Source organism: Saccostrea echinata, unplaced genomic scaffold, assembly GCF_033153115.1.
Source record: "Saccostrea echinata isolate AGI-Se365-2 ecotype Australia unplaced genomic scaffold, CSIRO_AGI_Sech_v1 ptg000009l, whole genome shotgun sequence".
NCBI classification, from domain to species: Eukaryota; Metazoa; Mollusca; class Bivalvia; order Ostreida; family Ostreidae; genus Saccostrea; species Saccostrea echinata.
The window spans coordinates 27327017-27429381 of NW_026889758.1; the positions used below are offsets into that span (position 1 = coordinate 27327017).

The 102365-nt window shown below is 32.7% G+C and overlaps 4 protein-coding genes across 5 annotated transcripts; 2 read left to right on the plus strand and 2 right to left on the minus strand.

Annotated features, from left to right (window-relative positions):
• Positions 1 to 12872: 12872 nt before the first annotated feature.
• Positions 12873 to 24281, minus strand: LOC133182133 (nuclear exosome regulator NRDE2-like). The gene is made up of 10 exons (XM_061316859.1): positions 24200 to 24281; positions 24000 to 24096; positions 21471 to 21520; positions 20811 to 20919; positions 19753 to 20699; positions 19314 to 19574; positions 17333 to 18760; positions 16753 to 16883; positions 14061 to 14132; positions 12873 to 13137 (listed from the first exon to the last, which is right to left on the minus strand). Exons 1-10 carry the CDS (start codon positions 24279 to 24281, stop codon positions 13012 to 13014), a joined length of 3303 nt encoding a protein of 1100 aa, XP_061172843.1. The 3' UTR covers positions 12873 to 13011.
• A 277-nt stretch (positions 24282 to 24558) lies between these two features.
• Positions 24559 to 29209, plus strand: LOC133182134 (uncharacterized protein C1orf198 homolog). Its single transcript, XM_061316861.1, has 4 exons — positions 24559 to 24865; positions 25662 to 25712; positions 26214 to 26945; positions 28909 to 29209. Exons 1-4 carry the CDS (start codon positions 24596 to 24598, stop codon positions 28963 to 28965), a joined length of 1110 nt encoding a protein of 369 aa, XP_061172845.1. The 5' UTR covers positions 24559 to 24595; the 3' UTR covers positions 28966 to 29209.
• A 4245-nt stretch (positions 29210 to 33454) lies between these two features.
• On the minus strand, positions 33455 to 65956 carry LOC133182135 (son of sevenless homolog 2-like). Of its 2 annotated transcripts, XM_061316862.1 has the most exons (24): positions 65582 to 65956; positions 62103 to 62363; positions 53418 to 53501; positions 52161 to 52241; positions 51592 to 51792; positions 50960 to 51100; positions 50351 to 50461; positions 50144 to 50242; positions 49893 to 50023; positions 49613 to 49743; positions 48960 to 49148; positions 48229 to 48352; positions 47971 to 48054; positions 46595 to 46807; positions 46280 to 46405; positions 45799 to 45955; positions 45547 to 45648; positions 45077 to 45232; positions 44534 to 44716; positions 43007 to 43118; positions 41779 to 41948; positions 40315 to 40431; positions 35861 to 36083; positions 33455 to 35485 (listed from the first exon to the last, which is right to left on the minus strand). In XM_061316862.1, the coding sequence occupies exons 1-24, from the start codon at positions 65654 to 65656 to the stop codon at positions 35121 to 35123; spliced, it is 3636 nt and encodes a 1211-aa protein (XP_061172846.1). In that variant the 5' UTR covers positions 65657 to 65956; the 3' UTR covers positions 33455 to 35120. The 2 variants fall into 2 exon arrangements, with proteins under 2 accessions (XP_061172846.1, XP_061172847.1); XM_061316863.1 differs by lacking the exons at positions 53418 to 53501; positions 62103 to 62363; positions 65582 to 65956 and adding an exon at positions 52385 to 52537.
• An 878-nt stretch (positions 65957 to 66834) lies between these two features.
• LOC133183538 (axin interactor, dorsalization-associated protein B-like) lies at positions 66835 to 99778 on the plus strand. The gene is made up of 10 exons (XM_061318481.1): positions 66835 to 66964; positions 67939 to 68002; positions 72614 to 72667; positions 74053 to 74107; positions 74663 to 74759; positions 76680 to 76726; positions 82768 to 82896; positions 83117 to 83239; positions 96786 to 96903; positions 97135 to 99778. Exons 1-10 carry the CDS (start codon positions 66849 to 66851, stop codon positions 97226 to 97228), a joined length of 897 nt encoding a protein of 298 aa, XP_061174465.1. The 5' UTR covers positions 66835 to 66848; the 3' UTR covers positions 97229 to 99778.
• Positions 99779 to 102365: the final 2587 nt, after the last annotated feature.

Here is a 102365-nt window from a genome sequence, read left to right on the forward strand (position 1 = left end):
TGCAATGATGCCTGTATGTCATTGTGTAAATCAGGATGTATAAATGTACATGTGTTTAGACTGAGGCATTTTACACAGACTATAGTATGCGCATCACTCGGTAAAGTTAATTTTAATGATTGAATATTACAAAATATTTTTTTCTATTCCTTCATAATATTTACATGATTATCATCCTTAAAATGATATGTTTGATTAACAAATTAATGTACATGTATATATAGAATTATTTTTTTTCAAACATGTGATTAGAAGTGTGGAAAAAATGTTAATCACATTCTTAAAATATAGATTATTCTGCATTCTCTTTGGAGTCTTCGTCAAAAACCTGGATTTTTGAATTGAGTCAGAAGTCCTGATCTTATGAATTCAAAATTCAATCTCTTTAAATTTCTAGCTCTCTCTAAGTTTACAAAGTTTTGCCATGTTTGTGATATTTAGATTTGCTTTACATCCTAGAAAGAATTTTTTGGATGATTGGCATTTTGCTTTTATCTTATAAATATATGTATGACATTTAATTCTCAGTTGGTATAAGTAACACCTGATTGATACTGTTCGTTATCTCCATATATTTCATGCATAAATGATATATGATACTAATATTAAAGCATCTTAATTAGTATTGGAACAGTAACAATTATTGAAATCAGGAAAGCATCTTTCACATCCAGCATCCAAAGTAAGTCTGGTATTGTACATTTCACAATTTTAGAAACTGTGACCTTGCTCATTGTAATCATGCATGAGTTTTATCTGTTTACTACACAGGAGCAGAGAGATTCAAAGAATTAATGCATTGTCACTATATGAGCATAAGCACTGATCTAACACTAGAACCCCTGAAGAGGCCATGAATTTCACAGATTTGGAAAAATCGAGGCACCCTTTCTCAACATAATCATGCACAAAATAAATTTGTCTGTTTAATACCCAGGAGCAGAGAGAAAAAATTTCAAAGAATTAATGCATTTTTACTGGGGCCATGAATATCACACTTTTGTGATATTGCACCCATGCTCATCATATCTATGCACTTTGTCTGCTTAATATACAGGATGAGAAGATTTTTGAAGCATTTGTGCATTTAGATGATTTTGAGAGGCAGAGACTATGAAATTCACTATTTTTGTTTCCCTTTACCCATAAAGAGTTAAAACCAAATTTGGTTGAAATTGGTTCTGTTGTTTTAGACAAAAAAAGTTTACGACCAATGTCAACAGACAGCAAATGATGCATGACGAATGGACTAAAACAGATTGCAATAAGTCACCTGAGTACGATGTCCTAATTAAAGTGATATTTTAAAAATTTAATATCCCATTATAGCTCCTATGGTAACCCCAGGGCCTGTAATTTGAAAAAAAAAATGAATTCACATCAATCACATGATTTGAAAATTTGGCATATCAAAAAGATACAATGTGGTTAATCTTGAAAACATTTTGTTTATTTCCAGTATACGAGTATTTCTCTGTAAAATTGAGAATCTGTATTTTATCCAAGCTCTAGTTCTTCGAGCTATGATTTATGAGTGTATACATTGGGATTTTTTAATATTTACATGTATATATGACAAATATTGCCATGCTGCTCTAGAGAATAATATTTCTAAACAAGAGGCCCAAGGGCCTTAACGGTCACCTGAGTATAATACGACACTGTAAAGGATCCATAGATTGAAGTATAAACTAAAACAAACTAAGCTGATAAACCAAGCTATGTGCACAAAAGCAAAATAGAATGATCAGAGATCAGCAAAATTTAGTACTCGATAACACATCGTAAAATTGATCTATTGATCTGTTTACTAGCTTATGATCAATATAAGTCTAGCCATCTCATTCCCTCTCACATTGGTCTCTTGGTCTTTGAAGAATATTTTATGTATAAAGATAACGTATTTTTGTCCCATTTTATTTTTCTATTATTTACAAATGTACCTGACTATTAAAAACTATGAAAGTACTTGTTGTATGAAAAAATTATGAAAATTGTTGTATAATTCTGTTATTCAATTAACCTTTCAATAACATTTGTTACAGTGATTAATTATCCTAGGTGAATAGCAAAGGGGAATAACATCTCTCAGTAGAAAACAAATTCATAAAGGCCCGTCAAATTTGCCATCACAATTTGTATCGCTAAACTTTCAAGAATAGGAAATGTCTATTAAAAAATAAACATTCCATAATATTCAGTAGATTAAATAATCCTAAGTATCCTAAGTATAACACAAAATTCGATCATTAATTGATATGATTTTATTATTCTTAGCATTAACGAAGCACCAACAAGCATGAAAGTAAGACATAAATCAAGAACGATAACGGAAATTCACTGATATTAGAAGTAATTACCAGGTTTAAAGTCGCTATTTTCCAAACTTTTTAAAATCTAAGATTATAGTATATAAATAGCTTTATCATATTTATCATATTTTCTCGTAACGTTTGCTATTTTAATTTGTTGAGGTTTCAATATCCGTATCATTGTATAGATTTGTGCTACTCATGTTCATAACATTTTTTTTCAATTAAAAGCCTATCAAATTAAAACAGTGTATTTCCAAATCATTGAACAAATAATACATATGTCTTGATGCATAAATATGTAAGTTTCAAGTCAATTCTCAAACCTTGACTTAGTACAAAATTTTGATTTTGCCTATTCTTAGTTGGACCTGTACTTAATTAGCATAGGTGAAAAGCAAAGGAGCATAACTTCTTTCAGTAGAATACAAATCAATAAATTTGCCCAATAATGCAAAATTTAAACCAGAAGTCTCTGACGAGAGTGTAGCTCTACTTGTTTGTACTTATAGCAAAGGAAGAGAAAAATGGCACTTGGACTTGATCCTTGGTTTAGTCTCTTTCTGTGGCAAGATTTAGTGCAATAAATCAGACTAAAACTGTAAGAGTTGTCTTTTGAAAGAATTTTATAGAAATTTCTTTCTTTTAGTAACCATGGTAACGTCATTCATCAAATTCAAAACCTGATTAAGACAAATATGTACCTCAGTGTAGTCTACTTGCATGCCAAGTTATATTAAAATAAGACCATAATGTAGGTGGAGTAGTTTTGAAAGTATTTCACAGAAATTTCTATTTTTAGTAACCATGGCAACACAGTCCAACTACATCAAAAACTAATATTGAGAATTATGTATCTTAGTGTAGTCTACTTGTGTGCCAAGTTAGATTGGAATCAGACCAAAACTGTAGGAGTAGCGTTTTGAATGTATTTCACAGAAATTTCATTCTTAGTAACCACAGCAACATCGTTCATCGAAATCAAAAACTGTATATTCAAAAGAGCCCCATCCTAACACCAAGAACCCTGATCCAAGGGTAATAAATTTCAAACTTTTAGAAAAGGCACCCTTGCTCATCATAACCATGCCATTAGTTTGTCTGCTAAATACCCAGGGGCAGACAAAAAGATTTTTAAAGAAATAATGCATTTTCACTATATATTCAACAGACCCCCCTCCACCTGAACCCTTGACCTAGCAACAGCCTCTTCCAAAATTGTGAAAGAACTGCGAACGATAGTATTGTTCTCCCGCCTACCTCCAAGTCAATTTTCAAAAGTTAACATATTTGAATGATTTTTCATATCTATAATTATATGAATTTTCATAAAACATTACTTCTTTGGGAAAACAAAGAGAGATAACTCTATAATTTTGGTGAAACGTGTTTTTCACTATAGAAATCGACGAAAAACGGAAAACATTTTAAATTCCTTTTTACAGGTAATATGGATTATCATTTCACAAATTCATACCAAAGCTTTTAGTGTTTCACATTGGGGGGGGGGGGGGGGGGGGATATGTTTACAGACAAAAAACTACAAAAATGCTTATTTTTCACCAATTTCAAAAGGGTTTGCAACTAAAATATTGTATTTTATTAATAATATATGTTTAATTTTATATGAGTGAAACATAAGAAAAGATCTAAGGAACATTTATTTATATTCAAGAATATTTTAAAATGTGGTGATGCTTTTAAGCCTATTTCAATGAAAAATATCGTCTACTCCCCTTATATAAAGAGCTAGAATTAGGGGTAATGAACTATTTAACAATGATATTAAAATATCAGTCAATTACCATTGAACAGTTCTTTGCATTCAACAAAGATTTTACGGCCAAATTACCATTAGTATTGAATTAAATGGATGTAAAATGTAGGCGGCAATCAAGAGTTAGCGTGCGTAGTTCTTTGTAGCCACAGGGTGAGGGGTTCTACGGGAGGGGGGGGGGGGGCTCTATTGATTATCAGTGTTATTCGGGGTTTTTTTTTAGTGATTTTCTATCATTGCTAAAGTATTATATGACATAAAAAGAATTATAATTCAGAGTATAACTCAAAAGCATTATCAAAATTTCTTGACATATTTAGCTCAATTCAAATAAACAAGACTAAAAAGGTATTAGTAATATAATGTTTATATTTGATCAGGACACAATATATATTTTATTTCAATTTCAATGGGCAAAAATAAAGTTAATAAAACCATGCAACATGCCTAAAATATTAGATATATGAAAACTATAGTGCAAGTTCATTCTACATTAAATGATTAATTGTCACCATAATAATTTATTAGAACATTGTATGAATGATCATTTTACTTACTATGTTTCTTTTTAAACAATATAATTTAATAGGTTACTGCAAAGGATAGATGAGGTAAGATATTCAAAACGAGTGGCCCAGCCACAACATGCATCCGAGTCAATATGGCCCTGTTGTTCTTCATCAGATTTCTTCTAGTATATATTCCTATGTAAAACTTTGATCCCTGTTACGATCCCACCCTACTCCCAGGGGTTTGATTTGAACAAACTTGAATCTACATTACATGAGGATATACTTTGAAATTCATATATATATATATATATATATATATATATATATATATATATATATATATATATATATATATATATATATATATATATATTTCTAAATATACATGATAAAGTTTTCCTTCTTGTGATACATACTATCATTCCATTTAGAATAATTTGCATTGTAATATTTTTAAAAGGATATTTAGCCACAAAAATCCTACTCACGAAAGGGCTATGGACTCTACAAATAAATTTAGCAAATATACAGACCATATAACCATACTTCTGTATTAGTAAGATTTTTTTTCCTGCCTACATCTACTGTAAAATTGGGCTTCAATGGTTTATTACTTCTCATCAACCAGTCTTAACATTCCATAGTGGGATTTGATCCCAAAACATAAGGATCAACTCCTTACTTCGCATTTTAGTACGAAGTGAGACCTTCACTCTTATAACTGTGCCACCCAATCTACTTGTCACTGAAATGTTAATTTAAAAAAAAGCATTGATTCTTGATGGATACTAATCATGTTTTTACTTTAAATGATCAATCATGTTTTGTAACTTTTTTATGAATTACACCATATGATCATGAGAAATTATATACTGATACACCTTTTGAATGACCACCTTGAGCTCCATGTATTACATTAAAATAAAAAAAAAAATATGCAGTTATATTGTCTGTAACCCCCATCCCCCCCCCCCAAAAAAAAAATCATGCCTTGATTTAAATACAGGTCCTTTTGTTTTTATTCATTATAGTTTGAACACCAATAATGCATTAATTAGTTGAACTGGAATTTCATTTGGCATTGAAAGTACACAGTACATTAGACACTTGATTTTTAAATATGGTATTTTGAATACTCAAACTCAGTAGCGTGAACTTTTATAGAATGCCAAATAATAATATAAAAAATTGCCCAAAATTTAATTATACAATTATATTTTCTTTAAGTTGATTGTCCACAATAGAGATGTTTAATGGTATAGTCCGTAGCCCCCGTGCTCACATGAAATCCAGCCTTCATAGGTGCTAAATTAAAACCCATTCTTGGTCTGCAGATGGTCTTGAACTATATTTTGTTATCAAAACACCAATTACATGTAATTCTGATGTGTATTATTTTGTTCTGACAATTTATATTTTACTCGTATTGTGAATTTATTTGAAGTTTTTCGTTTTATTTTGTTAAATTTTATGGGACTTTTGTATAAATTGATTTAATATCCAAATGAAAGGATTTATTAAACAGGTGTGAACTCCATGATGACAATTTTAACAAATATTTACTGATACAAACAGGTATTTTTTATGGCCTCTCAATAAATGAAAAATACTATATGTATAGTCCGTAGCCCGAGGTCTCAAAATAGTCAATCAAAAAATGTTTTACACAGTTTTTCTCTGAAAATTACCAAATAAGTTTAAAATTTTCATCCCCACATACAATATCTTTAGAAAAATTGAAAGCACTTTAATGTATTAATACTTCAGATGTCCAAATAATAAGAGTAGAAAAACTCCCAAAGATTATCAAATTTACCCATGTCCTTTATATACTGTAACATTTTAATGGAAATGAGTTATGTGATTTTTCTTACTCAGACAATGTCTTGTGAAGAGTTTGTATTTCAATTATACTTTTTTTGTTTAGTTGAATATGATAAAGATAAATGTTATGCCTGAATATGTATAGTCCGTAGCCCACTTGGGTCTCTGCTATATTAAGAGTGAAATCTTTTTAACCGCTTGAAAGAAATGGACAGAAATTTCAGACAATCTGCCAAAAGGATGTAGTGTTACATAGAACATATTTGTAACACATTTCGTTTGACTTCATTTTTTTGTTAATCTGCAACCAACATGGGCACCTGATCTTGGCCAAGCCGATCTGTAAACTATATCTATGTTTCACAAGCGTAAACTATAATTAACACGGAAAACAATCATTTGCTACTGCAAAATATAGTTTATCTGATAAATATAGTTTCACGATTTGTAAACTATGATTTACAACTCTAAACTATACTTAACAAATGTAAATTATAGTTTAGGGTTTGTAAAGTATACTTTACAGACATACAAAGCGCCAAATTCACAAAAATGCGATAAACATATTTTTACATTTGAGAAACTCAGTTTAGGAACAGAATCTCTTATTTTGTATCGGAGATGCACAATTTTTTGTGAAACTAGATTTCACGACTCTAAACCATAGTTTACGATCAAAACTATAGTTAACAATAATTTTTTTTTGTAAATTATATATCGACTAAGCCTAGTTACTGCATTATAAGATTTTGCTATGTAACGACAATTGTTGTTAAATATATATGCATGTATATTTCTTGTTGGCATTTAAAGTAAATGTTCTATCATTTTAAAGCAAATCTAGTTGGAAATAAAAAGAAAAATGACAGGAAAATTATTGATGAAAATTTTTTTTTTTTTTTAATTTAAAAGAGAAAAATAGAGAGAAATGCATGTTAACGGTCTGTAACCAAATTTGTCTTCAGCAACGGAAGAAATCGCTGATATCTATCCTTGCGGTCTTTCCAACCTTCTGTGCTGATCAAACAATGATGAACAAGAAACATATTAAAGCAAGCGTCAAAAATCGGCCGCAAACCGGCCAATTGTTCCTTTTATGAGGCAACAAATTGAAATGCGTGATCTGTTATTAATAAAATACATGTATATCTTATATTAATCTGTAAATATAGACATAACACAGTGCATGTAATATTGCAGGCGCGGAATTAATTTTTCAACAACCGAATTTTTCTTCATACATAAATAAAAGTGGCCTTTTAGGGAACATTTACTTTAGTAAAACACAACAAATATTTGGGACTTCTCTCTCTCTCTCTCTCAAATTCAAAGGAGGACGTTGAAACCCTCACAACCCCATCTAGATCCGCCACTGCATTTCCTCTCTTTCAGTTTCTTTGTTTTGGTGATGAGATGTGGCGGGAAAATGCTTGGCACATTGTAAAACGCGCTTCACCCTCCTCTGCTTGAGCAAAAATCTCGTAATATTCTGTCTTTTAAGAAATTAAAATTTTATCATATTTTTAAAAATTTCCTATAGGAAATGTATATATAATTTTAAAACAAATACAATTAATCCTGTTTAAATAGAGAAAGTAGTACTGATTATATATAACTCGGTCTTTGCTTTAGATAATGCTCAACACGTGCCCTTAATATTCTCCGCACTGATCCCATTACTCCTTCTCGCGATTGGTGCCGCGAAATTTTGAATTAAAAACTATCGTTAACAGGTGTTTAGATTCATAAACTACATTTAACAACTCTTAAGTATAGTTTACGAGTGTGAATTATAGTTTATGACGATAAACTATGATTGACAAATGTGAATCATAGTTCAGCTCTCAAAACTATAGTTTGCGATCGGTAAGTATAGTTTACGTCTGTTAAATATTGTTTGTGAGTATAAATGACAGTTAACTATAGTTTACGACCGAAAACTATAGCTAACGAATGTAAAACATATTTATGGCACGCCAAATTCACAAAAAATGAGCTAATCATAGTTTCACAGTTGATAAACTAGGTTTATCGACTGTAAACTATAGTTTACGGACCGTAAACTACAGTTAACGATGATAATCTATATTTCACATCTGTAAACTATAGTTTACACGATAATCTATGTTTCACAAGCGTAAACTATAATTAACACGGAAAAAATCATTTGCTACTGCAAAATATAGTTTATCTGATAAATATAGTTTCACGATTTGTAAACTATCATTTACAACTCTAAACTATACTTAACAAATGTAAATTATAGTTTTGGGTTTGTAAAATATACTTTACAGACATACAAAGCGCCAAATTCACAAAAATGCGATAAACATAGTTTTACATTTGAGAAACACAGTTTAGGAAAGAAACTTATTTTGTATCGGAGATGCACAATTTTCTGTAAAACTAGATTTCATGACCCTAAACCATAGTTTACGATCAAAACTATAGTTAACAACAGTTTGGGGTTTTTTTTGTAAATTATAGATCGGCTAATCCTAGTTACAGCATTATAAGATTTTGCTATGTAACGACAATTACATGTATATCTTATATTAATCTGTAAAAATAGGACATAACACAGTGCATATGTAACATTGCAGGCGCGGAATTTATTTTTCAACAACCGAATTTTCTTCATACATAAATAAAAGTGGCCTTTTACGGAACACTTACTTTTAATTAGTAAAAACACAACAAATATTTGGGACTTCTCTCTCACACACACACACACACAAATTCAAAGGAGGACGTTGAAACCCCCACAACCCCATCTAGATCCGCCACTGCATTTCCTCTCTTTCAGTTTCTTTGTTTTGGTGATGAGATGTGGCGGGAAAATGCTTGGCATATTGTAAAACGCGCTTCACCCTCCTCTGCTTGAGCAAAAATCTTGTAATATTCTGTCTTTTAAGAAATTAAAATTTTATCATATTTTTAAAAATTTCCCATAGGAAATGTATATATACACGACATTTTAAAACAAATACAATTAATCCTGTTTAAATAGAGAAAGTAATATTGATTCTATATAACTCGGTCTTTGCTTTAGATAATGCCCAACACTTGTCCTTAATCTCCGCACTGATAAAACCTCTCGCGATTGGTGCCGCGAAATTTTGAATTGAAAACTATCGTTAACAGGTGTGTAGATTGATAAACTATATTTAACACCTCTTAACTACAGTTTACGAGTGTGAATTACAGTTTATGACGATAAACTATGATTGGCAAATGTGAATCATAGTTTAGCTCTCAAAACTATAGTTTACGATCGATAAGTATAGTTTACGTCTGTTAAATATAGTTTTTGAGTATAAATGACAGTTAACTATAGTTTACGACCGAAATCTATAGTTAACGAATGCAAAACATATTTTATCTGATAAATATAGTTTCACAATTTGTAAAACTTTGATTAACAACTCTTAACTATGGTTAACAAATGCAAATTATAGTTTACATATGAGAATCTATATTTATCATCAAAATCTATTGTTAACGTTTATTTACAGACAGATAAACATAGATTAGCATTCGTAAACTACACTATACAACCGTTAAATATAGTTTTACAAATGCAAACTACAGTTAACGAATCGTTAACTATAGTTTACAGTTCGTAATCTATAGTTTACAATCGATAAACCTAGTTTATCAACTGTTAAACTATGTTTATCTAATTTTTGTGAATTTGGCGTGCCATACATATTTTATCTGATAAATATAGTTTCACGATTTGTAAAACTTTGATTAACAACTCTTAACTATGGTTAACGAATGCAAATTATAGTTTACATGTGAGAATCTATATTTATCAGGAAAATCTATTGTTAACGTTTATTTACAGACAGATAAACATAGATATGGCACGCCAAATTCACAAAAATGAGCTAATCATTATAGTTTCACATTTGATAAACTAGGTTTATCGACTGTAAACTATAGTTTACGGACCGTAAACTACAGTTAACGATGATAATCTATATTTCACATCTGTAAACTATAGTTTACACGATAATCTATGTTTCACAAGCGTAAACTATAATTAACACTCAGAACAATCATTTGCTACTGCAAAATATAGTTTATCTGATAAATATAGTTTCACGATTTGTAAACTATGATTACAACCCTAAACTATACTTAACAAATGTAAATTATAGTTAAGGGTTTGTAAAGTATACTTTACAGACATACAAAGCGCCAAATTCACAACAATGCGATAAACATATTTTTACATTTGAGAAACTCAGTTTAGGAACAGAATCTCTTATTTTGTATCGGAGATGCACAATTTTCTGTGAAACTAGATTTCACGACTCTAAACCATAGTTTACAATCAAAACTATAGTTAACAATAGTTTTTTTTTTTTTTTTTTTTTTTTTTGTAAATTATATATCGGCTAAGCCTAGTTACTGCATTATAAGATTTTGCTATGTAACGACAATTGTCGTTAAATATATATGCATATGTATATTTCTTGTTGGCATTAAAAGTAAATTATTGATTAAATTTTTTTTTAATTTAACAGAGAAAAATAGAGAGAAATGTTAACCGTCTGTAACCAAATTTGTCTTCAGCAACGGAAGAAATCGGTGATATCTATCCTTGCGGTCTTTCCAACCTTCTGTGCTGATCAAACAATAATTAATGAACAAGAAACATATTGATGCAAGCGTCAAAAATCGGTCACAAATCTGCCAATTGTTCCTTTTATGAGGCAACAAATTGAAATGCGTGATCTGTTATTAATAAAATGCATGTATATCTTATATTAATCTGTAAATATAGACATAACACAGTGCATATGTAACATTGCAGGCGCGGAATTTATTTTTCAACAACCGAATTTTCTTCATACATAAATAAAAGTGGCCTTTTAGGGAACATTTACTTTAGTAAAACACAACAAATATTTGGGACTTCGCTCTCTCTCTCTCTCAAATTCAAAGGAGGACGTTGAAACCCCCACAACCCCATCTAGATCCGCCACTACATTTCCTCTCTTTCAGTTGATAAGATGTGGCGGGAAAATGCTTGGCACATTCACCCTCCTCTGCTTGAGCAAAAATCTCGTAATATTCTGTCTTTTAAGAAATTGAAATTTTATCATATTTTTAAAAACTTCCCATAGGAAATGTATATATACACGACATTTAAAAACAAATACAATAAATCCTGTTTAAATAGAGAAAGTAATATTGATTGAATATATAACTCGGTCTTTGCTTTAAATAGATAATGCCCAACACGTGTCCTTAACATTCTCTGCACTTTCTCGCGATTGGTGCCGCGAAATTTTGAATTAAAAACTATCGTTAACAGGTGTTTAGATTCATAAACTACATTTAACAACTCTTACGTATAGTTTACGAGTGTGAATTATAGTTTAAGACGATAAACTATGATTGACAAATGTGAATCATAGTTAAGCTCTCAAAACTATAGTTTACGATCGATAAGTAGAGTTTACGTCTGTTAAATATAGTATGTGAGTATAAATGACAGTTAACTATAGTTTACGACCGAAAACTATAGTTAACGAATGCAAAACATATTTTATCTGATAAATATAGCTTCACGATTTGTAAAACTTTGATTAACAACTCTTAACTATGGTTAACGAATGCAAATTATAGTTTACATATGAGAATCTATATTTATCATCAAAATCTATTGTTACCGTTTATTTACAGACAGGTAAGCATAGATTAGCATTCGTAAACTACACTATACAAACATTAAATATAGTTTTACAAATGCAAACTACAATTAACGAATTGTTACTATAGTTTACAGTTCGTAAACTATAGTTTACGATCGATAAACCTAGTTTATCAACTGTTAAACTATGTTTATCTAATTTTTGTGAATTTGGCGTGCCACACATAGATTAGCATTCGTAAACTTCACTATACAACCGTTAAATATAGTTTTACAAATGCAAACTACAGTTAACGAATCGTTCACTATAGTTTACAGTTTGTAAACTATAGTTTACGATCGATAAACCTAGTTTATCAACTGTTAAACTATGTTTATCTAATTTTTGTGAATTTGGGGTGCCATAGACGTGTTCAAATAGAACCATGGAGCCATTAATGTCTAACCCTAGCAAAATAAAAAAATCTTTCAAATAAAATCTTTAATTAAAAGAATAACATGCAATCATTCATAAATTTACATATGACTTGAGATTGATCAATCACACCTTTCTTAGTCTCATTTCCATGATTATATATTTGCAAATACCTACAGGTTGATTAATGAATTAGACACTACCTGATCTGATTTGATAAGAATTGATTCGGACAGGATTCCAACCATTTTGCCATGAAGTACATATTTCAACTTTTAATGCCATAGCAAAGCTTTAATAAGCCTTGAGATCATAATACAATGTACAGTAAATCTCATGCTGATGGTTATGACTTGCACATCTTTTATTTATATAACAAGTTTTTATAACGAGTGTAATATAATTCATACAAAATACAAATCTTTGCATTCAATGAATACTAGTGATAAAATCAATACAAGAGTCTGTAACATTTTGTCTCAATTCATGTGCAATCTCAAAATTCAGCTCTGTAAAATGTCAATTTCTTCTAGTGGGATCTGTAGACGAATTTCTTTCTCCAACATCAAATCTGTAATTTCCTCTAGTTTAGAGTTTTGGAAAATTCTTACACCATCCAAGTAAAGACCCTATAATAAAATCCATGTTTATTTGTAATTAGACAGGAAGAAAATGGGAGATAATTAAAGAATAATGCCTACAATTCTGATCTTGACCTCAGAGTCTGAACACTAGTGCATAATTACAAAATTAAATTGACATTTCTTGCATGATCTCTAATGGATTGCAACCAATTCTTGGACAGTTCAACTTATTGTACACTCCACTTAATCATGCAAAGCAAATTCTTACATCTATATATTTCAAAATTAATTTGAATTGCAAATATATCTTAATACAAAATTTGTTGTTTTCTTGCCATAGTAAATACATTTAGGTCTGAAAATGCTTAATATTCATAACATGAATTTGAAAGATTCTGTTGATCAAGTAATGAATTTTGTAAAGCTCAAAAACTAGATGTACTGTGAGCAAGCTTATTAATTGATAACCTTGCTCCAATTCATCCAATGTTTCTCCATTACAAACTTAAGAAGTTGGCACATATCATATGCCTTTTCTGCAAGTGACTTTGAACTTGCTGAAATAACCCTTAATTGGCATAGTTCATGACATACCCTCAGGTCACAAGTCAGTCTTAAGGTCAAGTATAAGCTTCCAATGTTTCTCGATTACAAGATACTGCTAAGACAGGAATTATAAATATATCTGCAAGTGATCTTGAACTTGCCAAAGTAACCTTGGGTGAAGGTCATGACACATCCCTAGGTCATAATTAATGTTTGTGTGAAGTACGGACTTCCAAATACTGATTCATTACAAAGTTATGTTGAATTCATATCGCTTTTATATTATACAATTTAAAATTTTGTGATAGTGTACATAAGTGAACAGAAAAAAAAAACAGAAACAGAAAAAAAGTTTTTATCTTAAAACATGAAGAAATGTTACTTGTGACACAAATATAATTTATATGAGCATACAGTATTACCTTGACCCAAGGGCACTGCTGTAGAGACCTATAAAACAAGCCACTGGCTCTGTCACTTTGACCATATCTTGCCTGTGATGTTAAGAGTATAAGATGTGTCATTTAACAATTATTTTACATACAGTTAGAACATTTAAAAAAGATTATTCAATAGATAGCTTTGGCATATCATTGTTTACTGCTATCCTGCACATGTCTGACATGTAGCTTTACATTAAAAGTAATCACATGGGTCTATGTATCAGTATTTATGGATGACTTGAATGCAAAATTAACAGAGTTCTATTTTAGGTAGTCCAATCCTCAGGTTTTGAAAATGCTCACAAAAAAGTCTATAAATTCACAAAGTAATAGATATTTACCCATGGTATTTCATCGAAGATAATCACATCATGTAGGGAAAATTATCAAATCTCAAATATATTTTTATGAAACTTGAATAAAAGCACCAGCTATGCATTTTGTAATAGAAAATTGAAAATTGATCAATAAGTATATTTTAAAATTAAAAAAACATTATAGGTATCCAGGCATTCAGAGAAAATTGCATTTCTTAAAATACTTTTAATACATTTTTTTCTTATCTTTTTTTTTTCGTTATCTCTGAAAATGTTTTTACTCTTGTACTTTATGGGATACAAATGCCCACTTTTTACTAGAACTTCCAAAACTTCAAAGAACCTTGAATCATGACGAAATGGATGCATGAAAAGATTTCAATTTCCTGCTTCATACTGACACATTTTTAGTTAAATATTAATAATAATATTCCTCTGGCTAAGAAGCAGATATCCTTCAGTGAATTAAAATTATCTAGATATATATCTATAGGACATGTATGTCTTACCCAGGGTTCATAAGTTATGAAACATGAAAATTTGTATTAGTGCATAGAGTTTGATGACAATATCTTGAATAGTTTCTTTAAAACTGAGTTTTTCAAAAAAAAATTTGATTCAGTTGAAAAGCTCGCATCAATATGTATTAGCATGTGAAGTTTGATAAAAGGTATCTTGGATAGATTCTTTGAAACTTTGCTAAACACAAATTTATGACAAGAGACCCATGGGCCACAATGCTCACCTGAGTCAATATGGCCCTGCTGTTCTTCTTCAGCAGATTATTTGTAGTATTTATTCCTATGATCCCCCATTGTGGACCCACCCTAATCCCAGGGTCATGATTTGAACAAACTTAAGTCTACACTACTTAAGGATACTTCCGTATTGATATAATAACTAATCAGGGCTTTGCTGTTCTTGAGAAGAAGATTTTAAAAGATTAAAAGATTTTTTTCCTATATATTCCTATGTAAAACTTCGATACCCCATTGTGGCCCCACAAAAAAACCCTGGGGGTCATGATTTGAATCTTGAATCTACACTACCTGAGGATGCTTCCATGTCAATATGATTAATCATGGCTTTGCCATTCTTGAAAAGAAAATTTTTAAAACTATATTTCCTATGTAAAGTTTTGATCCCCTATAGTGGCCCCACCCTACCCCTGTTGATTCAAACTTGAATCAACACTACCTAAGGATGCTTCCATATTAATATGACTAATCATGGCTTTGCTGCTCTTAAGAAGAAGATTTTTGAAGAATTTTCCTTATATATTTCTATGTAAAATTTTTATCCCCCATTGTGGCCCCACCCTACACCCAGGGGTCATAAATTGAACAAATTTTCCTGAATTTACACTATGTAATAAAGCTTTCACATAAGATTCAATTTTTTGGGCCCAGTGTTTCTTCAGAAGAATATTTTAGAAGATGCCACCAAATTTTCACTAATTCTTAATGATCTTCCCTTGAGAAAGAGAATCCCCTTCACTCAAGGATGCTTTGTGGCAAGTTTGGTTGAAACTGGCCTAGTGGTTCTGGAGGAGGAGTCGAAAATGTGAAAAGTTTACAGACAAACGGACGACGGACAAAAGGTGATCAGAAAAGCTCACTTGAGCTTTCAGCTCAGCTGAGCTAAAAGTGAAGTCAAGGTCAGAGGAAAGGTCAAGGTCAAAAAAATGTTGATGAAGTTGAATAGTTCTTACCAGTATGTATCAGCATTTATTATACTTCTGTGATTTTTTTCTTTATAAAAATATTACAAATAAACCTGTAATTTTTTATAAGCAGCCCCTAGCAAGGAATAGTTTTTGTGCTATTAATAGTCAATGAAACTATTGACCTGCAGCATTCCCTTTCCCTCGCGCTTCCTCTTGCAACTCTTCTAGTTTTATCCGAATCATGACTTGACACAAGTAAAGTCTGCTTAGGTATAATAAAACACCTGTTTACTGGCTATGAGGACAATAGCAAGTTTATTGTCCCCCTCAACAGCAACTATTGCTGTCTTGGAGGACAATAAACTTGCTATTGTCCTCATAGCCAGTTAAAATGTGTATAATATGGTTTGATAAAAATATCTTGTATAGTTTCTTTGAAACTGACCCTAAACATTCATTAAAGAAAAGTAAGGTCAAGGTCAAAAAAAAAGTTTGATGCAGTTGAATAACTCTCATCAATATGTATCAGCATTTGAAGTTTGATAGAATTATCTTGAATAGTTTCTTTGAAACTGAACTAAACACAAAGTGTGTCTGAATGACAGATGGAAGGATGGAAAGACATGACAAAAACTACATATCCCAGCCATATTCATGGCAGAGCATAATAAAATGATAAGTTGGCTACCTCACAATATAAGTAGAGACTCCAGAGAACTGAGCAATGCTGTAGATCCGGATGATCCAGGGATTTTTCCAGGTAACACCTAATCTTGTTCATCACACCACTGCCAGCATGTGAAATGGATGTAACTGAATCTGAAATGTTCAGAAATACGACCTCAACTTTATTTTAGAAACAGAATTCTTCTGACATTAGAATAAGATGTAGATTTTTTTAAAATGAAAATAAAATGAGAAATTTTTACACAAAAATTAATGTACAAATGCAAGGTTAGGGCTAGGTATTGGTGGTTTTCTTTGCAAATGTATAAGAGGTTTGTTCATGATAAAGAGAAGGTTTAAACCCACTTTTTGAAACATACTTAGTACCCACATGTTATAGCCAGTACAAGTACATGTATCGGCTAGCTATACTGTGCCATGGGTACTTGTGTATATAAGAAAGTAAGTTTAAACCTTTTCAATAATTAGTCTAAGAGAAACCTCTATGTGTTTTAACTAACTCATTTGTATAGAACGCCCATACATAGCCTTAATGTACTTAATGTACTTGCGAATTCATAAACCTTTGTAATTATTTATACCATCATTAACAAGGTCCATCCTATGAATTTTCCTATGTATCAAAGAAGCTACTGCAAAAACTGTCAAGTCAGGGGACTTAACTCTCCCAAGGTGATGTCCACAGAATCTATCTAGTCTCCCAAACACCATACAGCCTCTCTCCAGCTCTGTAAACACATTCAGAAAGTACACATGATCTGGGAAAATTTCAAGCGCAGCCTCCACTGTAGCTCGAAGTGGACTTAATGAGGAATGGCGGACAGAAATGTGATGATGAATAACCTTGACCTTGTACCTGAAAATCTGCTCAAGACTGTGTTCAAAGTTCTTGTTCACATTGGTGTCATTGTCTACTTGAGAATTTGATAAGCTGAACACTAAAGATAGCACTTTATTTAAAACACACATGGCACTGTCTAGGTTAAGATCAGAGATGACATATTCAAACAATGTACAGCATTTAGTGAATTCTAGTAGATAAAGCCATTCCTCTTTGCTTCTTTGGGGGTTCTTCTTGTAGTCCTGTAAAAGCATTTCTATTAACTCCTCCATTTTTCTTCTGCTTTTTAGTTTCTTCACTGCAAAAGTGCTGTTGGGATTTTTTAAGTCATTATGTTGATTTTCACATAAACAAATCAGTGCATGAACACTTCTGTTCATTGACTCTGGACTTATACTGACTGTATTCTTGGTAAACTGAAACAAATCAGTATTAATTGGAAAATTTAGAAAAAGTTCCACAAGAGTTCTGTAAAATGCTGGAATGTATTCCTTGCCATCATCTGTGTTCACACACAACATTGGAATAGCCATCTCCAGCACCTCTACTGCTTCATTTTTACCTCCAAGACTGGAGAGTGAAAGGCTATACTCCATCCAGACTGCTTTACTATTTCTGTTTAAAGGATCCTTTAACACATTTCTGGCCATTTTCTTGAATTTCTTACAATCAACCTTTTCACAATTTTCATTTCTTGTTTGATATCTTAACCAGATAACAGTCAGTTCTCTATGAGGTACTCCATTAAACTTAGACAATCCTTGTTGAATAATATTGCCAATAAATCTATATAAAAATCTCTGCTCTGACAGTGGTCTTGGATTTTGGAAGTCTTTCATTCCCAGTATATTAAATATAACAGAGAGTCTCTCATCATCCTGGACATCTTCTCCAAGTTGACAATTTTCAAATCCAAGGAAAATAAGAAACTGAATCAGAAGCTTAAAATTCAACTTCTCTGGCAAACAGAAGAGAAAAGGTGAAATATCCTCAAAGAGAACAAGTCTATCTACATCCTCACAATCATCCATTGTCTCCCCTGCAGTCAGGTCTGGTTTCCATGGCAACCAATGAGCTGATTCTCTGAGGGATTCTAATTGTAGCCAAGTCTCCCATTTTTCTTTTTTGCTCTGCAAAATAGCCTCCTCTTCATCAGCTAATGAGGGATCTAAGTGAAGCAAAATATGAAAATGCCTATGCTTTACCAGTTTAACAGTTTACATGATTTAAAAAAAATCAAAATTGAGAAATATTTTATCAACCAAGGATTTTTCTGTCAATAATACATTTGAATTTTCTTAGTTATAAACACATCACCTTATCAATTTGTGGGGATATAGTCTTGGACAAAGGGACAATTTCTTTTATCCTGAGGAGAGTCGAAACATTTGATCTTGAGGTGGATTATGATACAAATACTTCAGGGCTTTCAAAAAGATCAGAAACAGGAAGTACTTTTAAAAAAAAAATTGGATATACTTTGTGAAAGCAATTTTAATTAGACATGTTACTGAATTTTTCTCCATCAATTATTCTGGCTGGTACATCCATGATTTCAGTCAGGTAAAAGTACCATGTACTGGTATATTTTGAAAGGCCTGCTATACTTACATGTACATGCCTTCTAGTTTACATATGAGTTGCAATCATAAAGACACAGAATCACAAAGAGAACTATTATTTCTCTTTTTTCAGTAAAGTGAACATACAATGCTCAATACCTTTCTCATTATTTTCACTTTCAGTTGGAAGTAAGTTTTTGTTATCCATCCAGTAATTCCAGCCTTTAGCTCCCTCCTCCCCAAATCGTGGCACCCCTATGTCCCAGAAGCTCTCCAGAATAATGGCTTTTTCACTAAGGTCAGCTGATTTAAGGCGCTCTGGGCAACATAAATTAAGTTCAACCAGAGCCTGGAATGAGGCTATGGCTTTCTCCTTGTGTCCTGCTTGCTTCAAAAATGTACATAACTGAACAAAGATACCTGTGATAGAAAATGAAATAAATGTCATCATTTGTAGATCTTAATCAGCCCATAATTTATGGTAGTTATATATGGAGTAGACTGCAAAAGTTTGTTCTTTATAGTCATAGAAATGCTTATGGATTAATTTATTCTAAAAATACATGTATACTGCACAGATAATAATGAGAAAGCATACCAAGTATTTCTTCTGACAGGTTTACTGGTAGAGTATGTGTCTTTAATTTGCCCTCCTGGTATTTAACAAGTGTAGTGATACACTTCTGATACAGTTTGCACACTCTAGACACAGAAAATTGAGACAGCCTACTTTGATTGAACATCAGGTACTGCTTCCACAGGGTAATGTTTGTTGGGTTGTGAAATAGCAGGTCTTCCATTTCTTTATTTACTTCATTTGGTTCCAGCATTTCCTGGCACAACTGCAAATACTTCAGTTTTAAAACAATGTTACCCTGATTCACTTCCATGGCTTTTTTCAAGATAGCAATCTTCTTTTCTAGGACAACAGACTTAGACATTTTGAAATATCCCTCAGATTCTGGCAGCCTTAATAAGGAGTCTTGATACTCTACAAATTCCAGCCACAGGTCAGTGTTGTGAGGCTCCTCCCGTGTTCTACGATTAAACTCGGCTGTCCTTTTGTTCAGTCTCTCCTCCATTTCAGTTAAACTGACATTATTGTCCACTGGTTCTACCCCCTCCCCCTTTATGTAATGTGAGGTGCTTGTGTCCATCAGTCTCTCTCTTATATCCTCATTAAGATTCCCATGAGTTCTCTCTGAGACCTCCTCTGGAGGGACAGGTATAACATCAGAAGGGACACTCTCAGTATCTTTGGATGGTACAAGATGACACAGTGGAGCTTGTTCAGAGAGCTTCCTGTTTTCTCTGCTGTAATACCTCTTTGTTTTGTGTTTCTTTTTGTTTTCTGTATCTCTAGATTGGGAATCTCCTCCTAAACTTGCTCTGAAAGACTGGGAAAAAGTAGCAATATGTCCTTTGTACAGAGATTCATACTTCCAGTTATGAATGTTGGATTTACGATCAATCCTGAAAGCATCCTCTGGTTCAAGATAAGGCAGCTCTTCAGTGAACACCTTGTTTCCTTGAGCCTCTGGAACCCTTCAAATATAAAACTGTTTCTTAGCACAAAGTGTAAATGCCAACCAAACTAATTGTAAAATGATACCATGAATTAGACAGTGGTGAAAAATTTAGAGAAAAAAAACTTACTTTGTCTTGACTTTGGCAAGAGGACTTGGTGATCTTGAAACTTCCCCTTTGTGACTTTTTTTCTTTTTGTTTTTATGTTTATGTTTTTTCTTCTTTCTCTTTTTTGGCTCTTTATTAAAAAATAACAAAATTAAGCTTCACAGCTCAGTTCACAGCATCAACAAGATGTACAGTTAAATAGTGCTTATAAGTGCCAGGGATGAACAATTTTGATTCATTATTTGTAATCGTTATTTCTATGAATTCAAAAAGTTTAAAATACATTTTACAGCTATAGGGAATGACAATCACTTTGCTGTAAGCTGCATAAATTCCTTATGTGTTCACTATAAATGTGTTTTACTGTATAGTGTTTTAGAGGGTTAAGCTTCTTTAACCATACCATATGGAATTGTTTTACTTTGTCAAGAATAAAATATGAGCATTATTGTATCAAGAAAAAGAAGTCTCTAAAAATGCTCTATTCTATTCACATAAAAAATATTATCATAGTAATAAGAAACACTGAAGCAACATTATTCCTTTCTGGCATGTTTTGTGCTGACATTTTAATTTTCTTGGATTCTAAATGAATTCCAATAATAAACAGAGACTGATTGGTAGCCTAGTTGTAGGACTTGAATGAATACTGGGGAAAAAAAAACAGAGAAAATAGTGAACCTTTAGCGTTTGCCTCTTCTGGCATCTCTTCAGAGGATTCTTGGATGTCTCTGTAATAAAATGAATCAGCATTATTTACACAGAACACTCCAGTCCATTATGAAGAATGTAATATTACAGTCTTCCATAATATACAAAGTTATATACATGTATGTTATATAATTTTTCATAATATGACTATAACAGAAAATGTCTATATTATGGAAAACTGTAACACTGGTATATAGAAAATTTTGTATAATTTTTAAAAATTAATGCTTAAGCTTACTATATATGTTTTATTATGAAACATTTTGGTTCTAAACTTTTGTTTTCATAGTTTTCATGGTGGAGGGTAAAAAAAAGTCTAAAAATATTGCTTATTTTTTCAATTTCATCGACATAGGTAGTGCACACTTTGGACATAAATATCTCCCAAAAAGAAATTTTTGGTAATGGCTGTAATTTCCCTGCATAGTTTGAGGTAGAACCAGTGACCTGATACAGGTCTTATCATGCCTTCATCCTTCCTAGTATCGCTCTGACCACAATTCATCTAATGTACAATTGATTATCTAGCTGATAATTAGCTCACCTGAAAGTTCAAGTGAGCTTTTCTGATCACATTTTGTCCGTCTTCCGTCCATCTGCCTGTCCGTCTGTAAACTTTCAACATTTTCGACTTCCTGACTCTCAAGAACCACTGGGCCAATTTCAACCAAACTTGCCACAAAGTATCCTTGGTTAAAAGGGATTCAAGTTCGTTTAAATGAAGGGCCATGCCTTCTTCCAAGGGGAGATAATTACAAATTAGTGAAAATTTAATGGCATCTTTTACAAATCTTCTTTTCAAGAAGCACTATGCCAGGAAAAATGAAACTTATGTGGAAACATCTCAGGTAGTGTAGATTCAAATTTGTTCAAATCATGACCCCCAGGGGTAGGGCAGGGCCACAATGGATGATCAAAGATTTACATAGGAATAAAATCTCTTGGGTGGTGTGTCAGGACTTACCCATAACCCAAATCTCCATGGCAGATGCTAGACTAACCCATGTGTGAGGACTAACCTTAATCTCTCGGATGGATGTGAGACTAACACTAATCGCAGTCGAAATTTTGTGCAAGGACTAATTAACCCTAATCCTTCAGATGGGTGCAGGACTAACCCTAACCAGTCGAAAAATGTGCAAGACAAATCCTTATTAGTTGAATGACAAAAATCTTCCGTCATAGTGCAATGAGCATGTGGATCTTGCAGATTTGGGGACAGGTAAAGTGAAGTCTACCCAGAAAAGCATTTAATTACTAAAAAGATAATAATCAGGTGCGTAGCTGCCTATACGCAAATACACAAGTGCGTACGCATCATTTTCAGAAAAAAAAGAGAGAATTATTCGGAGAAAGAAATCTCAGTACCATCCAACAAATATTTGTGTTTCAAATTATTCTGTGTCATACTGTGTTGATTTAAATTTTCGATTATCATGGCTGTATGATAAAATTTTAAATCTTTTATTTAATAACTGCTAAATCCAAATAAATCATTCATTATTTTGTCATTGTTCTATCATACATTGATATTTTTTTAAAAGATCTTTGAAAAATTAAATTTCAGCCACATCGTTGAATGCTATGATCTACTAGTATGATTTACAATACGATGTTTTTTGTTCATAATTAAAATTTTGTATACATGTTTTTAAACGTTAAGAATGATTATATGATACCAATTAATATATCGGTTAAATTTTTAGCCTCAATTATATGTACAATAAGTTTCCATGGAATATTAATTTTCATTAAAACAATAATATTACTATGTCTTCTATTTCCTAAACAAAAACTAAATGGCATAATTTTTATATTTCAAGAAAATGATTCAAATATTTGGTAAAACTCCAGAGCTTCTGGGCCCTCACCAGCAGGCACGTAGTATCAGGGGAGCCTCCCCCTTACTTATTCCCAAAACCTAACCTTTTACTATTGAAAATGTACATTGAAAGGGTGGACCCCCACTGTTTGTTGCACCATTGATTTGTGAAATCATGGTTATTTGGTAATATATTAATAAAAATTTGGTTTTTGAAAGATGGACCCCCCCCCTTCAACACACACACACACACACACAAGAAGTAGGACTTCGAATTTTGACAATCTTCCTTTTTCGTCCTTGCTTGTCAAAATTTTTAAAATTGTAATTTTTTCTTGGCTGACAAAAATTATATTACGTGCCTGACCAGAGCCCTTAAACACTGGGGGGGGGGGGGGGGGGGCTCAAGACCCCTTCCCTACCCAACCCCCTGCCGTTCTCTGCGTACTCATTTCTATTCTGGTTACGCGCCTGATAATAACTTTACACATCTTTATGTTCTTTAGATTATTGAGACCTGATTCTTCTAGGAACAATAACATCTCTGAATATTTCAAACTATGGGCATTGTCTTCTAAAACAGGATTTTTGCAGGAATAACTTCATAGCCATTCTTCGAAATTGGGCAAATAGTGCTTATAAGCCAGCAAAGAAACAGGTCGAAATAGAATTCTTACTGGTTTGACACACTCTCATTTGCCTGTGGTCCTTGTAATTCCGGGACATCAAGCTGTAAGTTTGGAAAACTCTTGTTCTGCAACCAGTCCAAGTTTACTGAAAATTTAAAAAAAAAAAAAGAATCACGTTTGAGTCTAACTCAGGATCATGCTACTATGAAAAACAAATCGATTTAGTTCTGAAAATGGGAAAGACCGACTATTAGAATGTGTTGTATCATCCCCGTCTGTACTTAATGGGAAAAGTGTGTTTTTTGATGAAACTGGAAAAAGGGGATTCATTTTTTCCTAAATCAGTCAATACGAAAGTGAAACGACTTTTTGTTAACCCGTCCATAGAAGTTTCTCAATGCAATACGTGTTATCTTATTACATTATGTTCAATCTTCAATGCAGACAATATCAAAAAATAAACATAATAAATACACTTTAAGTTCAAATTTATAAAATTTAGAAAAAGTATTCATTGTAACTAAATCGAACTATTTATGCACGATCTGTCTTTTTCTTTTTCATTTCCGGGATCTTTTTCCCTTTGTCTGTCAAACTGCATACTGTTTCATTTATGTTTTAAAAGTTAAAATTAAAAAGGAAAAATGGACTCAGCAACACTGAATTATTTTTCATCAATTAATCCTCTGACAAAGCGGGTTGTGGGTGATGTTTTACTGGTGGAGGAATTGCTTGGGGATGGATGGAGTGCAATGAACCTGAATGAAAAAGAAACTACTCTGGACGATTACTTTGTCAAACCAGACGTCAGAAGAGTGTACCAAGATGTTGACAAGACAGAGGAGTACCCACAAAGTTTTCCGCGATTGGCATTATCATCTGGAGAGAAAATAATCGTAGATGAGAACAATGATGTACGCCTATATTAAACCAAGTGCTCTTTTGATAACTCCAGCTTGCTGCATCCTAAAATGTCATAGTTGTATAAATCAGGCCCCGGGATCATGAAACATCTTAAGCTTAAGTCCAAATATTTATGTTGTACTTAAATGTTGTAGAAGTCAAGTAGTCCAAAAATTCAAATATTTTTCAATATTGCTTTACAAAAGTGTTGTTATATCTGTAGAGATTAATTCAATAATTAAAAAAATTTCACAGGTGATTGAAAATTCGACTTAAGTCTAAGTCTGTTTCATAATCCTGGGGCCTAGTATCCATGCTCTAGGTATTAAGTATCGATAATTAAAAATTTTTCATTTATCTTAGTTAAAAAAAATGAATGATTTAGTACGTATAGATAGTTTTCGATTGACAAGATTTTAGTAAGAGTTATTTTCCGTTGGTTGCCATACTGGAGGTATACAAGCCCAAATTCCTTCATTATTCAACCAATTTAAACTTGTCGTACTGGGCAATTGGGTGAGGATTACACAATTTTTCTTACGAATTTATGCTTACACAAGCTGCCTTTAATTCATAATTTTAGTATTTTAAAGATTTTTATTAGCCCTTATACTTCTGCCACACAAGAGGAAAATTCACTCGTTGGACCTCCAATATGGCGACCAACTGGAAATAACTCTTGCTTAATTCAGGCCAGTCAAAAACTATCTATTTCATAACATGAGAGTCACATCAGTTAAGTGTGATTACTTCACTGTACATTAAACAATTGATCTACTTTCATATCTTTCATTATCTTCTCTTCAGTTTTGGACATGGCAAGATGAGCATTCTGCACCTTTTTCATGGCGATCTAAGGTAGTATAAACACTTTAAAATTGTAATACACCACTTAATTTTTTTTTTGTACAATCAAACATAGATTGCTTTTCAAGGGATCTAACAACATTCTGATAAGCTTCGTCTTCATTTGTCTTTTCATCTAACAAAAGTTATCTCATTAAAATTAGCAGGTTATTAGAAGTAAATTTGCAAGTTAGGCCAGGGCTAGTAATTTTATGATCAGGGCTAGTAAAACTTTGGGAAGTAGCCCAACTGGTCTAGTACATACACTCTTAAAAGTTAATGTCACTCATTTCTTCAAGCTGAACACTGCCGAGTTTTGGTGAAATGCAATAACTAAAACCATTTATTGAATAAAGATGCTCACATCATATTTTGTCACAAAGAATTGAAAGGTATTAAGAACTAGAGCAAACTACATTAAAAAAAAATTATTTCAGCTGTTGTTGGCATCCATTTTTACTGTGTATTGGTGTTAGGACTGCAGTTTTTTTTTTTTACTTTAATGTGGTTTAGAGTCAGGAAGACTTAACTTTGGCTGACTTGGAACCTGAAGAGTTGGCAAAACCTTCAAAAACAACCAAATCAAAAAAGCAAGAGTCAAATTCATCTGTCAAACCAAGTGAGAGACAATTTCAATATAAGAATGAAAGTTTATGGAACAGTACATTCCCAGAAAAGCTGAAAGAAAGGAATTCAGTAAGACGTACTGAAATCAACACACTAGAGGACCTGAAAGACTCCGAGAGAAGAAGTCAGAGCCCTGAGGCCATTAACTATGCATTCAAAGGCAGCAATGGGGATCTTTCAGGTCCTCCTCCTGAAAAGCAACCAAATGGTACACTTCAAGACTCACCTAAGAGAGCATCACCAGCAAAGTCAGAAAGTAAAAATACAAAGTTACATTTATCATCCTCATTTTCTAGAAAAAATCAGCAGGACTGTGAATTTCTGGTTGAAAAGAGAAAGGAATCTTTGCCAAAATCCAAGTCCAACTCAAGGGAATTCAATGATGTTGAACTGAATGCATTTGATAACCCTGCAATGGCAGTGGGTGTGGCATTGATTAACCAGGAAGAGGACAGTTCCAGTAGCTCTAACTCCTCCCCCGCCCACAAACCTCTGCTTAAGGAACCAATCAGACAAATCATGGAGCGAGAGGAAGTGATTTTTCAACAGCCCTCTTTTAGTGAGGAGGATGGGTATAGGACTGCTGAACTCAAACAAGTTGACAACACACCATCAGAGGTAAAATGTGCAGATTTTACAGGCTATTAATTCAGTCTAGTAGATTTTAAAAAGTATTAAAATTCCAATCATTCAGTTTTTCCCCCCAACCTTGTTATAAACTTCTTGGATTTCTACAGACAGAGGTTTAGAGAAAGAGGTAAACATGCTTTTATTTTAGTTTAAAGGTATTGATTGGTATGGTGATCAATTTTTTTTAATTAAAAAATTTAAGAAGGGTTTTGGTATTTTGCATTGGTATAATTTATTAGGAAATGAATAGATACATTTTTTACTGAGCACTGAATTACAAAATAACAAAAACATCTACTCAACATGCTCAATCTACAATGTTTATATGCATCCCTGTATTATGACATACAGTTCTTATACCCCCCTCTTGAAACAGAGGTATATAGTGATGGGGGTGTCCATACGTCTCTCTGTCTGTGTCCATCCATTAGGATTGGAGTACCCATCTCTTATCCCCAACTCCTCCTATACCATTGAATAAATTTTAATGAGACTTTCACAGAATTTTTATTACATAGTCAGGAATAGACATTAACTTTCTTATTCACTTGCCATTCGGGGAAGTGAACTCAATTTTTGACTTGTCTGAATGCAAAAATTGCTTGCCCATAATTAAGAAAGAAGAAATTAGTTTTATTTTATACCGTGATACTATGATAAGAAAGAGTGTGACCAGATACATTTCTGTATGTTTGGCAATCTGAGGTGCCAGAAAATAATGTTGATGCTATGTTGGACATGAATATATACTGCTGTCCTTGTCAATTTAACCTGTAAACTCACATTGCCATGCAGCAAGAACAACCTAGAGCACGTATTTATACCCTGAAAGAAACTAGAATAACGAACCCTGGCAACTTTTAAATGAACGCTATAATATAGAAATACTTCTGAGGGATTCAGAATACAAAAACAATATCAGTCACATTCCCAGTGAAAATCAAGATTTCAATTTATTGTTTAATCTATAAACTAATGTAAGCTACATAACAGTATACGTTTCTATCAGAAATATTCATTTGCCCATTTGGACAAGCTAAGTACCTTGATTATTTTCCTTTATATTCTGTTGAACATTGTAATACTTGGACCACTTGATGGTGTTCCAACTCAAGCCACACACTTGAATTTACACTTTGTAAAGATTATAGCTGTCACAATTTTTTCTTCTTGTCTGACCAATACTTGGAAATAAGAGAATGTTTCAGTGTTACTATCTCATATTGTTATTTATTTTCCTAACTCCTGTTGAACTCAATTAGAATTTCCTTCATGCACCCTGGTGAGGGATGTTTATAGCTTTTATTATTTTATATATATGTACATGTAGATTGAGATCTTTGAGGTTCTGCATGGAAGTTGGAAAAGATGAAAAAAATATTATCAATTTACTGACACCACACAAAAGAAATGCTGGATAAATGATTCTTTGATCAGAGAAGCTCACTTGAGCCTTTGGCTCAAGTAAATTAAATATCTTAAGAAAAAAAAAATAATTTCTAGTGATTGTAAAACAGAAGGGCCACAGTTAAATTACCAGTAATATGAAACCATTCTGATATGGAATAGATAAAATATATAATTAATGGGTCTGGGGGCACAAAAAATAGTATTTCTGTACATGTAATTCACTTTTGAATTAAAGACTTACAGGCTTTAAGAATTAATGTAACACAGTTAAATTTATAAACTTGGTGGCATGTCGAAACAGTGTACCGATACATTAAAATTGTTAAAAATGTACTAAATTCAGTTAAGGCCCCAGTAAGGGTTGCGTAAGTGATCAATGTGGCCCTTAGTGGGCTTCATGCATATATATGTTACATTGAGAGGTGAATTTGACATCATTTACTTTTTTTCATTTGCCTAAGATTTGACAAATTCAGCAGAATATATTACATAGGTACATTTTATGATGTATTCTATTTTATTGTGTGACTTAATTTTTCAGGCATTAAATGATTCTTCTATACCAATGACTGGGTTTGACTTCTTGGATCAGTGGTGAGGAATATCCAGGATTAAAGAGCTACATGTATACAGAATGCAGCAAGTAAGGAACACTGCCACAATTATAAGTATAATGATTCCATCAGTGTGTAAACATGCACAAGAGTAAGATACTGCACTATGTAATTTTCCACTTTATCATGTAAATTAATTCTTATATACAATGTACATTCATTGTATACAGTACATGATTATACACCCAAACTCAATAAATTGGTGCAATTCAAGATATTTTTTCTTCAAAAATCGACTTTTGATTATCCATCTGCTAATAACATTTTCAGATAGATCAACGTATCAAGTTTGTATTCCCAAAGATTTTTCAAGTTAAGTTCATTGGTTAAGAAATTACGTCAATTTGAAATAAAGGTGTATTGTTGATCATTATTTGCTGAGAAACAAGCGTTACGTATCATATTATAGTTTTCCTTTAAGATTTTAGGGTGAAATAATATAGATTGTAATAAATCCTCAATGTCAAAAGCAAATCAGTCTATTTACTTTCGTGATAAGACAAAAAAGGTCAACTGTCATAATGTATTTAATGAATTGATGCAATCAAATTATCGTATTATATTTTTTTCTTCAAATGAATTTGACATATCTCTAAAATTTTATATTTCAAATATGCTTCAAGAAAAATCAAAACTGCCCAGCGCAAATGGGGGTTCTAAATGAAAAGAGGATCCATTTATAGAAACGTTAAATAAAACGTTGTTCATGAATTGTGATCTTGTTCTTATTTACACTTTCAAATGCAACAACGTTCGTATGTAACGAATGTTTCATGAGAAGTAATATTTACTGTTTTTAAGATTAATTCCAACAAAATGGACCAATTCATGAGATGTAATTTCTGCTCTACTTGTGCCATGGTATTGAAAATGTCAAAAGAAATCATAATTTGAACTGCATCATATATATCATCGTGTCATATTTTCCTTGAACTGTACTATATGTACAAACGGATAAGAGATATATGTAAAATTGTCTGTATAGACGTTTTAACAGAACCTAAAATAATGTAAATAACAATTTTTCTGATGACTTTTAGCTTGAAATCATTTGACCATCAATGGAAACTTCCTTCGTATTTCTGCTTGGGTCAATGCCATAGTTCAACTAAAATAAAATGCTGAAATGTACGTTACTTAACATAAAATGCGAGTTTAACAGTATCAAAATTATAAGAGAGAAACAAAAAACCCTGATGTAGATTCAGAATAGAAACTCAAACCTTCGGTAACGAATGTTTCAACACCTTTCAAGACTAATAGAGGACATTCAGGTGTAGATTGATACTGGTTGCGTAGTTGTTGTCGATTGTTATTTAAATATTAAAAGTTACATACTAATTCATTCCATCTGATTCATTGCTATTGCATTCTAGAAAACAAACTCACCAACACTGTCTAGACTTTAGAAAAAAATCATATAAAGGCAGTACCGTACTCCGGATGTCAAAATTTGAATACTGGCGCAAAATTTTTTGACTACGTATATGTGCAGAAGATGTTTGAACTCATAAATCATTCTTTTTTAAGAGGTTTGGTAACGAATGTTTCGGTAACGGTTGTTTCATTTAATCATTTTCTCTTAAATAGTAAGCTAACAATAAGACATTGTTAAATCATTGTTGGAGCATGGAATACAGTTGTTGGATAGAAGAAAAAGTATCACATGTTTAACTATGATATCATTCTATTTCATCTATTAAAGTAATACAACGAATGTTTCATGCCTATCCATACGCATGTAAAATAGGAAGATAGAATGTAATTTCAAAGTATTGGTAACATATACAAGGCTTTGTACCATTTATTTTTAATTTTCAAGAAGTTTCCTTCAAAATAAAACGTATTCCAATCTTACAGGCATACAATACCGAATACTCATACTATATTTAATGTCACAGACCGTTTTTATTTTGTTTCTGGCGACATGGGGATATCAAATCAAAGTTTGGTAATATATTTGTGATTATGCTCAATAATTTATTAAAAGCATTTTACAAATAAATGTTTTGAAGACATATGCTATCTAATTTAAGATTCAACTGTTATTTGTACAAAAAATAGCCATTTAAGTGTAATTATTCGATGTTGGCGACAGTAACGTACGTTTCAAAAATTCACTACATGCCAAATAAAATATCTCAATATGATTTGTTCACTTCATTTTTGTATTTTTGCCTTAAAGGTTACATATTCATGCATTCATTCAAAAGGTATTTTCTTTGACATTTCATTATTTTTTTACGCTTAACCCCCAGCGACATCATTTGCACCATTTTATTGAGCTTGAGTGTATAGATATACATAATATATGAATATTATAGAGAGAGAGAGAGCATGTAACATGTACACTGCCTGCTTTTGTTATATAAAATCTTAATTTTCTATAATTATACATGTATTAGTGTTTCATTTTGAGAGAACTGCTGCAGCAGGTTGTATACTGGTATCTCATAATATTGTGTAAGAAAAGTTATTCCAAATTCTAACTTTTCATTAAATGCTATTCATAAACCTAACAATGACCTAACTTTTAAGTGGCAAATTATTTTCTAAATTTATAATCCATTTTTAAAACAAAATGTCTTATTTAACTTCTAAATTGGAGAGTTTCATTGTGTCACAGTATTGGAATACATGGAAGATTGGCACTGTCATGAAGTACAATTTTTATTTTTTTATTTCAACATGTGAATCTACGTGAAAATTGAACAATAATAACAACTTAAAGCTTGTAAAATATGAACTTAATTTTGGTTTTTATGAGGATTACATGTATGTATTTATGGTCTAAATAAAATAGAAATAGGAATGGAAGACAGTCTGTAAAATTACTCTTTATTTAAATAAATTTTTCTCCAATGTGTTCCATACCTTTTTCACCATCACACAAGTCAAGAATCAGAAAACAATCCAACGGTCCATTAACAAAAAGGATATGTGCTTTGTATCCTAAATTTTGGAAAATACCACGATGTATGATTTACATCTGAAACGTGGGAGGTTGTTAGTCTGCAATTGATATTTGTATATTTTTTCTTGTTAATCTTTATTACTCTATTTTTGTATCACTTCAATGTTAAGGTACATGTGTATTTGATAGTTATACTTAGTAATTAATTTATTTTTAGTGCATGTGACACACAGACTGACTAAGCATTTTATGATTACTACATTATTTCACAGAATGTTTTTTAAAGATATGTTGATAAAGATTATAGTTACATACATATTAATAACTTCTAAGTTTTATAAGGATAACTTTTTCTCTACATTTTGATGGTGGTCCTTACATTATGATGTTATTTTACTATACTGTAGATCACTTTTATTTTATCTTATTTTTTCATGGAATATAATTTATTTAAAAGTACATGTAGTGTTTTATTAGAGATACATAAATTTTGCAAATCCCTGATGAGGAAATTTCTATAGTTTTGACTTGTATGTGTATGATTTACCTCCCTCATGTGCAGTGTTGGTCAAATACTCTCGATTTACATTTAAAAAACTTATCACCATTCACAGTTCAAAAACAGTGTTCACATAAACTCCAGACCTGTGAATTCATTCAGTAGAACTGAGTTCCCTTAGCGTTTTCTTCAGTAATGAAATTTTGAGTTGTTTGTCAATTATTCAGCATAATTCTAATAAACATTGATTTTGAAAAAGGGAAATATTATTTCTGCTTTTGTGGTTTTAGTATTTACATGCTCTATATTATGAAAACCTGCTAATACCAATTAAAGAAGCATTATTTTATTTAAGTACAAACCAGTAGAGCTACAGAGACTTCTGGTTAAACTGAACAATTTTGTATTTGTTAATTTCTGTAGTTAACATTTTAAGATTGAGATCTTAAGTTTGACTGTATTCATATAAAATAAGCCAAAATTTAAAGTATTTGCAGCGTATTCAGATCACATGCTATATCTACATGTAAAGCCACATGTAACAATATTCCTCTCTTTTTCCAAGACAAGATTATCAGGCCAGGTGATAGGAACAGAAACAAATATAGTGCAGTGGGACAGAATTTCTACATTGATACCAGAGTAATTTCAGAAAAAGAGGGTGCTAACACTAGAGAAACTGTGGTGTATCTGTTCGATAATCTCAAAATCGCACATTCAAATTGCTGTAAGCAGCATCACACAGTAAAGTATCTGAAGAATCAAGCATCAATATTTTATAATTTTAAATGGGGAAAACAGTAACAGCACTAGATGTCTTGCCTGAATACATTTACACAGGGAACATGTAACAATGAAATCAATGCCTTTCACTCTACCAGGATCTTCTCCTAGTCTGTAGCTCTCACAAGATGCAGAGCAAAAATACTGGATACCAGCTCAGACCTCTGTTATTCTGCAGAACAGCTTCATTAGAGAGTCACAGTTACATTCATTAGCTAAACAAACAAGTAATGGTGTGTGAATAAAGTGTTTTGCATCTCAAAAATAACAAAGGTGCTTTTAAGCTTATTTCAAGTGTTTATTTCCATAATAAGAGGACATATTTAATACTGATGAAGGACAGGTCATTTCTTTGCCATAAATCACAATACTATTACTTTGTAAGAGATGAAAATCCACAAGTTATCAGAATAATTTCTAATAATCTACAACTGAAGACAATACATCATTTAACCTTGACCATGTAGACTAAAACATACATCATATTAAAAATTAGACAACTTTGTATTCTGCATCAACACCATTCTATATGTAATTTCAAATACATGTACAGTAGTACTTATACACAAAGACATACTGAATTTTTGCAGAAAGGAACTTTGTAGAATTCCATGTATAATATATATTTTTTTTCAAACAAGAATAAGTCTGACTTGCATGTACACCAGATCACTAAGTACATGTACATGTACCTAACAGTAGCATACACACACAGCCCAGTCTCTCCTTGATAAATCAATTCTTTAAAAACTACACTATTATACATGTACACATTATTAGCAAACAAATAAAAACAAGGACTAAATGCAAATCTTCCAACAGAAATCTCCAACTTAAAAAAAAAATTACACTTTATTCCAAACATTTATCAATTTCATAAATTAAAATATATTTCTATAAAAAAAAAACAGTAAACAAATTTCAGATTTTTTTTGATAGCAGACATGTACCTGTATTTTCACTGACAAGATTCCAGTGTTGTGATCTATGGCATAGAGTTGCCTCCCCTTATCAGTATCCACTCCTCCCACATGAAAAAGTCATTCAACATGAATAAAACAAATTCATTGTTTTATATGCAGACATCACTGTATATTTAATTTGAATGACTCTTTGAAACTGTTCATTAAGCAACAAATGAAAACAACAGATTTTTTTTCTTTGGCAAATTCATTGCAAAATTCAACAATGTTCAACATCAATTAATATATACTGTCATTTTCTCAGCACATTAAGAATCTGTATCACGATTGACATGCTTTTGCCGCATCTCTAGTAATCTGTGAATACCTAACATATCCAGCACCTCCCATTTCACAACAGGATAGGCATCAACATTTTATTGGCACTTAAAATCTAAGATAATATCATTGTTCTGTAGATTCTTTTCCTTCTAACAGCATCTTCATATGGCCTTCTTTAAAATACGCACAACAGAAAAACATTTTTTTTTCAAGAATCTCCAGAAGCTATGTCCATTTTGAGCACTACTAATGTGACAAATTTTACAGTGAGCAAGTGAATTTCCTTTGGAAGGCAAGCTTATATGGTATTATCCATAGGTTGAAATGTCACTACAATGAATAACTTCTGAATCAGTAATGTGAACTTCCACTAAACCTTTTCAGAAATTGAACAGTTGATGAACCATGAATTTCACATTTGTTGAAGTCTATGTGAAGAAATGTGCTCTCTTGGAACAATATTCAAACTCTTAACACGTTTGCAATGGAGAAACTGTGAAACAAGTGCTTTTTTGTACTTTATAGTACATAATGCCTTTTGAACAAGTGTTATAATTTCTTTCCATCATCTTTCGAAAAATGAAGAAGGCACAGCCATGCATACAGACTTCTAATTCTTTGAAATGACTTCTTATGAAATCATTCTTTGGTGAACAACAAAAAAATAGTATTGCTGAGAACAAGAACACTGTAATTGTCCTAGCTGCTCTTTTGTCTGGTATGATGTGTCAGCCGGTAGGTTTTAGGGGGTAGTTTTGGGATACCCTCATCAATGTCTCTGTTTCCATTGACATGGTGGAATTCTGACTGGCTAGGACTCCGGTGACTGGATCGTGGTAATGTTGCACTCGGTGGTCGAAAATGATGGGTTGTCTGGGATTCATGTCTTGGTGGCACAGGAGGGGGAATATTCCTTGGGGGAATGGGAGGGTCAGTTTCCCTTCCTGGTTTCATGCGAGGAGGAAGAGGTGGGGGAGACTGAAAGTTTTTGCGATTCCCATGTGTCTTTGGAGGGGGCTGAAGGGGTGGTATCGCAGATAATTGACTAGGTTCATTTGACTTATCTGAAAGTACATGCAACATTAAAATGTTAAAATGGATGGCTGTTTTTTTTGTTTTTTTTTTTATTTGTTTGTTTTTTGTTTTTGTTTTTTTTTTTTTTTTGCCTTTTAAATATTTAATAATTTATCTGATGTTCAACAATAAAGGCTTCTATTGAATGAAGCTTTTTTTTTATTTCAGCAGAAAAAATATGATGTACATGTATATATCAGACAGAACAAAGAAAAATCTTTATTATATTAATGCCTGCATCAATAGAGACCACTACAACTTTGTTATTTAAGTCAAAAAATGGAAATTCACTTAAAGATTATATCAAAATCATCACTATGTTGGCTTTGTGACCATAACTTCTATATCTCGTTTCTTTGGATTACCTGAATTCCCTGGCTTTGTGGGAGAGGCAGGCTCAAACACATCTGTTGGGGAGCAGGGCGGGGAAGTTTGTAGAGGGGACTGTGGTTCTGGTTCCTCTGTATCATTTAGAATCCTGTAGCCTGTGCCAGAAGGAAGCAGTGGGAAGAAGTGACCCCTTGTAGAGGCTCTCAGGGAGTTTGGCTTAATACCTGGAGACTTCAAGGAATAATCATACCTTTTTGGCTGTAGGAAAAAGAATATGTAAATGAAGTATTATTCCAGCTGAAAGATGTACTGTGCAAGCTACACATTTAAAAATATTAGATTGATTTGTGTTTTATCTACATGTATATGGAGAAAAACAAATTGTCCCATGGGCCACAATGCTCACCTGAGTCAACTTAGCCTTGCTTCTTTAGAGGATCATTTAAAACTTTGATACTCTATTGAAGCCCCACCCTACCCCAATTTCCGAGACTTGTACAAACTTGAGTGTCTAAACTATCTGAGGATACGTTCACATTTATATGACTAATCATAGCTCTGCTGTTACTTAAAAGATTTTTTTCCATTTCTAACCCTTTACAACTTTGATCCTTTATTGTGGAATATCCCTACCCCCTGGAATCATAATATGAACAAATTTTAATCTACACTAAATCTACACTATTTCAGGATGCTTGCATATAGTATTACCACTTGTCTTGGCCTTGCTGTTCTTGAAAAGAAGATTTTTAAATATTTTTCCTTACATATTCCCACATAAAACTTTCATCCTTTATTGTTGCCTTACCCTAGCCCCTGGGGCCACTATTTTCAGAAAAATGAATCTACTCTATTTGAGGATGCTTGGATATTACTAGCTGCAATAATGTAGCCATCTCCACTTTTTTTTTTTTTTTTTTTGAAGAAGGCTCCTCTCCCAAAAACATGAGATAAAAAAAAAATTGAATATGGCTACATTATTGCAGCTAGGATATTATTAAATTTCTTTTGGATACAGTAAATTGAGTAAGAAAAATTTGTTTGGAATATTTGGATGTCGATCCTGGTTCCTTCGGCATGCTGTGCTGTGTGTGTTGATTTGGCTATTCCGTCGGTATTTATCCTAACAGAATTTTCTATATATATCACATCAGTTTAGTAATTTCATTAATTTAAATCACAATCATGATCTATTTGTGGTGGGTAGTTATTTGGTCTAAGGATATTTAAACATCTGTTTTAAGCTTACATATCATTCTACTAGTTAGCCACAACCAATCAGTTTTTGGACTTTTTAAATTAAGATAATAATGAAATTTAAAAAAATGTGTTTTAGTATCTTGGTTTTTAAGTTGATCTGGTTCTTCTGTTTTTGATATTCAGTTTCTTGGTGAATAATTCTGGGCTTACCTAAGGTATTTTTGAGATCTTCCAATAGGGCTAATTGGCTTCAAGGAGACCAATGGACACATTTATACAGTATTTGTACAAATCTGTTTTAATAAATCTGGCTAAGATTGAAGTCTTCTATATGATATATGTGTTTATGTTTTAATTTATATGGTTAAAATAGTAAATAATCTTTGGTTGACTGAGCAAAAGAGAACATCATATCACTAATCATGGCCTTGTTGTTCTTGAGAAAAGATTTTTAAAGATATTTTCCTACATACTTGATCCTTTATTTTGGTCCCATCCAACCCCCTGGGGCCATGATCTGAACAAACTTGTATCTATCTATCCATCTATCTCAGGAGGCTTGCATAGTAATATCACTAATCATGGCCCTGCTGTTCTTCGTCAGATTTTTAAGTTTTTTCCTAGGGGTGCAACGATACACCAACCTCACGATACAATACGTATCAAGGTATTCAGTTCACGATACGATACATATCACTATACATGACAAGGTTAAGAAGTCTTTCTCAAGTTTCTGTTTGTCATCATATTTTTTTAAAACTTGACAGGGCTATATCAAATGTTCATATTTTTTCAATAATAATTAAAATCAGTTTGTTAAGTTGAATTGGATCGATAAGTAGATCTATGAGTTGTGACAATATTCTAAACCAATACGAACATTTGCAGGAAACAATGGGGACCTTTCCTCATAATCTTCTTTTTAAATTGGAATGAAAAAGGAAGACATTCATTCTTTTATTCCTTTTATTTACGTAGAAAACCATTTGTCATATTTCTCGTTTTAACACGTTTTAGTCAACAAGACAGCAAATTTTCATCGAAATACATGTGTGACGATATATCATGTATTACCATAGAATACTTTTAGATCTAAAGGGTTCATCACTTGTCTTAACATCTATAACTTTTAATCACATTAGGAATGAGATAAAGTCCTTCACCGTGTTAAATCTGAGGTCTGTATGATGCTGGAGATGAGTTTAACTGCCATTAATGCGTTACCGTCGACCTCATATTTTGCACGGAAGCCCGCCTAATTTTGAAATAGTAAACAAGGAAACAAAACAGAGGATTCAGATAATTCTGGGCCGATTGAACCGCGACATAGTTGAGCATATCGTAAATTGAACCGTGGAAAAATATACCACGATATACCGTCACATGGTTTATCGTTGTACTCTTATTTTTTCCCTATATATTTTTATATAAAACTGTTCCTTTATTGTGGCCCCACCCTATCCCCAGAGGCCATGATTTGAACAAACTTGAATCTAAACTGCGACAGGAAGCTTTCACACAAGTTTCATCTTTTCTGGCCCAGTGGCCTAAGGATGCTTTGTAATAAGTTTAGTTTAAATTTGGTAGAGTGATCTCTGGAGAAGAAGTTGATAATGTGAAATGATAACAGACAGACAGATGAGAAACTTCAATCAGAAAGGCACCCTTGAGCCTTTGGCACAGGTAAGCTAAAAAAAAATTTTTTGTTACAGGTACAAATGAAAAAAAAAACAGGTGATCAGAGATTACAGAGCTCACCTCAACGAATGTTGTCTTTAAGTAAGGCAAAGTCCCACACTAAACTAATAATCTAGGAGTGTGCATCCCTAGATGCAACATTTATGTAATTTGGTCTGATAGGGCTTGCAGTTACTTGGGAATAGACTTATCTGAAAACTTAAAACTAGTCACTCATCCAGAAAATGTAAGTCAAATCCAGCATCCGAAGCAAGTTTTGAGATTGTTCGTCCCTTGATGCATCATCCATGCAAGTTTGGTTCAGATAGGCCTTATAGTTACTTGGAAATGAGATCTGCTCCAAAAACCTTAACCTGGTTACTCATCCGGAAAATATAGGTCAGATCCAGCATCCGAAGCAAGTCCAGTAGTGTACATCCTTAGATGTATCATCCATGCAAGTTTGGTCAATATAGGGTTTATAGTAACTTGGAAATGACATCTGCTCCAAAAACTTTAACCTGGTCACTCATCCAGAAAATGTAAGTCAAATCCAGCATCCGAAGCAAGTCCAGTAGTGTACATCCTTAGATGTATCATCCATGCAAGTTTAGTCAATATAGGGCTTATAGTTACTTGGAAATGAGATCTGCTCCAAAAACTTTAACCTGGTCACTCATCCGTAAAATTTAGGTCAGATCCAGCATCCGAAGCAAGTCTAGTAGTGTGCATCCTTAGATGTATCATCCATGCAAGTTTAGTCAATATAGGGCTTATAGTTACTTGGAAATGAGATCTGCTCCAAAAACCTTAACCTGGTTACTCATCCGGAAAATATAGGTCAGATTCAGCATCCGAAGCAAGTCCAGTAGTGTGCATCCTTAGATATATCATCCATGCAAGTTTGGTCAATATAGGGTTTATAGATACTTGGAAATGACATCTGCTCCAAAAACTTTAACCTGGTCACTCATCCATAAGATATAGGTCAGATTCAGCATCCGAAGCAAGTCCAGTAGTGTGCATCCTTAGATGTATCATCCATGCAAGTTTGGTCAATATAGGGCTTATAGTTACTTGGAAATGAGATCTGCTCCAAAAACTTTAACCTGGTTACTCATCCGGAAAATATAGGTCAGATCCAGCATCTGAAGCAAGTCCAGTAGTGTGCATCCTTAGATGCATCATCCATGCAAGTTTGGTCAATATAGGGCTTATTGTTACTTTGAAATGAGACCTGCTCCAAAAACTTTAACTGCTCCAAAACTTTAACCTGCTCCAAAAACATTAACCTGGTCATTCTTTAGCTGAAATTGCAGCATCTGAAACCTTGACTGGTACATTAAAACACACTAGAAGCATCCTCCATGCATCTCTGACTAATATAGGCCATAGAAGTATTTGAAAAGAAAACTGCTCCAAAAACCTTAACCTGGGACGCCGACGCCAAGGATATTACATAAGCTCCCCCAACTTCATTGAGGTGAGCTAAAAATTAACTATTCAGACTGTACATGCAGGAAAAATTTGCTCAAAGCTATTTTATTAAGTGCTTGGAACTTTAAATAAACAAAGTATTCAAAGTAATCCGAGTTGGAATACATTTACTTACAAATTTCTGAGGTCGAAGTGTCCCTCGAGGTTCAAGTTTTAATGATCCTGCATACAAATGATCATTAAACTCTTTTTCTGTCATGTTTCCCAGTGGATTTAGGTTCTCAAAGAAATCCTGTAAAACAGAGGCAATGAGTTATTCTGCGATGCGATAAAAATTTTTAATTTCTAATCATTTCACAATGCACCTTGGTCATGCAAATTGTATAGTTCAGTAAAAGGCTACAAGACAGATAATTACTAGGAATCCATTTTTTTTTCTGAGTTCTGTTCATATCAAAACTAATTTTAAGATCATAATAAATTTCTTAATCCTAGTATCCATTTAAGTCCGTTTGGAACATATGGTAGAGAAATTTTGCTCCAAATCACAATGTAGAAGTATGGAGTAATTGTTCCTGATTTCAAAAGTGGGAATAGGAATTTGCTTCACAAATAATAATACTGCATGGTTTAGATTTTTTCAAGTACCAGTACTCAAATACTGATTCTAGTGTTTGATACTTGAGTAACTGCTTTGTCATTGACAACCCTTATTTTTACCATTCCTTATCCTGATGTCCTGTTTTACTGTCAGATGACAACCCTAATTTCCAACCTTTCTATAGTCAGCTGACAACCCTTATTTCTACAATTTCTACGGTCTGATGACAACCCTTATTTCTACCATTTCTACAGTCAGCTGACAACCCAATTTCTACCATTTCTACGATCAGATGACAACCCTTATTTCTACCATTTCTACAGTCAGCTGACAACCCTAATTTCTACGATCTGATGACAACCCTTATTTCTACCGTTTCTACAGTCAGCTGACAACCCTAATTTCTACCATTTCTACGATCAGATGACAACCCTAATTTCTACAGTCAGCTGACAACCCTAATTTCTACCATTTTTATGGTCTGATGACAACCCTAATTTCTACCATTTCTACAGTCAGCTGACAACCCTAATTTCTACCACTTCTACGGTTTAATGACATCCCTAATTTCTACCATTTCTACAGTCAGCTGACAACCCTTATTTCTACCATTTCTACAGTCAGCTGACAACCCTAATTTCTACCATTTCTAAGGTCTGATGACAACCCTTATTTCTACCATTTCTACAGTCAGCTGACAACCCTAAATTCTACCATTTCTACGGTCTGATGACAACCCTTATTTCTACCATTTCTACAGTCAGCTGACAACCCTAATTTCTACAATTTCTACGATCAGATGACAACCCAATTTCTACCATTTCTACGGCCTGATGATAACCCTAATTTCTACTATTTCTACAGTCTGATGACAACCCTAATTTTTACCATTTCTACAGTCTGATGACAACCCTAAATTCTACCATTTCTACAGTCAGATGACAATCCTAATTTCTACCATTTCTACAGTCTGATGATAACCCTAATTTCTACCATTTCTACGGTCAGATGACAACCCTAATTTCTACCATTCCTTACCCTTATGTCCTGTTCTACCGTCAGACAGTAGGGTTGATTCTGATACTGCTGAATCTCTCCAGTGATTTCAGCCACTTTCCGCCGCTTACTAAAATTTATAATGTCTGGTCTGTTTTGCAGAAAATCTGGATTGCCCTCCTCCGTTAATAAAATGTTTGTTAAATACATACCTGTAAATGAAAGAGCAAAACATGCATCAACTTTCAGTATGATGATGTATAGATAAATGTATGCAAGTGAAAATAAATTTTAACAAGAGGCCCATGGGTCACATCGCTCACCTGAGTAACTTATGCCATGCTGTTCATTACCAGACTTCCCCCTTGTAATACCTATTGTGGCCCAGCCCTACCCCCAGGGGCCATGATTTGAACAATTTAGAATCTACACTACCCCAGGATGCTTAAACATAGGTTTCACTTTTTCTGGTCCAGTGGTTCTTGAGAAGAAGATTTTCAAAGAATTTTCCTATATATTTCAATGTAAAACTTGTATTTCCTATTGTGGCCCCGCCCTACCCCCGGGAGTCATGATTTGAACAATTTCAAATCTACACTACCCCAGGATGCTTCCACATATGTTTCAGCTTTTCTGGCTCAGTGGTTCTTGAGAAGAAGATTTTTAAAGATTTTCCTATATATTTCAATGTAAAACTTGGATTCCCTATTGTGGCCCCGCCCTACCCCTGGGAGTCATGATTTGAACAATTTAGAATCTACACTACCCCAGGATGCTTCCACATAAGTTTCAGCTTTTCTGGCCCAGTGGTTCTTCAGAAGAAGATTTTTATAGATTTTTCCTATATATTTTAATGTAAAACTTGATTCCCTATTGTGGCCCCGCCCTACCCCCAGGGGTCATGATTTCAACAATTTAGAATCTACACTATCCTAGGATACTTCCACATAAGTTTCAGCTTTTCTGGCCCAGTGGTTCTTGAGAAGAAGATTTTTTTATGACCCCACCCTATTTTTGTCTTTTCTTGATTATCTCCCCTTGTAAGGAGACTTGGCCCTTTATTTTAACAATTTAAACTCCCCTTCCCCCAAGGATACTTTGTACCAAGTTTGGTTAAAATTGGCCCAGTGGTTCTTGAGAAGAAGTTGAAAATGTGAAAAGTTTACAGACGGACGGACGACGGACAACGGGTGATCAGAAAAGCTCACTTGAGCTTTCAGCTCAGGTGAGCTAAAAACCTTATCAATTACCAAAAAATGTCTTCTCTTACCGAGAAATGGAACACATGGGGGATTTATAGATCGCAGTTTTTCTATGTATTTCTTAAAATGATCTGCATTAAGCTCTTTGGCATCTTCAAACTGCTTTCTGTAACTTACTTTCTACAATTTGAAAGAAATTGCATTTTTGTAGTCTATAAAATGAATCAAGATATTGAAGCAATGACTTAACTATACTGAGAAGAAAAAGAATCACTTATTTTTTATTGATCTACTACAACTGCATCTAATTATGGTTAAACTAGTTTAACTCTTTAATTTATATGGGCTTTAAATAATTCCCAGAAAGGATATGTGATAGAAAATCACTCAACCATGACTCTGGCGTGTTCGTTGTGATCGCAAGTAGTTTGCCTTTGAGTTTGAGTTTGAAAGAACTTGTTACTGGAATTTTGGGTAAGTCAAACCATTTTTGCAATCTTTCAATGATTTTTTTTTTAAATGTACTGTGAGAATTTGAACAATTTTGACCCTAAAAGATGACATGCCTTACGGAAACTCTAAGAGATCTGATTATTGCCTTGCTAATGCAAAGAAACCATCAGAATGAAATTCCTAAGCAATTACATGTATCCCAGTCCATTGTATCACAACAAGAACTGTCTTCATGGGACAACAGGACTTCCAGTCAGAGAGATCCATTTAATCTATCAAGTGAACGAAATAGATTTCAAACTGCAAGTGAAACTGCTAGTAACATTCCTGGACACCACAATGACACAAAGAGAAAACTGTGTGCAAAAGTCTCACAAAGGCAGGCCTCAAAACTCTCAGGCCATCCTTTTAGAAACAAATGTGCCCATGAAAAGAATGCACTTTCCTAGGGAATGCCAAGATTTCCTTGAGGCCAACAATGAGGTCACCATTTAGTCCCAAATTGTCTCTAGTAAAGCAATTATGGAATGAAATGGGTAACAAACTTGACTTCCAAATCTGATTTCAAACATCACCAACAAGCTGAGGCAAACTCTTATGGAGGAGTAAAATCTTATAACTAATCAAAGAATCATCCATCAGATCAATTCCATGCTCAAAATTGTACCAGCTGCTGTAAACAATGAGACATACACACTATTAACTTTCAAAAAATTGAATTTTAAATTCAGACTCCTTCTCCCTACAGCCAACAATTGTAGTGCTTAAATGTCATTTGATTCAATATTATGCCTTGATTTATGACAGTTATGAATGAAATATTACAAAAAATTGTGTTTGGCTATAATTGTGTCACAAAGTAATAAATGCTAACCTTATATATTTAGTAAGTATGCATTTCTTTTTCCTTCCATTATATATTTGCATATATATACATGTACGAGTCAGTGATCTATTTTGTAATCCCCCCCCCCCCCCAAAAAAATAACCTATTTATTTATGTAAGCATTGACTGAGTTAAAGATGACTTTCCATAGAATGAGACATACTGTACGTTAATACTTATGTTCAAGGATTTAACTCTGTACAAAAGAAACATTCTTGGCAATTTCTAATCTAAACTATCAAACACAGATACTTACATCAAATGTATGTTCCAGTCTGTATACAGACGCAGAATTTATTGCACTAACAATTTCTAAAACACCATTAAAATTGTTCAGTTCCTGAAACACTAACATAATTTCCATAGTTCTATTTACAACTGCCACTCTCTCTTCATAATTTTCTGTCTCTATAATACACTTCTCAAGCCAGCATATAAACTGAAAAAGACAATAAAGGCAATCATTCCAGTGATCAAAAGAGCTCTTCTTGAATAGATAAAGATGTCATTCCAAGAATTCTAGGTGATGTGAAGAAGTTTGTCTGAAACAACACTCTCCCTCTACATGTATACTTCCAAACTTGTAGATTTACCACTGGAAACAATGATGCTTTATAAAACTTTTTTACTAAAACATCAATGTTGAAAACAGACAATTAAAAAGTTTGTTTAATCTTTGTATGTGACACATTCGATTTGTACTTACATTATTGCTTTTTGACACATTCTATTTGTCCTTATAATATTTCTATTATTTGACACATTCTATTTCTATATGACACATTCTATTCATACTTACATTATTAGTAAAACTGATCATTTTGAGAAGATTGGGTGAAGAAGTACTCTTGTTTTCCTTCATCCAAGAACAACCTACAAGTTCAGATGGCTGAACTGCTCGATACAAGTCGAACTCTAGCAGCGTAACCTGTCTAGCAATCTCAATAGGGTGGAGCTAAAACAGAGAAAAATTCACATGAAGAATATACTGTATTTCATATAAAAATAGTTTTAATCATTTGCAAACTTTTGAATTCCTCTGATTTCAAAAGAAAAGGTTTAATAATATTGTTGTACAGTACAATTTGTGCGATGAAGCTCCATATCGTAAATGAAAAGAAAGAAAATGGCCAACCCAAAATTACTATTATCATTTTAAAAGTAAATGAACATTTATTCTTTAATTCAAGTATTAGATAATGTATAACCGAAGTCACATTATCTGAAGTATAATAAAGTATATCACATGTTGCTTAAATCAGAAAATACCGTTAACAGGTCAAACTGCTCTTTGTCCTTTGTGAGGTGCCATTCTATGGGTGGGGCTGGTTTGGCATGAATAATATCTCTTTCTGTACTTACACTCTCAAACTGAACAATAGAGGTGATAAATTTAAATACATGTAAGTCCAAATCCTAGGGCTTTACATCAACAGAAAGATCAAATACATGTAAATGCATCATTTATAACTGCTGTTTCATTTTTCTTTAAGTTCTGTGAAGTACATAATCTCCACTTACCCGCCTCCTGACAACCTTGATAATAGACTCTGCCATTTTCTTCATAGCTTTGCCCTTAACATTTTTGAGGAAAGTATTCAGTTTGAACAACAAAGTTTGGTCTCTCTCAAAGTCATAGTAGTGGTGGTCCACCCAATGGCGTAAGACATTTACAACCCTGCGAGTATATACAACATGAAATCTACATAGTCTGTAAAACTTTCATCCAAAATTATAAAAAGATGAAGAATGTTAGACAATGAAAAATGTCGAGGAAAGCAGTGACTGCGGTTCAAACCAGTTATATCAAATACATTTAACAGGTTTAAGAAACACATATTTGAATTCAGAAATGGAAATTGGTATTCCAAATGAATTTCATTCAATCACTTCACTTTTTTTTTACAAATACACATCCTGACCTTTGATACCATGCACTCCTGAATTACATTTGAGCCTTTAACATATACAAAGCACACTGATAAGTAAGTCATACAAGTACCTAAATTGCACAGGTTTTATGTATTCCTTGCGGAATTTCTTGAGATCATCTTTAATTCGCTGATTGGTATCAGCATCTTGGTTAATGTCCACCTTCAGATTTTCTGGAGGATCTGGGATATTAAACCTGAAAGTAAACCATTGCTTTTGTAATATTATTAATTTCAATCTATTTTTAGTAGAAAATATTCAAAGGATACATTTTTAACATATTCTGTTTTCATTTTTCAAAATTTGATGTGGATATATAAAGTTGTTTAAACCCACACATGATTGACTGTGTCTTAAGGACCCAGCAAAATACATAATGGTTTACCTTTCAATAAGCAGATCCAGCAGCTGTTGAGGGGTACAAAAGGATCTGAATGTAGTAAGGAAGGTCTTTACAAACTTGGGGTCTGCATACATGTGGTATGTCAACCTCTCAATCAGCTTCAGTAAAGTTCCTCCTTTAATAAGGGGGATCTCAGTTGGGGAGGAACCGGTCTCCTCCATCACTATGTTGTCTGCAGTGTCTTTCTCTGCAAATCTGTGATAAAAATTTACACCTTATTTATTTGTGAATTTTAAGATACTGCAGAAGTGCTTTTTTCCCCGTGGAATCAATTAATGCTATCTACATGGTCACAATTTTCCTTGGAAATTTTTTCCGGCATACTTTAAGTACATTTAAGGCATATAATGGCAATCTAAGAAATCCACTGAATGTTCTACCGTGGACTGAACAGAAACTGTGATTCCGCGAATTATGACCCCACAGAAAAAAGTACTGTAAGTTTACAGTTTTAAATTGTGTATGTTCATACTGTTTGTTTGTATACAATTATCAAAAGAACATCTATGCACTGTCAAAATTTTAGCAAAAAATTATGACTACAGTAATTCTGCCTATAATTAATGTACTTGACTAATTCTGCACTGTAACACAGTAATACAATTGAAGAATAAAAAAAAACTTCCTGTTATATCAAATAACAACAGTATTTTTAGTTTTAGTTACTAATTTAAACTAAATGTTGTTTGTTTCATCCCCATGACTTCATTAGTATTAATTCTGAGTCATAAGTAGGTGATGCACAAAAATACACACTGTTTACAGTCATTAATAGTGTATTGTTAATGACAATTTGAAAAAGTCAGGGTTTTCCTTTTTCTTACATGAACTTTTCAACTTTTTTTTAATGTGACTGATTTATATTTATTTGCTCTTTTTTTTTATTTAAGCATATAAAACATGTACAATGTATTTAGTTTGGCTTGTAAACTATCAGGAATGAATAATTAATAATATTTGAAGGAAAATTTTTGAAACTTTAATTTCACATTATGTGTACCGATATATTTTTTTCATTTCAAGTGATAAGAGCACAAAATGACATTCTCCAATATTTTTCCATATATCATATGAAAAGACCATGTACATATAAATGATATTCATGTGTGTAATTTTCACATTAATTTCATGTGAAATTCATGTAACACGTACATTTGACTAAATCATATTCTGATTGTACACCATGTTTTAATTTACAAGTACATAACTTGCCAAATTAGAAAAGTAACCATGGTAACACTTGCAAGTAAATAGACCTAACTTAATTTTCTCAGTCCAATGAGGCCCTTAAATCATAGCTAAACAGTGCAGAATCAGAGTCTAAAATTTACCTGGGATTTGTGACCTTCACTACTTACCTGTAGGTTTCTGGAGGGGGGAGTATAAGAGGTCTATCCCTTTCTTCCTCCTTTAAGATACTGTCCAGTCTCCTCTCCAGCATACTGAAATGTTCATATAATCTTACATAGAATCAATAGCATCCAGTACACTGATAAATCAGTATTGATTTCATTCAAAATACAAATCTGTGCTAACACAAAGCATATATGGCTTATCATAGTCATAATGTTTGAAATTATTTATTTCATCAAAATTTTCTTGTGCCAGTGACAAACCTCCTTGTCTGTAGTGATATGAGAGCGGCCATCCAGTTACTCTTTTCCTCCGCAGACTTGGCAGATAGGGTGACACTGTTATTGGGGTGATCCCTGGGTACTATCACAAACCAATTCTTAAGTTCTAAAAGAAAAAAAATACATGTAAAACATTTTTTACATTTAAACAATTTTCATAGAAAACAAAATGCAAATGCAATTAGAATTTATATTTTCATTAACATTTATCTTATGATGAAGAATCTGCTTTTGGTGGTGTTTACTACTGTTGATAGATCTGGTTCAAAATGAAATCATGAGTGACAATCAAATTCTGTTATGCACAGACATGTACTAGTAACTTATTGAAACAACTCATTTACATGCAAAATTTTGTAACACATGCTAAAAAAATCCCTCATGATTTGGACAGTATGGCAGACCTTAATCTCCAAAGCTTTTATACATATACTGTGATACTGTAATACAATTTTTTTGTGGGGGTTTAATTTTCATTGTTTTGAGGTATGAAGAGACCCACAAATTCATGTCCTCCACGAAATGTAAAATTTCATACATACCACAAGGCAATACTTTTTCAACCACTAAATCAAATCCCCATGAACCAATATTTTTCCTCAATGAAAATTTGACCCCACAAAAATATGTGATTTTACAATATTTACAGCAATTTGAAATTTCTTCTGGGAAGTGCACCATTTGATAAGAAAAAAAGTGTGTTAATAACCTACCATCTGTGTCCTCTTTATCTCTGATCTCCACCTTGCGGATGTGGAATTTCTCTTTTAGTTTGAAGTCTCCAGTGGGATAGGTTACAGAGGATCTTTTTATGTTTGGCTTACACAAGATGATCAGACCATCAAACAGAAACACATGTCTCTCTGTCGGTTTTCCCTTAGCATGTTTCATGAGAACTCCATCTGAAAAGACACAATAAATTATAAAACTGGAACATATACAAACAAGTACAGTTTTAATTCAATGTACAAACCTGCTTCAAAATGTCATTTACTTGGTGTTTGACATCTTCTCTGAATTTACACGTACTTAAACAAGTACATGTACAATTAAATACTACATAATACTGTAGATTCCTTATTCTTCATGAGTACTTATTATCGTGAAATGGCTCTGTAATGTCAAATTGCGAGAAAAATAATTCACGAGTGGGCAGTTGATCAAGAGATTTTACATTGATTTCATCACCATAAAATAAAGCAGATAATTTTATTTTGCGAGTGGTGCTTCTCGCAAAATTACATAATTAATTCCTCGCATATATTTAGGAATCTACAGTTATATAATAACTTTTGTAAAAATACACATATGTACACTATTACTAGATACAAACAGTTTTGCAAAGAAAGATCTACACAGTAAATACCCAGAATAAATTCACTACAGCTCTGCCAGATATCCTTGCCCTCCCATCCATCTATACTTTTCTGCAGCTCAGACATCTTTTGTACAACTTGTTGTATACCAGTTCTGCCTTGTAATCTCAGGGACGTTTCCCTAAATGACAAGAGTTAAGGTACTACATAATGATATTTCACATGTACTACTTTAAATCATAATTTATTATTTCATAATGATATAAACAATACCATAATTTCTGGTTTCAAGCAATTACTTTCTTTAATACAGAGGCATAATTTTCTCACCAAGGTTTTGTTCTGGGAAGATTGCCATTTTTTATTCGGCTTTCCAAAACAGATCGTAATGATGCCAGTAACCCATTGGCCTGTTCCAGAAACTCTAAATCTTCTTCATTTTGACTAACATTTGTTAAACCCTGAAAAACATCAAAATATGACTTCAGATTTTTCTTTACTTAAAACATGTATATGTAAGACTCTTAATGCTAATTAAAGTATAAAGTGAAGCAAATTTTTGTTCATTACACATCTCTTACCTTAATGACTTCAAAATAGTGAAGACAATGGTATATTGGCCCTAGTAGCAGCTTTGGCAAGACATATTTGACAGCATCTTTGAATCCATGACCTTCGTCCTATATACAAAATGTACTACATTTATAAATATACATGTAAGGTATACAAGAGTTTTTATAGAAGATTAAAACATACACAGGAACTAATCTATATTGACCCATACTGACCTCTAGAGTTCTGGTAAGATCATCTCTCTGCATCAGAGTATACAGCCTTTCCTTTCCTCTCGGAGACAACATATCATCTACATACTTCTCATAAACACTGAATTCCTCCTCCTACAAATCAAAGTCTTCTCATAAGCAATTTAACATAAAAAATCGTCAGAAAACAAAAACATTTTTTTAATTCAATCTGTCAAATTGGATGCACTGATACATGTATTTCCTCATATTATTTGTTTTTACAAAGATTTACAGGTTATCCTTAAACTGTACAAGAGCTACACATATTTTAAAACAAGCATTAAAAGATCTTTTTTGCATTTCACTGTCATCAGAAACCACTCAAGGGGTAAATACAAACTGTACATGTATAATGTGTAGTCGTGCATTACGAAATTTGGTTTGTGATTTACACAATACACTGCTAAGCTTACACATGTATAATTTACAATCTGAATGAGTTTGTTTACATTCTTTTAACACTTGATACATACATTCTGTACATGTATATAAAAATCAAAATGTTTTATTAATTGAAAGGTTTTTCATAACTATGATGTACCAAGTTTTCGTAAATAATAACAGACCCCCCCTCCCCATTTTTTGTTTTACCTCTGCCATGTCCAGGAAGCTGATTCCTACTGTCAGAGTCTCATTCTCAGCAGCGACTTCTACCTGTTCCTCTACAGAACTTAGCAGATTGGCCGTAAACTCATAAATGTCCAAAATGTTGCTGAATATTATCTCCAGATCCTAAAATAGTCTTTATTATTATAATGCTGAATGCGTTTAGTAATGTAAGTTATATTATAATGCTCTTTTTCCTTTCTTGACAAAATCTGATCAAAACTAGAAAACTGACACAGTCAGAGAGGGCCCCACTGAGGACTGTTGATTTAGAAGATATATATATATTCAGACATACATACATAAAGACAAAGTGATATGAGCCTTAAATTTATGACAGCCTATTTCTTATAGTAAAGATTTTCTGTGTATTAAAAATATAAAAATACTTTGAAAACTGTATGAGTTATCAAGTCACAATAAAAGTGTTGATGGACAGAAAGAAAGACAGACAGACAATGTGATTCCTATAGGGCTCTCAGATTTTCATGTGGGGCCTTAAAAATTATATCATAAATTACAACCTCACACTTTTTTTTTCTGTGACTGATTTTTTTTTTTATATACCCGATCAATGTTTCACATTCATAGAATTACAAAAATGGAACATGGCCTACCTTGCTAGTTGGAAAATGCTTCACAAAAGGAGCTCTAAAAACTTTAATGATTTGGCTGAGGTCCCTCATATACTGAGTCTCCTCAAAGATGAAATCCTTAACAATGTCCTCATATGACTGAGCCTCTGTCCTCAAACCAATAGGTTCCTCCACTAGAGGGAGTGACACGTCTTCCTCTGGGGAAAACATGTCCATCAACACCTGTACAGAGGAAAGAGAAAGATTAAACCTGTCATATGAATGCATGCCAAGGTTTGTACATAAAGTATATTAATACTGGTAATTGATTTGCACAAAAGCAAAATTATCAATCAGTTAACTAATAAAATGCAGTGATCTTCATTTTACTGAAATTTTCTCTTCAAATTTTTTTTTCATGAAACTTCTAGATATCTTTTGGCACTGTTATTTGCGCTTTTTCAACATTCATTTGCAGATTTGCAACATCACATAATTTTGACAGTTTACTAAAATTGTCCCTACTATGTAATTATGCATAAATGTTAAAAAATTAAGATTAATTTTAATTCATCTAATTAACTAATATGCATTTCTAGAAAAATAAATACCTGATCTGCGCATATTGCCACCTTGATATCCTGATAAGTGATTTCTGTGTGCTTAATATTTCTCACATAATTTCCAGTCAGCTATAAAAAAGAAATATAATTATTACCCAGGGTATGACTTTTATAAGTAAATCTGTATTGTCACAACGCCATTCACACAGAGGTAACATCAGATGATGATATTATTTGAGCTCAAAGATTACAAGAGAATAAATTACCATTACCCTTTTCTTTAAGGTATTAATTTGACCCATGAGGAAACCTACGAGTTTCATTACTAAGTAGGGTCTCCATAACTTCCTTCTTTTTGTGGAACTCATATTAATGCCATGTAAATTCCATTATATCAAATTTACAATTCCTCTATCAACAATTTTAACATCCATGTTGTGTGAGATTCCTGACAAAATCATTAGAGTATGTCCTACAACAATCTTGAGACATGATGATGCAATTTCTCTTTATCATATCAGAAATATACATGTATACATGAACAATATTATGGCATACGTTTACTGTTTCACATTTATAGATATTTAATAAACAAAGGAGGACTTGTCATCTGAGTTAGATATAAATAATAGAGTATTTATACAATAACAACCAATGAAAATCCTACTACAGTATCTGATGGCTACTATGTATATCTTGAATATCTTCCTTTATCAACATCCTTTCAAAATAATCAAAATTAACACTACATGAATTTTTATATATGCAAGCAGTTAACACGTAAGGAATCTTTTCTAAAAAAAATATGCATATTATGCAAAAACTGCATGTATTACATGCATTTTCCTTATTGAATACAAATCCTAGGAAATCTGTCAAAACCACAACAAAAAGTATGTTATCTTCTTTGTTTCCACAGCACAAACTGCACTGAAAGAAACTTTTTTACTTGATACCACATGAAATATTTATGCAATTCACTGTAAATTTTTTATTAGAGTCACACTTTTTTTTCCAACATGTTCAAAAAGAAGTCTTGAACCTGACCTGATTTGCTGTACCTTGATTTTCAGTGTAAGGTACATGTATTTATATCTACATATCAATGTGTAAACAGTTAAAGCAAAATGTTCTGCAAGTAAGTATATGCAAATGTTAGTGAACAAAACACTTGCAAACCTAACTATTCTCATTCCTGAACAGACAGACAGCTGGACAGGCAGACAGACAAACTGACAGCTATACAACTGGACAGACAAACAGACAGCTAGACAGACAGATGGACAGACAGCTAGACAGACATACCTTGAGGATATCAGCAGCAATGTACTCCAGCACAGCCACAATATACAAAGTCACACTGTGTTCAATTTTGTAGCCCAGGACATCCTGCAAGTAAAGACAATCAAAAATGGAGATAATTCTCCAAAAAATATAACTTTTCTGATATTTGTTTCAGCTAGTTTTTTTTTCCCTTGGGGATGGGGGGGGGGGGGGTTACAGTATGCATGACTCTATATATACTATTTATTTTTTCTTCTTTACCCTGGTATTTTTCAATTTTGAGAGGATTGTAACAGAAGAGATAATGGTGGCCATTTGACACAAGTCTTACATCATGTCACAGTCTACTGATGACAGTAGTTTATTGTAAATCATCCCCAAAAATAAAGAGTGTTACCCTTTGGATTCAATGTGCTTCTACTTGATCCAGTTAAGACAAAGTTCATGCATTCTAGTCTACATGTACTCATACAAAGTCTGTCAATGTTATATATGTAGGGACTATGCAGTTCCCATTTTACTTAAACAATATAGTGAATTATATGTGTTTACCTTAACTTCATTTTTTCAATTTTAATAATGAACTAATGAATCAAATAAATATTTAACAGTTTAAAGTCCATCTACTATACTATGTAACAAAAAATGTATTCCAAAGATGTTTAACATTCTTTATATTGTTCCTATTTATCAGTCCTCTCTCCAACTAAGTGGTCCATGTATTGTCATAAGTAGGTCAGACGTCAATGCTGACGTTACACTGCATTATCTCCCTGTACAGCCCGGGCCAACGTTTCTGATGTGGAGGAAGTTTATACATTACAACTATTTAACCACAACAACTGTAGCAGTTGATAAGACAAAATAACCTTCCTATGCAGACTACTAGCATCCTGCCCTCTTAAGTACAGTTCTGTTATGTCTATTTTATCTTAGTATGTCAATAAACATGTGACATCCATATGTTTATCTCAAGGCTGATGTTATGAAATATTGAGTATTTTCTGACAACTTAATAGCCATTCTCTGTAAGCATTTAAACTCTTATATAGGGAGTGTGGCACGCTAGGTCTTGGATTTTTATGAAACTTGGCACACATTCCTATATTGATGTATGAAACTAAAATTTATAATAAAATGGTTGCTATGGTCAATGGTTACCATGGCAACCAACATACATTTTTCATGGCCTACAAAATGCTAAATTTTGATGAAAAATGACCATTTTTGACTAATTAAAAGTCTTTAATACAAAAAGATATTTACATGACTTTATCTTTTTGTCAAAATACATCATTTTTATAGTTCTTTAGATAATTTCTAGTATTTGAGTAACTTAACCTCATAGAAAAAATATCCCCCCTTTTTAAGTATGATTTTTTAAAGGAAAAATTGTAGATTTTAGGCTCTTTTGAAAAGCCTGGTATAAATTTTTGCGGACATATTGGAAAAAATAAATACATTGGTTTGAAAGTCCATATATAGTTGTAATATAAACCATAAAGAACCACTTGGTATTCATATCTTGTTTTCATGTTACCATGGTTACAAACTAATGCTTTTTTAAGAATTCCAGACAAGGGCAATAGGTATCTACTATCAGTTTCCATATAAATACCTGAGTATTTTAAAATGGATTAAAACCAAATTTGTACATATAGTACACAATAGCAAAAACAAAGAAAAAAAAATCAATTTTCATAACAAAAGGTCAAAGTTCAAGGTCAATATGGCTCGATTTAGATGGAAAAGTAAGGAAACTAAGCACATTTTTTCAATGCCATAACTAATACTTGTGTTTTAAACAACATAATTATGAATAAACAAAATTACAGTTCTGGTGGACAATACATGTAACTAGCATCACATGAATTGGTAAATACGGACAGAAGGTCAAAGTTCAAGGACACAATGGTATATAAAATTTGCCTTTTTGTCCCCTACTTTCACTTAAAGTGGGGGATATTTATTTAGGTCTGTCTGACGTCCATCCGTCTGTCAGTCTGTCTTTCTGCAACACTTTCGTTTCTGCACGATGTCGCGTGAAGCCTTTGAGCCTTTGCAATGAAAGTTTATATAACAACTCCCTGTGACCTAAGGAAGACCCCCATTGATTTTAAGGTCAAAGGTAAAGGTCATGAATCATAATTCTGTCTGTTTTAACACTTTATTTCCGCGCAATATCTCAAAAACTTCGAGCTTTTGCAATGAAATTTTACACTGAAACTCCCTATGGCCTAAAGAAGACCACTATTGATTTCGAGTTCAAAAGGTCAAAGGTCAAGGTCAAAAATTTATACATTCTGTTTGTGTGTAAACTTTTCATTTCCGTGCGATATCTCAAGAAGCTTTTAAGCTTTTGCAATGAAATTTTATATCATAACTCCCTTTGGTCCCGCCCGCAACTCTTAAAGTATCCCGTTCCCCCAACCCCACCATCCTCCGACCCCACCCCTCAAGATCCGTACATGCTCTTTTTTTCCTTAAGCAGGGGACACAGCTTCTCTGAATTACCTTGTTAGTATAGCATTTAAACTCGGATATTGTGAATATCGTATCCTGTTTTATATACAATGCATTTTACTGAAATTGGTATTACATTCTCACCTTTAGCTTGATGCATAATGTTAAAATGCTATGAGAATGGTTTCATTTATTGAAAAAAAAGTAGCCAACTCAAAATATTGAAAGCCTATACACGTACCATATTGAGTGACTTGTACGTAGAGCATTGTGCTACGTGCATGTAAATACACTCTTTTGTTGTTTTGGTAGACTAAGTCCTTGTTCTAAAATGTACATTTTTAGACCCTATTCAACACTCCACACTTTTCCAGTGACAGTCAGAATGTGTTTTCCTGTGACTTTTTTTTCAGAGAAGTTGACAGAAAAAGCCTAAATCCATTTTACTTTGCAATACAGTAAAAATCTATCATGTATTATTCTTAAAAACTTGAAAATTAAGAGACACTGAGATGATAAATATTTTAACCCAAATATGCCTGGATTTAAGTAATAGATCTGCTACTTCCAATATTTAATCAATAATAATCTTTTGTAAAAATCTGCTGGACCTGCTCAGATAATCTGATTTTGTGTTTTCTCGAATTTATGTCGGTTGCTAAGTTTGAGTTGGTTGGTAAGCTTGATAGAATCGTACACCTTATGGTTTGTATTGTAAACATAATTTCTAAACTTGAGTCCTTGAAAATATTGAAAATAATCTGTCCCTGCCTCCTTCCTACGGTTTTCATTTTTTAAAATGAACATGATAAAGTAACCAATGACCAGGACTTACTCCATCCCTTCCAGGAACAATGTAAAAGCACTTACCCCAAATAAATGGGTAAGAGGCATTTGTAAGAAAAACACGGATCCGTTGTGAAACATTAAGAAACGTTATATATAAATATGAAAGAAAGCGGTTCATTCATAAGTGATTAACCCCAACCCGCCCCCATTCCCGAGTATAGATTTTTTGTGTTTAATTTTATGATTTTTTTCTTTTGGTAGAAAGGGGTGGGGTGGGGGTTGGGGGCTTGTCAGAAATTTATTTATGTTTTCATTATTAATAAAATACAGCTACACAGATTTACTATTAATTTTACTGCTACAAGGTTCAATCTACATTTATCTTAGTCTAGAGAAATGATAAACTTGATAAAAGTGATAACTTTAAATATGATTCAGACAATTTGTATTTCTATGCAAACACCCCCCCCCCCCCCCCCCCCCCCCCCTTACAAAAAAATTGAAAGTATAATTTTCACTGGTCGAAAGGAATCAATTACAAAACAAAACTTTTTCATTACTGACCTTAACAATTTTTTTTTATTCTTTTTTTTTGGATAAAGACCATTAATTCCCTTAAAGAAAATACTTGGATCAGGAACATTATCAACTTCTTTGTAAATATTTTCAAAGTCATTGAATAAAAAGTTCAAATCTGAAATATACACAGATAATTTTTCTCTCTTTTTTTACTGAATCAGATACAGATAAAGGCAAACAGTAGTATTAAAAAGATTGAGTTTTCTGTTACATCCCTCACAAATACAGGGTTTTTAGGTGTGGATTTTTTTTCTACATGTAGCCTTTAAATAGAGATAAAATATACTTTTACGTTCTTTAATTTTAGAATGAGGGTGTAAAGAGTATCAGTTTATATTTCAAATGTAGCAAATCCTATCAAGTGAAAACACTCATCATATAAAAATTGTAAATTATGAATGACATAAAGTCTGTTTAAAACTGCATAATATGACTGCGTTGACTATGGGTTAAGGGACGACCGTTTGATTCAGAAGGGGGGGGGGCAAATTTTTTCCGAGTCAGATCATTTATTTTCATGGAATTGAAGGACAGATTATTTATTTCCAATATGATCCAGGACAGATTATGCATTTTTTTGCTTCACTGAAAAAAGTCTGAAAATAAAATAAACAATCGACCCCGCCCCAAGGGAATGGGGGGGGGGGGGGCGTAGGCATTTGTTTCGGGAATAATTTTTTTTTTATTATTTTTTATAATAATAATACTTATTATAATATGGGTTAAAAATTATTACCGAAACAAGTGCCTTTGGGTTGGAGGTTGTAGCACTTATCAAAGATGGATTATTTATTTTCCTGCCAGTTGAGGACAGATTATTTATTTCCAACATTTTCAAGAACGGACTTTAGTTTCTAAAATCTGTAACCCCCCCCCCCCCCCCCCCCCCCCCCCCCCCCCCCCGCATCAAATGGTCATCCCTTTAATGACAGACATCAACTTACATACATCATTCAATATTCAACTTCAACTTCCAGTTCTGTACAAACATGTAAATGTAGCTTGACTTTAATTATTTAGGTAAAATCAATAGCCTAGTTCTCTCACATTATAATTCAGTTTTTTTTTTTTCACATTTGTTTTAAAAAGGCACTGACTTTCCAAGGCTGTATTCATTATAATACATGTATATCACTCTGACTAGGACATTGTACCTCTTCTTACAACCAATTCAATATAATTCTGATATCTCAAGTTTATCTTTTATCCCCATTTTGAAACTCCTAAGACCTTGAGGCTTAGGTTTCAATATCATGAATGTGCACAGAGCTGATTTCCTGTACCATGTGGTCTTTTACATTTCGCCACTGTTCACTCATCAAAATTATTCTTTTGCATGCAGGAAATAAACAAAGCGGTTAAAATTTGTATGCATATTAAATAAATAGAAAAAACCAGTTGATTTTACTTGAAATCCAGGATACATGTTGATAATGTAAACAACTTCCAGTCAGTTTTGTCCAATGATTTTTTTTATCTCTCGCACTAAAGAGCTCACAATTATCAAAGGGAGATAATTCAATTTTTAAATGAATTTCTGCTATTTTAATCATAGATTTCTTATATTTATAGACTGAATACCAACAATGTTTTTAAATACCTTTTAAAATCAGATGTCATACTTTTTATTTCTGTGAGTAACATGGATTGAAGTAGCCGCATTTCATTGATTGCCATTCCCAAAAATTGCATTTTTTCAGAAAAAATCAACTTTAGACACCGTTTCCATGGTAACTACTCAACATTCATATGATCTAACAATATTTTTTGGAGTAGTTTATGAGGTGGTAAATTCTAGCCAAATTTGAAAAAAATCTGTGACTATGCGTGCCACAAAAGTTTAAGTGGTTACAGAGAATGGCTATTAAAACTTCAACTTGTAAACAAAAATGATCAAAATCAATATTTCATGTATCTAATACAAACCCCCAATGCTTTACATCAACAATTCATTACTAGATTTATGTGACAAACTTATTTCTCCTTCAACAGTTCAACTACAACACTTTTTTATCTACACATTCTAATACTGTAATACATGACAATGTCCTTTTTATGAAAGATCATCATAAACCAGATGACTCTGATGAGATTGTAGCTATACTGCTTAGATTTATTAAAGTAGGAAAAAAGTCGACCCTTTTTTGCTAGTTTTACATTTACAGATAAGGATCCTGCACTGGTGTTTTCTAAACTTGCACAAAGTTTTACTGAAATCACACTAAACATGCTAAAACTGTAGGTGGAATACCATCCTGAAAGATTTTCACAGATTCTTCATTTTTAATAGCCTTGACAACACCTTGATTCTAAACACCAGAATTATGGGTCTTGGTATGGTCTATCTGTGAACCAAGTTTACTAAAATCGAATCAAAATTGTAAGAAGATCGAGTTAACCATGTAGAGATTAGGATGAATTTCACTCATTATTATCTTCATAATAACCAAGGCCACAACATTGCTCATCAAAATCAAAATCCATTTTAAAAAATTATGGTCCCATTAAGGTATAGCAATTACTGCACATGGGTACCAAGCTTTATTCAAATTGGACTAAAACTGATGGCGTAGCATTTTAAAAGAATTTTACAGAAACTTCTATTTTATGTAACCAATGCAACATTGTTCAAACAATATAAAATTAACTTGGTAAAGTCTACTTGTATGTCTAGTTTTATTGAAATCAAGCAAAAACTGTGGAAGTAGAAGCATTCTGAAAGAATTTCACCCACTATTGTATTTCTAATAACTTTGGCAATTAACAGCTTCTTGAAATCAAAAACTGATACATAAATTATGTATCTTTATGTAGTCAACTTGTCTACTGAAAATGGACTAAAACTATACAATTTACTATAAATTTACTTATCCTTTGGGCAAGCAGGGTTTGAAACTAACTTTTATGGGCATTAGTCCAGCTGGACTAGTGCTTGTTTACTTTTACTTGTTGACTTGCTGAATGCAAAACTTGGTTGTAAAAACATTTTAAAAGCTGCTTTTACAAATGAGGATGCACTTGCAGGAGTTTTCAATTTTTACATATAGTGCACATTATAACACTGTCAATGTCAATAAGCCCTGTACACCCTGATTGCCATGCATTGATAAATCTGTTCTCTTTTTAATCTTACGTTTTTGAATTTCATTTCTGGTCAGTAATTTCATTCTAAATTTCCCAATAATACTTAACAGAAAAGACCATAATGACTGCAAAGACATACTTGGCATATGATAATTGTACATCAATTGTGTTCTGTTTTATTCTAACAGTAGCAACACCCTTCCTGGAAATCAAATTTTTTTTTATCTTGCATTGGTGTTGTCTACTTGTGTACCAAGTTCTACCGAAAAAGGAACATTTGTATTTTGAAAATTTGTTCACAGACAAACAGACATCTTACCAAAACATATTAAGCTCTTCTGATCTTTGATCAGTAGAACCAAAAAGACTACATTTATGGTCCATCATTTATTATCAACATAAGGAAAGATTATACAGTCTGTACAATACAGTACAAACTTTTATCAAAAATCTTGAAAATAACAATTTAAATCATCTTTATATTTAAGTAAAACGAATAAGTTTAACCTCATTATGCTCATAGTTTTAAATTTTTCATTCAAAGTTTCAATAATGGGATTTAAAGTGACGAAAAGTTGATTAATAAGGATGGTTGCAGAAAGGTAGAATTTTTGAACATCACATAAAGTGTACAATTTCTTAATATTCTAGAAATTTATTATTTGCATCATTTAGAACCAAAATAGTAAGGATAAGTATTGCCAAGAAATTCGTATCGAGATATATAATGCCTCTCCCCTGAGGTAACATTAAAATAATATGATATTTTAACTGAAATTTTTACAAAGATTTCAAATGAATTTCCATAATTTTTCTTTGAAATATGCTGTAAAACTTAACTTCACTTTTTTCATAATTTGTATTTACGTAAAAATAAACCATGTTTGGATGATCAGATGCTGTTGTTTTATTGTTTTACAATTCAAAAGTTTGAACAAATAAATTAATTATTTCTGGATTTTATAATCATGTACCAAATACCAGTATTTTAGGATACATATCATGATACGTATCATGCAATAAAACATCATGATATACTGGTATACCGATAAAATCGCACATTGATCTCTAAAAATACGTCCAAAAAATATATTTATAAACCAATCCAGGCATCCAATATTTTGTTTGTTACATCTGTCCTTAAATTGTTTTTTTTTTTTTTAAAATTCACCTTCTTATAAAAATTTTTAAACATGTAATAAGTGGTCGAAGTGTTCAATATAGTAAAATCATTCAATTTATACTATTGAGGTATGAAAAAATGAATCATTTCATGGATTTAAATCTATAAAACAGCTGAACTTCGGTATCTTGAACATCGGTATCTTGAATACCATGGATATGTCAAGATGATCTGGAAGTCAAAAGTTCTTTTTCTGTAAGCATGGTAAGTATTTCACCCTCAATATCTCAAATTCATGGACATCTCCGAGTTTTTTCTTGTACAATTGAGTATGAGATAACGAGGTCTGGATGAACACAAATATTTATTATAAATCTGTCACTATGTAAATATAAGTAAATGTAATAAGATATCATTTTTAAACATTTATCGGGATATATTAAATGCAGGTTGGTCTACCATAAAGCCCGAAGGGATTTGATCATGTGACCACCTGTATTTATATCCCCATAACTGTTTAAAAATAATTATACCTTAATTCTTAAGTGTTATTTGGGTCCTAAGACTTCCTGGATTTAAAAAGTGCATAGCACAATGTAATACTAAGTCTAATATTTAAATACTTAACATTTTTTGGCTGATTTTTCCTAAACTACAAAGAAAAGTACCTTTATAAGAGACTGATGAATTTTCTCCACAGGAAGCACAATGCTGGAGTTTTTCTTGCCTTTCTCTAGAGCAACATTAGCATCCCTGTTTGCCCACTTGTCGATTGGGTCAGGGAAGGTCTTGTTGACTCGGTCTGTGACATCCTGCACAGTATGGGGCTGGGCAGCACACAGTGTTCCCAAAAGACTTATGATCAGACTTTCTATGTATTCCAAAGCATCTGCTTTAGCTATCAATGTGGGGTGAACTTGATACTGAACCTATCATAAAATATAAGATACATGTAAATTACATAAGCAACATTTTTCACAATATGTTTAAGTATACTCATCTTCAGAAATTTATCAATACAATTATTGTGAATATTATGTTAATCATTTGATTCAACAATATATGATGGACATTTGGAAACGTCTAAGAATGGTTTGATAAATATTGACCATTTAACGGAGGTTAGTGATTTTGATATCATTAAAAAGTGCAGGAAAAAATTCCTAGATTCTTATTCCCACCTGCCCCAGTATTTTACTGCTGCCTCAATTAATTGGATTCTTTTTTTTTTTGTCTAAATTCTGATCGGGATCAGTATTTAACTTACTATTCAACATTCTTTTTAAATCCTTCAGTGTAATTTTGATAGCTGACAAGATGGTATTTGTTGTATTATGTATTAAACAAGGACCTCTGGTTTTGAAAGATTGGTGAGATGCATATTATGAGATATGTACATTAGATGGAATTCTACAATGATTTTTATGTGGGTATAATACATAAATTTGCGCCAATTATGAGGTCAACAAAAATATCTATGTTATAAAATACAAACTAAAAATATAATAGAAAAATCTGCCTGCCCACCTCAATTTTTTACAAAAAATTTGAATGAGAATCTCAGATTTTTTTAATTACAGCCTAAATGTATAGAAGTCAGGTCAGGTAAAAAAAATTTGATTCAAGTCAATAGCATTCATTAAAATGTATCAGCATATGAAATTTAATAAAAATATATTGATTTGTTTCTTTAAAACTGAGCTATACGCAAAATTGAGAACAGTAGGGTCAAAGAAAAAGTCAACATCAGAAATGTTGAAGCAATTGAATAGCTCTCATCAATATGTATAAGTAATTATGAAGTTTGATAAAAATATCTTTTAATAGTTTCTTTGAAACTTACTTAAACACAAATTTAAAAAGGTCAAAGGAAAGATCAACGTAAAAAAAAATGTTGATCAAGTTAAATAGCTTTTAGCAATATGTATCAGCATATAAGGTTTGACTAAAAATTAAAAACACCTTGAATAGTTTCATTCAACTGACAGAGCTAAACACATTTTTTTTGAAAAGTAAGGTCAAGGTCAAAAGAAAGGTCAAGGTAAAAAAAATGTTGATGAAGTTCAATAGCTTTCATTAATCATGTATATATGTATCAGCATATAAAATTTGAAGAAAAAAAAATATCCTGAATAGTTTGTTGGAAACTGAGCTAAACGCAAAGTATGACGGAAGGATAGGATAGAAGACTGGGAAGAATGGAAGGACAGAAGATGGACATGCCAAACACTATATACTTGTATACAAGTATGCCCCAGCCCATATTCATGGTGGGGCATAAAAAGATCATTTATTTTACATATTTCAGATATGTCATAAAATACAAAGAAACTATAAAATTAACCAGTTATGGACTCAAATTCTTAAATCCTTGTTAGAATAATATAATTGTGTCTCGGGGCAAGCCCTCACCAGAGTTAGAAAGTCCCATATATTTGCAATGTAGCAAAATGGAGTGAATCTGCTCTGGCACAATTTAGGAGAATTACAAAGTTGCATAAAAAATAACTATTATTCATAAAAAAAAAACCTATTGAGCTTATTAGTACCTTACATCAAAAAATTAATCAATGTAAAGAAATAATTCACACAATTTTTCATTTTTTTTTGTTTAACTCGCTTCAAAATAATCTGTCATATTGACATTCAGAGCTCTCTGAATATTTCATAGCTAGTATACATATAGAGTAGAATTATTTTCCCGCTTATTTTGCTACAATGCCAACACAAGGAATGAATTCTATCATTAAAGTGGGTACCTATGTAGGAGAAAATCATTTTAATGATAGAAATTTCTATACATGCACTTAAATCCATCCTTTATGCATTTCTTGCCAGTGCTAGTCCTGAGAAACAACTCCTTTTTTCTCTCAAGATTTTGTTTTGTTTTGATATTGCAGATGTAAAACTTAATCTTGTATGCGAATACTAAAAATACTTTAAAGAACAATAATTTATCCATCTATTATACTATAGCAAATGATTTGTCATAGGACTGTAAAATGACACCTTATCTGATTTTTTTTAACACATTTAATGACTTCAACAAATGTTCGTCAGACATTTTTTTTCAATCCAGTACTCTCACAATATCATGGGCATATTCATATCTAATCTCACAATGAATGTCAGACACCTCAGCCCATTGACATTTAGGCCCAATGACATCTCGGCTCAGACGGGTCGGCCCAAGATTTAAGACAGGTCGGCCCATACATAAGACACCTCGGCCCAAGCAAAAATTTACTATGAATTTAATATATATACATTTGTATCTCCAATTTGGGGACTTGAATTAAATATAAAGTGAAAAAAGTACATGAATAAACTATCAAGATTTTTTTTTAAAAAAAGTCCTTATACGAGCACATTGACGATATATAAAGGAATGAGAAGACAATGCTGTAAATTAAGTAAACGTGCTAAATGATAAACAAACAGAATGTCGCAGTGCATCCTTTGGAGGGTCAACTTGGTGACAACATGTGGTTAATTACGAGCAGCTTAATTGGGAGACAGTTATTAAAGACATTTACATCCATTGAATATTTTCTCATTTATTTCTTAAGAAAAAAACTTCCATTCATAAATTTATTATCGTCGCTTATAACTAGTTCAAGTCCATTTCTTTTTTTCCCCCTTTTTTCCAGGTATCAAAGCAAGTGTGATTTTCAAAAAAGAAACAATGAAGTACAGATCAAAAATGCAATTTATTTTACATATATCTTTATACGATAATTTATATAGACATATAGATCTATATAAACAATAAAATGTCTTTCAGTTTTTTCTTTATTTCTTTTCTTTTTTTTGTAAATACAAAATTAACGATCATTTTTTTTTTTAGAAAGAAAGAATTTGTCAGAAAGAATTATAACACCAATAATAATAATATCAATTCAAATACTGGGTAAATCTGTTAATTTTTTTCATCATAAAATTATGCTTGGGCGTGAGGTTCTTTTATATGGGACGACTTGTCAACAATCTTGGGTCGATCTGTCAGGGCCAAGATGTCAAGCGTGATGGGCCGAGGTGTCATTGGGCCGAGATGTCTGTCTACCCTCACAATATATTAACAGATTTAATATAAAATGTCATGCATTCAAAATGGATATACACTTTGAAGTAGTATTCCAGAACTTACATTTTCAAGAGCTTGAACAAATATACCCTTCCACTCTTGTGCGTTGAAGTTTTCAGGAAAACTTGGAGGAAACATTCCTACTGTTATGAACTAATCCGCATTTGACAAATTCATGAAACCATGATGAATTTTTTTGTTTCTTTTTGCATAAATATTCTATAGAAGTGAATAAGCCAACATGACCTTCAACTTCGCACAAATTGTGTATATTTATGTCGTAAAACAGACAACTGCCTTGTGGCAGTTGCATACATAGTGACTCTAAAAACAATATACATCACATTTTGTTACCACGGCTCGTCTACAATGAGATAATATACCCTTTTCGACAGAGCTTCCGCGAATCCCGAACAGGAAGTTAATTTGTCAAGAGCTACCGCGCATGCTTCGCACCTGACCTCCTAAAACTTTTTATTATTGATTTTTTTTTTAAATGTCATGTTGTTTTATGAAACAAATTTATTTATGCATTGTCACGTGTTTCATATTTTTGAAACATATATTGTATCTCACAAAGGTTAAAGATTCTACGCCATATGAAACAACTTGGAATTGGATCTTCAACATAAACACAAATCTTCGGAACGCTTGACCCTATTAGTGGGGGAATGGCCAAGTCTAAACACTGGAACGGATATTTCAAGCTAACAACCATGGTGGTATATATATATTGCATTATCACATTTCTAGTTCGTAATTTGTTCAATACAAATCAAATTCACTTGAATGGATGAGCCTTCTCTTTTTCTAATATTTTTCACCAGTGGTTCTTAACACGTGAGTTTTAAGTGTTTAATATATGTGGAATTTGAAAGACCTATGGGTATTTTAATATGACTTTTTTTCTTTTTCTTTCTTTTTTCATTTTACATATTAAAAAAATCCCTCAAAAATACTAAAACACACAAAAATTTTTATGCACATCTAAGTTAAATAAATATTGATTATCATTAATTCTTTGATTTTTTACACAATGAATGAACAATATGCTGATGATTCTAAAGGATCGATTCAGACACGTCATGCATATGTATATATATATGACATACATCAAGGAATTCTTCTAATTTCTGATACAACATGCCTCTGAATTTCTATCAATAAGCCGATATATGATTGACCAGAGTGATACCTATACCCCCTATATAAATGTATTTATATATAGAGGGCTGTGGTAATACTTTTCCGGTGTTTAGCCTTGTCTAAATTTTGAGTCGGTAAATGTCAAGGAGTTCCGAAGAGCGGACCTGCAATGTGAGAAATTGATATGACAAGTGAAGAGGAACAACGCCAAGCAATCTTGGCGCTTGGCAAATCATTCGCTCAGTGCACCGATTTCGATTTATGGGGCCAACCAATTGAAGCTATGGATGGCTACAAAAGGTTTTGTTACATATGTAATTTATGTAGAAAACTATGGACTTTTTATATCCTGCCGTTGTTGTTACATGTGTCAGTGAAGAATACCCCAGTTTGGTGCTCTTTGAATGTTTCTGCGCTACATGAATGGTTTAAATTACAATATATGTCTATGTCGTATCAACTATCAAAAAACTTTTATACTTTCCATTCATAAACATCATATATTGAAATTATTCATAAATCTTTGGCATTTTTATATAAAAATGCAATTGTCTAGTCCTTGAAAAAAGCTATTACAACAGAACAAAACATTATTTGAGGGCATGATATGTTTTGCCAATCTCTCGAACCAAACTGAGGCATAAAAGCTGAAGGGAATCAGTTTGTTTCTTGGGTTCTGCAAAATGCATTCTGCCCCAGACCCCAGTCAATGAATATATGTTTTGTTATATTTTTTACTTTTTATCATGACATACATGTATCTTCCACTGGCTTTCATGTTTGAGACACAGATGACAAAAACTAAATGTAAATTTCCTTTACCTACACTACATATTTAACACGGTTAATTCTGTAACTATCAGTCACCAACAAATGTGAAATAAGATATAGCTTGTTGGGTCTGAGAATCTTGTCCTTGCTGAGGAATGAAGTGTGATGTAAAAAATGTCCTAGTGGTCCAACATCTTGCTGATCAGTCTAACGTCGCACCAAATGGTCCAACGGCGTAATCAAGAACACATTGTCAAATGTTAAGTGAAGATGAACCTGTTTAACTGTTTAATTTTGTGGATCTGTGATTGACTCATTCAGCTTGTGAAGCTTTCTTGACACAGGTTCTGTGACCCAGAATTGATCAGCTGGAGAAAAAAGAAACATTCGCAACCTCTTGAATTCCCAATGAAAGGAAATGATCAAATTACAAAGTTTAGAAGAAAAAAAACATACAAACCTGTCATAATCACAAAAATTACTGGTATTCTTCTGTTTTACAGACTATCAAAACAACTAGATGATTTTGCCAATGCAGAGTTTCCACTTTTCTCAGATGAACAAAAGGTATGCACAATGACAGCTGCTTAGGAAATTCTAAGAAAATGTGTTCTTTTCAACTGTACTGGTCAGAGACCGGAAGAGTTTATGCGATAGTAAGGTGTCTGTCTGTCTATGAATTTTTTTCAAAAATGCTACACCTAAAGTTTTTGGTCTGATAACTTTGCACACAATAAGACTACACTAAGATACATTATTCTTTTTATCGGTTTTTGATTTCAATGAACAATGTTGCCATGGTTACTAAAAATAAAAATTTCTGTGAGATACTTTCAAAACTCTACTCCTCCCACAGTTTGGGTCTGATTTCAATATAACTTGGCACACAAGTAGACTACACCATGTACACTAAGATACATAACTCTTTGTATTGGTTTTTAGCTCTGCTGGTCAGAGAGAGGTTATGCATTGGTAAGGTGTCCATCTGTCTGTCTGTAAACAATTTTTCAAAAGGCTATATTACTCCTCCCACAGTTTTGGTCCAATGTTAGTAAGACTGGGTACACAAGTAGACTACATTAGGATACACATTTCTTTGTATTGGTTTTTGATTTCGACAAATGGAGTAGCCATGGTTACTACAGTTAGAAATTTCTTTGAAATTCTTTGAAAACACTGCTCGTCCTACAGTTTTGGTCCAATAAGTAGATTACATTAGGATACTTAATTCTATATATCGGTTTATTGATTTCATGAACGATGTTGCCATGGTTACTAAAAATAGAAATTTCTTTAAAATTCTTTCAAAACACTACTCCTTCTACAGATTTGGTCCAATTTCAATAAGACTTGGTACATAAGTAAACTACATTAAGATACACAATTCTGTGTATCAGCTTTTGATTTTGACAAATGGTGTTTCATGGTTAATAAAAAACAGAAATTTCTTTGAAAATCTTTCAAAACACTACTCCTACTACAGTTTTGGTCCAATTTCAGTAAGACTTGGTAAATAAGTAAACTACATTAAAATACATAATTCTGTTTATTAGTGATGAAATGATTGTCGCCGACAATTGATTGTCGATCGAATGGAGCTCTTTGATGCTATTAATCGATTATAAAACTAAAGTCGCCGACATCGCTGATGAAAATATTAAGAGTTAATGTGGGTGTAAACTTCAAATTTTATTACCAAAAATACATTTGCAGAAAGTAAAAAAAGTTATTCTGAATGTTTAAGAGGTAACAACCTTCTTCACTTCACATCAACGGTTGTTGTAGACAATTTTTTCCGACGTGATTGAATGTAAGGTCAGGCTAACAACAGGAAATGTTTAGCGTTATGGTGTTTTACTATAATCAGAAGTACACAAATAGTACAGACGTTCAATAAACTTAATTATTAACAATTTTTTAAAGTTTAAATTAAAATTAGGGAAAGTAATTCCAAGAAAATAAATAATAGAAGGTGTAACTAATATCAGTAATGTTCCCATTTGTATACATGTATTTATTTTTTTAATGAAGCTTCCTACAGGAATTTCTCTTATTTTCAATTTTCCTGAGAAAAATTAAGAATAAGAATTCTTTGTCATTAAACAAATTTACTGTAAAAAATATTTTGTTTATTTATATTAATTACTGACTTTATTTATACTTATGAAACTGAATAGAAGAAGATACAAATGTTTTTATGATAATTATGCTTTAACATGTTAAGGAATTTCTTATTTTATTTGAAAGGGAAAAAATTCTGATTATAGCCGATTATCAATCGATTTTGTGTTTCCGATTACAACCGATTATCGATTATGATTTTTCTCTGATTATTCAACACTACTGTTTATTGATTTTTGATTTCAACAAATGGTGTTGCCATGGTTACTGAAAATAGATATTTCTTTGAACTTCTTTCAAAACACTACTCCTCTACAGTTTTGGTCCAGTTTTAATAAAATCTGGTACACAGTTAGACAACATAAAGATGCATTGTTCTATTTTTTGTTTTATTTATTATGATGTTGCCATGATGACCAAAAAAAAATAAATTTCTTTGATTTTTTTAAATGCTACTCCTCCAAAAGTTTTAATCTGATTAGACTTTTTACGGAAGTAGACTTCACTAAAATACATCTTTCTTTATTATTAGTACACACCAAAAGAGCTTCAGTTTGTTAGAGTCTTCTGGTTAATATGATGAACAGTGTTGCCATGGTTACTAAAATGGAAATTTTTGTGAAATACTTTCGAAATGCTAGTCCTCATACAGGAATTGTACAGTTTTGGGTTAATTTCAATATAATTTGGCAAACATGTAGACTACACTAAGCTACATAATTCTATTTATCGGTTTTTGATTTTGGTGAACTATGTTGCCATGGTGACAAAAAATAGAAATTTCTGTGAAGCACATTCAAAATGATTATCCTTCTACAATTCTGGTCTGATTTCAGTTTAATTTGGCATACAAGTAGATTGCACTAAGCGACATAATTCTGTTTATCATTTTTTGATTTCAATGAATGGTGTTGCCATGGTAACTAAAAATAGAAATTTTCGTGAAATATCAGCATACAGATTTGGTCTGATTTCAATATAACTTGGCACATATGTAGACTACACTTAGCTTCATAATTCTACCTATCTGTTTTTGATTTTAATGAATGATGTTGCCCTGGTTACTAAAAATAGAAATTTCTGTGAAATACTTTCAAAATGCTACTCCTCCTACAATTTTGGCCTATTTTAACGTAACTGAGCATGCAAGTAGACTACACTGAGATAAATTCTCTTTATCGTTTTTTGATGATCGGTGTTGCCATGATTACTAAAAATAGACATTTCTGTTAAATTCTATCAAAAGGCTACCCATCTTACAGTTTTAGTCTGATTGCAATAAATCTTGCCACTAAATGAGACTAAACCAAGGATCATTATTCTTTTCATTGCTGTTGAAAAGTTTCAAGCCCAAGTGCTACTTTTCTCTTTTTTTTTTTGTTAAAAGTATAAACCAGTAGAGCTGTTGTCTCACCAGAGACTTCTGGTTTACATTTTACATGATCAATATATTATATAACAGGTTTGTAATTTATAACAAGACCAATCCAGGCCACAATAGGGTTTAGTTCACTTAGCCTTTTGTTAGGATCTACAACATTCTCTCCTTGTCCCCAGCTTTCACTGAAAGTGTGGGATATTAATTTATTGGGTCAAGTATAGTATACGGATATGTAGTTCCTGCAGATTCACTCATATTGAAATAGGAGTGAATAGTCCTCTTAAATAGATATTAATTTGAAATCAAAGAACTCTTAATTATTTATTATATGCATATAATTATATTTCATTTTATTCATAAATATGCATATATGAATCTATAAAACACAAACTGACATCAACAAGTCTACAGGTTGACAGGTCTACAGGTGTACGGGTCGGTGAAGTCTACAGGTCAACAGGTCGACAAGTCTACAGGTCGACAGGTCTACGGGTCGACAGGTCTACATGTTAATATGGCCCCCGTTAAAATGTATAATATTTATGAAAAACAGTTTCACATTCTGCCCAATCACCACAGGTCGACCTGTAAACATATACTCCAATACTAACAACCTATTGTACAACTAGCATGTAGACCTGTCGACCTGTAGACTTGTTGATCTGTAGACCTGTCCACCTGTAGACTTGTATACTATTAACAGACTATTGTGCAACAAGCATGTACACCTGTCAACCTGTAGACTTGTATACTCCAATACTGACAACCTATTGTACAACTAGCATGTAGACCTGTCGACTTGTTGACCTGTATACTCCAATATTAACAACCTATTGTACAGCTAGCTTGCAGACCTGTCGACCTGTAGACTTGTATACTCCAATACTGACAACCTATTGTACAACTAGCATGTACACCTGTCGACTTGTTGACCTGTCGACCTGTAGACCTGTATACTCCAATATTAACAACCTATTGTACAGCTAGCTTGCAGACCTGTTGACCTGTAGACTTGTATACTCCTATACTAACAACCTATTGTGCAACTAGCATAAAGACCTGTTGACCTGTAGATCTGTCGACCTGTAGACTTGTATACTTCTATACTAACAACCTATTGTACAGCTAGCTTGCAGACCTGTCGACCTGTAGACTTGTATACTCCTATACTAACAACCTATTGTACAGCTAGCATGTAGACCTGTCGACCTGTAGACCTGTATACTCCAGTTTCAACAACCTATTGTACAACGAGCATGTAGACCTGTCGACCTGTAGACTTGTAGATCTGTAGAATTGAATACTGTTATGCTAACAACCATTGTACAACTAGATAATATTAGATTTAAAAAGATTTACATCTCAAAGAATCTTATATTTATTTTAAATTTATTTTTAATAAAAAGTAGTGATAATTACTCATTTATATCCTCAAATATTTTTTTTAATACGAACTACTTTTCCGTATAACCAACTTGGGCCAATTTATTTTAGCATTGTTTTGATGGGTTGTACAGCATGTACAATGTATGTGTAAAGAATCAAAATCCTTTAGCTAGAATCCAAAGTCCATTGAATGTTATTGTGTCAGGTAGATTATTGATCATTTGTAAAATTTAAATGAAATAATCGTTGAAAATAATTTTGCGTTTCATTATCTTTAAAAATATTTTTAGAAAGTCCTGAGGAAGATAGGCATCTGTTTGGACCTGAGATGTAAAGCATTACAGGTAATTAAATATGTATAGAACGATGAAATGTCATAAGATTGATTTAGCCTCAATTTTTGGCTGCAGATTTTTTATATTCTTTATTTCTTAGCAAAATCTACCATAAAGCCTGATAGAAAGTTTAAAAATGATACCTTATTTCTTAAATAGTATTCATTATACATGACAGTTTGTGTACTTATTCTCTAAAAGGTATTGTAGGAAATGAATTTTTTTTTTCATGAATTAATGTAATTTCTTTGAGCCAAGAGTCTTAAATCGTGGGCTGACCTGTAGGATATGATGGGCCGAGACCTCTGGATACCATTCAATTGATGGCCCAGGAAACAGAATGGACCACTCTAGGGGATGAAATATTTACATGGAATATATAGGGAAAAAGCATTTAGAATTCTCTTTTCCAAGTACATGTATATTAATATGCAAGCATTCCAATGTTGTGCAGATTTATATTGTTTCAGATCATTGCCCCATCAGTTAGGAAGGGGCTAAAGTAGAAATTCAGATTTTTACCTTGGAATATGAAGGAAAATTGTTTTAAAAAATTCTTATCAAGAATAGCAGTGCCAGTCTTAACCATATTGATATGCAAACATTCCCAAAATCATATGGATTTAAGTTTGTTCAAATCAGGGATGTATATATACTAACTGAATGGATATCATTAAGAAACTCAGAGCCATCTTTATTTGCCCAAAACACCACATGCACCCTTACAAGTTTTTCAAACTACATTTATTCCCAGTTTAAAAAATGGTTTTAAGAAATGTAGTCTGTTCTTCCATCATCACAACCCACAGGTTTAACCAGTGTAATTACCACTCCTACATTTGGTACTCCTAAAAGTTAACTCATTGTGCTGTATAGAATTTTGTTCTTCTTCTTTTTTTTTTTTTTTTTTACCTGGAACTGAATTAGGATATTTTCTACAGTGTTTTCATGGCCCATGTTGTTAAATAAATTGCTTGTATCAATGTAAAAAAAAAATATTTTTATTGCACTATTATATGCTCATAATGATAGATTTTTACTCTGCATAGGAAGATCCAGGAATCTGTGAAATGGGGAGGGGTTCCACCACATGATCATAAAGGCAGTTTTCACAACCCACATCCATCCCATTTACATGTACACTCCCTTTGCTTTTACACAAAGTGTATATAATATCTTGGGGAGACCTGGCAACAGTTTTAAGACTTACTACTCAGCTCTATATTTATAAACTCTTTTGTTGAACTTGATATGTGTGTGGTTATTTTAATCTGCAAAAAGAGGGAGGGGGGTCCAGACCCCTTGGGCACCCACCCTCCACCCCCTGGGTGCACTCTTGCTGTGGATTATATAGTTGACATGTTCTTTACCTAGTAATGTTGGTATATTTTCAGGCACCTGGCACAGTTAATGGAATTCTATTAGATGACCTCAAGAGGATAGGAAATAGTGAGTTTATGAATAGATCAGTACGGGTAGTCATGTGATTTTCAGAATTGCTGAGGTTGTGTAAAGTTATATACATTGCACAGTATGACTGATGCAGAGGGAGTTCTGATGAATAAACCAGATTAAGTAAAATTTTGTAGTCTGACTAATCTGATGATTAGCTATTTATACATGTATATGGTTATTTCTTGAAATTACCTCATTTACATATAAAATTAAATGCATCAATAACTTATTAAATACTGTAGATTGGCAAATAATCACGATGGTTTTGATTTCACTATGTTCACGTTTTACATTTTTCCGTGAAATTAAATCTATCGTAAATGCTTTCATTAGTTTTTAAAAATGTTTATATGCTTATACGAAATTTCTTGCAGCATGAAATTATCATCGCGATTGGTACTTTTTGAGAAATTGTGAATTTTAACATTGTGGAATTAAAAACATACAGTAACTCTTGTTGTAGATTTCTAAAGCATTTTGTACCAGATTTTATGTTGTATAGTGGCACATTGGTTATTGTAATTAACAACATCACAAAAATTATTGTAGCATTAGACAGCATTTTAAAGCAGAGATGCCGAGACTTCCCTGTAGATGTAACAGCAGCACAGCTCCAGGCCCGAACACTTCCCAGCTCACAGAACAGGTAACCTATATAATCACTTCAAATGCAACCATTCTCAATTCACAGAACAGGTACAGTCAAACCTGCATTAAGCAGTCACCTGCGGGAACCATTAAAAGTGACCTTTATAGAGAGGTGACCTTTGAAAAGAGGTTCATCTTTTTTCAAGAAAAATTCTTTTCCAATTTATGTAAGTTCTGTGTTTTAAAATACTACATCATAGAATATTAAAGAAGGATGTGTTTTGGACATCAATGGTCTCAGTTAGATTTTTTTTTAAATTTTAAATATAGTCTCAAGATTAAGTTCAAGCTAAATTTGATGACTCCAACATAAAATATATTGAGTCTCATAGGGCATTGCATTATCCTCCCTCCAAACAACCAGACTTTCTTTTATTATAAGATTACATTATTATGTTGTGCCATGAATAAAATATAATGTATTTTTTTTATCTAAACTGCCTCTAAAGAAACAAGTTTAGTTAGTCCTGATAATTTTATGTTAAATAATACATAAATAGTTGCGTAATAAACAGACAAGTCATAATATTCTCAGTTTATCAAAGCAGCGCATATTACAAATTGATATCAAATTCACAGGTGTTGTGAGCAATGAAACATGACTTATCATAACGGTCGTCTTACCTAGTTGAAAATCACGAGATAATCAGGACACATTGAGTATACAAAACAGTAATTAGGGTTTCTACAAATTATATGTTTCCTAGGTGTTAAAAACAGCCTGCCATGCAATTATTGTATCCATTAATAGATATATAAGGATGCCTTGTTTTTTAATATCACTCAGAATTTTTTAAACCAGATTCCAATATTCAGTAAGATTAAGATTCTCGTAAGTCCGTTTTCCTGATAACCTTTTCGGTCGCTATTACCCTTGTTTAGTTTTGTTAAAAAAAAAACAAATAAAAATATCCAATATTTTAAATGGTTTTAATAAGGCCAATTGTTTTTTTCCATGATCTAGCTAAACAAGACCAATTATTTACATTAGTGACAAAAATTGGAAGTCACCTGACCCTAGATCAGGTCACGTGATCGGACAAAATGGCCACTATATACGAGGTAAAACGGCAATTTTACATGAAATTTGATGACCGCTGACCGCGTTACGAAGGTTACCGCTTAATAGAATTACATTATATAGGAAAATTCATTGGGAGGAAATAAAATGACCGCATAGGACAGGTGACCGTTGGATAAAGGTGACCGCTATGACAAGTTTGACTGTATATAAACACTTCAAAACACAACCATTCCCAGCTCATAGAACAGTTATGTAAACACTCCAGACTCAAACATTCTCAGCTCACAGAACAGGTAGTCAACCATTCCCATCTCTCAGAACAGGTATATAAATACCTGCTCCATATTTAACCATTTTAGCTCTTAGAACAGGTATACAAACACCCCAGACTTGACCATTTCCATCTCTCAGAACAGGTATGTAAACACTCTAGACTCAACCATTCCCAGCTCTAAGAACAGGTATGTAAACACTCCAGACTCAACAATCACCAACTCTTAGAACAGGTATGTAAACACTCCTGACTCAACCATTTCCAGCTCTAAGAACAGGTATGTAAACACTCCAGACTCAACAATCGCCAGCTCTCAGAACAGGTATGTAAACATTCTAGACTCAACCATTCCCAGAACAAGTATGCAAAAATTCAAATCAACCATTCCTAGCTCACAGAACAGGTACACCCACCTTAGATTCTAATATTCCCCAGTTTACAGAAAAGGTATATTTTATGTTTGCCGCATTTCAGAGTTTAATGCTACTTGACTCCAAGAGTAGATATCTCTAAAAGAATGTTTATTTTAGGGGCATGGAATTGTTGATGCAAAGAAAGTTGATATATCGATATATCAAGCAAGTACATGTACATGTTATTAAGCTTTGTTTTTATTTCAGAGTTCAAGAAAGTGATGAAGTGGATGATGAAAAACAGGGATCTAGAGGTAGGTCTTTAAAGATTCCTTTTCTAAGTATGAGTTTTATCTTCAACTACTGGTATATGGGTTATGTTTTCCTCTCTCAAAAATATTTTTAATTTATTCAAGCAAAATATGATCTATCTCTTGTTCAAAAATCTCCCTTGGAAAAAAAGGGATTTTTTTGTTCATCAAAAACTCTTTGTATAAAGGCCTTTTTTTAACTCTTAGGAGCCAAAGTCTGAAGTAAATTTTTCTGCACATGTTGTGCTTGACAAAGATCTGTATGTTGTCCCTAATCATTTCATGCCTTTCCAATTTTCTTTTTTTTTAATGCAAAAACTACTCAGCCAATCTAATTAAAATTAGATGTTTTGAATCCACTATCCTTCTCAAACATCTAAGAACATCCAATATGGGGTCACGTCAGAGTGACCATCTGTTATGTTCTCAAGAATGTGGGATTTCTGTATTAAACTGTTTTTGCATTTTCATTTTTCATTATACAGGAATGACATGAGTGGACTATTAAATTAAATTCATAGCATAATAAACTTAAATCAATGTAATACAGACTACTGAGCATCAGAAATATAATGATGTAGCAGTAGAACTATTCTTAGAATAACATAAAGAATCTTGAATCCAATTGGCAAAAATTTTCATGTTAACTTTATTCATAATTGAAAGGTCGCTCTGACTTGACCCATGTGGGATGTTAACAGATTCAGAACCACATCAAATTTTAATTAGATTGCTTCTAAGCCAGTTTTAACCAAACTTAGCACAATACGTCCTCATATAAAAAGATAATTCAGCAAGTTCAGATGTATCTTAATGAAGGAACACAATAATCTCAAGGGGAGATAATTAAGAAATTAGTAAAAATATGGCATATTGAATGGGATATTTAAAAATTTTCTTGTGAAGGACACTGGGCCAGCTAGAAAATACAGAACTCAGATGAAAGGTTCATTACATGTATTGCATCTTTAGGTTCAACTGGTTCCATGGCTTGGATAGGGCCACAAAAGAGATTCAAATTTTACTTTTGGACTATGTCAGAAATTTCATCTTTTTCTTTAAATTTTGGTGGAACAGCAAAGCCACAGAGATTCAAATTAAATAACCAGAATTCACAATTTTCGTCTTCAGATTCATATTTTTTCACATCGTGCCCCTCACCTCACCTCCCATGTGAGGATGGGTCAGAGTTTTATTAGCTTAACCGAACAGAAGGTTCAATTTCAGTTTTCTGATCACCTGCTCAGGGCTGTTGCCAGGTTTCTGGAGAGGGGGTGCAAAAGCGGGTATGCCAGTGGTACTCCCTTCCCCTGAGCCAGAAATTTTGTTACAAATTGGTACCATTTGTTAGATTCTGTTCTTTTCTTGAAGCCATTCTTTCAGATATTAGAGAAACAAAATCAAGCAGCATTTCTTCAAACAAATAAATTATAATTTTTTAAGTGTTTAAAAAGGGAGGGATGCAATAGCACCAAACACATACCCCTTGGCAAAGGCCTTGCTGCTGTCAGATCTGATCACAGAAATACTGTCAGTGTGGTTATATCGAAGGATTGAAAGTTTTGACGATTCAAAAATATGGCGAGTGAAAACTTAGACAATCTAATAGCATTTTAAAACAGTGCTCTTTAACAAGAATGTGGAAGTTGATGAGTGGAAACTGACAATATTTAATCGTTCCTCAATTTTTCCACATCGCCAAAGTTTCCACTTTAACAGTATATAGGAAATTTTTTTTAATCCTTTCAAAAGTAGAAAGGCTACACTAAACCATGATATTAAATATAATCCCAAGTTGTATGGATTCAACTTTTTAAATTATGGACCACGGGGTTAGGATAGGACTAAAATTGGAGATAAAATTTTGTACAATGTCAGAGTGTTTACAGGAAAATATCTGTCAAAAATCTTCTCCTGAACAGTAAGGCTATGTTAGTTAAATTCATATTGAAACATCATCCATGTTGTGTGGATTCAAGTTTGGTAAAGTTGTCACCATTATAGCTAGAATGTTAACATGAAAGGGGGGCCTATGGGCTATGGGGTGAAAGATTTTCCTGGATATAAATAGGGAAAAATCTTTCAAATCCTCTTCTACAGAATAGCAAGGTAACTGATCATTGTGGCCAATGGGCCTCTGTACCAGAATATGTAGTGATGTAGTGGAACAATTTAAAATATTTGTCAAGTTAGTATGTGTGCATCTTTATATAATCTATAAGTTTTTTTTTACATCACAGACATCAGGGGTTGGGATGGGCCACAATAAGTTATCAAAGTTTTACATAAATGTAAAAATACATGTACAGGTGACTCTCGATGGCTCGAACTCCGATCTCTCGAAGTTCTCGATCTCTCGAAGAGAACCTCCGGTCCCATTTTTAGCTCTTCTGAGCCAAAGGCTCAAAGAGCTAATGCTATGGCCATTTGTGCGGTGTGCGGTGTGCGTAAACTTTTTAGAATATGGGCCATAACTCAAGAACCCCTTGGCCAATTATTGTCAAATTTGTCACAGGGTATCCTTGGCCCAAGGGCTCCCTTTTATACTAAAACTGGGGTTGTGACCCTTTAACAAGGGGAGATAATTAGGAAAATAGGGAAAAAAGTACTGGTTGCTAAAAAATCTTCTTCTCAAGAACCACTGGGCAGATTATCACCAAACTTACACAAAAGGATGAGGATATGTTGTAGATTAAAATTTGCACGGGGATTTACCCTGGGGCAAAGGGCGTGGTCTCAAGGTCACTTCAAAGTTGACCAAAAATTACATTTTATTAAAATGTTGATATTTTGCTTACTATAAGGACTAGGATCATCAAATCTTGTCAGTTGGTGCATCTAAGGACCTCATATCATGTTGACTCAAAAGTAGGTCACGGTGACCTACTTTTTAAATTTTGCGGCCATTCTTTTTCAAAATGATTTAGAGGCATATTTTGAACAATTTAAGGCCTATGATCATCAAACTTTGTCAGTTGATGCATCTTGGGTCCTCAAAGTACGTCAACTAAAAAGTAGGTCACCTTGACCTACTTTTTGAATTTTATGGCTAATCTTTTTTAAAACAATTAAGGTCATTAATTCGAATACGGGGAGGCTTAGAATCACTAAATCTTGTAAGATGATGCATCTTGGGGCCATAAAACATATTTATTAAAAAGTAGGTCACAGTGACCTACTTTTTGAACTTTGCAGGCATTCGATTTCAAAGCGTTTTAGAGGCATAATTTGGACATTTTAAGTCCTATATCATAAAACTTTGTAAGTTGATGCATCTTGGGTCCTCAAAAAAGGTCAACTGAAAAGTAGGTCACCGTGACCTACTTTTCAATTTATATGACTATAATTAAATATTTCAGGTACTAATTGGCTTAGAATCATCAAACTTTGTCAGTTGATGCATCTTGGGTCTTCGTAGTAGGTCGACTAAAAAGTAGGTCACCATGACCTACTTTTGAAAATTTATGGCGTTAATTAAATATTTCGGGTACTAATTGGCTTAGAATCATCAAACTTTGTCAGTTGATGCATCTTGGGTCTTCAGAGTAGATTGACTAAAAAGTAGGTCACCGTGACCTACTTTTGAAAATTTATGGCTTTAATTAAATATTTCGGGTACTAATTGGCTTAGAATCATCAAACTTTGTCAGTTGATGCGTCATGGGTCTTCGGAGTAGGTCGACTAAAAAGTAGGTCACCATGACCTACTTTCGGAAAATTTATGGTTTTAATAAAATATTTCGGGTACTAATTGGCTTAGAATCATAAAACTTTGTTAGTTGATGCGTCATGGGTCCTCGGAGTACAACAACTGAAAAGTAGGTCACGGTGACCTACTTTTGAAATTTTATGGCTGTATTTAATATTTTCAGGAATTATTTGGCTTAGAATCGTCAAAATTTGTAAGTTGATGCATCTTTGGTCCTCGGAGTAGGTTGACTGAAAAGTAGGTCACTGTGACCTACTTTTGAAAATTTATGGCTGTAATTAAATATTTTGGGTACTTATTGGCTAGAATCATCAAACTTTGTCAGTCGATGTATCTTTGGTCCTCGGAGTACAGCAACTGAAAAGTAGGTCACGGTGACCTACTTTTGAAAATTTATGGCTTTAATTAAATATTACAGGTACTAATTGGCTTAGAATCATCAAACTTTGTCAGTTGATGCATCTTGGGTCCTTGGAGTAAAACAATTGAAAAGTAGGTCACTTTGACCTACTTATAAAATTATATGATTATAATTTTAAAAAATATTTTAGGTATTAATTGGCTTAGAATCATCAAATTTAGTTGATGGGTCCTCAGAGAATGACAAGTGATAAGTAGGTCACCATGACCAACTCTCAGGTACTAATTGGCTTAGAATCATCTTGGGTTCTCAGAGTGTGAATTGGAATTTCAAGGGTTTATGTAAATATACAGGATACTTTGAGGCTTCAAATAGAAGTGATAGGTTGTACAGTTTATCAGAAGAGCGATTCAAGGCCCATGGGCCTCTTGTTTTCCTCTATATAACTAAGCAAATTTACTTCCGATCTCTCGAACTTCTGATCTCTCGAAGTTCTCTATCTCTCGAACCTAGACCTGGGTCCCGTTATATACATTTCATTGTATTTTACTCTCTATCTCTCGAAGTTTTGATTGCACGTGTGTACACGCCAATCAAGCGTTAAATTAATGCAGCTTGGACTTACCTGGATAATAATGAGCGCCTGGGGCTGGCATGGAGGCGTTAATTGGGTGTTTACATAGATGACACTATACCTGTGAGCATCCGAGTGTTGATATAATTAATTGGTTATAATTTGTAAATTATAAACGAATTGCTTCACAACATATTTTGACTTGACAGCGAGACGATAATTTTTAGAAAACAATTTAAGAGACATGTCAATAATTTTCCATAGATTATAAGAAAAGTTTTATTATAGTCTACGTAATCCCAGTATGACTAACATTGCACAAGAATTGAATACTGATTTAATATGAGAAATCTGGTGACCCGATCAAGCCCCGGGGGGTAGCAACACCGACGACTGCTATTCAGGATTCATGTTATCATGAAATGAGAACAAAGAAATATTGAAACTGAAAGAGATTGTTTTATTTATTCAAAATACGATCATTGTTGTTGAAATCTTTTGAAATCAAGTGAATTACCTATTAAATATGAATGAAAACGTGCAATGATATTATCAACATATACTTCCGGTATTTATAATAGTAGAACAATGATGATCGGAACTGAAAATTCCGGATATTATTCACTTTCTATCTCTCGAACCCCTCGATCTCTCGAACTTTTCTTGCAGTCCCTTGAACTTCGAGAGATCGAGAGTCACCTGTATATACAATAAATTCTTAAAAATTTTCTTCTTAATACTGTAAAGGTACTTTTTTTCATGAGCCTTAGGTCATAATTCCACGAAATCTCAGTTTCTGTTCAATCCATGGGTAGAAAATTACATGGATTCTTAGATTGCCACTATATGCCTTAAATGTACTTTAAATACGGGACAAATTTGCGAGGAGAATTGTGAATGGGTACATAGCATAAATTAATACCACACAGAAAAAAGAATTTCTTTAGTACTATATAAAGTAAATAAGAAACAAAGTAACAAGCAACCCTTGCTCTGTAATATAGATTTAATCAAATGAAAGCATCCCCATGTTGATTAAATTCAACACTGTAAATCGTGTGGCCCTCAGGTTTAGGATAGAATTATAATAAAGGAACAATTAAAAGTAAAAATTTTAAAGGAAAAATCATAAAAGATATTGTTTTCAAGAACAGCACTACCAAAATTAGATTCATCATGGAGTGTGGATTCAAATCTGTTGAAATCATGCCCCATGTAGTGCTGGGTTTGGCCTCTACAGGGAGCAAGATTTTACCTAGAAAGTCATATGCCATAAAGCTACGTCAATGTATATCTTAAGAACAACATGGTTACAATTTGTAAAATCCATGCATGTTTACATGAATGGTGGTATATACATGTACATTATAAATCTAATAACAAATGTTTATTTATGTTAGCGAAAGGAAGCTTGCTGCCGAGACCTCTAGCATACAGTGGAATGAAAGTACTGACAGTAAAAATAGAGAGAATTGGACTTAAAGATGCCACTCAGTACATAGAACCTTATATTACTGTGTCAGTGAGAGGTGAGCTAATTTACATAAACAAAGCACTGAATATAAAATATATCCATAGTTACTATAAACAGCAAGGGACATGATGCAAATTAAGGACATTTCATTTCTGATAGATGAAAGATTATCCATGTAGAGCCATTTGGCAATGGTATGTGGTTAAGTTCGTATTTCAATAAAACATATTACTGTAGTATACAGTATACATATTCATGAAGACAATGAATTACAGATGCAACAGGGACAGAGCTCACAGCTTCACAGGATACACCAGTAGCCACCAAGAAAGAGAATAAGAGTATTGTGTTTAATGAAGAAGTGCACATTCAGAAGTCTATAGAGAGTCTCCCTAATGGTAAGTGGGGAGAGTGGACATTCTTTACAAATCAAATAATGTCAGGGGTGTGCAATTACAAAAATTAGTTACAAGCCCGTCAGGATAGTGGCAGTGACAAAGTTACTAGCCCGAGGTTGCCAGTCACTAGCCCATGAACTACCGAAAACAATACATGTATAAGTATAACAAAAAGGTAAAAAAAAACATTTAAGGGGATGAAGGACACATGGTCACATGACTCTGTTTAACTACGTCATAGTCTCCATTTATGTAAGTACAAAATGTGTAAAGCATCAGTTCTTGTATAAATTTTTGACAATTTTTTAACTTTAATTACCATCTTATATAAAAAAAATAAAAAGTTTTAACATTCTTGTAAACATTAACAAATTATGAAAAAGATTGATCCACTCCTCTGTTTCCCTAAACTGCACGTCCAACAAGTCGGTGACAGCATACACGATCTGTTAGTACAGCAAGATCATACTCGGTGAACACAGAGGTGGTATTATTATGTAAAAACAGGTCATAATCAGTATGTGATGAAATATTTTGAGAAACGGGGAACACAAAAATTATTTTTGCATGGCTGATGACGGAAATCTTATGTAGGTGTATCTTATTAGCTCTTCTGAGCCAAAGGCTCAAAGAGCTAATGCTATGGCCATTTGTGCGGTGTGCGTAAACTTTTTAGAATATGGGCCATAACTCAAGAACCCCTTGGCCAATTATTGTCAAATTTGTCACAGGGTATCCTTGGCCCAAGGGCTCCCTTTTATACTAAAACTGGGGTTGTGACCCTTTAACAAGGGGAGATAATTAGGAAAATAGGGAAAAAAGTACTGGTTGCTAAAAAATCTTCTTCTCAAGAACCACTGGGCAGATTATCACCAAACTTACACAAAAGGATGAGGATATGTTGTAGATTAAAATTTGCACGGGGATTTACCCTGGGGCAAAGGGCGTGGTCTCAAGGTCACTTCAAAGTTGACCAAAAATTACATTTTATTAAAATGTTGATATTTTGCTTACTATAAGGACTAGGATCATCAAATCTTGTCAGTTGGTGCATCTTAGGACCTCATATCATGTTGACTCAAAAGTAGGTCACGGTGACCTACTTTTTAAATTTTGCGGCCATTCTTTTTCAAAATGATTTAGAGGCATATTTTGAACAATTTAAGGATGGATTCTTCTCATATTTCTTATAATGGCAGAATCTTGATTTTTTGAATACTCAATATTCAGACTGTTTACACTGTTTTAACATCCAAAAACTTTAGTGTCATCGGCCTTGGTTTTCAGTCAAGGTCATTTGAAAGTCAGTCCTAAAAATAGTACTTTTACACAGAGAAGTTTTGAAATTTATGCATATGAATAAATATTGCTGACTGAAAAAATATCTTTCACCATAAAATTAAAGTTGTTACTTATTTTTGATGACTAATTCATATGAAATGAGCTGGTGAAAAGATAACATGAATTCCTTTACATTCAATAAATACATTTAATCCGAATTTCCTCGATATTTTTTCCCAAAATTCTCAGTTTTCATGAATTCACATGAAATTTCATCTCAATTTTTACAATTGACTATATAATGTCAAATATTTAGATTTTTGTCTGATGAAAATTCAAAGGTTCAAGATTAATTTACAAGGTAAAAAAGATATAGTAATCAGGCAAATTATCGAAAAAAAATTAGCCCGAATTTACTCTATACTTTCTGAAATCTTCAATTTACAGAGTGTTTTTAATGTCTCTACGAAAGATTTTTAATCCCCAAAAATATATCGATTTGGTGTAATTGAGACATAAATACATTCATTTCCACCAGTTATACATTCTATTTTTATGGTATTTTACACTAATGATATTCAAAAAATTCATTTCGAATTTCCTCTGTCATTTTATTCTTATGAATAAGTTATGTTTGACAATTTTATAAAATACATAAATTTTCTAGTGGCAATTACAGGAAAATTATCATATACATTTTTCACATGCTCATGACTAATTCAAAGCAACTTAACCTTCAATATAACCAGGAATAAATAATAAACCTTCCAAAAAATTATGAGAAAAATCATACAGAAAATTATCATAAACTAAAAAAAGATTTCAATACATTATTTATGATATAAACATGAAATCAATATACATGTATAGTGAACATGCCATATGAATCTAGACATTCAATGCTTAATATATGAATATCAGAGGGACTAATATACATGCCTATACATGAATATGTAGTTATATACATATACATGTAGGTCCCTGGTATTATGTTATTATTGGATATTTTACATTTGTCGACTGAGCTTTGAAAACAACAAGCAAATTCAAAGAATTGTGGTCCCCTGCTTTCGATGTCTTAGTGGATGGGATGCCATTATTTATGGCATATTGTAACTGTCTTGTTTGTTTGTCCTGTCTTGTCTGTGCATCAAACAAAAAAGACATAAATTATTGAATTAATAACAGTTATGGCAAAGACTATAGCTTCTCAAAACTACATCAAACTTCAGGATCAAGGTCATGAGGTCAAATATCATAATAAAATCCAAAAGATCTTCTCACAAGTAATTCACATGTAAAAAAAAAATATCAGAAACCAGAGTATACAATCAGAAAGGTCTTGAAACAGGTACATGTAATGCACATATCAAATGTAAATACCATATCTTCTTTCAATCAAACGTTATTAGCAATGCTAAACTTTTTAAAAATTAGGTCAAACTTCAAGGTCAAGGTCATGGGATTAAAAATCATAGTACATTTGGAAATGCTTGTCACAGGTAAATTAATGCACTTGTCAAATATGAATGCCTTATCTTTGCTCCTTCAAAAGTTAGCAAACTGATGAAATGTTTGAAAATTAGGTCAAACTGGAAGGTCAAGGTCACAGGGTTAAATATCATAGCATATTCAGAAACATTTTGACACAGGTAATGCACTTGTAAAATATGGACACCCTATCATATGTCATTCAAAAGTAATCACCAAAGTTAAAACTTTTGAAATTTAGGTCAAACATGAAGGTCAAGTTAAAAGGGTCAAAAATTATAGCATGCTTGAAACACCTTGTCACTACTAATGCACATGTCAAATATGAAAACCCTAACTATTCTCAATCAAAAGTTATAAGCAAAGATAAAAATTTTGAAAAGTAGGTCAAACTTCAAGGTCATGGTCATGGGGTCAAAAATCATAGTACATTTTGAAAGGTATTCTTACAGGTAATGTTCTTATTTAATATGAAAGCCCTATCTTTTCTCATTTAAATTTAATGACCAATTTAATGAAATGTTAATTTTTTGAAAAGTAGGTCAAACTTCAAGGTCAAGGTCATGGGGTCAAAAGTTATAGTATATTTTCAAAAGGTCTTGTCACAGGTAATGAACAGGCATAATATGAAAGTCCTATCTTTCCTCATTCAAAAGTTATGACCAATTTAAGGTAATGTTAATTTTTTTTTTTTTGAGAAGTAGGTCAAACTTCAAGGCCAAGGTCACAGGGTCAAAATTCACAGTATATTTTGAAAGGTCTTATTACAGGTAATGTACATGTGAAATACAAAAGCCCAATCTCTTCTCACTCAAAAGTTATGGCCAAGGTTAAAGTTTTTGTGACACAGATGGACAGACTGATAGACAAATGAGATTTAATGTCCCCTCGCTTTCGCAAAAGCAAGGGACAATAAATACCTACACACATTTATAAGTATATAGTTTGTTCAGCACCAATATATATAACTCCTCAATGTGATCATATATTGCATAAAATTTGCTGGAGTTTTAAGATAACAAAAAAGCCATCTATGACAATCAAATGCCCTTTGACATCTTTGCCTGAAAATGACATCCTTGAACTTTGTAACAATAATATGCATGCAGCTATCAAACTTAATTTCACATTTAGATGCAAAATACTTATTCAAGGATGAAATTTCTTTTTGAGAATTTGTAACACAAACATTTATTTATCAGTGTCAATAACTTGTATTGAAATTGAATTAAAAATGACCTCTTGAGGGTTTCTACTGCAAGTACATGTATATGTAGTTCATTTGTAAAAATCTAAATTTTAATCCGACCACTACCAGCAATTTTGTTCGGCATACTCTTGTTAAAATCACCCTTTAACTAAATGATCTAAAGCAGGCACATTTTTATGCATTTCAGAACTGTATTTTAAGATTTTAACTGTATTAGAAAATGTAAAGCAACTGAATACATAGAGCTAGGTATATATCATTTACAAGTTTGTAATGCCAGTACATGTAAATCTTCAAATTGTAATCTAATGAAAGATAATGCTTGAAAAATTCACTCTGGGAGTAAAATTTCAAATTTGAATCAAAGATCTTGTAAAGTAATAACATTCTACAAAGCGTGCACTGTATCGTGTACTTGGGAATCAAATAATTAAACATTATTTGATTATAAATAAAACTACTTTTGACTGAAAGTCTCTGAAAAAAATCAAGAATGGAATCATGCAACAAGCATCAGTGACTTTGATAACATGCATTGACTTCCACATTTCTACAAAAACATTTCTTTGATCAGATAAATATGTAATTCCTGCTTCTGACATGATATATTCGGAGAGAATCTCTTTTCCACAGACAGCCATCATTCATTTGATGTGAGAATTGTCCACCTGGTGAAAGTCCAAATTTTTTGTTGACCTATAATTTAAAAAAAAAGTAATATATTTTACATAGCAGCACAGATACTGCATTACATGATAGTTAGATAAAGTTGTGTCCATATTTCTTATACATGTACCTCAATAGTCCATCTGCCAGCAACCCTTGCTCAATCATCCTACAGTCTGACCTCCAGTCTTTTTTCTAGTCTAGGGTAAAGTAGGGTTGTTTTTCTCCTAAGAATTAAACATGAACATCCCTTAGACTATCTTTTTAAATTAATGGAAATTGATTATAAGATTAAACAACTTATCTCATCTGTTTTTCATTTATTTATTTAAATGAATGAAGATTTTAATAGATTCTACCGCATGTAATATGTCTTATATTATAGTGTATTAGATATAAATAAATAAATATTTTTTATCCTGAAAGTACAGAAAAGTAAAAAACAATAATATAAATAGTTTTTGAACAATAATGTTTCATTTTGCTCTATTTATTAGACAATTGTGTGTTTCAATATAATTGATATTTCCACATACAATATCAAGTTATTTTTCCGTTTGATTTGTACCCAAGCGGAACACCTTACTTTTCTAATAAACTTGATGATTGTTGTGTCTTAAACAAAGTAGACTAGTTAGAAATATAAAATTTGTTGTAATCATATACAAAAAATGCTATTTTGTGAATTATTATTCATAAACCTGACGAACACACGAAAGATATCCTCTTCAAATGTTGACAAGTCGCGGGAATAAGCAGACGAAATATTGATAACAGATCTATAAATTTCCGTGCGAATTCCCATAAATCAATACAAACCAGCATGTAATTCAATTTCAAAATTATAAAAATCTTCAGACATATATAACTAACTTACATGCTCACTGCACATGGCATGACATCAGACGAGGCAACGTGGACCTGCAATCTTGCACATGTTTGTGACCTTCAAGTTCAAGCTTCCCTTTGGCTGATCGGAATGCCCCGGACATAAATAACTATGATTTAATTTGTTATAACTGTCCCTGGGCTTCTGCAATGCTTCGATAATGTTCACAGCTTGTTAATTTTACAAAACGACCCTCTCAGGGTTTTCTACGGGAAATGATCTGGACATGTTGACATTCGCTACTGAACTGCGAATACAATGGCGATTGTCGCAAATCAATGAAAATATTACGAAAAATTTATTTCTTTCAAAAAAAATAGATTCAACATTACTTAAACTGACAAATTAACTAATAGTTTTTCCTTCAGTATAATTAAATATGAATTTTGCATTTTACGACTTGCATAATTTATGGAGACCCATTGACGACGTAAAATGCTGACAACAATCCATCCTTAAGGCCTATGATCATCAAACTTTGTCAGTTGATGCATCTTGGGTCCTCAAAGTACGTCAACTAAAAAGTAGGTCACCTTGACCTACTTTTTGAATTTTATGGCTAATCTTTTTTAAAACAATTAAGGTCATTAATTCGAATACGGGGAGGCTTAGAATCATTAAATCTTGTAAGATGATGCATCTTGGGGCCATAAAACATATTTATTAAAAAGTAGGTCACAGTGACCTACTTTTTGAACTTTGCAGGCATTCAATTTCAAAGCGTTTTAGAGGCATAATTTGGACATTTTAAGTCCTATGATCATAAAACTTTGTAAGTTGATGCATCTTGGGTCCTCAAAAAAGGTCAACTGAAAAGTAGGTCACCGTGACCTACTTTTCAATTTGTATGACTATAATTAAATATTTCAGGTACTAATTGGCTTAGAATCATCAAACTTTGTCAGTTGATGCATCTTGGGTCTTCGGAGTAGGTCGACTAAAAAGTAGGTCACAGTGACCTACTTTTGAAAATTTATGGCGTTAATTAAATATTTCGGGTACTAATTGGCTTAGAATCATCAAACTTTGTCAGTTGATGCATCTTGGGTCTTCGGAGTAGGTCGACTAAAAAGTAGGTCACAGTGACCTACTTTTGAAAATTTATGGCGATAATTAAATATTTCGGGTACTAATTGGCTTAGAATCATCAAACTTTGTCAGTTGATGCATCTTGGGTCTTCAGAGTAGATCGACTAAAAAGTAGGTCACCGTGACCTACTTTTGAAAAATTATGGCTTTAATTAAATATTTCGGGTACTAATCGGCTTAGAATCATCAAACTTTGTCAGTTGATGCGTCATGGGTCTTCGGAGTAGGTCGACTAAAAAGTAGGTCACCGTGACCTACTTTTGAAAATTTATGGCGATAATTAAATATTTCGGGTACTAATTGGCTTAGAATCATCAAACTTTGTCAGTTGATGCATCTTGGGTCTTCAGAGTAGATCGACTAAAAAGTAGGTCACTGTGACCTACTTTTGAAAATTTATGGCTTTAATTAAATATTTCGGGTACTAATTGGCTTAGAATCATCAAACTTTGTCAGTTGATGCGTCATGGGTCTTCGGAGTAGGTCGACTAAAAAGTAGGTCACCGTGACCTACTTTCAGAAAATTTATGGCTTTAATAAAATATTTCGGGTACTAATTGGCTTAGAATCATAAAACTTTGTCAGTTGATGCATCTTGGGTCTTCGTAGTAGATCGACTAAAAAGTAGGTCACCGTGACCTACTTTCGGAAAATTTATGGCTTTAATAAAATATTTCGGGTACTAATTGGCTTAGAATCATAAAACTTTGTCAGTTTAGGCGTCATGGGTCCTCGGAGTACAACAACTGAAAAGTAGGTCAAGGTGACCTACTTTTGAAAATTTATGGCTTTAATCAAATATTTCGGGTACTAATTGGCTTAGAATCATTAAACTTTGTCAGTTGATGCGTCTTGGGTCCTCGGAGTACAACAACTGAAAAGTAGGTCACGGTGACCTACTTTTGAAATTTTATGGCTGTATTTAATATTTTCAGGAATTATTTGGCTTAGAATCGTCAAACTTTGTCAGTTGATGCATCTTTGGTCCTCGGAGTAGGTTGACTGAAAAGTAGGTCACTGTGACCTACTTTTGAAAATTTATGGCTGTAATTAAATATTTTGGGTACTTATTGGCTAGAATCATCAAACTTTGTCAGTCGATGTATATTTGGTCCTCGGAGTACAGCAACTGAAAAGTAGGTCACGGTGACCTACTTTTGAAAATTTATGGCTTTAATTAAATATTACAGGTACTAATTGGCTTAGAATCATCAAACTTTGTCAGTTGATGCATCTTGGGTCCTTGGAGTAAAACAATTGAAAAGTAGGTCACTTTGACCTACTTATAAAATTTTATGATTATAATTTTAAAAAATATTTTAGGTATTAATTGGCTTAGAATCATCAAACTTAGTTGATGGGTCCTCAGAGAATGACAAGTGATAAGTAGGTCACCATGACCAACTCTCAGGTACTAATTGGCTTAGAATCATCTTGGGTTCTCAGAGTGTGAATTGGAATTTCAAGGGTTTATGTAAATATACAGGATACTTTGAGGCTTCAAATAGAAGTGATAGGTTGTACAGTTTATCAGAAGAGCGATTCAAGGCCCATGGGCCTCTTGTTTTGCTTATTTAGCTTACGTGTGACGTCATAATTGGTTTTTCCCGTCCTTGAGAAATGTAACATGACATGTTTTTGTCATGCTTATGTCCTCTTTAACGATGTTCTGTGAAATATTGAGGTCAGCTTCATCATTCGAAATTTTTACAGTTAATCAATAATATGAAGGATTTGCATTTCAATATAAATTAAAAAATATTGAATGATAGAATTTTTTGTAAATTACGTTTTTTATTGTTTAAGTTGTCTTAAAAAGTGCGTAATTTTCCCTATCCGGATGCAGTGTGATTGACGAAACTTGCTTTTTCGATTTTTAAACCCTATTCATACTCTAAAATATTTTAAAAGATACATGTCAAATTCAATATTTTTTATATATATGTTTAAAAAATCTCATTATGGACAGAGTAATGAGCCCGGAAACATGGAGAATTAAAACTCCACTTAGATACTATAGGTCATAGTATTTGTCAATCAATATCTCCAAAATAAGGTAAGAAACCTAATGATATAACTGCTTTAAGATATGTGGGACATTTTTAATTAGAAATATACAAAATATGAAAAAAATTGAATGACAAGTATTTTTTCAGCTCAAGGTCCTTCTCCTCCTTAAGTTAAAATAAATAAAACAAATAATGGTTTGCGCTTTGTTATTGTCAGGTACTTCTCCCTATATTTATCGACTATAATTGTCACTGAAACGACTGGCGATAGCAACACACAATACATATAGGTTAAAACAAATTAAAGATAGGTGGCAGGGGATAGTTTCGTACTGAAGACCCTGTCAAATTTCTTAAAAAACTGAGATATCCCCTGTTTGATGTGATATTTTATGTAGAAAAAATAATTAGAATAATTATGGGACACATTTGCAGTGTAGCAGAGTGCTTGCTGAAAAAAATGATTTGCAACATGTAGGTGTCACTATGAAGTCTGGTACCCTTCCCACAATTCCGTTTGCACTCTCTACATTGAGTAGAGAGTGCGCAAACGGAATTGTGGGAAGGGTACCAGACTAGTCACTATGACACTTATCATGTACAGAGTTGTAAATGCGAAACTAAGACATGTGGTCAGTTGCAGAGGAAATTCAGCTAAAAAGCAGTAGGCCTTAGAAGAAGGTGTGTATCTCAGAGGAAAGGTGAATGGCTCCATATCAATTGGTGAATTTTTATTAGGGCATGCATTGATTTACAGACTACTGGGTGTTTTATCCTGCTCGCTCGGGCCTGGGGGTGGGTTGTATGGGTGCAACTGAGGCCCAAATCTTGGAAAAACCAGCCAAAATTTGGGGAGTCCGCAGGTGCATTTTTGTGGAAGGGCTTGTGCCATAGTTGCATTGAAGAGTAAAATGACGCATTAAATCAACCATTGGTGGCACCAAGGTGCACATTCAATTTTTAGGGCTAGTAAAATTTTTAACAGTTGTGCCATAGTCCCATTAAGCTTCATGGCCTTCCCAGTCACTGCTCATCACAGCACTATTGATATGTGCATGAAAAATCTACTTTAGAAACATATCATTTTGAAGTTAGGTGTGTTAGAAGTTAAGATGAGTTAATATTATAATTCAGGCCAGATAGGCATCCAAGGTTTTGGAGCAAGCTCAGTAACCATGTTTACTATAAACCATACTTGGAGCATGCATGAAGATGTCCTATGTGTTCCATTTAGAGATTATTTTCATGCCTTGTACATGTATGTTATATTTATCATATTTTCTAGATGAGTGATCAGATTAAAGATTTTAGATCAGGTCAATTTCCAGATAACTATAGGCTCAAAGATGAAAAAAATTAGGAATGCATGCATCTCAAGTCTGGTTACATTGTCTATTTTCCAGATGTATGAAAAAAGGAATTAGTACAGGTATATTATTAATTAGTTCCTATGTAGCTTGTAACACGAGCTTTGATTGGACAGGTTACAAAGTCTGGTGTAAATTTCCGTACACCCGACTTGAGCAGGGGGTAAAAAACATGACGTCACAATGCATAGTTTCTCTATGATAAAAAGCAGATAACATGACGTCACAATGCATTGTAGGATGTAGTAAAATACAGTTGATTGTTACTTGTTTACAAAGAATTTATTTGGGTACATAGGAAATAAATTCGTTATCCAGGTCCAATCAAGGGTGTACAGGGATTTACCCCAAGTTGTATTCCATACACCCTTCGGCCTCAGGGTGTATGGAATAAAACCCGGGGTAAATGACCGTATACCCTTGATTGGACCTGGATAACTAATAATATTTAGTTATAGTATAACATACAAAGTTTAGGTGCATTTTCAAGTATGAATGATTTGGAGTAAGTTTAGCTCTAGTCTTGGAGGTTGAGGTTTCTATGGTATTCTGTGCATTTCCCTTTTTTCTCTATTTCTTTGTATTATTTTTTTTTTAATTAGGGCCCTGCAAGTATTTGCGGGTGCCCTATAGTAATCACTCTGTCTGTCTGTCTGTCTGTCCGTCTGTCATTCTTCCGTCCACAAATTTTCTGTTTTTTTTCTAATAACTTTTTTTGTAGTTGACCAATTAAGTTCAAATTTGGTATGTTGGTTGAAGAGGCAGTAAGTCATATTTTGATGCTTAGTTTGGTTCTCTATGTCATCCAGTTTGGAGCTGGGGTGGTGGGGTAGATTCCTTAACTTTACATTAGAATGAATGCCAGGGCAAAGAGAGATAACTGCTGAGAATGTTCCAATTGTAAACTATGAAAGCTGCAACTAGTCCCATGGGATTAATTAACTTTCCTCTTGAAGAAAATCCAAATCATTATCTGTTTCTGTCAAATTGAGATTAATTAACACCTCTGTCTGCAAATGAAGTTTATTTTGAAGTTAAGGTCAATTCTGAATGATGTTTACATTCCCTGAAATGTGGATTTAAATAATGTTCATACTTTATATTGGTAAAATATACAATGAGTTATGATTTTATTGAATTCTAAAAACAAGATATACATAAAGATATGGTTTTTTTTTTATTTTTTGGTTTTTATTTATTTATTTATTTTATTAATTTATTCTCTTTTTTTTTGGCTGCCCTTGTAAATTCAAGAATACTATTAATTTTAATGGGTAGTCCAATAATAAACTCATTCTATCATTACTATCATTACTGAAAGAGTTCTTATTGTAAACTTGGAAGAAAAGGATAAGAGAGCAGTACAATTAATCCCTTGGGATTAATTATCTTGTCTTGGGCAGAAAATTTTCCAGGCTTATCTTTATTTGTCACTTTAAGATAAATTAACCTTTGTTTTGAAGTTAAGGTCAAGCCTGGGTGATATTTGAAAACACATGCTTTATTCTTGTTTGAATATACATTTAATTGAGTTATTATAGATATGATGTTTTTTACTGCCTTGTGTAAATACAGGGATACTCTTTACAGGTTGTTGGATATTGAGGAATTATCTTGAAATTTTAATTTTATAAATACAGTTGTTATTGCATATTCTTCTTCATATATTTTTAAATTTTTGTTATCAATTAAAATTCTTATTCTGTAAGCTGCACTCTTATATTTCTACCCCTCAGCGGGGCCCTTGCTGACTGGTCAGTTTTCTAGTTAGCAAATGGTTCCAAAATTCAGAAAAGGAGGTGCTATTTAATGAGTCTGTTTTCATTTTAGTTTTATTTTAAGTTTTGGCACAATCATAAGTGTACTAATTTATGAACACCACCAAAATATGATTTTAGCTCACCTGAGCCAAAGGCTTAAGAGAGCTTTTCTGATCAAATTTTGTCCATTAATTGTCTGTCTTTGTTGCCATTGTTATAAACTTTTCACATTTTCAACTTCTCCAGAACCATTGGGTGAATTCAACCAAACTTGGCACAGAGTATCTTTGGGTCAAGGGGATTCAAATTAATTCGACAGGCCATGCCCTTTCCCATGAGAAAATAATCAAGAAAAGGCGAAAGTAATGTTGATGTCTTACAATTACTTGGATGATGGTTTGTTTCTTTATTGTTTAACGTCCCTCTCGAGAATTTTATACTCATTTGGAGACACCACCACTTGCCGGTGGAGAGCTGCAAATTTTAACCTATACTCAGCACTCAGGGCCATTGAGCAGTGTGGGATCTTTTTAGTGCCAGCACCTATTTCGACACGGGACCTCGGTTTATACAGTCTCATCCAAAGGACTGGTCTCCATGTCCCACACTTGGATTCAATGTCCCATGATGTTAGGATCAACTCCTTACTCCGCGACTCTCGAGTGAACACTCTTACCACTGTGCCACGCGGGCGACATTACTTGAATGAAAGAAAAAGCATATGTGAAAGCTTTCTTACATAGTGAAGTGAAAATTCAAGTTAGTCCAAGTAATGGCCCCAGAAGGTAGGGTGAAGTCACAATAGGAGATTAAATTTTCATATCATATGGATTATATGGGGGAGGGGAGGATTTTAACAACCTTCTTCAGAAGAACAGCAAGCCTTCATTAGACATATTAATATGCAAGCATCCTTAGGTAGTGCAGATTCAAGTTTGTTCATATCATGGTCTCCCAGGGGTAGGGTGAGCCACAACAGATCAAAGTTTTACATTTTAATAAACAGGAAAAAACCTTTAAAAATCTTCTCAAGAACAGCAAAGCCATGATTAGTCAGTCATATTTATATGCAAGCACCCTCAGGTAGTGTAGATCCAAATTTGCTCAAATCTGTAGGATTCAGACACAATGGGCCACAGTAGGAGATTTAAGTTTTATAGGGGATTTCAATTAAAATATAATGGTAACCCCTTGGGCTAGGTTTGTGTCATGATATGAGTTCAAAATTTATCTTAAGAGAGAACAAATCTTTTATCTCATGATGAATAACAGGAGAGCCAAGTTGTTGAAGGTGAACATTGTGGTCCATGGACCTCTTATGTATGAATACTTGTATAGCGTGCATAATATGTGTGCATACAATATCCCAAACATCATCACAAACCACAGCCAAATGTTCAATCCTTTCCAAATCTGGACGTGTTTGAATGAGAAGAGATTATTTTGTAGCTCATTCAAATAATGACCAATGTGAGTAAAGCAACATCGGAATATAACCTTTGATGTGACCTTTCAATATCTCCAATTACAGTTTACATGACATTTATTGTCATTGAATGTAATTTTAATATAAACTATTATCTTCACTCTATGACCTTAGTACATTTGCACTAGATGTTGAATAAGCTGAAATAAATACATGTTGCAATGTTGCAGTACACTGGTACATGTAATTTGTTTGTTTGTTTTTTCCTTAAACGAAGAGCAAACATTTTAAAAATAATTTTGATACTTTTGAAATGTTTTTAATCATATTTGTCGTGTTATTTTTTTTTTTTTTTTAGGGTTTTCAATATTTTTTGAGTTCAAGCATTTTAAACCAAAGAAAAACATGATCAGCACAAAGTGTTGGGCCTTTATGGAGAAGGATGAAGTCAAAGAGGGACCAGTAGCATTAGAATTGTAAGTAGAGCTACAGTCTCATCAGAGAATTAGAATTGTAAGTAATAAATGTACAACACAACACTCAGAAATGTATAAATTAAGTTTATACTGCTTTTTCTAAATATTATTTTTTCTGTTAGAAGCATTATAACTTGATATGTTTAAATCCACAGTTTTTAAATATTAAAGTCTGGCATTCTATTGTTTATCTGTAATTGCATGATATCATTGGGATTTCTTTTTTGACAGATACCAGAAACCAGCAGATTACAAAAGGAAAAACATCAAGCTGTTAACAGTAAAACCATTGTATCTCCATTTAAAAATTATTTTTAACACATAATACTTTTGAAGTTGGACAGAAGTCATATATCTGCCTTCAAAAATTATTTTAAACAGATTAAAGTTGTGAAGTCAGATATAAGCAATACATACATGTACATGTTTTGGTAAACACAGGAAGGAGTAAGTGCCGTTTTACTCATGAGTCAGTATAAAGTGAGGAGTATAGAGACCTTCAGTGGTTATTAGCTTCCCAATCAGTGTCTTTATATAAACTTACCTCCTTTGATATAAGTCTATTGTTTGAGTAGAGCTTGATGAAAACTTGTAATAAAGTACTCTTGATTTAATTTAAGAAAAATTAAATTTATATAATTGAAAATTTGTAACTATTTCAGTTTCCAAGAGATAGTGAAAAGGATGCATTGTTGAATAATTTTGTTAACAAAAAAAGATTTCTTTCATATAGAGCGTGCCTTAATTAATCATAAATAAGAAGTTTTTGGAAATAACAGTTATTATAATCTATTTTCATCCTATAATTTTACACATATTATATTTATTGAAACTTTCTGTATTTTTATAGTATTTTATCATTATGTTTGTGTTAACATTCCAAAGGTTTTACTAACTTACTATGAAATAAAAAGATAGTACAGTATTATGTCAGTCAAACCCTAATTGTAACCCTCACACTCTCCTATTTAATATACAGTCATGTTAGTGCCTTGTCCAATGTACCTGATATATTGTGAATATGGTTACAGGCTTTTTTTTTTTCAATTTGTTAGTCTTCGGTATTTCACAGTTTTATAATCTTTCAAATAAAAATGATGAAAGATGTTACCATGCATGATGAAGAACTCTCATATAAATCCACAAATGTTATAGTGTATGCGTGGTGCTTTATCATAAAATTCTGATCTTAATTTACATGTACTATATTGGCTGTAAGAAATTATTACAGGTGTGCAGGTGAAATGTTTTATATTATTATACATGCTGCAATCAGCATATATTTTCTGTCAGATAGTGAGGTTGTTTTAAAACTGGTATCCAATTGTGAGTTTGTTAACTGGTATCCGTCCGATGTGTTCAATTGCTCAAGTATGAAATGTCGATATATTGTTTAATTTTGAGGTGCTTTTTTTACCAAATGAATTTTTTGAGATGAAAGAAACAGCTTTTATTTCTGTTATTTAGTGTTCCATCAGATTAATAATGGATCATTTGGGCTTTTTACTGCACTTTGTTATTGCACAACAGTTTGATCATTGTTTTGTTAATCCTGGACTTTGGAGAGTTTGTAGATGATTTTAAATTTACACATTTTGTTTTTGAAAACTTGTGTTATATCATCTTTGCTAACCATAGGTTTTTTCATCTGCTACTCTCCTCACAAACCTTTGGCCTATGTTGTTACCAAAAGTCAGGATTGTTTACGTTACGTGATCTCAAATCTTACTACTTGTACTTAGTAACCACAGCTTGTAACATCGACAAAAATAAAAAGCGTTCAAAAAAATTAAGTTTTAAAAAGAATGCTGGTAATTAACAAGCAGGTTTCGAGTGTTTATTTGTTACTTAAGGAGCATATGTTTATTTGCAATATAGATTCCTGAACACATTATGTGTAAATCAGCTCAAAGTTGGATGACACCATATCTGTTTATAGAGTGGTATATCTTACAGAGCATTGTATACCTGTGTGTTTTCATTCCTGAGACTAAAGAGTCAAGATATATCCTGAACAGAGATATCCTCATTTACAAAATGGCTGATTGGTCGAACTATATCAATAAACTCCAATCACAAGTTGAGAAAAAAAAAAATCCTGACTTTTGATTGCACCATAATCACCATATAAAGAAATGAAGGAAGGATTTTATTATTTAACAATGTATTTACAGCTTATGAAACCTGGTGGAAAATTCAGTGGAATGACAAAAATTAATGTATCTGTTTGATTCACTAAGAAGCTCCTGTTTATTAATGAGTAATGACAACTTATGCAGTGAATATTTACATTGAAGGATTTTCATTGAACATTTAATGATACATGTATAATTATTATAAGATGAAAATTTTATTTGAAATACATGTACTAGAGAAATATATGGTTTTGCATAATATTGATATGTCTGTATTTGAGAATACATGCAATTACATATCCAAGTAAACATATATAATTATATATATTTCTTGTGATTTGTGATGAAGCAGCTTACCTGTTATATAATACTGCAAAAATTGAACTTGCAAAATCTTGAATACCACCCTTCATTTACTGAAGGAAGCAGGCATTCAAATAATGTTGTAAAGCAGTTGTTTACCAAATTATTAAGATTTTAAAAAACAATTTCAAGAGTATTGATTTTCTTTGAAAACTTGACATAGTATAGATAATTTCAGGAAAGCTAGCTAGCCTAGAAACTTTGGAATAGAGTCTGTTGGACATCATGTAACTACATTTGTGTACTGTTTTTTCTGTCAGTGTATGGTTAGTGATTAATACATTTATTTTACATATATGTTGATATATAATATTTTTTTTTAGATCTTAGCAGTGACTCATTTTTACCATGTAACAATAAAGAGGGAGAAAACTCTTTATGAGTTGTTATGTTCACTCAGTATTTCTGAGATATTTCTAATATTTATATCTGTAAGAAGGTAACAGAGATGTTCTGTGTCAGGATTGTTTAATTTAAACCATTTTGAATGAATGATAGAAAAATTTGTACAGAATATATCAATGACATATAGCTTCTCAGCAGTTATATGTCTTTGTTCATTGTCCTTCATCTGTACATTTGTGTGCCTGTAAAATCTGTAAAAGATCATATCAAACAAAACAGTTTCAGCTGTTGCCTCTTAACTTTATACACACATACATGTACAGCAGTCACTTTCGTTGAAGGATCACGATTGAACAAAAGCAAAAATCAGAGAGAATTTTTAGCTCTTCTTAGCTAAGGGTCAAAGAGCTAATGCTTTGGCCATTTGTGCTGTGTACAGTGTGCATCAACTTTTTTGGAAAATGCAGCATATCTCAAGAATCCCTTGGCCTACTTTTGTCAAATTTGGCAAAGAGTATCCTTGGCCCAAGGGCTTTCATTTATACTAAAATTAGGGATTTGACCCTTAAACAAGGGAAAATAATTAGGGAAATAAAAAGAAATAAGTGGCTGCGAAAAAGTCTTCTCGAAAAACACTGGGTAGGTTATCCCCAAACTTATGCATAGGATGAGAATATGTTGTAGATTAAATTTTTTTCAAGGCATCACCCTGGGGCAAAGGGATTGTCTCAAGGACATTTCAAAGATGATCTAAAATAATATATTTTGCTAAAACTTTGATGTTTTGCCCCCTTTAAGGACTCAGATTATGAAACATTGTTAGTTGATGCATCTTGGGACCTCATGTCATATTGACTCAAAAGTAGGTCATGATGACTATTCAAAAGTAGGTCATGGTGACTATTTGTGCAGCTATTCATTTTCAATTTGATTTTGATGCATATCTTAGACACTTTGAAGCCTATGATCATAAAAACTAGTCAGTTTAAGCATCATGGGGCTTTGAAGCATGTCAACTAAACAATAGGTTACTGTGACCTACTTTCTAAATTTTATGTCTAATCATTTTTTAACCATTTATGTTAATCATTTCAATTACCTAAGTGTTAGAATTATCAAACACTGTAAGCTGATGTATTTTGGGGCCTTGAAACATACTCGTGAAAAAGTAGGTCACAGTGACCTACTTTTTCAATTTTGCAGGTATTTGCTTTCAAAATGGTTAAGACGCATATTTTTGACACTTTGAAACCTAAGTTCATCAAACATTGCCAGCTGGTGCATCCTTAGGCCTTGGAGCATATCTATGAAAAAGTAGATCACAGTGATCTACTTTTTGAAATTTCATGACTACAATGTGTATTTAAGCATTTTCAGATGCTAATGGCCTAGAATCATCAAGCTTTGGCAGTTGATGCATAGTGGGTCCTCTGTGTGAACCAAAAAGTAGGTCAAAGTGATGTACTTTTGGAATTTCATTGCTATATTTAAATATTTCAGATACTGGTTGGTTAAAAATTATCAAACTTTTTAAGTTGATGCATCTTGGGTTCTCTGTGTATTTCAACCATAAAGTAGGTCACTGACCTATTTTACAAACTTTTCTTTCAATATTTAGAATAGTAACAGGATTAAAATTATCAAATTTTTGTCAATTGATGCAACTTAGGTTAATAGACTGTGTCAACTACAAAGTAGGTCACAGTTTCCTACTTTTGGAATTTCATGGTTGTATTTCAATATTAAGGGTACGAAGAAGTTTAGAATCTTCAAACTTTCTTAGTTAACTTTCTTGGATCCCTGTAACGTGTCAACCAAAAAGTAGGTCATTGTGACCTACTTTTGGAGCTTCAAGACTCTATGTGAATAATTAAAATAAGGGTACCCTTTGTTCACTCCTTCTTGTATTCATGTTTGGATTGTATCTATGTGACACCTATGGTGGTCTGCTAATCAGGTGTTTTATTTAAGTAATGATGGCTTTATTTTCCAATTATATGGCTATGCGTAGTCAAATTCTTTCAATTATGTATCATGCACAATATAAGGCCAGGCATCATCAAACCTTGTTTGATATATATTTTTGTAGTAAAGTTTGTTTTAACTCAAATGTAGGTCACTCATTTGAAATTATCATGTAGAATTGTGTCTGGATCTGGTTAAATGTGTAACTTGCACATGATGACTACATACATGAGGCCTAGAATCAATGAAAGAAACGATGAGCAAGCTCACATACCCCATGCTCCCCAAAACTTGACAATGCAACACATAATGAATGACACTGTGCACTTTAAATACACAGTATAATTCAAAAAGGGGCATTACTTGCAAAAAATCATCACATCAAAACTTCTTGCATGTACAATGTAAGGACATTCAAATCTTTGTCTGTCACAAATTTAATTGGGCTGAAGTAATGGAGAATCATTGGAAGCTCTGAATACCTAGCACAAAGATTGCTTATGACCTGATGGTGTGTCTTGATCTTCTAAAAAGGTCATTCCAGCAAGTTCAAGGTCACTGGCAGAAAAAGTGTATAATTTATATCTGGTTTGTATCTCTCTAAGAAGAAATGTTGGAAGTTGAGTACTCAGATAGTACTCTAATATCTCTAGT

Coding starts and splice junctions, on each gene's coding strand:
- LOC133182133 (XM_061316859.1), bottom strand. CDS start 24,281: ATGAATCCCCTTTTTCCAGTTTCATCAAAAAACACACTTTTCCCATTA. Junction 24,097..24,199: donor TGATACAACACATTCTAATA/GTCGGTCTTTCC, acceptor TTAAATTTTCAG/TAAACTTGGACTGGTTGCAG. Junction 19,575..19,752: donor CCTGTCAGAAGAAATACTTG/GTATGCTTTCTC, acceptor TTTCTATCACAG/GTATCTTTGTTCAGTTATGT.
- LOC133182134 (XM_061316861.1), top strand. CDS start 24,596: ATGGACTCAGCAACACTGAATTATTTTTCATCAATTAATCCTCTGACA. Junction 24,866..25,661: donor TCGTAGATGAGAACAATGAT/GTACGCCTATAT, acceptor TCTTCTCTTCAG/TTTTGGACATGGCAAGATGA. Junction 26,946..28,908: donor TTGACAACACACCATCAGAG/GTAAAATGTGCA, acceptor TTAATTTTTCAG/GCATTAAATGATTCTTCTAT.
- LOC133182135 (XM_061316862.1), bottom strand. CDS start 65,656: ATGTTTCCTCCAAGTTTTCCTGAAAACTTCAACGCACAAGAGTGGAAG. Junction 48,055..48,228: donor ATATCACTACAGACAAGGAG/GTTTGTCACTGG, acceptor TGAACATTTCAG/TATGCTGGAGAGGAGACTGG. Junction 45,649..45,798: donor TCAAGGTTGTCAGGAGGCGG/GTAAGTGGAGAT, acceptor TCTATTGTTCAG/TTTGAGAGTGTAAGTACAGA.
- LOC133183538 (XM_061318481.1), top strand. CDS start 66,849: ATGACAAGTGAAGAGGAACAACGCCAAGCAATCTTGGCGCTTGGCAAA. Junction 82,897..83,116: donor TATTACTGTGTCAGTGAGAG/GTGAGCTAATTT, acceptor AATGAATTACAG/ATGCAACAGGGACAGAGCTC. Junction 83,240..96,785: donor TATAGAGAGTCTCCCTAATG/GTAAGTGGGGAG, acceptor TTTTTTTTTTAG/GGTTTTCAATATTTTTTGAG.